Here is a 121,896-nt window from a genome sequence, read left to right on the forward strand (position 1 = left end):
AGTTATTAAAATTCTAGATTCCTCACAAGGGGAATCACCCTTTCAGAATCTACCCAGTCAAGCCCCTTCAGAATCTTGTGTCAATCTAAATCAAATGGGTACAGGGCAACCTGCTCATTTCATTCCTCATTTTGACAACCCTTCACACTAGGAATCGACAACCCTTCACACTAGGAATCAACCTAGTGAACCTTCTCAGTCTCTAGGATGACCCAGAAGAGACTTGTTTTGAAATTGAATGAGATTCAATCGCACTCCGCATGATCCAGAGGATCAGTGGCTAAATTAATTATGCAGCATCATACACAAGTCTGCATTATTTGGGTGTGATGAGCGAAATAAGTGTATATACTGGGGCAAGGGTATTAAAACTTTGAACAGAGCAATAGCTGCAGAAGTATCATAATGGAGGGTTGCCAATGATTGGCAAGTGTGGCGAATAATTTATTTAGGGGGCAGTCACAGAAGTTGGGGGTTAGAGACAGAAAAGTAAATCGATCATTTGAGAAGACTCCATTTATGCTCATGACCATGGGAATAGAAAGATGAGCATGTAGCATGACGAGCATGTCACTGAACTCATATCGAAGGAGCAGTTAAGAGGAAAGGTGGGCAGAGGAGGAGGGGGCAAGGAGAAGGAGATAAAAGCACAGGAACAGATCTATTGAGATGACTATGGGGAAGGAGGAAGATGTTAAAAAACCTCTGTGCCAAATGGTATATTTCAGATGGTTAATCAAAGAAGTTTATTTATAATTCTTAAATTTACCCATTTGTAGTTCAGGATGAGAATGCAAAATCTAGGACACAATGCAAATGAAGCAATAACATTGAAGAATGCTGACCATTAAAAGTTTCCATGACACTCTTCAAAACAGCAGGGAGAATTCCTGGCCAATGCTACTTTTCTTCAACCACACCCATTGCCATCCTCACCCCACCCCTCCCTCTCCTCCACCACCCTCAACCAAACAGATTAACATTATAGAACATATGGCCTCCTTCGGCACATCGAGTCTGCACCAACCCACTTAAGCCCTCACTTCCACCCTATCCCCGTAACCCAATAACCCCATCTAACCTTTTTGGACACGCAGAGCAATTTAGAATGGCCAATCCACCTTATGGGCTTCAAAGTCTTGTAAAATGCCTGCTGTATTTGAATGTACAAAATACTAACATGGTTTAGGAAACATTTGGAAAAGTCAAGAGTCTATAAATTCAGGTTCTCTTTCCAGTTAGTGCTGCTCCTGCAAACATAGAAAAACAAACAACTATCTAATACAAAAAGGTTAAAAAGGTGCTTTAAATGCTCAGCGGTGTTTGCGACTTTTGTTCTATTTAGAAGAAAGCAGCAATTGTTGAAACCAAAGTTTGGTTCTTGTAGCAATAGGTATAAAATCCGAAACCTTCTGCTAGATAACAAAGACAGACCGTGTAATAAAAGTCAGGCTGTATGCAATAACTGAAATTTTAGCACTCAAAGCAATTCTTTGCTTTTCAAATGGTTAACCTTTTATTAATCATTGTTGGGAGAATTGTATTAAAACAGTGGAAACACTAAGTTGTCTGCTCAATATATCAAAGCTACAGGAAATTTATTTCCCCAAGGGAGCTATATTCAGCAGAATTCAGGAGTGTTTATTGACCTTCAATATTTCCACAAGACACTCCAGGTCCTGTGTTACATCAAATGTTAAGCTACAGAAATTGTCCCAAAATGTTAACATTGACAAAGTAGTTAATTTAATTAATGTTCATAATCAGTAAATGCGGAGAAAAAACATTTGGTTGTGCAGTACCATGGCATTTTTTAAAAAACAGGAGACATTAAGAGTAAACTATACAAAGGGAGTAAATCTTGTTAAAGAGTTATAGCCTGAAGGTTTGGGAGTATAGGGGAGCCATTTCAAGAGACAGATGAATCAAACATTTTGACATGAACACATTCTGGAATAAATGTAGTGCTCTAAAGTTACCATGGTTAATTGACCTCTTGCAAACTACACACATTTGGATTCCAAACAAATGTGCACATCTAGAATTTGGACTGCAGAATAAAGCTGGATCAGAGAGGTCCAACAACACTATTATGGAAAGCTACAATTTTGTTCACTCAAACACATTCTCCTGGATTCCAATAAATTAGTCCAATGCATGGTGAAAATGGAATTCCAGCTATTCAAACCAGACAAGCAAAAGATAGGGCTGAAACATTCATACGTATCCTATTCATTAATACACCCTAAACTCAGTAGAGTCTCAATGGAAAACCATTTGGTGCTTTGGCAAGAGAATGAAAAATAAAATAAAAAAAACTTCTGGGAGTCACGCGAGTAATATAATTGATCTATTTTGTAAATTGATATGTTGACCAAATTCAATTTTATTGGATAGTTGAAACTATTACTGTACACCCAAGATGTATAGAATTGTTATTCTCTAACCACTTTAATGCTAAAAAGAGACATGTTGAAGTTTGTCATTCATTGGAGACACTCCAGACAAATGAAAGAATGCCAAACTTCAAAATAATTTATACCACAGGAGAAAAGGGTGTTGATTGAGTGGCAAGTTTACTCTGGGCGAGGTGTGGCAGTGGAGAAAGCAACAGCGAAGAGATTCCCAGATAATTCAAAACAAAGGCACAAGATTTGAACAAGTTTCCATTTACAGAGAACGGGTATCTGCATGAATGTATGGCGCTTCCAGCGAGTGCAAATGAACCAGGTTACAAGCTTGCCTGATTGGTTGTTATTGTTGCTATTAGTGCACAATTGTTCAGCACATACTTCCCAATTGCTGAATCAACATTAGTGTTGACTTGCCAATCAGCACCCTTTCCTCCTATCGCATAAATAGCTGCAATGACAGAAAATTGGCATTCTGGAGTTTGTCCTAGAGTGCAAAATTAAAAGCTTTGGCAACGTGGCTCACTTTCATCAGAATTCAAGTCCAGTACCTCCAAGGCATACCAACAGTATTAGGTTCCTCAAGAGACAAAATAAAAGTATAATCAGAAATGAAGAAAGATGGTACTTGTTTTTTCTAGTAGATGCTTTGAAAACTTGCATCTTCCAAATTGAAAAAAAGGTTAAATTGATGTACCATTGGTGTGAACAGGGCTCTTGGCAAATCAGCTGCCCACTTTAAACCTGGTCTAATGAAATGCAATTCAGTGTGGTGTAAAGCAGGTTGCCAATTTGAATCAGTAGATCAAGTTGTCCAGCCCCTTTTCTGGGTCTTTTTTTCCCCCCAATTTGTGTTGCCACTTTCATATTGTTTGCATGCAATGGCAGAGTTGCGGATGTCCCCATTAGTGTTGGTCTGACAGGCTCTGCAAACGGATTTCAATTTTGGATCTGCAAGAGTGCCTGCTATGGAACCTTAATGTGGACAAGCTATAGGAGCCATTGCTACTGTAAATTGTTTCTCATCTCGGGGCTTGTTTGGGTAAAAAGTATACAGAATATCATACCCTGAACCTTATCTTTTAAAGGAAGGGAACTCCATCATCCGATTACTTTTAGAGCGTTGAAAGCTGGCCCTTGCTTTTAGAGCGTTGAAAGCTGGCCCTTGTTCAAAGTGCAAGGGGTTGGGATGGAGGTGCCATTTTAAAGTCTGTTTCAGGCTTGCGATTTAGTGCTGCAGCTTTAACCATTAGGCAGAAACACCCAGCCAATGGTGGTAGAAAGTCTGCCACTGCTTAGAAAGCAAGAAAAGTCCATCAGCCTAGCATTGGAATTGGATGTTTTAAATAGAGGTGGGAGAAGGAGCAGGAGTGCTTGGCCTACCCACAAGAATGGAGAGACCAACCCATATCTATAGTAGTAACAAGACAAAGTCAAAGTGTTAGGGGAAGTCAGACTAGAACAGCATAATGGAGAAATGGAAGACTTTTGGCGTCTGGATTGGAGACCAGCGTCTGGATTGGAGACCATCAATCAGCATCTGTTGCCTCTTAAGTTTGATGGTCATTCAAGCAAAAGACTTAGAATGAGGGGATCCAGTCTGCAGTGCCATTTGAGGATCCAGTCTGCAGTGCCATTTGAGGATCTTGCAAGCATCTAAAGAGGTATTCCAAACTACACAGCATTAAAGTGACCAATAGAGTGGCTAATGCTATTACAGAAGTGGCTGATGAATTCCCAGCCTATTTAAAATAAGCATCGAAGGTGGCTACTCGCCAAAATAAGCTCTTGAAATGTCGATGAGTTGTTTTTATTTTTGAAAGGGTCAGCCACAGAAAATATATATTTCCAAAGAGAAGGCAGCACCTCTCCCAACTCACCTGGGCTTCATATATATTTCCAAAGAGAAGGCAGCACCTCTCCCAACTCACCTGGGCTTCATCAAGGAAACAACAGTCAAGACCTTTCCCAACTCATGAAAGTGGCAATGGAAAACTTTATTGAGGATCCAAGCAGAGAAGACAGTGATAAAGTGAACAGGATAATCATTAATTGCTAGAGATATCCACACCCGGAGAAGCAAGAGAAAACCATCCAACAGTCCTTGGACCAAAGGTTGTTGACAACCCTGGCCCACATCTTTAATTCAAAACCAGAAATCACTGTTCAGTTACTGAAATTCTCAAAACGAGGAACACCAGTATATCAAACTAGAGACTAAGGCCATGGCACTAGGCATCTCAAAGCACCACCAGTCAAAACTTCAAAAGCTCCTCCAAAATCAGTGGCAAGAAAGGCGGAGCAACAGCAAGGTCTTTCTCCCAAGCTAACATGCCCAGCCTACAAGCATCCTGAAGTCAAAGATCTCCCAACTACTGGCATAAATCAAAATGGGGGAAATGTTCATTCGGGATGGCATCAAAAACAGACTGTCAACAACATGCAGATACCAAGTAGAGGTGCCAAGTCAAGATGGAGTGCAAAAACCTCTAAATAACTCATCTAACTTGCCCTCCAAACAACACCTGCCCATACATGTGGCAGATTTGGAGATTGTACTTTGACTTGCCAGCCATCTTGGAGCCCATCAAGCCAGACTGGAAGCAAGACCTCTCTTGTATCAGAGAGACTGCCCGAGAGATTGGTGAGCATTTCTCATTGGAATCCATACGCATTTATTTTGAAAGTTGTATGGAATGCAGTGCTGCACATCTATGGTACAGTACTTCAACTTGTATAGTGGTTATTTTCAGACAAGATGTCCAAATGATCCTAGCTTCAGGTTAACATTCACTCTTATGGGAACCCACAAATCACAGTGTTCCTGAAAATCATGATGATAAGTGAAACAACTTAGTGAGGACTTATTGTACTGGCATATACCAATTTCACTCCGTCGCTAATGCGCACAGCATTGCAACTATAGAACTAATCAAAATTAATGTCAGTAATCTTCAGCATTTTTTCCCTTAATAGTTGACGCGGGTATGGAATTTTAGTATTGCGACAAAGATTGGCCACAACAGTAATGAATATAACCCAGAGATTCAATGTTCATATATAAACCTACCGTTCCTCATCATTGTTGCAAACAGTAAAAGCTTTGTTAGAGGTTTAGATTTTAACTGATACTCTACTCCCTTTCTTCTATGTCCCATAATTATAGCGGATGAATTTAAAGGCTTAAAAGTTCACAACAATAGTGGTATTTTTGAGCAAATTTGTAGATTTAGTTTATCTAACCTGAAAGCATGTACGTAGAAGTTTAAAACAAACATTTTCAGCCGAACCATTCTATGAGAAAAAAAATATCCAGGCTTCAATTACTAACCCCAGAAGTGAATTCCAACTTCGTAAAAAGGTTTCTCCCACCAAGGTTTAAATTTGCTACATTTAATCACGTATATATAGATCTAAGTTTCAATATACCCTGTCCCATTCTTTAATAGTTTAAAAATATTGTCCATATCAGTGTTGTTCCAAAGATGAATGCATTAGTCATCTTTGTCAATGCATTTTATTCTGACAAATTTTCAAACAAAATCATAGAATATAATCCCCACCGTGCAGAAGGAAGCCATTTGACCCACTTGTCTGCACCAGCCCTTGGAAAGAGCACCATACTTAAGCCCACATTTCCACCCTATCCCTGTAACACAGTAACCCCACCTAACCTTTAGGACACCAAGGGGCAATTTAGTATGGCTAATCCACCTAACCTGCACATCTTTGGACTGTGGCAGGAAACCGGGGCACCCAAAAGGAAACCCACGCAGACTCTGGGAGAAAGTGCAAACTCCAAACAGACATTAATCAGAAGCCGGAATTGAACCCGGGCCTCTGGAGCGGTGAGGCAGCAGTGCTAGCCACCATGCCACCCCATGGATCCATTATGGCAGCCAAGTATCAGAATGCCTGACCTATTTCCAGATTGGACTGTACCTTGCCCAAAAGCTTGAGCTTCTAGGCAAGATCATTGGTGGAAGAAAAATAATTTCCCCACCATGGCCACAAAAACATGGCCAGGTGTGTAATGCAGTTGGATGAAGTTTCTAATTCACAGACGTGAAGTCAGGACTATCCTGGACCATAGATCAAGGGGAGAAATCTGCACATTGCTCTCAAGATTTTCCATTTTAAAAAGAATCAAGAGAGCAGACCAAAGAAAAAGAAAAAATTGTAAGGGTTTCGGCTTAGAAAAATGTCAGTTTAGAAAAATGTTATAAATCAATGTGTTTATTGGTTGGAAAATGACCAGTTATTAATTTCAGTGGTGTAGTTTAAGGGACTATGGTACAAATTTGCAAAGCAACGTATTTAAAATGTAGGGAAGGTACAGTCTAGCTAATGTAACCTACAGCTCACCCAACATGTATGGCTGAGATTTCGGTTGATGTGATTAATTTCAATTCAAGTTCCAATACCAAGCATCATAAAAATTGCCCACAGCTTTTGCATCTTGCAATGGCATTTTAATTAAAAATTCTTTACAATTAGCCATATTACTGACTAGATATTGATCTATGTATAAAGTGATCACAAAGATGCACAAAAGACATTACTTTTGATAAACAAATTTTAGGTGTTATTCAAATAGATATACAAAGGAGGTAGAAATTTCAGGCTTAAAAAATGGACCACTAATCCACAGAAAATAGGACATTTAAACTAGATTCAAAAGGCACACCAATGAGAGATTTTCCTAAAAACGTATTCGTGTTCAACAGGAACACTTGTTCTGCAATTTTAAACTGCAAAAGATCCATTTGGAGAAATTTGCAGAGTTTTAGGAATATTCCATTAGCAGTAATTCTAAAATTTACAGAAGTACTTGCAGTGGACTGTGTGAGAAGTCAATAATTACAGTGCATTTACTATTTCAAAAGTTATAGTAACAGGAATTTTATAAAGTACTGCACTTATCTACATCTCTAGTTGAACATCACATAAATACAGCTCTAACAGCAAACACAAATGGCATTGCTGGGTAAAAGTCATGTTAAAAACATAATCTTACTTTGCTCAGTTGGCATGAAAATGTGCGCAAGTCTAACCACTAGAAAAATTATACAAATGATTGGCATAATACATTGATCTTGTGACTTGTTCCAATACACAGGTACAGTATTAACTGCTTTATCCATAGTGATCATGGAAAGCTAAAGCTTCACAGCTGTTTGCCAAGTGTGTATCACTCAAACGTAGTCACTGCAAACACTTTGAATTCTATGGAGATGTTGACGAGTCAAATATTGCATGCACTTCTGCGAGGGGGCTCCAGTGCTGGATGTAGCAAGCAGTTGCTCTAGATTTCATTTTTGGCTTCATTGTTGTTTAAAGCCTGTTTTCTCTCAGCAATGAATGGATACATGCACTTATCTGCTCCCAAAAAACGGTACATACAAACGACAGCTTCCCATGGCATGATGCTGAAATAGAAAAAACATATATTACTTACAATAGAAACATCCTGCAGACTAGAGACGCTCCATTTAAATTTGCAGAAATTGGTCGAGTTTTTTTTTTATAAAAAGGTTTTGTTTTAAGTTAGTTGGATACAGAAAGTGCAATAGTTGGATTTGAGCTTCTAGAAGACTATGTTAAGTACCAGAAAAGGATTTTAGATCATCCAGGTTGAACATGCATGTAGAACGAGCTAGGTCAGATTAAATATGCAGGTTTCTAAATGGATTAAATACAGGTTCCTAAATGGATTAAATAATCTACAGACAGAAAGGGGATGACTGGGATCAAGGTAGGAATTAGTTGCTGTTGCAAGAATAAGATGTAAATGGCCTCAAAAAATAGGATATGATTGATTATTTTGATAGTGATGAATAACATTCCCTCTTTAATCAAATAACCAAGGGACATTTAACAACATTGATACAACAGATATTAAAGAGTGGATGCCGACTTCCGGGTGCGGCTATGCAGAGCTAGGTCGCATATTCGGTAGCTCCCACTTGGAACGGACTTTTGGGCTCTTTTACAGGGCCCCCACGGCATTTGTTTGACATTGCCCGGTGTGGCAGGAAGACTGCAACATTCCCCTGACAGTGTCCCCCAGGAATGTTATGTCTTTTGGCTACCAGACCCAGCAGAAACAGTAAAAGATTTGGCTGCAACAGGATAAACAGGGCCTCTTCCAGCATGCAGGCGGGGGAAGGGCAAGCTTAAAGCTGCAAACTGACCAGAGGGCCTTTATCAAAGTTGAATCCTAACAGCAGAGGGAACAACTGTGAAAAGATCTCACCAAGGCCACTGAAGAAGCGGGGACGAGGCTTCCGGTGGGGGCCATGGAGGAGTAGGTCGCGCATTCGGCATCTCCCGTCTGGAACAGACTGTTAGACCTTTTTCAGGAGTTTCCACAGACATTTTGGGGCAGATTGGTGAAGCGAACACTGCCAAAAGGATTCCCTCTTGAGACGTCCAGTTGCAGCTATGCGGAGCTAAGTCACACATTCGGCGGCTCACGCAAAAACTGACTTTTGGGCTCTTTTCAGGGCCCCCAAGGGCACTTTTTTGACGTTTCCCGGTGTGGGAAGGAGTTAATAATAGCTCCCCATCAGTATATGGCTTTAACTAGGAGCGGGGTGACAAAAAAAAAAAAAAAAGGTGGTGGTGGACCAGAAGAAGGGAGGGAAGAAAGACAAAATGGCAGCAGGCTGAGACCAGGCAGCATGGAGGCAGTGGGCGGAGGAGCAACAGGAGGGTATCCAGCGCTGCCTCAGAGAGATTAAAAAAGGACCTACTAGAGCCGAAGGCGGCGTCTATTGATAAGCTGCTGGAGACAGACGGCCCAGGGGGTGGCGATCAGAGAGGCACAACAAAAGATCTTGGACAATGAGGACGAGATCTTAGTCCTGGCGGTAAAGGTGGAGGTGCACCACAAGAAACGTCAGGAGCGGTTAGAGGAGATGGAGAATCGGTCGAGGCGGAAGAATCGGCGGATTCTGGGCCTCCCGGAGGGGCCGGACGTGGGGGGCCTATGTGGTCACCATGTTAAACTCGCTGATGGGAGTGGGGTCCTTCCAGGGGCCCCTGGAGCTGGAAGGGGCCCATAGTGTTGGCGAGGAGGCCCAAGGCTAACGAGCCTCCACGGGCGGTGCTGGTGCGGTTTGTCGATCGGGAGTGTGTGCTCAGAATGGCCAAGGAGAGGAGCAGCACGTGGGAGAATGCAGAGGTTCGGATATATCAGGACTGGAGTGCGGAGGTGGCGAAGAGGGCCGGGTACAATCGAGCGAAGGTGGTGCTGCACAGGAAGGGGGTGAAGTTTGGCATGTTGCAGCCGGCGCGACTGTGGGTTACCTACAAGGACCGGCACCATTATTTTGAGTCTCCGGAGGAGGCGTGGGCCTTTGTTCAGGCCGAGAAGCTGGACACAGATTGAGGGTCGGGATGGGCGATTGGGGACTGTGGTGGATATGTTATGCCTATTTTTGGTTCGGGGGGGGGGGGGGGGGGGGGGGCTCTGCATTGTTTTGGGTGTCTTTTTCTCCGTGTTTTTCTCTTTTGGGTTGGGGAGGGTGGATGGGGCGGGTTGGGCACTGTTTTGGTTGGTGGCAGGGGGGGTGGGACCGGGGAAGGGAAGCAAGGATTGTTTCCTGTGCTTAGAACGGAGAGGGGAGAGCCTGTGAATGGGGAGCGGGAGAGGAGGGTTTGCCACACAATGGGAAGAGTCGAAGGGGAGGCGGGAGTGGCCGGGGTCAGCAGACTTGCAGAAGTGCAATGGGGGCGTAAACCAGCTAGGATGGGTCCTAGCCGGGGGGGGGGGGGGGGGGGGGAGAAAGAATTGAGTTGCTGCTGCTAAGATCAAGGAGGAGCTGGAGCGAGTGGGGTGGGTCGAGACGGGGGTATGCCGCTGTGGGGTGCGGGCACGTGGCTGTCCGAGGAGGGGTCATGGCTAGTCGGCGGGGAAGGGTAGCCCCCTGATCCGGCTGATAACCTGGAATATAAGGGGACTGAATGGGCCGGTTAAGCAGGCCCGCGTGTTCGCGCACCTGAAGGGGCTCAAGGCGGATGTGGTTATGCTCCAGGAGACACACCTGAAGGTGGCAGACCAGGTAAGACTGAGGAAAGGGTGGGTAGGTCAGGTGTTTCACTCTGGGCTAGATGCCAAAAATCGAGGGGTGGCGATCTTGGTGGGAAAGGTGTTATTCGAGGCGTCGAGCATTGTGGCAGATAATGGCGGTAGGTACATAATGGTAAGTGGTAAGTTGCAGGGAGGGAGGGTGGTACTGGTCAATGTATGCAATCCGAACTGGGACAATGCGGGTTTTATGCGGCGTATGTTGGGTCGGATCCCAGACATGGAAGTGGGGGGCCTGATAATGGGGGGAGACTTTAACACTGTTGGATCCTGCACTGGATCGCTCCAGGTCTAGGACGGGTAGGAAGCCGGCGGCGGCTAGAGTGTTGAGGGGATTTATGGACCAAATGGGAGGGGTGGACCCTTGGAGATTTGCAAGGCCGGGGGCTAGGGAATTTTCATTCTTCTCACATGTCCATAAGGCTTATTCTCAAATCGACTTTTTTCATTGAGTAGGGCACTGATAGAGAGTAGAGGATAGAGTATTCGGCAATAGCCATTTCGGACCACGCCCTGCATTGGGTGGACTTGGAGATGGGGAGGAGAGGGACCAGCGCCCACTGTGGCGCTTGGAGGTGGGGCTGTTGGCGGACGAGGTGGTGAGCGAGCGGGTCAGAGGAAGTATAGAGAGGTACTTGGAGACCAATGACAACGGGGAGGTCAGAGTGGGGATGGTATGGGAGGCACTGAAGGCAGTGGTGAGGGGAGAGCTGATCTCCATCAGGGCCCACAAGGAGCGGAGGGAGCGGGGGGCAGATGGTGACGGTAGACAGGAGGTATGCGGAAGAACCGGAGGAAGGATTGTTGAGGAAGAGGCGCAGCCTCCAGGCAGGCGGTCTACAAGTATGGGGAAAAGGCAAGCCGGATGCTGGCGCATCAGCTTCGGAATCGGGACGCAGCTAGGGAGATCAGGGGAGTGAAGGACAGGGGAGGGAGCGTGGTGCGGAGTGGGGTTGGCATCAATGGGGTCTTCAGGGACTTCTACGAGGAATTGTACCGATCAGAGCCCCCACGGGGAGGGAGGGATGGGCCGTTTCCTGGACCAATTGAGGTTTCCAAAGGTGGAAGAGGGACTGGTGGCGGGACTGGGGGCCCCGATTGGGCTGGAGGAGCTGATGAAAGGGATAGGAAGCATGCAGGCGGGGAAAGCACCGGGGCCAGACGGTTTCCCAGTCGAGTTCTATAAAAAAATATATGGACCTGTTGGGCCCGCTGTTAGTTAGGACCTTCAATGAGGCAAGGGAGGGGGGGGGGGGGCTTTACCCCCGACGATGTCCCGGGCACTGATCTCCTTGATCCTGAAGCGGGACAAGGATCCCCTGCAATGTGGGTCTTACAGACCGATTTCCTTGCTAAATGTAGATGCCAAGGTGCTGGTGAAGGTCTTAGCCACGAGGATTGAGGGCCGCAGATCATCCATGAAGACCAGACGGGGTTTGTGAAGGGGCGACAGTTGAACGCGAATGTGCGGAGGGTTTTGAACGTTATCATGATGCCGGCGAGGGAGGCGGATAGTGGTGGCGATGGACGCTGAGAAAGCCTTCGATAGGGTAGAGTGGGGGTACCTGTGGGAGGTGAAGAGGTTCGGGTTTGGGGAGGGGTTTGTCAGGTGGGTTAGGCTGTTGTATGAGATCCCGATGGAGTGTGTGGCCACAAATAGGAGGTCAGAGTACTTTCAGTTGCACCGAGGGACGAGACAGGGGTGTCCCCTGTCCCCCCTGCTCTTCGCACTGGCGATTGAACCCCTGGCTATGGCACTGTGAGAGTCGAGGAACTGGAGGGGGTTGGTGCGGGATGGGGAGAAGCATAGGGTGTCGCTTTATGCAGATGACCTGCTGCTGTATGTGGCGGACCCAGTGGGAGGAATGCCAGAGGTAATGAGGATCCTTAGGGAATTTGGGGACTTTTCGGGGTACAAGCTCAATATGGGGAAGAGCGAGCTGTTCGTAGTTCAGCTAGGGGACCAGGATAGGGGGATTGGCGAGCTCCCACTAAAAAGGATGGAGAGGAGCTTCAGATATTTGAGAGTCCAGGTGGCCAGGAGCTGGGGGGCCCTGCATAGGCTTAACTTTACAAGGCTGGTGGAGCAAATGGAGGAGGAGTTCAAGAGGTGGGACGCGTTGCCACCGTCCCTGGCAGGTAGGGTGCAGTCAATCAAAATGGTGCTCCCAAGGTTTTTGTTCCTGTGCCTCAGTGTTTATCCCGAAGGCTTTTTTCAGGTGGGTTAACAGGAGTATAATGGGGTTTGTGTGGGCGCAAGGGACTCAGAGGGCGAGAAGGGTGTTCCTGGAGCAGAGTAGAGATAGGGGGGGCTGGTGCTGCCCAACCTCTGTGGGTACTACTGGGCCACCAATGCGACAATGGTGCACAAGTGAGTGATGGAGGGGGAGGCGGCTGCATGGAAGAGGCTGGAGACGGTGTCCTGTGTGGGTACGAGTCTGGGGGCGCTGGCAATGGCGCTGCTGCCGCTCCCTCCAAGGAGGTATACCACGAGCCCAGTGGTGGTGGCGGCCCTCAAAATATGGGGGCAGTGGAGGCGGCATGGGGGGGGGGGGGAGTTAGGGCCTCTGCATGGACCCCATTACGGGGGAACCACCGGTTTGCCCCAGGAACAACAGGTGGAGGGTTTTTGGGGTGGCACAGGGCAGGGATACGTAAGTTGGGGGACCTGTTTGTGGACGGGAAGTTCGCAAGCTTGGGTGAGCTGGAGGAGAAGTATGGGCGCCCCCCGGGGAACACCTTCAGGTACTTACAGGTAAGGGCGTTTGCCAGACAGCAGGTGGTGGAATTCCCACGGCTACTGCCACACACAGTACAGGACAGGGTGCTCTCGGGGGGTGGGTGGGAAAGATCTTGGAAACTTACCAGGTGATGCAGGAGGAGGAGGAGGCCTCGGTGGTGGAGTTGAAAGGTAAGTGGGAGGAGGAGTTGGGAGAGGAGATCGAAGAGGGGACGTGGGCAGATGCCCTAGGGAGGGTGAACTCTTCCTCTTCATGCACGAGGCTCAGCCTCATACAGTTTAAGGTGCTGCACAGGGCACACATGACCGGGACAAGGATGAGCAGATTCTTTGGGGGGCGAGGACAGGTGTGTTAGGTGCTCAGGGAGCCCAGCAAATCACACCCATATGTTCTGGGCATGCCCACGCTGGAGGAATTTTGGAAGGGCGTAGTGAGGACGGTGTCGAGGGTGGTAGGATCCAGGGTCAAACTGGGCTGGGGGCTTGCAATATTTGGGGTGGCAGAGGAGCCGGGAGTGCAGGAGGCGAAAGAGGCTGGAATTCTGGCCTTTGCATCCCTGGTAGCCCGGCGAAGGATTCTCCTTCAGTGGAAAGATACGAGGCCCCCAAGCATGGAATCCTGGATCAGCGATATGGCAGGCTTTATTAAATTGGAGGGTGAAATTCGCCTTGAGGGTCGGTACAAGGGTTCTTTAGGCGGTGGCAACCGTTCTTAGGCTTTCTGGCAGAACGCTAGACATTGGTCAATGGCAGCAGCAGCTCGGGAGGTGGGGGGGTTTACTTTATTTTTGTTTATGTTATTTACACTGGAAGGGTCTGAGGGGGTGTATACACCTGTTGTCTTAAGTCAGGGTGTTAATGTTAATTTATTATTTAGGTACGGGGGGGGGGGGGGGGGGGGCGGTTTGAGGGGTTGCATTTTTAGATTGTGTTTTGTACTTAACCCTGTTGGGTTCTTTTTTTCTCTCATTTTGTTATTGATATTTTATGAAAACCTTTAATAAAAATTATTTTTTTTAAAAAAGAGTGGATGCCCTGGACAATGGTAGTTTCACTCCTGCCATCCAAGGAGCCCCCGCAGACATGCCACACTCGAGTGAGCGTCACAAGAGGCATCAGATGGAATTTACACCCCACATTTGGGAGGGCGTCCCAGCTCGATTGGCCGGCAGCTCTCCAGTCCCTGCAGCAACAAACACTGCAGAGGTAATGCAGGAGGCCAGTCCCTGCAGCAACAAATGCTGCAAAAGTAATGCAAGAGGCAAGTTGCTTGCATTTCCTGCACAACATCAGAACTGCCTTGGTGGGCCATGGGTGCAGGCAGCATCTCCAGCTGCCTCAAGCTCAAAAAATCTGAAGTCAAGCTAGAGATACAGCGGACCATCAATTTCCTGAATCACATGTGTCAGGAGACAGTTGTCCTACAGACAGAATAATAGGTGGGTGGCCATCCAGAAGAATAGAAACGGCGGACAGGTAATACTCCTTTGGGGTGTGCCAATCTCAAACAGATACTCAGTTTTAGAGTGATGATTCCTTGAAGGTCTACAGCCCACACCATGGCACCAGGGTAAGGAACTGTCTATGAGGGAACAGAAACAGCAACACATAGAAATGCTGTTATTGTAAGCAATTCCGTAGTATATCTGACCATCATAGAGTGTCGCCTCCTTGACACCAGGCAGGGAAGAAAGTGAACCAGAAATTGTGCTGCATGTTGACACTAATGACAGAGAAAAGTGAGGTAGTAAGGCTTTAAGACCAGATTTTAGGGATGTAGGCAGGAAGTTAAAGTGTAGAACATAGAGCAGAAGGAGGCCATTCGGCCCATCGAGTCTGCACCGACCCACTTAAGCCCCCCTCCTAGCCATTTTGGTCACTTAAGGGCAATTTATCATGGCCAATCCATCTAACCTGCACGTCTTTGGACTGTGGGAAGAAACCGCAGCACCCGGAGGAAACCCACGCAGACACTGGGAGAACGTGCAGACTCCGCACAGACAGTGACCTAGCAGGGAATCGAACCTGGGACCCTGGCGCTGTGAAGCCACAGTGCTATCCACTTGTGCTACTGTGCTCCCAAATAGGAAGAGAGGATCATTGCATGGCTCCCAGAGAAGAAGAGAGGATCATTGCATGGCTTGTAGCATGGTAGTGAGGTTTTCAGATTCTTGGGGTGCGGGGACTAGTTCAGGGACAGAGGGCACCTATTCAAAAGGGGACGGGTTGCATCTTAATAGGACTGGGGCAAGTATCCTTGCAGGCAGGTGTGGTTGTGGAGGTTTAAACTAAATTGACAGGGAGTAGACACCAGCATATGGCAGAAGAAATGAGGTGCAGAAAGAGAGTGTTTTAGACAGTACTAGAGAAGGGAGCAGCTCCATATGAAGTACTAGATGAATACCTACTGCAGGATTGGAATACATACACGCAAACAAGGGTGGCGAGCTACAAGCACCAATAGAAGTGCCCGAATATGATGGTGACAAAAAATGAAAATGTGGCTTAAAATGGAGGGCTAGATGCTTAATACCCAATAAAGTGCTCAGAAAAGATAGAGCAGGGAGAGGTGGGGTGGCAATACTGATTAAGGAAGACATCGTAATGTTGGAAAGAGGGGATGGCCTTGAGGGGGCAAGATAAGAGTCCATTTTAGAAGCAAAAGGAAAGCAAGATCATGCTACCTGGGATATTCTGTAGGCCTCTAAATAGAGAAAGTGAGACAGAGAGATTGAAGAACAAATCTGAAGGGGAGTCAGAGAAGCAAGACATCTGACATGTTGATATTGGAGGACTTTTTCCCCCAATCAATTATTTGGGTAATTTAGAGTAAAGGGAAGAGGAGGAATGTCTGTAAAGCAATGCGAACCTCTTCCAACCCCAGCAGCCCCTCCAACTTCCAACTCCTCCCTCAATTCCTCCCCCACCTGGGGGGGGGGGGGGGGGGGGGGAGAAGAGAGGAGACGACTCTAAACCCTCCAAGAACTCTACCAACCCCTGTTTGTCCTCTGGTGGCTATGACAAACTAACTGTCCAGTCAACAGATTGTTGGGGCCAATTTAGCTCACTTGGCGAGATAGCTGGTTCATGTAGAGCAAGGCCAACAGCGTGGATTCAATTCCCATATTGGCCGATGTTATACACAAAGGTCCCCCCCCTTCTCAGCCTTGCCCCTTGCCCGAGGTGTGGCGATCCTCAGACCAAATCACCAAAAGTCAGCTCTACCCCTCAAAAAGGGAAAGCAGCCTATGGTCATCTGGGACTATGGTGACTTTTCCTTTACAAATCTTTTGTCACCTTTATTAACTGTTTTACACAACTGGTCTAGTTCCTCAATGGATTGTACATGGTTCCTCACATTATTCCAAACAAACATACACCATTAAGAAACCAGTGTTTCAAGTTATCCTTCAGGGTTAAGACACAGGCAACAGCAGGGTTCTTAACTTTGAATGTTTGTTCAAGTGTCACAAAAAGCCTACTTAAGGCTTAATACTCAATAAAAATTAGCACTTAATGATAGAAAAACATCAAGCGATAGTAGGGGATTGATTTTTGACAGGACGATGGGAGACTGTGGCTATATTCAAATGACTTGTATCTTGAATATGGAGTAAAACTAAAATTTGCTGGTGATATGAAACTTGGGATTGACATGAGGACAATAAGAATCACCTACAACAGTACATGGATAGACTGGCAGAAAGTGACCAATGGATTCTTCCCATTAGACAATGGTAGAAAGACTAGGGGACCCAAGGATTTGGGGCATAAAAAAAAAAAAGCAGGCAGAAATGGGAGGAAGAGTTACCAGCCAGCAGTAATGGCTTGGAACTCACTATCCGAGGGTGATGGACGCAAAAACAAAAGATTTCAAAAATGAAATTGGAGGGACACCTGAAGGAAAAAAACTTAAGTGTTATGGGATCGAGCAGGTGAGTGGGACTGACTGGATTGCTGTGGGGAGCTGGTATGAACTAGTGCAGAATGGCCTCCTGTTCCATAACTGGCTATAGCATCCCTCATAGGGCGACTGTGTGGAGTTTGCACTTTCTCCCAATGTCTCCCAGCGTCTGAGAGAGTTTCCTTCCACTGTCCAAAGATGTGCAGGTTAGGTGGATTCTAAAATTGCCCCTTAGTGAGTGTGAGAGAGAATCATGAGAACTTCCATGATCGGTTTATAGGTAAGTATTAGTATTTCGTTATTGGGGCTACCAAACAACTCTGTAGTTACTGCAGAGTCAGTACAGTTGACACACCGGGAAAGAACATATGTTGGTGCCCATTCAGAATTGCAGCACTTGTCAATGTTGACATTGAATGAATGTCAGGAGGGTACAAGAACAGGATGGCAATGTAACAAGACCACTCTAACAGGTGCCATTCATCTGAACAGTCTTTCCACATAACCGGACAACCCATATTTTAGAAATGAACAGCTTAAACATCACACTGGCCCAAGTGTGACAATAAGTTGATATTTACAAACTGTTTTAGGTGCATAATGCATCTGCCTGCTGTCAGGAATTAGGACACAGCAAGCAGGCACCATTTATGTCCCAAAGTTACACAGAAGATGGCAGGAAATTTAGGCATATCTATTTTGCTTCTGGGACATTTACAATATTGGTTCATTTAGTACTCGAAAAATCAGTTCATTGCAGAATGAGAAACTTAGTTATATTTGCCACAACTTTACTCCTAAAAGGGATGGCATCTTGAATGAAGTACGAAGTCTTACAACACCAGGTTAAAGTCCAACAGGTTTGTTTAGATGTCACTAGCTTTCGGAGCGCTGCTCCTTCCTCAGGTGAATGAAGAGGTCTGTTCCAGAAACATATATAGACAGATTCAAAGATGCCAAACAATGCTAGGAATGCGAGCATTAGCAGGTGATTAAATCTTTACAGATCCAGAGATGGTGCTCTCATCCCACGTACTCCCCGCATTGGAGATCTCTACTGCCTCCCAAAAATACATAAGGCCAACACACCAGGCCGCCCTATCGTTTCAGGCAATGGGACCCTGTGTGAGAACCTCTCTGGCTACATCGAGGGCATCTTGAAACCCATCGTACAAGGTACACCCAGCTTCTGTCGCGACACGACGGACTTCCTACAGAAACTCAGCACCCATGGACCAGTTGAACCAGGAACATTCCTCGTCACAATGGACGTCTCGGCACTCCACACCAGCATCCCCCGTGACGACGGCATTGCTGCAACAGCCTCAGTACTCAACACCGACAACTGCCAATCTCCAGACGCAATTCTGCAACTCATCCGCTTCATTCTGGATCACAACGTCTTCACCTTAGACAACAAGGTCTTCACCCAGACGCACGGAACAGCCATGGGGACCAAATTCGCACCCCAATATGCCAACATCTTCATGCACAAGTTTGAACAGGACCTACTCACCGCACAGGACCTTCAACCGACGTTATACACCAGATGCACCGATGACATTTTTTTCCTTTGGACCCACGGCGAAGAATCACTGAAACGACTACACGATGACATTAATAAGTTCCATCCAACCATCAGACTCACCATGGACTACTCTCCAAAATCAGTTGCATTCTTGGACACACTCGTCTCCATCAAGGACGGTCACCTCAGCACTTCGCTTTACCGCAAACCCACGGATAACCTAATGGTGCTCCACTTCTCCAGCTTCCACCCTAAACACATTAAAGAAGCCATCCCCTATGGACAAGCGCTCCGTATACACAGGATCTGCTCAGACGAGGAGGAGCGTAACAGACATCTACAGACGTTGAAAGATGCCCTCGTACGAATAGGATATGGCACTCGACTCAACGATCGACAGTTCCAACGCGCCACAGCGAAAAACCGGACCGACCTCCTCAGAAGACAAACATGGGACACAACCGACAGAATACCCTTCGTCGTCCAGTACTTCCCCGGAGCGGAGAAACTACGTCATCTTCTTCACAGCCTTCGGTCATTGATGACGATGAACATCTTGCCAAGGTCATCCCCACACCCCCACTACTTGCCTTCAAACAACCGCGCAACCTCAAACGAACCATTGTTTGCAGCAAACTACCCAGTCTTCAGAACAGTGACCACGACACCACACAACCCTGCCATGGCAATCTCTGCAAGACGTGCCAGATCATCGACATGGATACCACTATTACACGTGAGAACACCACCCACCAGGTACGTGGTACATACTCGTGCGACTCGGCCAACGTTGTCTACCTCATACGCTGCAGGAAAGGATGTCCCGAAGCGTGGTACATTGGCGAGACCATGCAGACGCTGCGACAACGAATGAACGGACATCGCGCAACAATCACCAGGCAGGAATGTTCCCTTCCAGTCGGGGAACACTTCAGCAGTCAAGGGCATTCAGCCTCTGATCTCCGGGTAAGCGTTCTCCAAGGCGGCCTTCGGGACCCGCGACAACGCAGAATCGCCGAGCAGAAACTTATAGCCAAGTTCCGCACACATGAGTGCGGCCTCAACCGGGACCTGGGATTCATGTCACATTACATTCATCCCCCACCACCTGGCCTGCAAAATCCTACCAACTGTCCTGGCTTGATACAATTCACACCTCTTTAACCTGGGGTTACCCCATCTCTGGATCTGTAAAGATTTAATCACCTGCTAATGCTCGCATTCCTAGCATTGTTTGGCATCTTTGAATTTGTCAATATATGTTTCTGGAACAGACCTCTTCATTCACCTGAGGAAGGAGCAGCGCTCCGAAAGCTAGTGACATCGAAACAAACCTGTTGGACTTTAACCTGGTGTTGTAAGACTTCGTACTGTGCTCATCCCAGTCCAACGCCGGCATCTCCACATCTTGAATGAAGTAATACTACCTGTTCCCAAAGACATGTATATTACCTCACTAAGCATTGCCTCCAGGGCTACAATAAAAATTGGTACAACAGGAATATTTGTTGAAGTGTTGCTTAGACTGTAAGTGTATAATATTAGATTTTATATTCCAAGTCTTTAAAATATAACCCATTGTTCTCTGATGTTAAGCAATTCTTTTTCACCTCATCTTACCTTTTCATGAATGTTACTGTATACATTAGTCGAGGTGTACAAATCATTGGTTGGTCTGTGAGGATGGCTCTCATAGCTTCTTTCACACAGTACTCTGGTTTCAAAGGAGGAAGGAATGGCTCAAATTCTTTCCTGCAAGAGAAGTTTTAGAACAGTCCTTTTGATTTTTATACAAGGTTCCTCAAAATACACACCAATAGTTGCATGAATTTTGTAAAGCACAAAGTATTATTAAACTAGTACAAATTTTGCATTGAGGTGTAGGTATTCCATACTACTATATTAGTATTACACTAGGTATCTTTGGAAATAGGGAAAGAAGTCACCTACATGTATATTACAATACGCACATACTTGCACTATTAGAAGTGAACAAACAGCTGCAGAGATAGTCGAGCCTGAGGAAACCATGCAAGAAAGCAGCGACAGTTAGCAAAAATAGAGAATGAGCTAGGGATCTTTCGGAGGTTAGTTTCCAAGAAGAATTGCAGGGCCTAGAGGCAAGGGACACATGGATTAGATAATGTTTGACAGCAGAGCAGCAGGAGTGCAAGTAGAAGACCTTGTAGGCCTCAAAATCAGAGATTCTGGAGGTAAAGAAGCCAGAGTGACATGGAAGGTAAAGAAAAACACCCAAATTAATACCACACAGGAGAAGCCGATTGGCAAATAACTGCGAGTGCGTGCTTTTTCCCCCAGATAAAGTCAGGGCCACGTCTATTTTTGGCAAGTTTAGATGGTAGTCTAATAAAGAGACATCTATTTCTTTGGGCAGCACTGGTAAAGGGAAAATGAAAAGTGATTAAAGCAAGAGAGAGAAATGAGAAGCGTGCAAGTATAATATTTAAACTGATGGACAATAAAGTGTGTGGTACAAGTCAAGTGCTTTTTTTTTTTTTAAACAACCAGAAGGAATAAGGGGCTTGTTAGCACATGTGGGGTTCAGAATCAAACAGTGCAGGATTCAGTTGCTATTCTGGTTGAGGCAGATTTTGGAACTGCTCTCCTTGCCCAGCCCCTCAAATTACTAGGGCCAGTCTCCTCCAAACACTTCAGCCAGCCTGCTCCCCTCCTCCCCCCTCAGAACAAAGGTGGAAGCCACAAAAATACACTTCCAATTGTGGCAGAACCTTGGACAATATCCTGCACCTAATTCATATTTTTGTATGTTCGTTTTTGATCTTTATGCAACCTTTTCCAAAGAAGGACATCAAATATCACAATATCACTCATCCCAAGTTTCAGCTCCTCAAAATGCCCCACAGAACAAGATGTAGAAAACTCAAGACCATCATACACAAAACGATCACCGTCAAGCAGAGCCTTTCCCTTGACATGGACATAGTACCTCAGCCACACAAACCATGCTGGTAGTGAAACATACACAATCTTAGGATCTGGATGGAGAAATTACCCAATTATGGCAAGACAATTTATATTCAGATATCACCTTCAATATATGGAATTATCCCAAGGAGCCTCAATGAAACATTAGAAAACAAAATATGTCAGAGACACGAGGAAATATGATATCAGATATTGGTTAATGAAATATTTAGGGAATATTTTAAAGGAAGTGAGGCAGAGCCAGAGAGAATTCAAGAGCTGGGTCCCAGGAAGCTGAATGCATGGCAGGCATTTGCAGATGGGTTGAAATTGGGGATAGTAAAGAGGCCAGAAAGGAAAATAGCATCCAAACAGACAGGATTTCTGCATAAAAGGCCTCTGTACAGCTTAAACTGGACCACCCACAACACCTTGTAAAGCAACTGGCATGGACTCCGATCACAGTTTGCCTTCATGTGATATGTTCGAACATTCAGTGTTACACCCATGTTGACCTGCCTGCTGTGTCAAACACTGCAGCAACAATGTCAGGGGAGTGGCTTGCACTGCTTCAAAAGCAGCTCAATAGGAATTTCATATCACAGTGAAGCAGTCTGCTGCAGCAGGTACACCAACCACTTTGTAGCTCGTTACAAACAAACACATCTGAGAAAATTCATACCAAACAACTGGTCTCTGTAAAGAACTAAGCAAGCCACCAAAAAAAGAGACACCCTGGCTATGACTAGACTGACAAGGCTGGAACCAGGCAAGTGCAGTCTCATCCTGTTGGGAGGAGGACGAGGTGGTCAGAATTTGTAGACTGTTAGAGAGGGATAGTTTACCTTATCCATAGTTGCATAAAATGTCAATTGTGACTTTAATAAAAGCCATTCTGTATTGTGGAGGGGCAGAAATCAGATTAGAGAAACTTATTCTTTCACAGGATGTAGGCTTTCCTGGCAAGGCCATCATTTATTGCCCATAAAACACATATTAAAATGTCATGAAAAATACAGAAAATGTACCAACAAAAGCAAATGGAATGTTTGTCTTTGTACCTAGAGGACAAGATTAGAAAGGGGTCGAATTCATGCTTCAGCTATACAAGGCCACAGATCATATTGGATTACAGAGAGCAATTCTGTCACTGCACTTTAGGAAGATTCTTGTTCCTTAGAGAGAGCGCCGGGACAGGGGCACACGGATGGTCGGGGACTTCTACATAGGGTGCAGACTGGCGACACTGGACGAACTGACAAGTGGAAACTAGCAAGAGGACAGGAATTGAGACACCTTCAAATAAAGCACTTCCTCCGCAAAGAGACAGTAGGGTACCCCGGGGCCCCAGAAAGCACATTACTAGAGGACGAAGCAAGAAGGAGGGGCTATGTGGAAAAATATACAGACAGCTACTGGATAGAGCCCGACCACTGGATGGGACCAGACAAAAATGAGAGGACGAACTGGGGACAGAGGTGGGATGGGGACTCTGGAGCGAAGCACTGAGCAGGGTGAGCTCCATCTCCTCCTGCGCAAGGCTAAGCCTAATGCAGCTCAAAGTGGTGCACAGAGCGCACCTGACCAGAACCCGGAGGTGGAGGACAAACATGAACAGTGCCAGAGGGGCTGGCCAACCACACATGTTTTGGGTTTGCCCCAAGCTTGCTGGGTTCTGGACAGCCTTCTCCAAGGCAATGTCCAAGGTTGTGGGGGTAAGAGTGAAGCCATGCCCCAATAGTGGCAATCTTTGGCCTGTTCCAAAACCTGTTCGAGGCCAGCAACGAGGAGTAAGCCAGGGGGGAAAAAAAGAAAAAGAACCAAATGACCGCACAACCCAGAAAGGTGCGGGGGGGGGGGGGGGGGGAAGAAAAGAAAAATGGGGAAACCACAGGAGGAAGGATGCTGAAACCAATTGGGGGGGGGGGGGGGGGGGGGGGGGATATCATAGACCGTCCCAGAGGGCAGCAAAACGTGTACACAATTAGTCAAATGGACAAAACAAACCTCTATAAAAGAGCAAATTAGCGCGGGCAAGAAAAATGTATATAAAGTAACAACTTTTTATAAAAATGAGAAACGTCAATAGAAAGATTGACAAAAAAAAAAAAAGCACACGGGAGCGAGGACAGGTCGGGCGAGCAAGGACCCTTCAGGAGTGAAATTAAGAAACACTAGGTGGTATTTGGAATTTGCTTCCACAAATGGCAATTGATGTTAGATCATTGTTAATGATCTAAAGCCCCAGGATATGGGGGGGGGGGGGGGTATAGAGAATAACGGTGGGATATGGAGTTATTTTGCAGTTTAGGAGGACATATTGGCGGAGTGTGAGAAAGATGTAAAAATCTGTTGGAAGTGAACTAATTTAGCAGCTGGCCTATACGTTTAATAAACCTTCAATTTCAGGAGTTCTCGAAGCTAGTTTTATTTGAACACTTATCACCCGTTTGGTCTAATCGGAATCAGACACCCAGCTGAAGTGAAAAATAATTAGTTGCATTTCAAATAATTCAAACCATTGCTGTTGAAATAGCTGAATGAACTATTTGTAAACTACAGAAAGTCTGGGAGATCAAAAATAAGTTTACAATCGTGCATGCGACTGCTGAACAGAAGCTTCCCTGTAGAGAATGCAATCAGTGACAATAAAAAAAGCAATATCAGAAAAAGTTTCAGGACTTACAAATATCTCCGTTGTGCTTGCAGGGAGGACTTTTTCTCTGTACAAAGAATATTTTAATACTCAGCCCCATGTCACTTTCCCCCCAGTTATGCTGAAAGCCTTGCAGAGCTAAATTACTACAAATTTGTGTAAAAGAGAGTGGACAATGCTTTCATAAACTTCTTTTTGATGTCTTATCTAGCCAAAGGCAAAACACATTGAGAAAAAAGATATCCAACAGAATTGATGACCAAATCTGTTTAAGCAAATATGCAAAAATCCCAGAAAACATGGTTTTATTTTAAAATGAAAGTGGGACTAATGCATCAAGGATCCATCTGAATAATTCCCCAAGTTATCAGTAAAAGTCCCTCCTGAAATTCCAGTACAAGTATAATGCAGTTAAACTTGAAACCAAGCCATGAATGGACATACCTATCAGTGCTACAAATTCCAACAGGGAATCGCTTGTTGAAAATCGCTTATTGTCACAAGTAGGCTTCAAATGAAGTTACTGTGAAAAGCCCCTAGTCGCCACATTCCAGCGCTTGTTCAGGGAAACTGGTCCGGGAATTGAACGGTGCTGCTGGCCTGCCTTGGTCGGCTTTCAAAGCCAGCGATTTAACCCTGTGCTAAACAGCCCCTGAAAGTCCAGTTTACGGATTCCTTTGGATTGCAGTAGTCATCAAGAACAGATGAACTAGGTCTGAAGCTGGTACACACCTGCACTCCAGTACACTTGAAAGCTATAGTGGTTGCCTCACTACATTTTTGTGGCTTGAAGTAACAAATAAACTATTTCATATCCTGAAATGCTGCAGGTGCATCAAACTTGAGGTTTAAAGTGATATCAACACAAATGCCTTTTAGCTATAAATAAATGGCAGATAATTACCAAAACATACATCATGGAAAATTCAGTTTTCAGCTACGCCTTTAATCCAGAGTGCTGGAGGCTTACATTCATTAAATATCAACCTGTCAATTTGGCTTGGCTGGTAGCATTCGCACCTTTAAATCATAAGGCTGTGAATTTCAAGACTTACTCTGGCACCCAAACATACGAACAGTAGCACGCTAAGATACTAACCAACCCTCTCTTGCAAAACACCAGTAAGATGCCATGTGGTAACCTAAATTGTGTCAGATGAGAGTCTTTTAACAAGGTCTTATTTGCTTATTCTCGTGTATGCTTATTCAAAAGAAAAAAAAGAATCAAGCAATTCTACAACATGCCCCCTCAACTAATTAGGTTAACTGCATCATTCATATTCAAGCTGTTTTCTGGGATGTGTAGTTGACTGGGAACAACTTTGTGGGAAAATCTACAGCAGAGCAGTGGAGGGTATTCAAAGAGGAAATGGGTGAAATATAGGTCCAAAATGTTCACCTGGTGGTGGGGAGAAAGAATGCAGGAGCAACAAATTCATGGAATCCTGGATGCCTAGGACAATCCAAGACTGGATAAGGAGGAAGAGAAAGGCTTTTAGCAAGTCCAAAGGGAGAAATTTAACTGCGGCTCTGGAGGAATAGAGGAAGTTCAAGAAGGAACTTAAGCAATAAGAACAAAAAGGGGGCATGAAAAAGGACTTGAAGAGAACTCCAAGATATTCTACAAATACATTAAGTGGAAGAAGTTAACCATGGAAAGAGTAGGGTCCATTGGAGACCAAGGACACAATCGGTGTGTTGAGCTGCAGAACATTACTAGTGTGTTAAATGAATACTTCATTGGTCTTCATTCAGGAGGTCGTAGGTACAGAATTCAGGAATTGGGGGATAATGAAAACCTTGAGCAATTTGACATAGGAATATAATAATAGTTCTTGTCACAAGTAGGCATACATTAACACTGCAATGAAGTTACTGTGAAAAGCCCCTAGTCGCCACATCCTGGCACCTGCAGAGGGAGAATTCAGAATTTCCAAATTACCTAACAGCACTTTTTTCGGGACTTGTGGGAGGAAATCTGTGACCGTGCGTGGATGAAGGAAGTGCAATTGATGTAGTTTATATATTTGCAGCTAGCCTTTGACAAGGTCTCACATGGAGACAGATTGAGAAGGTTGAAGCACATGGAATGAAAGGAAACCGGTTGAGATGGATCCAAAACTGGTTTAGTAATATGACGGTGGTAGAAGGCTGTTTGAGTAATTAGAGGCTGGTTTGAAAATGACACTAAGATTGGTAGGATGGTTAAGGAAGAAGAGGGTCATAGAACAAAGAAAAGTACAGCACAGGCCCTTCGGCCCTCCAAGCCTGCACCAATGATACTGCCCATCTAAAAACTAAAATCTTGTACACTTCCGGTGTCCGTATCCCTCTATTCCCATCCTATTCATGTATTTGTGAAGATGCCCCTTAAACGTCACTATCGTCTCTGCTTCCACCACCTACTCCCGTACCAGCCTCCCTGAACAGGCGCTGGAATGTGGTGACTAGGGGCTTTTCACTAACTTCATTTGAAGCCTACTTGTGACAATAAGCGATTTTCATTTTCCGGCAGAGAGTTCCAGGCACCCACTACCCTTTGTAAAGAAACTTGCCTTGTGCATCTCTTCTAAACCTTGCACCTTAAACCTATGCCCCTAGGTTACAGGAAGATATAGATGCGTTGGTCAGATGGTATTTAACCCTGTTAAGTGGGAGGTGATGCACTGGGCAAAGAAACAGGAAAAGGGAGTATGCAAGAATGGCAGGACACGGCTCAGAGGAATAGATTGATCTTGGGGTACTTGCTCAGATCTCTGAAGGTAGCAGAGCAGGTGAATAGGGTAGTTAAGATATATGGGACACTTGCCTTTATCAGTCATGCCATAGATAAGAACAAGGAGGTTATGATGGAGCTGTACAGAACTAGTTAGGCTTCAGTTGGAGTACGGTGTGCAGTTCTGGTCACCTCACTATAGGAAGGAGGTAATTGCACTGGAGGGGTACAGAAGAGAGTCACTAGAATGGTGTATCTGCACTATATGGAGACCACGCTTGGATTGTTTTCTTTAGAGTAGAGAAGGGGTGGTAATATGATTGAGGTGTACAAGATTGAGGAGTTTGGAAAGGGGAAATAGGAAGTAGCTGTTCCCATTGGTTTGAGGGGTCAATCACAAGGAGGCATAGTTTTAGGATGAGGGGCAGGAGTTCCACAGGGGACTGGAGAACAAATTTCACTGAGGCACTGCCCGAGAAGGTAATGGAGGCTGGAAACTACAAGCTTTAAAAAACATTCTTCAATACCATCACATTCAGGGATATAGGACACGTGCTGATAAATGGGATTAGTGTAAGATTAGGGGTAGTTATCGTCAGTGCAGACTTGATGGGCCGAAGGGACTCTGATAATGTGAAGTGCTTTGAAATCTTGAAAGAACTTCAAGAAAGATGCTCAAACTCAAAAGATCACTAAACCTTGCAAAGAGAGACTTGAGCCCTTGCTATCAAGTTAACACAGACAGGGGGAGAATGTGCAAACTCCACAGATACCCATGACTGTGTACAATATTTAGATCCAGTAACTATCACAACTATCCTTAAATACCATATTTTCTAGCTCATTCTGCACTAGTCCATATGTGGTTTTTAATAGAACACATGTCATCCATAAAAAAGGTACATGATCTGATGCATAATTAAGAAAAATGGGCAAAAAATCGCCTTGTATAGTGAGTGGCCATGAAAATTCCCATGTAAAAAAAGCAGTTACATTTATTCCCAATTCAAAACACCCGTAAGACCAAGATACCAAACAACCTTAAAAAACTCAAATTAAGATAATTGGAAATAAATATAGAACAATTTGTTTTCAACGTACACAACTTCTAAAACATTGAGCTCGGCATTGTTATTATTCCCCCGTGCCCAGAATCACCTTTTCCCTCCAATTGCCGAGCAACTTTTGATGGGAATAAAAAGGAAAATGCTATGCACCATGTTCCAAATGGATGCATCAAGGCTGGGTACACTTTGTAAAATGGCTCAAGGTAAACTGTAGATGTAGAAAGTGAGTGCCAAGCCAAATCGAAGTTTCGGAAGAAAACTCATTTTGACCAGACAATAGACACTTAGTTCAGCGATTAAATATACAATTTAAACTCTTTAACCGCTCATTGTCCACCTCACCTTATTCTGCAGCCACGAAACATGCCTGTGTCCACTAAATATGGACAGACTAGTGTCATCTTGATCCCATCTTTCTCAGATGCCTTCAGCTCATGGCTCAAGGATTCATGAAATCCTATTGCTCCAAATTTGCTTGCACAGTAATCCTAAATGACATAATAAATTTATAGTTCAGAACATTTTCTACATCAATCAAGATGCTCAGAAACATGGATGCAAGGTTGATTCATGGGCAAAAGGGTTGCCAGGAATAAGCACTGGTTTTCTGTAGCCAAGACAGTTAATGCTTCTATCGATAATTATTTTATATGAAAACAAAAATCTGGTATGTCAACCATTTACCAGACTGGGCAGGTTGTGGAGGGGCAAGGAAGAGAAAGAAGGAGAAATGTACTAGTAGAGAAGCAACTGTTATAACATGAAGCATTTAAGAGCAGCATGGTGGCTAGCACTGCAGTCCCACAGCACCGAGGTCCCAGGTTCGAATCCCGGCTCTGGGTGATTGTCCGTGTGGAGTTTACACATTCTCCCCGTGTTTGCGTGGGTTTCGTCCCCACAGCACAAAGATGTGCAGGCTAGGTGGATTGAACATACCAAATTGCTACTTAAATTGGAAAAAATGAAATGGGTTAAAAAAAAAAAAAGCAGCATTTGACACATTTGGAATGCAGAGGTAAACAAAATGTCAGTATTTTGGACTCTTGTCCCCTACATTGGTCACTAGTAGTGAATGGAATTTGTTGAATCCAGTTAATCAGGACAACTAGACAGGTATTTCTATATTCAATTATTAGTAAGAAACGAAGAAATACATTTTAAAAAACAGTAAAGACTTCTCCAGGTATATAAAAACGTAGAGCAGCTAAGCAAGCATTGGACCCTTTTGAGGATAAAACTTGCAAATTAGTAGTAAACAAGTAAATGGCATTGTGATTTAATTTATACTAGTTGTTTCAGAGATTCATTACTCCTTTGAAAACATCTGCTTTATCTTGCTTCAGCCATGCCATTTTTAACAACTCATGGTTCTCTGTATGTTGAGGTATCCAGAGCTTTTCCTTCTAAATCCTTCAGCATCAGATTTACATTTCCCTTGTCATTCTCCACCTGAAGCAGATCTTTGTCCTTGTCCTTCAACAAAAAGTTTTTTAATCCAGTTCGGTAAAATGCTACTCAAGGCTTCAGTATCTGCTCTCAGCTTGGAAAATCTTTTCCAGTCAGCTGGCTCTTCCACCTAACAATATCTTGTGTCCATCTTATCCTTAATTTGGGTATGCTGCAAAAGTGGTAGAGAACACTTTTTGAATGTCAACTTGGGGTTAAACGTTTTCTACTTATTGTTGCTCCTGTACTCAGAATTCTTGATCGTTCCAAACTTCTGGTGGCGGTATGTAGGAGGAAGATGCACATGTTGTGGCTCCCGCTGGTGTATGATCTTTAAACCATTTAGTTTCTGGGAGTATTTCTATTCAAAAACATTTCGTTATGGCAATAAGATGCCTACAACGGGAATATGCCCAGGAAGGCCAGGCAGAAGAAGCCTGATGATGATAATTCATCTACTGAATCAGAGGCTTATCGGGACTAGTCATTGGAGAAAATGGCATAGGCAGCTTCTGTGACTTCAGACACTCCATTAACGGCAAAGATGCAGTAGAATTTGAGGGGCAAAATTCGAGAAGCAAAAGGTGGATAGTTTTGGGGGACCTCCACAAATCGATAGGAGGGGCCTGGTTCCTGGTTGGCGTTGAGAAGACCAACTATTCAGTAAAAGTGATGCAAGGCATGGAGGCAGCGACCAGATTGAGGTCACTGATGGCAAAGCAAATAAAGCACTGAAGGCCAAATTGAATGATCTGGAGAACCATTTCAGGAGGCAAAATATCAGTGTTGTGGGGTTGCCAGAGGAAATGGAAGGCCCAACTCCCATAGAGTAGTTTGCCAATTTATTTAGAAAGATGGCGGAGTGGTTGGACTCCTGTCCCCTCTGCTGATTGAGCCCACCGGACACTGGCAGATCCCAATGAGACATTTATTGTCTGTGGGTCTTCGGTGGGCATCTTGCCGGTCCTGGTTAATGTAGATGCTCGGAACTGGAATAATACGGGTTTTATAAAAAACTACTAGCCTCCATCCCAGATTTGGACTTACATCAGCTTTTTTTTTTTGGGGGGGGGGGGGGTAAAGAACTTAACTGTGTACTGAATTCCAGAATGGATTGTTCCTTTCCCAAATCAGACTCCATCAAGGTGGAAAAGGGGTTGTTGGTTTTCATGGAGATGGGAGGGGGGGGGGGGGGAATAAGGGAGAAGGGGCAGATCCATGGTGATCTTTACACCTGGGTGATTAAGATATTTTTGTCCCTCCAATGTCCAACAGGATTACTGTGCATTGATGTTTGTGTTAGATAGGTTTCTCCCTTCTTCTGTGGAAGAGGCAGGGTTCTCTGCGATTGTGAATTCAGATCATGCCCCACATTATGCGGTCTTGGCACTGGAGTCTAGACCATCCCAACGTCTGCCATGGAGATTGAATATGGCACAGTTAGGGGACAAAAAGATTTTGCGATTGCATGTCCACCGCTATTGGGGATGATATTCAATTTAATGAAAGAGAGTCTCTCTCATCTTTTATGTTGTGGGAAGCCTTTAAAGTGGTTATTTGGGGGTGGGGGGGGGGATAATCTCCTACAAAGCCCACATGGAAAAAAGACTGCAAAGGTAGTTTATCTTTAAAGTGGACCGTCAGTACTTTTGCTCCAACCCCCGAGAGAACGGCGAGCAGGAAGAAGTTGCAGACACTATTCGATTTACTAACCGGTAAGGCGGTGGCCAGCTGCGACATTAGAGGGGAGTATTTTATGAACACAGGGAGAAGATCAGTCATCTTCTAGTTCATCAGCTGAGGCAGCAGATGGCTTTCTGGGAGATTATAAGTGGCAGTCTAGTTTCCGCCCCACTTAAGGGCAATGCATTTTGAAGCATTTTAATCGGGATCTTTATAGATCGGAGCGGGGAGTTCGGTCATGACTAAGTTTTTGGATGGGCAATCCATCCCTGTGGTACAGAGGGAGAAGTGGGAGAGTTGGAATCCTTGTTGGGTCCAGAGGAGATTAGGAAATGCATTGTGTTACACAAGAACTAGGAGCAGGAGTAGGCCATCTGGCCCCTCGAGCCTGCTCCACCATTCAATGAGATCATGGCTGAACTTTTGTGGACTCCGCTCCACTTTCCGGCCCGAACACCATAACCCTTAATTCTTCAAAAAAAACTATCTTTATCTTAAAAACAATTAATGAAGGAGCCTCTACTGCTTCAATGGGCAATGAATTCCATAGATTCACAACCCTTTGGGTGAAGAAGTTCCTCCTAAACTCAGTCCTAAATCTACTTCCCCTTATTTTGAGGCTATGCCCCCTAGTTCTGCTTTCACCCGCCAGTGGAAACAACCTGCCCGCATCTATCCTACCTATTCCCTTCATAATCTTATATGTTTCTATAAGATCCCCCCTCATCCTTCTAAATTCCAACGAGTACAGTCCCAGTCTACTCAACCTCTCCTCGTAATTCAACCCCTTCAGCTCTGGGATTAACCGAGTGAATCTCCTCTGCACACCCTCCAGTGCCAGTACGTCCTTTCTCAAGTAAGGAGACCAAAACTGAACACAATATTCCAGGTGTGGCCTCACTAACACCTTATACAATTGCAGCATAACCTCCCTAGTCTTAAACTCCATCCCTCTAGCAATGAAGGACAAAATTCCATTTGCCTTCTTAATCACCTGTTGCACCTGTAAACCAACTTTTTGTGACTCATGCACTAGCACACCCAGGTCTCTCTGCACAGCAGCATGTTTTAATATTTTATCATTTAAATAATAATCCCTTTTGCTGTTATTCCTACCAAAATGGATAATCTCACATTTGTCAACACCGTATTCCATCTGCCAGACCCTAGCCCATTCACTTAGCCTATCCATTGGTATTGCTTTACCACTTCTTAGTGTCGTCTGCAAACTTGGACACATTGCCCTTGGTCCCCAACTCCAAATAATCTATGTAAATTGTGAACAGTTGTGGGCCCAACACCGATCCGAGGGACACCACTAGCTACTGATTGCCAACCAGAGAAACACCCATTAATCCCCACTCTTTGCTTTCTATTAATTAACCAATCCTCTATCCATACTACTACTTTCCTCTTAATGCCACGCATCTTTATCTTATGCAGTAACCTTGTGTGGCACCTTGTCAAAGGTTTTATGGAAATCCAGATATACCACATCCATTGGCTCCCCGTTATCTACTGCACTGTTAATGTCCTCAAAAAATTCCACTAAATTAGTTAGGCACGATCTGCCCTGTTGATGCAGTCGGTAACACTACTGGCCCTGACGGCTCCCCCGTTTTATAAGTAGTTTGCAGAACAATTGATCCCTCATTTTAGATTTGTTTAATGACTCCTTATCCCAGGGCTCATTACCCATTGAAAGGTTCACAGACGGACAAGGACCCAACTGAATGTGGGTTGGATCACCCGATTTCTCTTTTAAATGTGGATGCCAAGTTACTTGCAAAAGCTGTTGGCCCTGTTGGCGTCTTGCCTCCCAGGTGATTGGGGGACCAGAGGGGTTTTGTCAAGGGTCAGCAATTGCTGGCCAATATAGGTCAGCTGTTAAATGTTGTCGTAGTCATCCTCTCTCCCCCTTCAGTGCCCGAACAGGAGGCCCACACTTTTAATGTTCACACAAATGCGTCAAACTCTGGCTACGAGGCAGGGTGGTCCATTGTCTCTGCTCCTATTAGAACCACTAGTCATTGCATGGAGGTATTCCAGTGGGTGGAGGGAAATAAATTGGAGGGGGGGGGGGGGGGGGGGGGGGGGGGCTGTAGTATAGAGTGTCCTTGCAAGCAAGTAATCTGTTTTTTTAATGTTACGGGCCCAGTACCACTTTGGATGAGATCATGAAGCTACTTGTGAGTTTAGGCTCCTTCTCAGGTCTATGTTGAATTTGGTTAAGAACAAATGCTTCCCAGTTAATAATAATAATTTTTATTAGTGTCACAAGTAGGCTTACATTAACACTGCAACGAAGTTACCGTGAAAATCCCCTAGTAGTTATTCTGGCACCTATTCGGGTACAGAGTTCAGAATATCCAATTCACCAAATGAGAATGTCTTTCGGGACTTGTGGGAGGAACCCGGAGGAAACCCACACAGACATGGGGAGAACGTGCAGACTCCACACAGACAATGACCAAGCGGGAATCGAACCTGGGACCCAGGCACTGTGAAGCAACTGTGCGAATCCCCCAGGGAGGAGAACCCATCTGGGGAGGTCACCTTTTCGCCTAGTCAGATCTAGCTTTAGTTATGAGAATCTGGGTGGCCTCGCTTCAGAAATTAAATTATACCAGTCTGGCGGTTAGGACTACAAAAAGTGGGATGACCTCTGCCCGTCCTTAGCAGGCAAGGTCTAGACCATCAAGATGAATGCACACCAGAGATTTTAAAATCTTTTTCAGTGTCTTATTTTTCGCCCAAAGTCCGTCACCAGAATTATTTTTGATTCCTGATATTTTATCATTTTATACCCAAAAACCAAGTACACAAATTACACAGTAAACCAAATTATAAAAAGAATAACCAGATTAACACCACCCCTCACCACCTTAATAGCTCAGCTAACCGTGACCAATTCCTTGAAGAATAATATGAACGGTTGTCATCTACAGTAGAGTCCTTCAATTGACCCAGTCATGGTATATTTGACCCTCTAGACTTCATTAAGTCACCAAGCCATGCAGAGGTGCTGGGTGGTGTCACTTGGTAGTCTCCAACTCAGGAGGATTTGCCTCAAGAGCAACCAGTGAGGCAAATGCCAGGGCATCTGCCCCCACGCCAGTCCGCAGCACTGATACCAGGGCTCCAGCTTAATATTCAGGATTGCCGATATGGTGCTGAAATATGAGACCCAGAAACCCACAAGCTTGGGACATGACCAGGACATGTGCATGTGGTTCGCAGGCCCCCCTCAGTGCTTGCACCCATCCTCAACGAAACATCTCATTCTGGCCTTGGTGAGGTGTGCCCTGGAGCTGAATCAGATAGCCTTGCATAGAATGATGTGGCATTCACCCTGTGAAGGGACTCACTCCACACCTCCTCCTCCAGTATGGGTCCCAGCCCCTCCCATTTGGCCTTCACCCCCCCCCCCCCCTTTCCAGTGAGACACATCCTAATATACAAGAATTACCCTCTTCCCACCCAGGGCAGGAAAGAATCCTATTTACCAAGTTCAGGCAGCACAGTGGGTCGAACAAAATTTCAAGCCTAGGGGTACCTAAACGCATCAGAGTTCATGAGCCAAACTTTCTCTTTCAGCCCCCCAAATGTGACAGCCATCTTTGCCAGTTCAAACAAGTGATTCATACAAAAGGGGCCCATCATGACACTGAACCCAGTTTGAAACGCTGACAGTTACCTCCATATTTTTTTATTTTTTTTTTAAGTAGAGACAATCACCAGGTTTGAAGAGTCCTTTGCCGGAGCAATAGGCAGAGCTGACACCAGCGTCCCCAAACTGGACCCGCTGCAAGACAAAAATCCCAGGTCCCCACACTACACCAGTCAAATCTGGTGAGCCAAGAGATAACTAGCCTTCTCCCCATACTCATACCCCACCCCCTTCAATCACCCTGTCCACAGACAGCAGGTCAAGCTGCATTTGCAGCTTTTTATTGCCAATGGTTCTGGAGTTGGGTCACTCGTGTACCCATGGTCCACTCCCAGAATCTCATCCACTAACGTCTGTCGCTCTTTCTTGGCCTTGCATCCGACCCACCTCGAACATCAGATCTACCAGGTGCAGAGCATGGTCAGAAATAACCACTGCAGAATATCCTGCCCTCGTGACCCTGGGGAGAAAAGACACGACAAAGATGCGCAGGTTAGCTGGATTGACCGTGCTAAATTGCCTCTTGTGTCCAAGGTTGAGTGGGGTGCTGTTTCAGAAGTACAGACTAGATTAGTGATTCTATGTAACAAAGAAGTCTATCCTCGAGTACACCTTGTGCATGGGAGGGGCGAAAGAGGGAAAACATGAGAACACCTAACCTCCCAGGGTGTATAACCTGCCATGGGTCCGCACCTCCTGGTCTCTTCCATGATTGCAGCCAACACCCTCACCATCCCCAAAGGGACCAAACGACTGGCCTGGAATGATCCTGCTTCGGGTCCAGTACACAGTTGAAATTCTCTAAAATCAGGTTGGTGCGTATCTGAATTCGGTATTGTGGCCAACAGCCACATTATAAACTTTACATTCTGGGTGTATACATTCACTAACTGCACCCCTTCCCCTGCAACCATAGCGTACTGACCCCCCAGATCAGTCAAATCCTCCCACCTGGAAACTTAGAACATAGAACAGTACAGCACAGAACAGGCCCTTCGGCCCTCGATGTTGTGCCGAGCATTGTCCGAAACCAAGATCAAGCTATCCCCTTTAGAACTGCCATCCCGCAGGGCCCTGTTCTCAAAGCCAGAATGAAAAATCTGACTCACCCAGACCTTCTGCAACTGTGTGGTCCAGCAGCCACAAGAAAGTCTGTTAACTTCCGGCTGCGGCTATGCGGAGCTAAGTCGCACATTCGGCAGCTCCCGCAACAATGGACATTTGGGCTCTTTTCAGCACCCACAAACGGCACTTTTTCGACGTGGGAAGGAGTCTAGAACAGCTCCCCGTCAGTATATGGCTTCAACTAGGAACGGGGCGACAAAATAGGTGGTGGTGGACCCGAAGAAGGTGTGAGGGAAGGAGGACAAAATGGCGGCGGGCAGGGGACCAGGCAGCGTGGATGCAGTGGGCGGAAGAGCAGCAGGAGGGTATCCAGCGCTGCTTCAGAGAGATTAAAACGGACCTGCTAGAGCCGATGAAGGAGTCTATTGATAAGCTGCTGGAGACAGTTGGCCCAGGGAGTGGCGATCCGCGAGGCTCGGCAAAAGATCTGACAATGAGGACGAGATCTTAGGCCTGGCAGTAAAGGTGGAGGCGCACGGGGCGCTCCACAAGAAATGGCAGGAGCGGTTCGAGGAGATGGAGAATCGGTCGAGGCGGAAGAATCTGCGGATTCTGGGCCTGCCGGAGGGGCCGGACATGGGGGCCTAGGTGGTCACCATGTTGAACTTGCTGATGGGGGCAGGGTCCTTCCAGGGGCCCCTGGAGCTGGAAGGGGCCCCAAAGAGTGCTGGCGAGGAGGCCCAAGGCTAACGAGCCTCCGCGGGCGGTGCTGGTGAGGTTCCATCGGGAGTGTGCGCTCAGATGGGCCAAGGAGGGAGAGGAACAGCAGGTGGGAGAACGCAGAGGTTTGGATATATCAGGACTGGAGTGCGGAGGTGGCGAAGAGGGCCGGGTACAATCGAGCGAAGGCGGTGCTGCACAGGAAGGGGGTGAAGTTTGGCATGTTGCAGCCAGTGCGACTGTGGGTTACCTACAAGGACCGGCACCATTATTTTGAGTCTCCGGAGGAGGTGTGGGCCTTTGTTCAGGCCGAGAAGTTGGACACAGATTGAGGGTCAGGATGGGCGATTGGGGACTGCGGTTGATATGCTATGTTTATTTTTGTTTCGAGGGGGGGGGGGGGCCTTTGTATTGCTCCGGGGTTGTGTTTTTTCTCTTTTGGGTTGGGTTGGTCGGGGGGGCTCATGGAGGTGCTTTGGGGCCCCGCAGGGGAGGCCTGAGCCAGGGGACTGGGCCTGTAAAAGGAGCTGTGTCAGAGGTGGCAGGGCCTGGTAGGTGGAAAGCTCTTTCCCGCGCTGAAGACTGGAGGGGGCGGGGAAGCGAGGGTTGTTTCCTGCGCTTAGAACGGAGGGGGGAGGGGGAGAGCCTATGGATGGGGACAGGAGAGGAGGGTGTGCCACATAATGGGAGGAGTCAAAGGAGAGGCGAGGGGGGCCGGGGTCAGCTGACTTGCGGAAGCAGTTAAGCGGGCCCATGTGTTTGCGCACCTGAAGGGGCTCAAGGTGGATGTGGTTATGCTTCAGGAGACACACCTGAAGGTGGCAGACCAGGTAAGATGGAGGAAAGGGTGGGTAGGTCAGGTGTTTCACCCGGGGCTGGATGCCTAAAATCGAGGGGTGGCGATCTTGGTGGGAAAGGTGTCGTTTGAGGCATCGAGCATTGTGGCAGATAATGGCAGCAGGTACATAATGGCAAGTGGTAAGTTGCAGGGAGAGAGGGTGGTACTGGTCAGTGTACGCCCCGAACTGGGACAATGCGGGTTTTATGCGGCGCATGTTGGGTCGTATCCCAGACTTGGAAGTGGGGGGCCTGATAATGGGGGGGGGAGACTTTAACACTGTGCTGGATCACTCCAGGTCTAGGACGGGTAGGAAGCCGGCGGCAGCTAGAGTGCTGAGAGGGTTTATGGACCAAATGGAGGGGTGGACCCTTGGAGATTTGCAAGGCCGGGGGCTAGGGAATTTTCATTCTTTTCACATGTCCATAAGGCTTATTCCCGAATTGACTTTTTCATCTAGAGTAGGGCGCTGATAGCGAGAGTAGAGGATACGGAGTATTCGGCAATAGCCATTTCGGACCACGCCCCACATTGGGTGGACTTGGGAGATGGGGGAAGGAGAGGGACCAGCACCCGCTGTGGCGCTTGGAGGTGGGGCTGTTGGCGGACGAGGTGGTGAGCGAGCGGGTCAGAGGAAGTATAGAGGGGTACCTGGAGACCAACGACAATGGGGAGGTCAGAGTGGGGATGGCATTGAAGGCGGTGGTGAGGAGATAGCTGATCTCCATTCAGGCCCACAAGGAGCGGAGGGAGAGAGAGAGAGAGAGGCTGGTGGGAGAGATGGTGAGGGTAGACAGGAGGTATGCGGAGGAGCAAGAGGAAGGATTGTCGAGGAAGACGCATTGCCTCCAGACCGAATTCGACCTGGTGACCACCAGGAAGGCGGAGGTGCAGTGGAGGAAGGCCCAGAGGGAGATTTAAGAGCATGGGGAAAAGGCAAGCCAGATGCTGGCACATCAGCTTCGGAAGCAGGACACAGCTAGGGAGATCGGAGGAGTTAAGGACAGGGGAAGGAGTGTGGTGCGGAGTGGAGCTGGCATCAATGGGGTCTTCTGGGACTTCTACGAGGAATTGTACCGATCCAAGCCCCCACGGGAGGAGGGAGGGATGGGCCGCTTCCTGGACCAATTGAGGTTTCCAAAAGGTGGAAGAGGGACTGGTGTCAGGATTGGGGGCCCCGATTGGGCTGGAGGAGCGGATCAAAAAGGGATAGGAAGCATGCAGGCGGGAAGGCACCGGGACCAGACGGTTTCCCGGTCGAATTCTATGAAAAATATATGGACCTGTTGGGCCCGCTGTTAGTTAGGACCTTCAATGAGGCAAGGGAGGGGGGGGGGGGGCTTTACCCCCGACGATGTCCCGGGCACTGATCTCCTTGATCCTGAAGCGGGACAAGGATCCCCTGCAATGTGGGTCTTACAGACCGATTTCATTGCTAAACATACATGCCAAGGTGCTGGCGAAGGTCTTAGCCACGAGGATTGAGGACTGTATGCCACAGGTCATCCACGAAGACCAGATGGGGTTTGTGAAAGGGAGGCAGTTGAACGCAAATGTGCAGAGGCTTTTGAACGTAATCATGATGCCGGCGAGGGAGGGGGAGGCGGAGATAGTGGTGGCAATGGACGCTGAGAAAGTCTTCGATAGGGTAGAGTGGGGGTACCTGTGGGAGATGCTGAAAAGGTTTGGGTTTGGAGAGGGGTTTGTCAGGTGGGTTAGGCTGTTGTATGGGGTCCCGATGGAGTGCGGCCACAAACAGGAGGAGGTTTGAGTACTTTCGGTTGCACCGAGGGACAAGACAGGGGTGTCCCTTATCCCCACTGCTCTTCGCACTGGCGATTGAACCCCTGGCTATGGCACTGAGGGAGGAAAGGAACTGGAGGGGGTTGGTGTGTGGTGGGGAGGAGCACGGGGTGTCACTTTATGCAGACAACCTGCTGCTGTATGTGGCAGACCCGGTAGGAGGAATGCCAGAGGTAATGAGGATTCTTAGTGAATTCGGGGACTTTTCAGGGTACAAGCTCAATATGGGGAAGAGAGCTGTTCCTAGTTCATCCAGGGGACCAGGAGAGGGGGATTAGCGAGCTCCAACTAAAAATGCAGAGAGGAGCTTCAGGTATCTGAGAGTCCAGGTGGCCAGGAGCTGGGGGGCCCTGCATAGGCTTAACTTTACAAGGCTGGTGGAGCAAATGGAGGAGGAGTTCAAGAGGTGGGCCGTGTTGCCGCTGTCCTTGGCGGGTAGGGTGCAGTCAAAGTGACCGTGCTCCTAAGATTTTTGTTCCTGTTCCAGTGCCTCCCACGCTTATCCTGAAGGCTTTTTTCAGGCGGGTCAACAGGAGCATAATGGGGTCTGTGTGGGCACGAGGGACTCAGAGGGTGAGAAGGGTGTTCCTGGAGCGGAGATGGGGGGGGGGGAAAGAGAAAGAGAGACTGGTGCTGTCCAACCTCTGGTTACTACTGGGCCGCCAATGAGACAATGGTGCGCAAGTGGGTGATGGAGGGGGCTACATGGAAGAGGCTGGAGACGGTGTCCTGTGGATACAAGTCTGGGGGCGCTGGCAACAGTGCCACTCCCTCCAACGAGGTATACCACGAGCCCGGTGGTGGTGGCTGCCCTCAATTTGGGGGCAGTGGAGGCAGCACAGGGGGGGGGGGGGGGGGGGAAAGTGGGGGCCTCGGCAGGGACCCCATTACAGGGGAACCACCGGTTCGCCCCAGGAAGAACAGGTGGAGGGTTTGCGGGGTGGCACAGGGCAGGGATACGAAAGTTGGGAGACCTGTCTGTGGACAGGAAATTTGTGAGCCTGGGTGAGCTGGAGGAGAAGTACGGGCTCCCCCGGGGAACACCTTCAGGTACTTACAGGCAAGGACGTTTGCCAGACAGCAGGTGGCGAATTCCTGTGGCTATGGCCACACACAGTACAGGACAGGGTGCTCTCAGGGGGCGTGCGTGGGATTGGGGAAGTTCTCGGAAACTTACCAGGTGATGCAGGAGGAGGAGGAGGATGAGGTCTTGGTGGTGGAGGCAAAAAGGTAAGTGGGAGGAGGAGTTGGGAGAGGAAATTGAGGAAGGGACATGGGCAGATGCCCTGGAGAGGGTGAACTCTTCCTCATACAGTTTAAGGTGCTGCACAGGGCACACATGACCGGGACAAGGATGAGCCGGTTTTATGGGGGTGAGGACATTTTTATTAGGCAAATCACACCCATATGTTCTGGGCATGCCCAGCGCTGGAGGAATTTTGAAAGGATGTAGCAAGGACGGTGTTGAGGGTGGTAGAATCCAGGGTCAAACCGGGCTGTGGGCTCGCAATATTTGGGGTGGCAGAGGAGCCAGGAGTGCAGATGGGGAAAGAGGCTGGAATTCTGGCCTTTGCGTCCCTGGTAGCCCAGCGAAGGATTAGTCTTCAGTGGAAGGATGTGAGGCCCCCCAAGTGTGGAATCGTGGATTAATGATATGGCAGGGTTTATTAAGTTGGAGGGGGTGAAATTCGCCTCGAGGGTTGGTACAAGGGTTCTTTAGGCGGTGGCAACCGTCCTTATACTTCCAGGCAGAGCGGTAGACATTGGTCAATGGCAGCAGCAACTCGGGGTGTTAGTTAATTTATTATTTATGTACAGGGGGGGGGGATGGGGGGTTGCTTTTCTGGACTGTTTTGTACTTAACCCTGTTGGGTTCCTTTATTTTGTTATTGATATTTTATGAAAACCTTTAATAAAAATTATTTTTTTAAAAAAAGAAAGTCTCCTGTTGGCTGCCCCCTCCGCCGCCAAGGCATGCAGACTACTTGCCGTCTTGGCTATCCGCATCCCTCAAAACAAACAAGACCCATTGCATCTCACCAAATCTGGCCCAACGTGTCACAGCCCCTGTCCACTCCAGCTCACTGGCTACTCCCGCTTGCTACCAAGGTAGCCCCCACCCAGAGTCCCCATCCAAAAAGTCAACAAAAACAACAGCCCAATTCATCCTAGCCTGCCCTACCCAACCAAGTGGCCAAATCCTGGTATCCTAACTATACTAGTCTTCTACTGGTACCCTATCAAACTCCCCTTTACTCAACATCCCAGAAAAAAAAACATTAAACACATCACCTTGGCCAGATGAGTCTTCGACAGCTCTGTATCTATGTCCAGGTAGATTCGCACTGTGTGCCTGTCCCAGTCAATGTTGTGGTCCTTTGCCCATTTCAGGACCTGCTTTTTCCTATGGAAACTATGAAAGCAGATAAATCACTGCTCTGAGCCTCATTCGGCAATGGCTTCTGCTCAAGTGTCCGATGGGCCCCATCAAAACTCCGGAGGGAGAAACACCTCATCCCCTCCCACCAGCAGAGAACCTCTCCCAGAAGTAGTGTTGGCCAGAGCCCTCCACCCCGTATAGCAGTCCCACCATCCTAAAGTTCAATCGCCTTGACTGGTTCTCCAGATCTTCCACTTTTGCCCTCAGGCCCTTGTTACTCTCGCCACAAGCAGTGATTCCACTTCCAAAGAGGCAAACCACCCCATGTGCTGCGACAAGACCTCCTCAAGGCCCTCAAATGTCTTGCTCCTTTGATGTCTTACCAAGCTGCTCTCGAATTGGGCCCAATGCCTCTTCGATGCTGGCTTTAAAAGATTTCTTTGTCTCTTTACCTTGCCACTCAAACTGCCTGTCCATCTGCTTCCCAATCTTTTCCAGTTCCTGCACCATCACCACAGTACCAGCCCGGTTTTCTTAACAGTGGGCTGTTTCCATGAAGCTTCGACATAAGTCAAACAAATGTTCTCCAGATCAACCAACTGGGTTTGGACACAACCCCCTGCAAAATGGGCAAAAGGGATACAAAAAACCTTGGTAGACAGTCAGATTTAGCTTTACCCAATTTATTATTGGGCAGCTAATATTGAGAAAGTACTGGGTTGGTTAAGTGACCCCAGGGATTTCTTATGGGTTTCTGCCTTGGTGCGTCAGTAATTATATTGTTGCAGTTTTCTCCGACAAGATTTTCTTTGAACCAATGGTGTTGTCCACCAAGAGTCTGGAAGCACTCAGTGCATTTTAAAAACTTAGTTCCAGGTCTGTGCTGCAAGGGCCAGCAATCTACTTTTGTCAGTAGGTTTGGGTCATGGAGGAGAGGGGGAGAAAAAAAAAAAATAGATTAGTACCTTGTTTGTGGAAAGGTTTGCCAGCTTCAAACTAGTGATCAGAAAAATTTCAACTGCCTGGCTCCAATCTGTTTAAATATTTTCAGATGTGACTTTTCACACAAGGCCTTTACGGTTCATTTGACAAAGGAGCATTAGAACGGTGGCATCAGACATTACATTAAAGACAATGTTGAGGGCTTATTGCCAAGATTATCCAGGGGATTGGGATAAATTCCATTCCTACTGTTTGCAATTAGGGATGCACCTAATGAGTCAACCAAATTCAGTCCTTTTGAACTAATTTTTGATCATGAGGCAAGAGGACCACTTAAATTGATTAAGGAGAAATTGGTGAGTGAGTAGTTTCAAATTACAACATGGGTTACGTGTCAAATTTTATGGAACGATTAAATAAAGCAGGTGAATTGCCTAGGCAACATTTAAAAGTTGCACATGTGATGAAACGTTAGTGGACAAGAAAGCAAAAGTTTGTAGTTTTGCCAGTAGAGATAAAGTTTTAGTATTGTTACCAGTGGTAGGTGAACCTTTAAAAGCAAGGTTTTGTGGCACTCAGATTGAAAGGAAATTGAGAGAGGCGAATTATGTAGCAAGAATGCCAAATAGAAGGAAAAATCAGCAATGTGAATATGCTGAAAATATATTTTGAAAGGGAAAGAAAGCAAAAGGAGGAGGTTGTAGTGATTCTAACTCAGTGAAGAACAGAATCCAGATGACGGAATTAGACATTCCTCAAATTAAATTGGATAACGATGATGTTCTTAAAAATTGGGATAAATTATGGAATTACCATCCAGAGGAAAAACAAACCAACCTGAAAGTGTTATTAATATCACATGGACAAGTTTGTGGAGATAAGTTGGGAAGTACTAAAATGGCTATACATGATGTAGATGTGGGAAATGCTGTTCAAACAACATCCATATAGACAGAACCCTTTAAAATTGCCTTACTTTCAATTTCCTTTTGAACCTATGCTTACAAATGGCAAAATTGGAGTGGGTTGCAACCAATGGAGCTCACCCATAGTGATGGTACTGAAACCAGATGGTACCCAATGATTGTGTGTGGACTATAGAAAAGTTATTGCAGTTACAAGAGTGGACTCTTATCCTATCCCACACTTGGAGGACTACACTGAGAAGGGAGGACTACACAGAGGGTGGGACAATCAGCTTTTATCTCCAAACTGGATTTACTCAAGGTTACTGGCAGGTACCTTTATCCAAAAGGGCAAAGGAGATTTCAGCTTTTGTGACTCCAAATGGTATATACCAATTCAAAGTTATGCCATTTGAAAAACACCCCAGCCACATTTCAACAGTTAACAAACAAAGTTGTTTCAGGATTACTCAATTGTGTGGTATACATAGACGATCTGGTGATTTTAGTCAGACATGGATTTATTAGATTGACTTCAGGAGGCAGGTTATGGTGGTAAACCTAGCCACAAGTCACGTTCCTTGGCCATACAATTGGACAGGGATGAATGGTCCCACAGGATGCGAAAACAAAAAGTTATTGGGGAGTTTCCAACACCCTCGACAAAGGGAAATAATGTGATTTCTTGGCATGAGTGGATTTTACTGAAAGTTTGTGCTAACTTTTAGCAGAGTGGTTGCTCCACTGAGACTTGAAGAAGCGTAGCACATTTCAGTGGACGGCAGAGTGTCAACAGGCATTTGACGGCCTGAAGGTGGTTATAACCACTGCTTCTGTGATGGCCACCCCAAATTACACAAAATCATTCAAAGTGGCTACCAATGCGAATTATGTAGGCATAGGTGCTGTGCTCTTGCAAGACGACGACAAAGGAATAGAGTGGCCTATTGGATATTTTTCCAAGATATTGAATGATCACTAGAGGAAGTATACAACAATTGAAAAGACCTCGAGCTTGGTGCTGGCTTTGCAACATTTTTTGTTACCAGCAATTCGTCTGAAACAATTACATATACTCATCATTGACATTTTTGGAGTGATTCAAGAATAAAAATGCCAGACTGCTTTGATGGGAGTTTATTGGTACGGCCATTTCATTTAAGAATTATACATGTGACAGGACAAGATGTGACAGCCAATGCTTTGTCACAAATGTGATGGAGAAGCAGGTTTAATGGTGGAACAACAATAAAGGGCTGTATTATCAATGTTTGCATGTTTTGTTTTTGTTTAAAAATTGTATATTTATTGTCAATGGTTCTTAATGGAAAAAGTAGAGGTAAAAAATGAAACCATCTTTGAAGTTGGTTTATTTTTTTTCTTGGGGGGGGGGGGAAGAGTCATGGGAGCGTCCCTTTAAGAAGTGTTTTTCTCTTATCACATGGCTTCAGTGATGTCATTATGTGGGTGGAGCTGGGCTGTGGCTCAGAGTGGGTTTTACTTCGCTTTGGAGTTTGAACTGGTTCTGCACAGGTTGAAAGAAGGTTTTTTTTCTCCATCTGCATTTTAAAAACAGTTTCCAGACTGCTTGATAACTTGAAGACAACAGTCTTCTGGAAGAAATTCAAACCTGCTATTTTGGAAAGGAAACAGGAGCGTCCATACCAGGTCTCGAGTGTTATGTTCTGGGCCACCCCTTTGAAAAAAGGGTTTTCTGGTTTATGGGATCTAGTTATTAAATTGGAACAGCTAAAGGGGGAATTTATTAAGGGTTATACATAGAGTACTGTAGCTGTGTGGGGTATTTGTTCGTAGTTGATAAAAATGTTTACTGTGTGTTTATCAAAATGTTAACCAAATTTGTAGAATGAACTTTGTTTTTGATTAAAAGTGCTTAAGGCCTCTGTTGAATAACACCTGAAAGGCAGGCCCTTGTGCTCATAGTAACCAAAAATCAATAGGTCAGGTGAACTCTACTTCAGAGTTTTCTAAACCCTGGCCCATAACATCAAGTATCACTACCAAGGTGGCCACAGTCTTGGGATTTAGTGTAATGTTAGTACATCTCCATAGCCTCCCTGATGTATGCCAGTGTGCAATGGAGAAGTTTAGAATTGGACCATTGGATGTGGTGGTTGAGCACGTTTGCAAAACAGCTGACTTAACCCATTCACTGTTTCAAGTAGGTACAGTATTCCTGGAGTCTAGTATATAGTATGGTCTGTCCCCCCCCAAAGTAAACCAGTTCACACATGGCATGCTAAAAATTCCTGGTTTATTGCAAAAATAGTTCCTAATTATTGTAGGAATGACAGTACTCTTAGAACAATGTTTTGCATGGTTCAACTGTAAATTTGTCTTCCTCAAATATTATTTACGATCTAAAGACTTGGACAAAGTGATATTATAGCTGAATTTGCTGCTGACAAAAGATAGATAAGAAAGCAAATTGTGAGGATGCAGAGTACGTAGGTAGGTGAAGTGAGGGGAGGGGGCAGAAAATTTGGCAGATGGAACATTATATCTGGAAAAATGTGAGGTTACGCACTTCGGCAGGAATAGAAAAGCAGATTATGGAAATGGAGGGAGACTTCAGAATATTGCAGCAGAGAGGAACCTGGGTGTCCTTGCACATAAATCAAAGTTAACATGCAAGAACAAGTAATTATGGTAATTAAAGTAAATAGAATGTTAACCTTTATTACAAGGAAGATGGGTATAAAAATAAGGCTTGCTACTGTACAGGGCACTGCTGAGACCACACCTAGAGTACCAAGTGCAGTTTTCATCTCCTTACTTGAGGGATATACTCACATTGGATGCATTTCAAAGGTCACTGGGGTTGATTTCTGGGATGAAGAAATGGTGTTATAAAAAGGGTTGAGCAAGGTGGGTCGATACACAGCGGGAGTTCAGAAAAATAACCAAGTGATCTTATTGAAAGGTATGGCTTGACAGGGTCGATCCTAAGACAATGTTTCCCCTTAATTGGGGGAAATCTATAATTAGGGGGCACAGTTTTGCATGATGCTATTTATTTCCATAGCCTCCCTGATGTGTCCTGTATGCCAGTGAGATGGATAAATTGGGGGCACAATGCTGAGCAACAAAATTAGGCAGCTAAAGTATCAAGATCAGCTATTTGCTGAATGTACAACCTAATTGATGAGAAATCTTGTAGATATGCCAAGATGTAATCATTCCAAAACATATAATTTTGACGAATGCAATGATTCTGTAGAATTTAGATAGTTCAAGGCATCTCGCATTTAAGACAGCGATAAGGAGGAATTTCCTATACAAGGGTTGTTTGCCTGTGGAATTCTCTAGAGAGCAATGGAGGCCATGTCAATGAACATATTCAAGGTGGAATTCAGAGAGACTTTTGATATGCAAGGAAGAGAAGGATTTACACATGGGCAGGCAGGAAAGTGGACACTAGACTCAGTTCAGCCAAGATCACATTTGAAGGACCGAATGGTCTACTCATATGATCTTACAAGATTTAGGTTGGAACACATTCATGCAATGCTCCAGTGTAATGTTGAACAAAAAAAATAAAAATTCCATAAAGCAAAGATAGCAAAACAATTCTATCCAAAACAGCTTTTCTAGTGGGTAGTATGGAAAAACAACAACAACATTGAACTGAATAATAAATTAAACTAAGATACAAAAATGTGCTTCATAAAAAAGGGAAAGAATAAGGATTCTCTTGAAATCTTCCTGTATCTTATTTGGCCAGTTTCTTGAATTCCTTGGCCTCGTCTGTCAAGTACTGGAATTCATTTTCAAGAGCAGTGTTATTACATACTAAAACACTGTTGAAATGGCAGCAAAACACACGTTATATATTGGAGTAGGGCTACTCCTTCATTGATTTGAAATCAATCATCCAAAAGTTTCAATCATAATGAGTTTCAAGGCATCAGATGACATAATTGGCTTTACTTCAAGGGGAATCTGGGGGCAAAGAACTTAATAGCTGCTCCAATATTTAGTTCATGAGGAATCGGAGGGCAAAGAATTTAATAGCTCCTATTAACCACAAAGGTCTGAAGTGTTCCATGAGAATGCGTGAGAGAGAGAGAGAGAGAACACGAATGAAATGAGCACAAGACAGTATGCATGCAAAAGAGCTTGCTGTCCTCACTTATGGTCATTGTCAGCTTTTCTTCTGCTTGGCTGAGCAAATTGGTCTTAATTGGAGCATGGTGGCACAACATTAATGGACTGGAGTACAGCAAATATAAACCAGGGAACAGCTGACCAGCTGCAAAAGCAAATGGGGCCCCAATGCTAGGGAGGGGGGGGGGGGGGGGGGGGGGGAGAAAGGGGATCAAAAATGACAATGCAAGAGATGATTGGGGCATTAAGTACAGTGGACAGTGTTATCAGTTCAGTAATTATAAATTAGAGAAATATTGCTTGCCAAACCAGTTTCAAAAAAATTCAGCAGGAAACACAGGGTGGGGAAGGAAAGAAATATACTTGAATCAAGGTGTACAGTTTCGGTGTTGAACACTATGCAACTCAGGAATGTTCAACCTTTAGGGTGGGGCGAATACAAATTTCAAAGCTGGTAACAGAGTTGCATATAGTTGTACAAAAGACCCAGGAGGGAGAGTCAGTACAAAATGCTTCAAATTATCTTTTCCCTTTCACTGCTGCCATCACACAGATCTTTTGGTCCTCAAAGCCATCCAGAGGTTAAAAACAGGTATACGCACGTTGCATAATGCGGAGCAACAATATTTTAAGTTGTTAAATGCCAAGATTAGCTACTTGTACAATTCTAGTAATAAACCGTATACTGGACTATAAAATGTAGTTTTATGCTGAAACAAAGTTATATTCTGAGACATCAAGGCATGATACATTTGATTTGAGCCCAAAACATATGGGTTTAGGCAACGATTCCTTAGAATTAAAATACTTAACAAGGCATTGCCCATTTCTCAAATAGGAAAATTTTAAAAAAAATTAAAAGGAACATTTCTCCAGAACAATAGTTTAAAAAAGGTACTAACCTCAACACCAGCAGTGCTGAACAACCCTAGGGAACTTGCCACTGTCACAATATGTCCATGGTTCATTTCCAACATCTTGGGAAGAAATGCCTTTGCAGTCTAATTAAGGAAACCCAAAATAATTTTGTTTAAGTACACAGAATCACGAACTGCAAAGATTCCCAGCAAAAAAAAAAGTTCAACCCGAAGAGTCCCTTTAAAGCTTAGAATGGCACAGTAAACGCAAGAACGGGTGATTCAAATGACAGTTATTCCAGACAAAAGAAAATAGCTGCTCAAATCTTAGTGCAATTTATCTGACAAAGCAAATCATTCACGAGTTATGTCCAAAAAGTAAAATAAGTTTACCAAACAAAAAGAAATATTTCTGTTAAACCAAGTTTCAATACCATCTGCATGGGAAGGAGACAATGGGGTTCAGCCACCCCTCCTTAAGATAGAGGCTGTGATTGAGTAACGGCATTATGCGGATCAGGGGTGCACCAGGTGAATAGCGAGCGAGTGCAAAACACAGATTTTGCGATTCATCTAGCCCACTCCCAATAGAGTTCTGGATCTTGCCCAAAAATGGCAAGAACATTGAAAAGCATGCAAATTAGGGTCAATGTCATTAATGAGATTAAAATTGAATGCAGCAGCCTCCCGGGATTTTAACTGACGCCCCAGCAGGGCATTACATGGGTGTTGTTTAGTACTCAGTTTCAAAAATGTGAACCTGACGCAATGGCTTTGGCATGCAGTTCAAGAGCATTGGGGAGGGGAGAGGGGGTTTGCTGAAGGACGAGGGTCTTTGTGCCTGGGAGGCCTTCAAACCACATTTAAATATTGCGGAGATCCATACAGGCTTACTGGATGGAACGGCGATAAGGTGGGAAGTCATGGTAAGGATGGGGGAATTTGTGGGTCCCGGGTTGGAAGCCTTAACTGTTTGTTGGTCTCCTTCTCAAATAAAACAGTTTGCTGGTGTGGATCCAGCAGAGCCTGTCCTCGCTCGGCTTGTGGCAGCCAAGGCAGTACCAACACAGGTTGGAGGTGGCACCCCATGGGCAGAGGGCCACCTCACACCCTGAAGTCCTCGCTGCCCATCAGGCTGAGGCAGCCAGAAGAAGAGGCCAGTGACAGCTCCAGTATACAGGGGGATGTTGGTCATTCCATAAGCTATGGACACCATATACCGCAGAACACTCATATCTGCCAAGTCCTTGCAGATATGGCAGCCCATGGAGGAGGACATATGCTCCCCATGACCATAAAAGACATTGCAGCCCACATGTATTCCAGGGCTCAAGTGGGGACCTGCAAGGCATATCCCAATCATCAGCCCATAGGTGCATCCAGAAGGTGACAGATGCTCAGCATCAGGCCATATCAAATTTGACCTGGACCAGGCCCATCAAGATGCCTGGGCTGCAGGATTTGCTGCCATCACAGGGATGGACCAGTTCCAGGGGGTGATAGATGGCACATCACCCTGCAAGTACCACAAGAGTGCACTATTTTAACAGTAAGGGGTTCCACTCCCTAAATGTTCAGATAGCGTGTGCCCACTGCCTCAATTATGCACGTGTGCCCTGCATCCTGGGAGCTTGCAGGAGCGAGATGATAACTCGCCGTGAGGAATGCTCTGGTGCTCCTCAGTTTCTGCCAAAGTCGGTCTTTCTGCTGACAATGCTCACACCCATCCTCCGAACAGGGTCTGCCTGGGGGCTTTTGATCCGGAGGGCAAGCCTGCTGCGAAGATCAACATGACAGAGGCTTCACATGTAGGAGAGGGGACATATCCAAGTGAACATTTTATGTGACAGATTTCCATTCCTCCTAGCTACATAGTGACTTTACCAGTGCCCACTGTGCTCCTCCTGCTTCTTAATCCTCCATGATTGAAGTGTGGCCCCATGATGCACATCAGAGGCAGAGGCAGCCTGTGGTTTTCCTCACCCTGTGGCCTTGGTCTGGTGTCCCCTGCCGACTTACTGGCGTCACTGTGCCAGCCTGTTCTGCCCTCATCGAGAAGCGACTCGGAAGAACGGGAGACCTTAGTTGTTTCCTTGGTGGCAGGCCCCGACTTGGCCTCCAGTGCTTCCCCTCCCGAATCTCACTGTTCTGTCTCATCATCTGCATCAGCTCTGGGAGAACGTGTTCAAAGGCTCGGTATCTGGCTGGGACCCAGCTGAGTCCCGAGATCCAGCAGATCTGACAGCTGTCTCTCTTGGATGTTCCTACCTCCAACTGATGTGCATCAGCAACTGTGTGGTGCTCACCAGATTGTGCCCCAGAACCTGTGCACTAATGTCACCCACCAAGGAGTCTCTGCGCTGGTGGAAGGTGCAGATGATAGCTGTGACACCTCGCTGTATCCTTTTGAGGTGTGGTCTTGGGTGGCAGAGGGGGAGGGGTTACAACTCCAGATGGCGCAACCTCATAAGATGGTGATCCTGGGAGAGAGTGGACATATGGTCAGAGAGAGGGAAGGATAATTTTGCCTTACATTAGCAATGCACTGGAGACAGGTTCTGGTCGAAGGAGCAGTGGATCCTTCCTCTCTGGTGCAGACCTTGTCGTTAGTGACTGCTCTCTTTCGGGCAACCCCACAATTGCCAGGGCCGGTTTCTCATTTGGGGGGGTACTCGTGTCTTGGATTCCTCTCGCCATCTTGGCCCATTCCCATTAATTATGGGACATCTTCTCCTGCAGGGACAAAGAGGGCATTGTGAGCTTCACGCTTGATGGGCCAGGGGGAATTTATAGCAGTGGCATGTGTGGTCACCACACCTGGATATGGGGTTGTGCTGGTGGGTACCAGGGGGTTTTAAGGAGCTTGAAGATCAGATATGGAAGGGGGAAGAGTAGTCAGTGGATTGGAGAGGGGGCAGGCAGCACTGATGACAGATGCCAGGAGAGCAGGTAACGCGTAGCTCATTGGAGGTAGTTAAGTCTTCCTCTGACATTAATGGTCCTCCTAGTCATGCTGCCTGCAATGATAGCTGGTGCTACACAAGTGGCATGGCTGACCCTGCTGCTAGTACTCTAGCCCCCTCATCAGGGGTGGGGGAAGAGAACAGGGTAACCAGTCTCAGTCGTGAAGCCTCGAGGAGGGCATCCTCAAAGCAAGGAGCACTCGTGAGCCATGCTGGTGTGTTGACTGAGTGAGTGGCAAGTAAGTATTGAGAAGCAGCGCCCTGGTTAGCGCCAAGCAGCTAAAGCACAAGTTGGCAAGTCAGGCAGCAAGGGAGCCAGTATATGTCAAGAATCTTGTGGGTGCCCATTTTTGGCACTAAGTGCTGTTGAATATAGGCTGAAATCTCACCAACACTGCAGTCATGAAACTCACTGCCCAAATCCAGACTTGTCTGCTGACTGGTGCCCAGAGAAAAAATGATTAGTAAGGAAGCACTATGCACATCAATGCCTGGGACCAATGCCCCCAGTTGGAAATTTACTAGCGTGGGTAGAGGACGGTTTAAAACTAAATCAGCAGCATATTCAAAGCAGAAAGGAGAAATGTGTATAAAAGCAATGTGTGTTGGATATCACCAGAGAAGGAAGGAATATCATTTCAGTTAGGAGAAGCAGACCAAGAAGGGCTACAAAGAATAGATGCACATACATAGTACAGTATGATGAATATGGTTAGTGAGCTACAAGTGCAAACAACCATATTTGAAGGTGTAAAGGCAATAACAGACACGCATCCTTACCATTTATAAGCAAAGTGCTCAGGAAAAATAGGGAAGGGGAACTAGGGCAACCGGATTGTTGAGCTGGAATCAGAAGTGACGGTTGGTGGCAGCAGAGGACCCAAAAGGAAAAACACACAAGGACCAGGCGAAGGAGGCACTGGAATCTTTGGATAGTGAGATGGAATCCCACAGATTGAGTGGCCCAGGTGCTGGGAAACCCGGTGAGAGAGACAGCTACCATGGAGCAGTTAGTGAGTTTCCAGTTACAGGACAAGGGAGCAGTTCTTGAAGTGGGCCAAAGAAAATCAGGATGCCGGTGGGAAGGTAGCAGCATTCGGATTTATCAGGGATGTTGGGGTAGAGCTTGCAACGAGATGCGTGGCCTTTAATAAGGGAACACCAGCATTGTACAACAGTGTGGTGTACCCAATGAGATGCAGTCATGCACAATTCAAAGGATCTCTTTTCAAGCTGGCACAGGAGACAGTGCCTTTTGTTGGACTGAGTGGGACAATTTTAATATTTTTGTTTATGTTTGGTTAACTGGGATTTATTGTTCTCTATTGGTGCATGCATTGTTGGGGCAAGGAAGTAATGAGAATATTATATGGCCCAAGATGGAAGGTTGCAAAGTGTAGAAGATCATTTCTTTATTCATTGGGTGTGGACCCTGGTGGGGGGGGGGGCTAACTCGCCATTAGAACAGGAGTGAGGTGGGGCGTGGCTGTGGAACCTTTTGATGAGCCTAGAAGGTTTGAATGGTTGTGGGGGGGGGGGGGGGGGGGGGGGGGGGAGAGAAAGAAGATGGCAAGGAGAACAGTTTGCTGGCAAGTTTCTAGTTTAGGGGAAGGGTAGATTGCAGACAGTGACAAAGGAATTTTTCTTTGTCTTTATCTTATTAAAGTCAACAAAGAAAGGATCTGGTTTCTGGCAGCACGTGTTAACAGATCAGGGAAGTGGGTAGGTTAGTCACTGGGGCACTGGAAGGTTAGTTAGTGGCGTTGGTGAATGTGTATGCCCCAAATTGGGACAAAGTAATGTTCATGAGGAAATTGTTGGTCGCAATAATATCAGACTTGAATCCAAAACTAGACCAGACCAGACTAAACCAAAGTATTTGGCTCCTTCGGGGGTAGAGATTGTACTGTTGCCGTTGATGAAGGGGATAGGGGAGGGTGCGGATCGATGGTGGTTTATGCACAGTGGGGTAATAAGGTCTTTACTTCCTGGGACAAGGTGGCTTCCATAGAGGCTATTCAGATCAGAAACTCGGGTGGCAGGCTGGTGTCTGCACATTACTGTGAAAATCCCCTAGTTGTCACATTCCGGCACCTCTTTGGGTACAGAGGGAGAATTCAGAATGTCCAATTTCCCCAGCAGCAAGTCTTTTGGGTCTTCGGGGATACAACCGGAGCACCGAGGAAACCCATGCAGACAGTGAGAACGTGCAGACTCTGCACAGAGTGACCCAAGCCAGGAATCAAACCTGGGACTCTGGTGCTGTGAAGCAACAGTGCTAAACATTGTGCTAAGGAGCCAAGTTAGGGACCATTTTGGATGAAGAGGTGTGGAGAGAGGCCCTTCGGAGGGTGAATGCCATGTCCTGGTGCACAAGACTTGGTTTAATCCAACTCAGTAATTTATAGGGTTTCTTTGCAGTAGTGGAGGGTTTCGTTGCAGGGGTGCTGTGCAGGTCATGCGCACATGCTCTGGTCTCATCGCAAGCTTGTTGGCTTTTGGGTCGCCTTTAGCACAATGCCAGCGATTCTGAAAATTGAGCTGGAGCCCTGTCCTTGTGACCATATTTGGGGCATCAGTCTCACTGGAACTGCAGACAGGCTCAGGGGCTGATGTTCTAGTCTTCATCTCACTGCCCAGAGTCTACTGGGTTGGAGGTCAGCTTCTCCAGCCAGTGCCTCGGTATGGCTGGGAGACTAGAGTTCCTGTACCTTGAGAAAGTAAAGTACACAGAGGGGAGCAACGAGAGGTTTTAAGCCAGAGATGGCAGCCGTTTGTGTATTTTGTTTATTGTGTATTTCAAGGGGCTGGTCACAGTTAGTTATCAGTGCAGAGAGGGCATGGGGTACGTGTGCTTTATTCGGTTCTGTATTAGGTATAAAATGAAAAATTTGAATAATACATTGTTGGTCGAGATCAGAGGTAGAAATGTAACTGAAGTAGGAGATTATGCATTTTAACAGGGAGGTGTAATGCACAGACTTACTGGCACAGTGTGCAAGGACAAAAGAACTTGAGGATTGAGGCAGATGGACCTCTGAAGGTAGATAGATATATGGAGAGAATAGTTATCAAAGCATATGGGATTCATAAACAAATAAGGTAGTGTCCAAACAAAGGGACATGCACACTTTAGAAAACTGCATAGATCTCAACAAACTAGAGATGTTGCATAGTGGGTCCAGAGATTTACCAGAGTTGTTCCAGGGATGAAGGAATTTAGCTAGAGGATTAGCTAGGCTGGTTTGCCTTGGAGCAAAGAGAGGTTGAAGAGACATCAGATAGGTGTGCAAGATAAGACAGGTTTGGATAAAAGGTAGACAAACAAAATCTGTACCCATTAGTTGATCGTACAAGTAGGGGACTCAATTTAAAAGGTTAAGCAAGCAATGCAAGGGAGATTACATGTGGTAGGACCTGTTGCCCATGAGGATGATGGAAACAGAGGAACAATCATTGAGAAAATAAACTTGCAAGGCCAGGGTGATAGAATGAAAGTGAAAGGATTGCTCTGCAGAGCTGGGATAAGGAAGCCAAATGACCCTCTCCCATGTGATAATGACACCCCAAAAACTACACTTAAAAAAAGGTGACACAATCTTGCACAATGTATCTTTTAAACCAACAAGAGATCGAAGCAAGTGAACATATGGAGTAGCTTGATTAGATGGGCAAGTGGATATTGGGTTCTGAAAACCTACATAATGTTAGTGCCATAATATACAAGACTAGAGCATTATTTCCACCTAAAATGTATGTATTTTGGCTGTTTACATAGTAATTTGTCCATTTGGTAGATTAATTTAATCTATGCCTTAGTGAGCAATACATCGGTCATAACAGTTATTAATTAATTCACATCCCCAATGATTGGAACTGAACTTTATAGAACATGCACATAATCCTGAATATTAGGCATGTTATAGCCAACCATATGCTGAAAGACAATAACTTTGCTTAATATTGGTTGGTAATATTGAAAAACAAAATGAAGGCCACATAGATGCACCAATGTTCATTTGCTCCAACTTGAGAATCCAAAATGATGCAATACCAGTTTCAATTATACTACTCGAACAGAGGGGAAAGTGAATACACAAGCTACCATCCAGGTTAGCATACAAGTCTGACCGTTGAGCCTCATTCTTGCGAAAGCAACGGTTAGCTTATACACAAGTTCAAAAGTGAAGCACCTGTATGGGTGTGGATGGTTGCCATTTTCAAATGGCATCTGCTTCGGACAAAATGGTTGCAGTTCAATTTTACCTGCTTAATCCCTTATCCACAGTTAAAGAGGAGCAAAATATGCATGTGGGGAGAAAAATTGAGGCTACTTTCACGAGTACAGCACATTGTGACTGATGACTGACAAGGGTGTCACCTTGTACACACAGGTGACTATTTTGAGCCAAAAATAGGGTTTAAGCCAGAAATTTGTAATGTAGCTAAACATAATTTTAGGCAAGAAGGACCAGAGGGAAGCATTGTGGTAGTGTACATTGCAGGAGATTTAAACATTCCTCATTAGATATGGGGAGGTTAGTTTGAGAGACTCCTGATAAAAAAAAAATGTACTGAATGGATGCAAGTACATTTTTAGCATCAACTGATTATAAAACACTACATTAAATTGGACTCAATGTTGTTAGTAACTGTTGATAGTTCTTCTTGATAGTTAGCTTAAAAGCTTGGGTATTTCCACAATTTTTGTACTGTTGCCAAGAATTGGATTAAGTGGCTGAGCTAAGAAAAAGAGCCAATATTCCAGTTTCCCTGCAAGAACAAGGGATGGGTGGGTGCAGGCAGAGGAAGCAATGATTAGACAAATCAGAAATCCCGTAAAATAAAAATATAACAATCCCTGGCATTATATCAGCAAAAAATGACAGATTCTGTTGCAGTATTTATCTTTCCCCCATTACATCTACAGGCATTAAATAGCATCTTCTATTAAGGGGTAGCTATGTCTCAAGTACATCAAGTAGCTTGCTAAATAGTGATAAAGAGTTTTATTTCCAATATAGTTTGAGTATATAGACCAATTCAGCAAGATTACACAATCTGAAGTGAAAAATCGTAATTCTTATGCCCGAGTTTGCTTTCTCAATATACAAGAACTGCCCAAGGTGATTGGCAGCCTCACATCCCCATCTCCTCTCTCCCCTCCCCCCCCCCCCCTCCAGCTTTCTAGCCAACAGAAGGCAGATAGAAGAGAACGAATCATAGATCTCAGCTGTAGAACAGAGACTAAAATAAGTGAGGAGAATCATAGTCACACCCACTCTTCATTTGTACATACCTGCATTTCCTTGTAGAAGGCATTGGATGACAGGGTCAAGAATAAGTAAAAATTCTCAAAACTTTTAAAAAAAAAAAAAGAGGAAGGATGGAGTTTGACTTCCAATTTTTATTTTTAAAAATTTAGAGTACCCAATTCTTTCCCCCCCCCCCCCCAATTAAGGGGCAATTTAGCTTGGCCAATTAACCTACCCTGCACCTCTTTCTGGGTTGTGGGAGTGAGACCTACTCAGACATGGGGAGTATGTGCAAACTCCACACGGACAGTGACCTGGGGCCAGGATCGAACCCAGGTCCTTGGAGCCATGAGGCAGCAGTGCTAACCACTGTGCCACCCTTAAACTTCCAATATTCCACCTCCCGTCAATAGTTTAGTCCTGGTCAGGCTATATTGTTCAGCCAAAAACACAATTGGCTGCAACACACTTGCCTCCACTTATTTCAACCATCTCTAAAAACTTTTCAACACTCCTTTCCAGGAATCCCATCTTCTGCCAGGATAAGCTTATATTCAGCTGCTCAAATACAAAGGTCTCAATTGTAAGCCTTCTATTGCTATGCTTCACTTCACCGGTTTGAAATCTTAACACAAACTTCCATATTAACCGATTCTAGTGCATTTACATTGCTCACTACCCCCTAAAATTACCATTTAATCTGTGCAATGCTTTCATCCAGGCTCCTATTCCCCCTAAAATTACCATCTAATCTGTGCAATGCTTTCATCCAGACTCCTATTATAAAAAGTTTATAGCTTTTATTCTATTATGGTATTTTCCCCAGACAAAGACCTCAACTTGTTCATTGTAGACTAAGATACTCACACCAGCTAGATTTGAAATAGAATTCAGCAACTGAGTGTCCTTAATGCGGAGGTTTTAAAATAATGTATTCAATTAAGTTTGTAACTTCCAAAATATCCCCATTGGCAGAGCAAAAATGGAAAAGTCAAGGCACCTTTGGAAGATGTTTATAATGCTTCAACTTCTCTAGAGGAAAAAGCTATTCAAAGATGTTAGACAGCACCAGGTTGCTGTTCTGGGCTTACCACAAGGCAGTTTATTGGTGAAATAGGATCGCTTTTATTTAGAAATCCATATTTAAAAAGCAATTCACATTTACATGTAAAACAAAAGTATAACACCAAGTGGTGCTACATTTGGTGGCAAAGGCACACAAATGTCAGAAGATTGAGTAGCACTTGGCACTAAAAGTAAACAGGGTATAAAGACAAATTAGCACAAAAATAGGAATTATTTTCCCTTCACAAACCGGTGACAAAGACCATGTGCATTCACCACCGAAGTCTCCAGTTCATACATTTGATTTGCCATGATTCAGTGTTACAAAAAATATGACAACTAGAGATAATTTAAGTGGGTAAATGAGTAAACATGGTTTCTGGCTAATATTCAGTGATCCCATCTGGATAGTGCAAAGGCAAGTGCAGTTTCAGATCAGGACACACCTAGGCTTAGCTGGCTGTTCAGCTGTGCTGATATCATATTGCACAAAGAATACCTTGAAGGGCTGTGGAAATATACTAACTTAGCAGCACAAATTAAAACCAATAGTACTGAATGCATAATTTGGTCAGACCATAAATTCAGGGAAGGTTGGTGGGGCATACGGGGGAAAAAAGCTGGTCAGATTCGATAGCACAGGTGTCCTCAAACAAAAGAAATACTAACCAGGTCATAGCCCAAAAGTGTCAAATTTATTGGAATACCCAAACGATGCTCAAAGTGAAAGAGCCTAAAGGATTCATTATGAAGGCTGTCTCATTGCATAAAACAGGACAATGAGACTGTGGGAAATAATGTACTGCTCCAAGAGCTTTGTTTTTCACATTTCTGACAAACAGTGGATCACACCGACAAGTGAATTATTAATCTATGAAGTGACTATCCACAGTTCTGACCATCATCTATTATGGAACTGGTTAGACTCAACCAACCATTCAAATCCCACAAGGGATACAGCAAACAATAATAAGCAGCAGATTTTGCATCAATTGTGCACACATTTTAAATAAACAATGTCCAGATTTTCACTGCCAGGTTAGGTGTAGAGACGGGAGAATGCCTAATCTCTGCTTGGGCTTCCAATTTTTGGACTGTGGGGGGCAGGCTACCTTGAATGTAGTGAGTAATTAGAGGTGGAAGGGGAATTTTAATAAGGATAAGGCAGTATCTGGCCAATGTTGACTGGGAGTACACTGTTGAAGTAAATGGCAAAGGGGAGTCCAAGGGGTTCCTAAGAAAGACATTTATTCAGCATAACAGCAATATTTACACAGCACCCCGTTACGTATCTCAGGGTCCTCACTCCTGCCAGTCAGAGGGTGCATAAGACTTGGGCAAGAATGAATGGGTTCTTCCAGGGAGTGGCAGACGAGTAAGAGAAGTGTGAGCGAGGACCAGCAAACCACACATGTTCTGGGGCTGCGAGAAGCTAGAGATACTGGGCAGGAGTGTTGGCGGCACTAACGAGGATTGTGGGGGAGGAGGTTGGGTCAGACCCTTTGGTGGAGATACTCGGGATATCAGAGTAGCCGGAGCTGATGGAAGGGAGGAAAGCCGATGTCAGGAATTTTGCCTCTGGCTGCTCGGCAAAGGATCTTACTTGGAATGGCCGCTGGGGGTGATGGCCTGGCTGGGAGACGTGTGACTTTGTCTGGAAAAGATTAAATATGAACGGAGGGATTCAGCAGAGGGCTGAGGCAAGGTGAGGAATGTTAGTGGCCATATTTGAGGAGTTGTTTGTCACGCAGGGGGAAATGGGGAAAATATTTGTACAAATTGCATAACTGAGTTGGGGTGTATGTTCTCAGACTGTTTATGTTTTGTAAGGGCATGCAGGCTAGATGGATTGACCATGATCAGTATGAAGGGTTACAGCAATAGGGTGGGGGACTGGGCCATGGGCGAATGCTATTATTTCACAGGGTCGGTGCAGAATGGCCTCCTTCTGCACTGTAGGGATTCTATGGAAATGATGGACTGCACTTCTAGTACCATCAAAGCCAGTTAGCCTAACATCTGTCATTGAGAAAATGCTAATCCAAAATTAAAGGTAGCAGCAGGTTAGAAACTCAAACAGTTGCCTCTTGAACTTCTTGGAGATGTATAAAAGGGAACCAGTAGGTGGTATTTGGATTTCCAAGAAAGTTGCCACATTACTGTGCAAGAGCTCATGGTTTAGAGTACTATAATTGACCAATCATTTATCCATGCTAAGAGAAAACAGTTGAATAAATGGAAACTGTAAACAGCAGGATGCTAAAGAGTTCAGAGTCATGGTCTCAACTATTTGCAATCCATGTTTCACAAGTTGGATGAAGGGACTGTGTATTCTAGGCAAATCTGTGAAAGGAAAGCAAGCAAGGACAGCTAAGGGAGTGGGCAAAGGTTTGGCAGGTGGTGCACAATGTGGGAAAATGAGATTACCCACTTTAGTAAGAAATAGAAAAGTAAATAGTTAATTTAAGGGAGACTGCAGAATGCTGCAGTAGAGGGATCCAGGCATCTTTGTACCTAACTTTACCCACACATGGAAAGTAGGGAAGTCCTGCTAGAACTGTAGAGGACATTGGTGATTTGACAACACTTAGATTTGATCACACCCAAGTACTGTTACATTTTGGTCTCCTCATTTGAGGGGTATACTTGCACTAGAGGCAGCTCACTTTGTCTTTTTCCATTCTACCAAAACCCTTACCATTAAAAAAATTCCCATCTTCTTTGCTCCAGTAGAACCAATCTCAATACCTCACCACCTCTTTGCATACCAATCTCAATATCTCACCACCTCTTTGTATATATGTATCTAACAATCAGATTTCAGTGCCCCATACCAAAACGTCAAAATATATATTTGCTGACTATAATTCTAATAACCAGTGGGCACAGTGTCAATCCTGGGGCAAATCATTGTCCACCGTCTCCAATTTCTTCCTTTAGGCCAAGTGGTAGAGTGAGCTAAATGCATACCTGGTTTGCCTACTTAACCCAACACAGATTGGAATAGAAATCCTTACGATCTCAATTACCACTAAACCAAGAGAATAAAGTGTCATAGGACTAGGTGCTCAAATGCACCAGGTTTGATAGTGTTGGATGCCCAAGTTTTTTTTTCAAAATTCTATATCTGGCAACAACCCTCTGGTTTTCCCACTATCTTGCCATCTTCAGAAGTTGAGTTTAATTGTACTGTTTCTATTTACTGATGAAATTGCTTTTGAAAGGACCATTGCATTAACAGAAAGGAAACAGGAAGAAGATTTGAACAACTAGCAGGAACGTATAAATTGAAGCCAATTTACTGGATGAATGTCACCTTAGGGCCCTCCAAAACACCAGCATGTGTCAAACCAAACAAGTTCAGAGGCATGGGTACTTGAACAATTGTTCATCACAGTGTAGCCTTCAGTTTCTGCTTATGGCAGATTAGTCAAGTATATAGAGGCTTTATTTTGCTCGCTTGTGTAGCCACGTAAAATGGCTGCTTCCCGATTAATTTGGCCAAAACCAGATTTAAAATGGCTAACCGTAAAGGCTGCTGGGAAAAGCAGGTAACATGACAGAAACGGACAGCTGCAGACAGAGTAGTATATTCGGCTCTGGGGAAGCTGGCCCAGATCGATACTCAGGGCTATTAACAGCCCATCCACCCAGACATCTGCAGTTTAATCAGCTATCCCCAGGAACAATTGCAACATTAGCAATTGAATACCGGGCCAGACCAGTCAGCACCTGCAGTGGCCGAAACAAAGGCAGGTGAACGACCACCCCCCGATCAGGGAATCGCCTCGCAATTGGACGTATCGAACCCAGTGATTGGGAACAAGTCCAATCACTTGGGACTCAGGGTCAAGCGCCACCCGGGAGGCGGGAAGCCCCTGGGCCCTATAAAGGTGAGGGGCCAAGTTCAGATCTCTCTCTCCCTTCTTCGCCTGCTCGAGACCTCTGCAAGAACAGCAACCGTAAGTTTGAATCCAGCGATCGCTATCCGATAAAGACTCCTAGCCATCGACCTGTAGCAGCCTTTTGAATCCCGCGGGCCAGATCCAATTGGATAAGCCATTAGTTTCCCTGACCTGGTGGGCTCGTCCTAAAGTTAAGTATTGGCCAGTAGTGATAGGTTTATTATATAGATAGTAGTATTATTGTGTAAACATTTACTGTTGTATATAATAAATTGATTTCAATCTTACTAAGCAGTGTGCTGACTTATTAATCATAACTCGAGCTTGAACTACGTGGCGGTATCAGAAAGATACCTGGCGACTCGTGAGCAAAGATGACGTAATCAGAGCTAATAAACTAAGGCTAAAAAGAGCAACAGTTGTAGCTAGTAATTAATTTCCTGTTGCCTTTTTAACAGGAAGAATAGAGGTAGGTTTTAGGAAACCAAGCTGATCACAGCTGTAGTGTCATCCCACATTAGTGCAATGAGGCAGCTGAAATAACGTTTAAACAGCCCTCATTTTCAAAAAGCCACCTGGATTTCATTAGTCAAAATCCTCATCCTCGTACTCCCAGTAACACCAAAGCCCGTCATATTAGGATTATCAGAAATTCTATTTATAGTTCAGTGCACTTTTATTTCTGTGCTGGTAAAACAAGTCCATTAGGCAGCCATGAATATACTCATGAGATTTTTGTTTTGAGTACAAACTGTGGTGATATAAATCACTGTAAACACACAAGGGGTTAATGCAAATACACTAGGACACTTTAAATACGTTAATGTAAATATACTTACTAGATAAACACTAGAGGGAGCACCAGAGACATCATGACACAGACTTTCAACCAATAGGTCAGTAAGCTAGGACACGACCAAATGGGCAGTCAAGACACACCTAGAGGTGACACTACCACAAGGGGACTACCCATATAAAAGGACACGGCACACATGCTCTCTCTTTCCATAGGCGACACTCAAGACACAGGAACAGATCAGGGAAGCATCACATGGATTACAGCAGACTGGTTAGTTAGTTGAGTTACTATAGTCAGATTAGCAATGGAGTCGAACTCAAGTAGAATAGTTAACGGTTCAATAAATCTGATATTGAAACAACGCCTTTGTTTGGTGTATACTTGAATCAGTTAATTGCATCGTGTGCAATCAGTGTTACCCCAGGGTGAACAACACGACAAACCATAACCAATATTCTAGTATACGGTCAGACCAACACTATGCAGCAACAGTTCCACACATCCCTTATTAGGCAGGAGAACTCTTCGGCTTATAAGCAGAGAATGGCAAGGCAGTTGGTTTCACCCCAAATGAGCATGGCTGAACAGGAGCTAGCCAAGTTTCAAAATCCTTCTGGGTGGAGCAGCAAGAAATATTGTACATTCAGAGTTGTATCAAAATGTTTTGGGTCAGCAAGTACTTGTTGTAAATTTGCAAAGGATTTTATATTTATTACATGGTCAATTTGAAAAATATTTCAATCCTAAAATTGTATCAAAAATATTTGTATCTGTATATTGAGATTGAAATGCTTTTAGAAATATGGTGGTGATGGGCATTTGTTATCCTATGTAGCCAATGAGTTCTTCTACTTTCTAAATTTTAATCTAATTATTACCTCAACGGCCATCATATATCACAGGTCCGACAAGTTGAAACTGGTTAGCAACGTGAAGCTAGTTTGCTTCTCATTCACATCCAGAACCGTTAGGAATTGAAGTCTTGATTGTTGCAAAGGCCTGTGTGACATGTGTTTTGGTAGTGACCCCATATCTAGGATTACTTTGCACAGACCCTTTAGCAAACTATTTTTCCTGCTATGGTCTTATCCTCAACACAAGTTTAGAACGAACAGAATGGAAAGCTCAGACAATAAGCAATATCCTGTTATTGCACTTGTTAACAATGCTAAAAGGTTTGAAGTATTACAACCATTGCATTATACATTCCAAATCTAGAGCACAAAGCTTCATGAAAAACACTGCTCAGATTATCACGAAATATTTGGTGACTTTTTGAAATCCAGGATTTAAAGACACTAGTGGAATAGAAGTCAATTAAATGCAAGATATTCTGCACTCATGTTGGCATGCATGGATCACAAAATGCTTTTTACATGTGCCATACATATTAACAACTAAATCCCTTTGCCTGGCAAGCTTGATTACCCTCAGGACAGTGAGAATTTGGTGCCATCAACATTTGCATTTGCTCGGTCATTTGGCATCTTGTCAAACTGCTCCCCAAAACAAGTAACCAATTGTAAAATAACTGGGTCATCTCAGCCCACCTCCAGAAATCACTACACTTCATCCACTGGCTTTTATTTCTTAAAGTAGAGCTCAATATCTGCCAAGTTGTTCATGCATAAACTGGCCAATTACACTTTCCAATCACAAGTTATAGAACGTGCCACAAACCATAGATTGAACTACAATTTACCGAGGCATTAGTCTTTTCTGTTCTCTTTTTCGGAATGTCAGAGACTAAAAATAGATGTCTATTTTTAGGATATCCCAGTTTTATTCAAATACGTTAACATTTCAGCTTGATGATAGAGGGGATGTCTGTACCTGGAAGAGAGGTTGCCAGTATAAAGGAGTGGTTACGGACCAAGGGAGATGGTATGTTATGGTCAGCGGTTTCCTGGCTGGGGCACTAGTGGTCCTGGTTAGCATGTTCACCCGTGGGGTGGGGGGGGGGGGGGGGAGGGATTTAAACGGTGTACAGGATCCACGGATGGACAGGGTGAACCCCAAAACAGGGAAGACCTCTAACATGGCAACATGACAAAAGAACTCAGCACATTCATGGAGCAGATGGGGGCAGTGGACCATGGAAGTTCAAACACCCAGGCGAGAAGGAGTCCTCCTTTTCCAGGTACGTAATGTATACAACTGGAATTACTCATTATACATAGTGGGGAAAGGAAATCGATGCTTCCAGGGATAGCAAGAGGAGAATACTCCGTAATCTCCCACCCGGCACTCCAGGGTTTCCCTTTGTTAGGGGGCTATCCAAAATTACCCCCTGCAGTAAACACTTCAGTATGGCGATCCCCTTCGATCTCGTCCCGTAGAAAGTGTGGTAGGTCTGTCCACCCAACCCTTCCTAACGCACAGTCTGTCCTTCTCCCTCAGGTGTATCTCTTGGCAGACAAGTCTTCATAATCAGATGGGCGAAGACTCTGGATCTTTCACTGGGCCGTTAAGGTCCCTCACATTCTGGTTTCCGGTGACTATTCTGATTTTTGGGGGGGGGGGGGGGTCTGTTTCTCTCACTCTCCTCCTCCCCCTCCTCCTAAGGGATTAACCATACCTACCTTGTGGATGCACCCCTGCACTCCAGGGTTTCCCTTTGTTAGGGGGCCATCCAAAATCACCTCCACGGAGGTTGGACACAGGCGTCCTTGCTGACAAGGTTCTGTGAGAAAGAGCATAAGAGGAGGAAAGCTAGGCGGGAATCTCCTGTGGCCATTCCAGTGTAGAACAGATATACCATTTTGGATACTGTGGAGGGGAATACAGCAACAGCCAAATTCGTGGCACCAGTTAGTTCTGCTGTAGAGGGGGGGGGGGGGGGGGGAAAAGAGGAAGAGTGGTGGTAATAAGTGTGCCAGTGCAATAGCTATAGGGGCCTTCATTGTAAGGGGAATAGACTGGCATTTCTCTGGCTGCAAACAGACTCTAGGATGGTATGTTGCCTCCCTGGTGTTAGGGTAAAGGATGTCTTGGAGCATGTGCAGGACATTCTGGAGGGGGGTGGGCGATCAGCCAGTGGTCGTGGTACACATCGGTATGAACGACATAGGTAAAACAGGAGGTCCTTAAAGCAGAATACAGGGAGCTAGGAAGGAAGTTAAGAAATCGGACCTCAAAAAGATCGCAATCTCAGGATTACTACGGGTGTTGTGCGCTAGTCAAGAGTAGAAATGACAGGATATATATAGGATGAATAGGTGGCTGAAGAGGTAGTGTCAGGGGGAGGGTTTCAGATTCCTGGGGCATTGGGACGTCTACAAACTAGACAGGTTACACCTGGGCAGAACTAGGTACTAAATGAATACTTTGCATCAGTATTCACCAAAGAGAAGGAATTGATAGATGTTGAGTCTGGAGAAGGGTGTGTAGATAGCCTGGGTCACATTGAGATCCAAAAAGAAGAGGTGTTGGGTGTCTTAAAAAATATTAAGGTAGATAAGTCCCCAGGACCTGATGGGATCTACCCCAGAATACTGAAGGAGGCTGGAGGGGAAATTGCTGAGGCCTTGACAGAAATCTTTGGATCCTCACTGTCTTCAGGGGATGTCCCAGAGGACTGGAGAATAGCCAATGTTGTTCCTTTGTTTAAGAAGGGTAGCAAGGATAATCCAGGGAACTACAGGCCAGTGAGCCTTACTTCAGTGGTAGGGAAATTACTGGAGAATTCTGCGAGACAGGATCTACTCCCATTTGGAAGCAAATGGATGTATTAGTGAGAGGCAGCATGGTTTTGTGAAGGGGAGGTCGTGTCTCTAACTTGATAGAGTTTTTCGAGGCGGTCACAAAGATGATTGATGCAGGTAGGGCAGTGGATGTTGTCAATATGGACTTCAGTAAGGCCTTTGACAAGGTCCCTCATGGTAGACTAGTACAAAAGGTGAAGTCACACGGGATCAGGGGTGAGCTGGCAAGGTGGATACAGAACTGGCTAGGTCATAGAAGGCAGAGAGTAGCAATGGAAGGATGCTTTTCTAATTGGAGGGCCGTGAGCAGTGGTGTTCCACAGGGATCAATGCTGGGACCTTTGCTGTTTATAGTATATATATATATATATATATAGATATAGATATAGATATAGATATAGATATAGATATAGATATAGATATATGCAGACGACAAAGGTTGGTGGAATTGCAGATAGCGATGAGGACTGTCAGAGGATACAGCAGGATTTAGATTGTTTGGAGACTTGGGCGGAGAGATGGCAGATGGAGTTTAATCCGGACAAATGTGAGGTAATGCATTTTGGAAGGTCTAATGCAGGCAGGGAATATACAGTGAATGGTAGAACCCTCAAGAGTATTGAAAGTCAAAGAGATCTAGGAGTACAGGTCCACAGGTCACTGAAAAGGGGCAACACAGGTGGAGAAGGTAGTCAAGAAGGCATACGGCATGCTTGCCTTCATTGGCCAGGGCATTGAGTACAAGAATTGGCAAGTCATGTTGCAGCTGTATAGAACCTTAGTTAGGCCACACTTGGAGTATAGTGTTCAATTCTGGTCGCCACACTACCAGAAGGATGTGGAGGCTTTAGAGAGGGTGCAGAAGAGATTTACCAGAATGTTGCCTGGTATGGAGGGCATTAGCTATGAGGAGCAGTTGAATAAACTGTTTGTTCTCACTGGAACGACAGAGGTTGAGGGGCGACCTGATAGAGGTCTACAAAATTATGAGGGGCATAGACAGAGTGGATAGTCAGGGGCTTTTCCCCAGGGTAGAGGAGTCAATTACTAGGGGGCATAGGTTTAAGGTGAGAGGGGCAAGGTTTAGAGTAGATGTACGAGGCAAGTTTAAAAAAATTTTTTTAAATATATATATATATATATACACACACACACACACACACACACACGAGGATGCCTGGAACTCGCTACCGGAGGTGGAAGCAGGGACGATACCCATTTAAGGGGCATCTTGACAAATACATGAATAGGATGGAAATAGAGGGATGCGGACCCAGGAAGTGTAGAAGATTGTAGTTTAGTCGGGCAGCATGGTTGGCACAGGCTTGGAGGGCCAAAGGGCCTGTTCCTGTGCTGTACATTTCTTTGTTCTTTGATGTCCTGGGGGGGGGGGGGGAGAAGAAGATTTGCTAGAGCAACTGGGGAGAGGGAGAGTTTAAACTAATATGCCAGGGGGATGGGAACCTATGCAAGGAGTCAGAGAAAGACAAAAAAAAAAAAAAAAAAAGGTAGAAAAGTGATAGGTGGAGAAACCAAGTATAACATTCAAACAGGGCAAGAGAAAAATAGTGGGAGCAAGACAAACAATGTGAAAAAGACAAACTTAAGGCTCTGTGCCTTAATGAGCTGAGCATTTACAATAACGTGGATGAACTAAATCTCAGATAGATATAAATGGGATTACGGCTGCAGGGTGACCAGGGATGGGAACGGAATGTCCCAGCGTTCAGTATTTAGGAAGGACAGGCATAAAATAGGTGGTGGTGTGGCACTGCTGGTTAAAGAGGCAATTAACAGTAGTGAGAAAGGATATTAGCTCTGACAATGTAGAGTCTGTATGGGTAGAGGGGCAAAAAACATTAGTGGGTGTCATATATTGACCCCCAAACTGCAGTGATGTTGGAATGGCATTAAACATGAAATGAGAGATTCATGTAATAAAGGGAATATCGGTGATTTTAATCTTCACATAGATTGGGCAAATCAAATTAGCCACAATACCACAGGAGGAGGAATTCCTGGAGTGTATACGGGATGGTTTTCTTGACCAATATGTGGAGGAACCAACTAGAGAGCAGGCCATCTTAGACTGGGTACTGCGTAATGAGAAGGGAATCGCCAATCTGGCTGTGAGGGACCCCTTGGGGATGAGCGACCATAACATGATAGAATATTTAATCAAGATGGAGTGTGAGAGTGAAGTAGTTGATTCGGAGACTAGGGTGCTGAATCTTAATAAAAGGGAAGTATGAAGATATGAGGCAGGAGTTGACCTTGATAGATTGGGGAGAGTTACTTTAAGGGATAACAGTAGATAGGTAATGGCAATGGCAAACATTCAAGGAATGCATGGGGAAACTATAGCAACTGTTAATTTGTCTGGCACAAAATCAAACTGGGTAAAAGGGCCAACACATGGTTTACAAAGGAAATTAGAAATAGTATCCGATCCAAGGAAGAAGGGATTGATTAAGGGAAATTACAGTACGAAAGGAAACATAAAAAGACAGATACTAAGTTTCTATAGATATGTGAAAAGAAAGAGATTGGTAAAGAGAAATGTAGGCCCCCTACAGACAAACAGGGGAATGCATAATAAGGGACAAAGAAATGGCTGAGCAATTGAATACATACTTTGGTTCAGCCTTCACAAATGAGGACACAAATCACCAGCCAGAAAATGTTGGAGAACGAAAGTTGAGAGAGAGGGAAGAACTGAGATCAACATTAATAGAGAAAGGGTGCTAAAAATTGATGGATTGAAGGTGGAAAAATCCCCAGGGTCTGAGAATCAGCACCCCAGAGTGCTTAAGGAGGTGGCACTGGAAATAGTGGATGCATTGGTGGTCATCTTCCGGGATTCTATAGGCTCTGGAACAGTCCCTGTAGATTGGAGGGTAGCTCACATCACTCCAAAATTCAAAGAGGGGTAGAGAGAAAGCAGGGAATTATAGATCGGTAAGCCAACATCAGTAGTGGGGAAAATTCTTGAATCTATTATCAAGGACTCCATTATAAAAAAGGACTTTATAGCGGAACATTTGGAAAGCAGTGGCAGGATCAGTCAGAGTCAGCATGGATTTATGAAGGGAAATCATGCTTGACAAATCTGTTGAAATTCTTTGAAGATGTAACCAGTACCATTGACAAGGGGGAGCCAGTCGATATGGCATATTTGGACTTTTCAGAAGGTGTTTGACAAAGTATCACATAAGAGATTATTGTGCAAAATTAAAGCACATGGGATTGAGGGAAATGTATTGAGGTGGATAGAAACCTGGTTGGCAGAGAGGAAACAAAGTAAGAATTAATGGGTCCTTTTCAAATTGGCAGGCAGTAACTAGTGGGATGCTACACCCCAGCTATTCACAATATATATTAAAAGTTGGATGAGGGAACAAAATGTAACATCTCAAAGTTTGCAGGTGATACCAAGTTAGGTGGAGGGTGAACTGTGACAAGGATGCAACGATCCAACAGCATAATCTGGACAGGTTGGGCAAATCAATGGCATATGCAGTTGCCAGTGGACCCAAAGAAAGGGAGTTCATAGAATGTTTAATTGAATGTTTACAGGAGGGCTTTTTGGAACAGCTTGTGATGGAGCCCACGAGGGAACAGGCCATTCTGGACTTAGTGTTATGTAATGAGCCAGACTTGATTAAAGATCTTAAAGTAAGGGAACACTTAGGAGGCAGTGATCATAATATGGTAGAATTCAGTCTGCAATTTGAATGAAAGAAGGTAGAATCAGATGTAAAAGGTGTTACAGTTAAATAAAGGTAACTACAGGGACATTAGGAAGGAACTGACAAAAGTCGACTGGGAGCAGAGCCTAGTGGGAAAGACAGTAGAACAGTAATGGCAGGAGTTTCTGGGAGTAATTGAGGACACAGTACAGAGGTTCATCCCAAAGAAAAGAAAGGTTATCAGGGGGGGGGGGGGGGGGGATTAGGCAGCCATGGCTGACAAAGGAAGTCAGGGAATGCATCAAAGCAAAAGAGAAAGCCTATAATGTGGCAAAGAGTAGTGGGAAGTCAGAAGATTGGGAAGGCTACAAAAACAAACAGGAGGATAACAAAGAGAAATAAGGAAAGAGAGGATCAAATATGAAGGTAGGCTAGCCAGTAACATTAGGAATGATAGTAAAAGTTTCTTTAAATACATTAAAAACAAACGGGAGGAAGTAGACATTGGGCCGCTCCAAAATGACGCTGGTAATCTAGTGATAGGAGACAAGGAAATAGCTGAGGAACTAAGTAAGTACTTTGCGTCAGTCTTCACAGTAGAAGAGTAATATCCCAACAATTCCGGAGACTCAGGGGGCAGAGTTGAATATGGTAGCCATCACAAAGGAGAAAGTGCTAGAGAAACTAAGAGGTCTAAAAATTGATAAATCTCCAGGCCCAGATGGGCTACATCCTAGAGTTCTGAAGGAGATAACTGAAGAAAGTGGAGGCGTTAGTTATGATCTTTCAAAAGTCACTGGCGTCAGGGAAAGTCCCAGAAGATTGGAAAATTGCTGTTGTAACCCCCCCCTGTTCAAGAAGGGAACAAGGAAAAAGATGGAAAATTATAGGCCAATTAGCCTAACCTCTGTTGTTGGCAAGATTCTAGAATCCATTGTTAAGGATGAGATTTCTAAATTCTTGGAAGTGCAGGGTCGGATTAGGACAAGTCAGCATGGATTTAGTAAGGGGAGGTCGTGCCTGACAAACCTGTTCGAGTTCTTTGAAGAGATAACAAATAGGTTCGACCAAGGAGAGCCAATGGATGTTATCTATCTTGACTTCCAAAAGGCCTTTGATAAGGTGCCTCACGGGAGACTGCTGAGTAAAATAAGGGCCCATGGTATTCGAGGCAAGGTACTAACATGGATTGACGATTGGCTGTCAGGCAGAAGGCAGAGAGTTGGGATAAAAGGTTCTTTTTCGGAATGGCAACCGGTGACGAGTGGTGTCCCGCAGGGTTCAGTGTTGGGGCCACAGCGGTTCTCTTTATATATTAAGGATCTTGATGACGGGACTGGGGGCATTCTGGCCAAGTTTGATGATACAAAGATAGGTGGAGGGGCAGGTAGTATGGAGGAGGTGGGGAGGCTGCAGAAAGATTTAGACAGTTTAGGAGAGTGGTCCAAGAAATGGCTGATGAAATTCAACGTGGGCAAGTGCAAAGTCTTGCACTTTGGAAAAAAGAATAGAGGCAGGGAATAGGAGGCAGATCAGGGAACAACTCCAGTATTGGAGAAATCGATCCAAGTGATCGGAACGCAGTCCAATCACATGGAACCAGGTACGGGGTCCACCCCGAAGGGCGGGAAGCACTGGGGACCATAAAGTAAAGGCCCCAAGTTCAAATCAGTCTTCTTGGCAGGGTCATTCAACAACGCAAATAACCCCCAAGAGTGAACTGCCCAGCTGCCGCACCAACCAAGTAAGTCTCCAGTCAACACTCGCTACGAGATAGGCGCTCCTAGCTACAAGTCCATACCAGCTTTTGAATCCTGCAGACTCAGGACCTGAACAAAAGGCCATTTGTCCCCCTGACCTGGTGGGGCAATTCCGAAGCCAAGTATAGGCCTTTTAGTGATAGAAGTAGTCTAGAAAGTAGAGTTATATGCATAAGTAGAGACTTACTGTATATAATAAATATGTTTTGATTTGTATCTTACTAACTGGTGTGTTGAGTTATTGATCATTACTTGAACCTCGTGGCAGTATCATGAAGATACCTGGCTTCTCCAGAGCAAAGGTTAAACAAAGAGCAAATTACAAATTTAGAGCCAACCAAAAGTTAACAGTCTCATGGCGCCAAGGTCCCAGGTTCAATCCCAGCTCTGGGTCACTGTCCGTGTGGAGTTTGCACATTCCCCGTTTTTGCATGGGTTTCACCCCCACAACCCAAAAGATGTGCAGGGTCCGTGTATTGGCCACGCTGAATTGCCCCTTAATTGGAAACTCTATTTATTTATTATTTTTAAAAAGGTGTATCGTGAAATACTCTCCACCTGCCTGGAAGAGTGCAGCTTCACAAGCCTGACACATCCGGCACAAACGGCCTGCTTGATTGGCACCTGTGATGAATGGAGGATTTTGGGAATAGTGCATTGTAACTATTGGACAATTAAAGGGTTAAAAGCTTGGGGTTCGAATGTTTTAATTGTAGTGGTCACATTTTTAAAAGAAGGATTCTGTTTTGGGGGGCCTGGGAACTTAGGAACTAGAAGGTGAAATTAACTGGAGGAATTTTTAGTCTGGACTAAATATGCTTGACTGGGGACTCACTGGAAAGCTTGGGAAGAAGATGTCACTGCTGGGTGGAGCTGGGAGAGAGGGCGAGCGAGAGAGAGCAGGACAGACAAAGACACAGACATTAAGCTTGGCAAGAGTTGAAGCCTGACCTGGCAACTCTAGTTTTGAGCACAAGTAAAAGCAGTTCTCTCCCAGTAGGATAGGTTTAAAAAAAAAAAAAAGCACAATAGTTGAAGCAGAGCAGACTTGCCTGAAGACAAGAGGCTGAAACAACATAAAAGTTAGTCAGCCGGAGTATGAAGGGTTCTATTTTTTAATGCTCAAGTTTTTAACATCCCATAATGACCCCTCAATCACCACCCCCATACCAAACAGGGACCAATGCTCTGAAATGCAAGCTGCCATCTATCTGGTAGAACGCAGAACCCTTCTAATTGACCCCCTCAGTGTATTTTACCGAGATGCAACAATTCCATTAAACCCTCCAGCCATGACGAAGCACTCAGCGGCATTGCCAGCCTCCAGCCCAATAAGATCCACCTCCATGCCACCAATGAAGCAAAGCAAGAACATCTGCCCCCCCCCCCCCCCCCCCCACAGGAACCCAGAGAGCCCCTGGATATCTGTACCACCCTAACCTGGTCTGTGTTGGCTGCCCAGTAATATATCAGCAAGTTTGGCAGCGCGAGACCACCCCCCCCTCCCCCATCTGACTCCCTCTATTCGCTCAAACACAGGCAAAAGTAAGCAGTTTGACACTTCATCTCCCCACAGCTTTGGTCATCTTGCCCAGCTCCTCTCGTAACAGGCCCAACACCTCCTCTATAGTGGCTTTAAATGACTAATCTCCTTTCCTTGTCACTCAAATTGCTGATCAATCTGCCGAGCAAACCTCTCCCAACTCCTGCGCCATCACCCCCACCAGCATCTTTAATGCGATGGTGCCATGCCTCAGCTATCCTCTCCCCCAGATTCCTTTGCTTGGCTACTAACCGGGGGGGGTGGGGGCAGGAGGCATGCAAGGGGGTTCTTGGATTGAGGGGTCATTTTTGGTTTAAGGGTTGTTTTGTTTTTGTGGAGGCCTTGACATTCCTCTGTCGACTATCCGTTCTCTGCACCAACCTTCTGGGCTGGAAACCAAAATCTCCTGGAAAACCAGGCAAAAGGATCCAACACTAGGACCCTGGAAGGAGTCACTTTTGCATGACCTGCTCTCACATGTAGTCACTGGAAGTCCCTGAAGGGGTTCCAATAAGATCCAGAATCTCTCCAGGCACAAATTACTCTTATGCTATGCTGATTTTAAGCTGGATTGAGAGCGGTGTTTCATGGAGAATTGTTTAAGAGGTAATTGTAAACTATTTTGATTTTGAAGTTGAAGATTGTGTACAAGTACCAAATCCCCGTTTCTTCATGCAATCAATCCTGGGGAGAATCATGAGGTTCTGGTCCAGTATCCGAGCCACTGTTGGGGTCTGGTCTGGAGTTAGTCACTCGCCCCCTCTACCACCTTTGAAATGGCTACTCTGGCCCTCAAGTTTGCTCTGGCATTTAATATCATGGCTGAACTGATTTTAACCTCGTTCCACATACTCCAATAACCTTTCACCCTCTTCAAGAATTTCTCTGCTTCCACCACCTTTTGAGGCAGAGAGTTCCAAAGACTCAATAAAAAGAAGAAACCCCAGGGTAGGTGTATGTAGTCACTTTATTTGCATTAAGTGAGACAAGCTCTGAAGTAGTGTCATACAGACTGGTCACCACAGATGTTGCCAGGTCAGAGTTTTTCCAGTGTTTTGTTTTTGTCACCCATTCCAGTATTAGTCTGGTCAACCTTCTCTTGACTGCTTCCAACACATTAATGACAATATCAATACTGTACATACTCCAACAGCACCGTTCAACCACAACCATCTAGAAGTACAGGAATACCCCATGCCAGCTTGGAACGAGATCACCATTCCTTTACTTCACTGGGTCAATATCCTGGACTCCCTTCCTAATAGCACTGTGGGTGTACTTACTCAAGACTGCGGCAGTTCATTTGAAGGAGGCAGCTCACCACTACCATCAACGGCAATTAGGAATGGGCAATAAGTGCTGGCCTGGGCAGTGAAACCCGCTCACGAATTGTTCTCTCCACATATGCTGCATTTAGGAGCAATACTGCATTTAGGAGCAATACTTAATCTACCAAAGTGGCTGCAGATTTACAGCAAAATGTGAAAGACATCAATATGAACGTATTTCTAGTGACACTTTCTCCCAACAGATGGTTTGTGCCAACAAGTGTCACGCCAATACGAACACTATGATCACCCAAATAAGTAGCATTAACATTAGAAAGCTTGTAGATAAAACCTTAAAAGGACACAATTCAGAGTAAAAATAACCAACTTGAGTAGAGCAAGATTGATTCTTCTGGCAGCGATCCAAAAGTTGGCAGGGGACAAAGCTGTAACTGATGGACTGCCTTCTAAATTAAACAAGATATAGTTCAGGCATAGTGAAAATATATTCCTGCAAAAAGTGAAAGGAAGAGCAAACAAATCTGGAGCTCCCTGACCGATGAAAGAGATGGACAGCATTCTCGGTCCTGCCAGACCAGTTTTCTGGCACAGTGCGCCTCCGCCAGCAGCGGTATCCTCTGTCCCGGAACCGGCCAATGGGACTGATTCAAGACCAAAGGGGATTTATGCATGGAGACAGAGGGCATTGCAACATATTTTGTTTCAGTGCCTGGTTCTTTACCGGAAAAATGGTCATGGAGAGAGACATGTAATTCAGAGTTGCTGGTTTAAAACGGAGGTGGTAGTGCATAGACCGTCTGTACTTCAGGCACCCCAGAGGACATGCATCCAAGCATATGATTGGACAAATGGAAATTGCAAAGGCACAGATCATAATTTCCAGGCTTCCCAAGGGTGGTGGCAGAGGACAGGAAAATGTAATGTTATACTCTTCTTCTTCAAAAAAAAGGTGGAACCAGGTGCAATATAAATCCAGCCAATCAGTTGACTCCCAGTGGCAGGAAACATCTAGAAACAAACATCAGGGACAAAATTGGCAAATGCTGGTTATTTAAAGAAAAGCCAGCAGATTGCCAAGGGAAAAATTGTGTTCAATGTGAGAGCTTTTCTGACAAGGTAATCAGTGTTGGTGAAGACAAGGTTTTTGTGGTGTACATGAACTTCCAAACAACATTTGATAAAGTGCCATACAACAAACTTGCAAACAAAGTTGTAGTTCGTGGAATAAAAGGGACAGTGGCAACATGGAAAAGAAATTGGCCGAGTGACAGGCCAGAAGACTTTGTAGTGGATTACCCAACAGGTCAGTGTTGGGACCCTTGCTCCTCCAGATATGCATCAGTGACCTTGGGGTTCAGAGTACAATCTGAATTTGCTGATACTTGCAAGCATTGTGAACCAAGGTTGAGAATGACAAGGTAGAAATTCAAAAGAGCACAGACCAAGTTGGTGGCATGGGCAGACAAATGACATGAAATTTACAGGAGTAGAAGGACCTGGTGTATATATGCCCAAGGTCATTGAAGATGGCAGGACAGGTCAAGAGCAGTTAAATAGTGTCTTATGCTTTATTAAGAGACATTGAGAATGAGAGCAAGGAGATGTTAAATTATACACTGGTTTAACAGTAATTGTCACAAGCAAGACTGCAATGAAGTTCTGATCACCTGATTCAGACGATGTGGATGAGACTGCTGGGGAAGATACCTGACCTGGACTCGCACAGGCTGATCATGGGCAGTGATTATAACAGTTCTGGACTCTGGCCTAGACCGGTCGTGTTCAAAAACTGGTACGGTGCAGGCAATGGCAAAGGAACGGAGGGGGTTTATGGAGCAAATGGAGGACGCACACACGCACACATCAATGACACAGGGGAAGTCTCAGCTGCGGTAGACCAACCGGTAAACGAGATCTTACAGGTAGACAGGAGATATGCGGAGACTCCCCCCCCCCCCCGGTGCGATCTACGAGCACTGGGAGAAAGCCAGTACAATGCTGGCACAGCAACTGAGCAAGAGGGGCGGAAAACTTGGTAGGAGATCCGGCAGGGCTGAACAAGGTGTTCAGCAGGGACTTCTATAGCAAGCTTTACATCTCAGAACCCCCTGCGGGGTTGGAGGGGCTGAGGCGCTTTCTGGATGGACTGACCTTCCCAAAAGTGGTAGGGGGTTGGTGGACAGGCTGGGGCCCTGACTAGGACCGAAGAAATATTGGGGGGCTCGAGGGCCATGCAAATCGGGTAAAGCCTTGGGGCTGGATGGGTGTCCGGTGGAGTAAGTTCCGAGATAGTGGGGCCGGTGCTGGTTAGGGTTTTTAAACAAGGCAAGAGACAGAGGGGTTTTACCCCCGACAATGTCACAGGCCAGGCCATCATCTCCCAGATATTGAAACGGGACAAAGACCCGGAGGCATGTGGGTCCTATAGGCCGACCGCTCTGCTCAATGTAGATGTCAAAATACTGGCCAAGCTCTTGGCGGCTAGGATTGAGGACTGTGCGCCGGATGTTTTTATGGGAGGAGATCAAACCGGGTTTTGTCAAGGGCAGGCAGTTGGTGGCCAACTTAAAAAGGCTGCTGAATGTGATAATGATGCCCCGGAGAGTAGGAAGGTAGAGGTAGTTGTGGCAGGGTTGAGGGGGACTACTTATGGGAGGTGCTGGGATGATTTGGGTTCAGGGAGGGCTTTAATCGACTGTGTTAGACTGCTGTACCAGGCTCCGGAGGCTAGTGTTAGACGAATAGGACAAAGTCTGATTATTTTAGACTGTACCGAGGGAGGAGGCAGGGTTGCCCCCTCTCCTCACTGCTGTTTGGGCTAGCAATAGAGCCAGCCGCTGGCAATTGCCCCAGAGAGCTTCTAGGAGTTGGAAGGGGCTGGTATGGTGAAGGGGAAGGGAAGGAGGGGGGGGGGGGGGGGGCGTGGTGGAACACAAGAGTTCCGTTTTATTCCGACGACCTGCTCTTATACATGACGCATCTAGTTCTCAGGGTATAAACTAAACATGGCAAAAAGGGAGTTGTTTGTAGTCCAGGTGAGGGGTCAGGAGGGTCGGCTAAGGGGGCTGCCGTTTCAGTTAGTAGGGGACAGTTTTAGGTAGGGGACAGTTTTAGATACTTAAGGATACAAGTGGCGTGCAGGACTGGGGCCAGTTGCACAAGTTGAACTTCTCGGTTGGTGGAGCAAACGAGGGTCGAGATCCAGAGGTGGGATGCGCTCCCACTGACACTAGTGGGGAGTGCAGATGGTTAAAATGACAATCCTCCCAAAATTCCTGTTCGTATTCCAGTGTCTCCCCATTTTCATTCCGCAGTCTTTTTTCCAAGAAGGTCAATAAAATGATTATGGGATTTGTGGGGGGCAGGAAAGTCCCTGCAGGTGAGGAGATTGATGCTCAAGAGGAACAGAGGGAAAGGGGGACTGGTGCTGCCAAACTTTAGTAATTACTATTGGGCAGCCAACATAGCTATGATAAGGAAATGGATGGTGGGTGCAGGGGCACCAGTTTGGCAGCCCTGGTTACAGCGCTCCTGCCACTCCCACCGGCATGGTACTCCACCAGCCCTAAAGTGGTGGCGACCTTGCAGATCTGGGGCCAATGGAGAAGGCATGTGGGGGAAGTGAGGGCATCAGTTTGGTCCCCAATTTGTGATGATCACCGGGTTGCCCTGGGGAACATTGACGGTGGGTTCCGAGCATGGCAGATGGCTGGGATTGAGGGGATGGGGGATCTGTTCCTGGAAGGGAGCTTCCCGGGCACGAGGGCACTAGTGGAGAAATTCGGGCTGGGGAGAGGGAATAAATGACCTGGAGGAGGGCGTAGAAGGATGGGTGAGTAAATTTGCAGATGACACTAAAGTCAGTGGAGTTTTGGACAGTGCGGAAGGATGTTAAAGTTACAGAGGGACATAGGCAAGCTGCAGAGCTGGGCTGAGAGGTGGCAAATGGAGTTTAATGCAGAGAAGTGTGAGGTGATTCATTTTGGAAGGAATAACAGGAAGACAGAGCACTGGGCTAATGGCAAGATTCTTGGCAGTGTGGATGAGCAGAGAGATCTCGGTGTCCACGTACATAGATCCCTGAAAGTTGCCACCCAGGTTGAGGGGGCTGTTAAGAAGGCATACAGTGTTAGCTTTTATTGGTAGAGGGATTGAGTTTCAGAGCCATGAGGTCATGTTGCAGCTGTACAAAACTCTGGTGCGGCCGCATTTGGAGTATTGCGTGCAATTCTGGTCGCCGCATTATAGGAAGGATGTGGAAGCATTGGAAAGGGCGATTTGCCAGAATGTTGCCTGGTATGGAGGGAAGATCTTATGAGGAAAGGCTGAGGAGGGACTGGAGGCTGTTTTCGTTAGAGAGAAGAAGGTTAAGAGGTGACTTAATTGAGGCATACAAGATGATCAGAGGATTGGATAGGGTGGACAGTGAGAGCCTTTTCCCTCGGATGGTGATGTCTAGCACGAGGGGACATAAGGAGATAGATACAAGACAGATGTCAGAGGTAGGTTCTTTACTCAGGGTAGTAAGGGCGTGGAATGCCCTGCCTGCAACAGTAGTGGACTCACCAACACTAAGGGCATTCAAATGGTCATTGGATAGACATAAGGGAATAGTGTAGGTGGGCTTTAGTGGTTTCACAGGTCAGCACAACATTGAGGGCCAAAGGGCCTGTACTGCACTGTAATGTTCTATGTTCTAGCAGGTGCGGGACTTTCTACGCAGGCAGATTCCATCTTTCCCACACCTGCCACTTAGGGGGATCCAGGACAGGGTAGTGTCCAGTGGATGGGTGGGAGAGGGTTGGGTCTCAGATATATACAAAGAACTTATGGGGGCAGAGGAGTCACAGACCGAGGGAGAGGAGCTCGGAGGTGAGAAAGAAGATGGCTTATGGGCAGAGGCGTTGAGCAGGGTAAATGCGACCGTAACATGCAGTAGGCTCAGCCTGATTCAATTTAAAAGGTCGTCCACTTGACAGTGGCCCGGATGAGTAAATTCTTTGGATTAGAGGACAGGTGTGCCAGATGACCACCGAACCATGTCCACATGTTCTGGGCATGTCCAAAACTCAGGGAGTACTAGCAGGGATTTGTGGACGTTACGTCCAGGGTACGGAAAACAAGAGTGGTGATGAGTCCAGAGGTGGCAATTTTGGGGGTTTTGGAGGATCAGAGAGTCCAGGAGGAGAGAGAGAGGCTGACGTTTTGGCCTTTGTTTCCCTGGTAGCCTGGTGACAAATTCTGCTGGCATGGAGGGACTGAAAGCCTCTGAAGTCAGAGGCCTGGCTATCGGATATGGAAAGCTCTCGGTCTGGAGAAAATTAAGTTTGCTCGAGGGTCACCGTCAGGGTTCGCCCGGAGGTGGCAACCATTTAGACTTCTTCACGACAAATTAATAGTCAGCAGGGGGGGGGGGGTAGTTAGGCAGGTCTGGGGTAGTTAGGTGGGTCCTTGTAGGAGGGGAGCTGGTTTCGGCACTATGTTGATTGTTCTTTGAACACTTTGGTATTGTTGACTGCCAAAACGCCTCAAAAAAAAAAAAAAAAAAAAAAAAAAAGACTGCAATGAAGTTACTGATTATTTACATTCAGTTCTGGGCACCACACAAGTGCAGAATAATTTCACAGGAATGGTTCCAGGGATGAGGACTTAGTTACATAGATACAAGTTGGGACTGCTTGACTTGGAGGTTAAGAGGAGATTTAATTGCAGTATTCAAAATCACAAAGGGTCTGAAAGGAGTAGATGGGGGAACCAGCTATTCACACTGGTGGAAGGTCCCAGAATGAGGGGGCACAGATTTAAGGTAATTGGTAAAAACAATAGAGACATGAGAAACCTCTTCAGCAGTCAGTGGTTAAGAACTTGAAGCACTGCCAGAGTGTATTGGAGGCAGGTTTAATCGCAGCATTAAAGAGGGAATTAGATCTAAAAAGAAAAGAATACACGGGGTTATGGGGAGAAGGCAGGGAATGACACCAGGTGCATTGCTCATTCAGGGAGCTGGTGCAGACATTTGAATATCTCATTTGTCTGCAAAGCATTCCTCAATGTCTGGGAGTAAGGTTTGAATGCATGAGCCTCAGGCTCAAGAGGAAAATCATGGAACTAAATTAATACTCCGAAATAGTTGCCAATTATGGCACCAGAGAGCCACAAACTTCTTCAATATTGAAGCTGTGGTTTTCAGTATCCTAACGGCAAAAAATGCAATAAACAAATTCTGCAATGATTGCAACACATTTTGAATTGGTAACAGATATATGTGGTGCAAATTATTTGAGATCTAAGTTCTAAGCCAAAAGCACATGTACACAAGATAGTCAAACTGTAGTGGTTGTACATTATCCTTTCTCCAAATGTGGAAAGTAAAACTCCAGAAATCATAGTCAAACTCAAAAAATATTTTCTAATGATGTCATAACCAATGTGTGAAGTGTTTTATTGTCCCACATATAACTGACTGGCAGAGAAAAACAGCCAAATTTCTCATTATTTTAATAGGTTTTAAGAAATAGTGAACGGTCAGACAGGTGTTAGATTTTTCTGATCAGCAAGGCAGAAAGATCAATAATACTCACCGATTGACATTTCTTTCACTCCTCAGTGGGTATTGCAGGACATTAGTCATATCAGACTGGTTGTTCCTTCCTTGCAACACTGGGGTGTATGTTTTGGAACTCCCAGAATTAATTTCCAAAGCATTAGTCAATTTTTTTTTTTAAAGATAGGATTCCAAACTAGTTTACAGAAGGAAGCTTTGTTGTATCCCTCCCAGTTAATAGTGTATCATAAGGATTTTAAGAATGGAAATTCCCCCATTCCATTTACAAATATTAGCTTAGTGGAAAGTAATCCCCAAACATTCCCACCTAAAATCTCCAGCTGTTAAGAGACATTTTATTGAAACAAAACACAATGTTTCCTCCTCCAACATTTGGAGCCAGCGTTCAGTGTCAATCAAAGTCGAGTTCTTATTCAGTGGAGGCTACGACAGTCCATTCCAGGTGGCAATCTATGCTTCCACATGCTGACAAGGTTATGAATGAAATGAAAATTGCTTATTGTCACAAGTAGGCTTCAAATGAAGTTACTGTGAAAAGCCCCTAGTGGCCACATTCCAGCACCTGTTCAGGGAGGCTGTTACAGGAATTGAACCGTGCTGCTGGCCTGCCTTGGTCTGCTTTCAAAGCCAGCAATTTAGCCATGTGCTAAACAGCCCCTTTTTTCAATAATTTTTACAAAACACTCCAAAAAGGAAAATACAAAGAAAACAGGGCAATATGCCAACAAAACAAATTAACCCTCTAAACAATTTAACACCCATCTCAAAGCAAAATGGGGCATGCACCCCTTACAAAAAATAAGAAATCAGCCCGCACCCCCCCCCCGGGTTGCTGCTGCTGCTGACCTCCACCTAACGTTCTGCAAGAAAGTCAAGGAACGGTTGCCACCACCCAGAGAACCCCTGCAAGGACCCTCACAAGGCAAACTTGATCTTCTCCAACCTAAGAAATCCCACCATGTCATTGACCCAAGCCTCTACACTTGGGGGCTTCGCATCCCTCCACATTAATGGGGGCTTCGCATCCCTCCACATTAACAAGAGCCTTCTCCGGGCTACCAAGGAGGCAAAGGCCAGAACTCCAGCCTCTTTCGACTCCTGCACTCGCAGATTGTCCGATATCCAAATATTGCTATCCCCAGCTCGGTTTTACCAGAGTATCCAAGACCTTGGCCATAGCCCTTGCGAAGCCCTTCCAAACTTCCGTAAGCGCCGGGCATGTCCAAAACATATGGGCATGATTAGTTGGGCTCCCCGAACACCTAACACACCTGTCCTCCACCCCAAAAAACTTACGCATTCTCGCCCTGGTCATATGCACCCTGTGCACCACTTTAAACTGGATCAGGCTGAACCTGGTGCAAGATTAGGAGGAATTGACCCTGCCCAGGGCATCAGCCCACAGGCACTCATCCAGCTCCTCCTCCCACTTGCCCTTCAGCTCCTCCACCAAGACTTCCTCCACCGCCTGGTTATCTCTCCGATATCTTACCCTCCCCAACCCACTCGCCCGAAACCACCCTGTCCTGTATCCTTTGGGCAGGCAGCAGTGGCAATTCCCCTACCTGCTTTCTCACGACCGCCCAAACCTGCATATACCTAAAAGCATTTCCCAGAGGCAACCCAAATTTCTCCTCCAGCACCCGCAGACTGGCAAGTCCCAACGATGAATAAATCCCCCATCCTTAATTCCCATCCAGTGCCAGCTTAGGAACCCCCCCCCCCATCTATCCTGCCTGGAACAAACCCATGGTTGTCCCATATCAGAGCCCAGACTGATGCTTCCACCTCCCCCCTATGCCATCTCCACTGCCCCCAAATCCTCAATGTCCACCACCACCACCGGGCTAGTGGTATTCAGTGTCAGCAGAAGCAGCAACAGTGCCATCACCAGTGCCCCCAGGCTAGTACCTATACAGGACACCGCCTCTAACCTTTTCCACACCGCCCCCTCTCCCTCAATTACCCACTTCCGAAACACAGACACATTCGCTGCCCAGTAATAGCTGCACAGGTTTGGCAGCACCCAACCCCCCCCCCCCCCCCCCCCCCCCCCAGACTGCACTCCAGGAACAGCCTCTTAACCCCCAGGGTCTTATTTGCCCACACAAATCCCATAATGCTCCTGTTTACCCACTTAAAGGCAGCCTTGGGGATGAGAATAGGCAGGCACTGAAAGACAAACAAGAACCTGGGGAGGACCGTTATCTTAACAGATCGCACCCTACCAGTCAGGGTGTGTGGCAACATGTCCCACCTCCTGAAGTCCTCCTCCATCTGATCCACCAGCTGTGCCAGATTGAGTTATGCAAGAACCCCCCCAACTCTTAGCCACCTGGATACCCAAATACCAAAAACTCCTCTCCACCATCTGGAGTGGTGGCTCCTCCAACCTCTTTTCCTGGCCCCTCGCATGCACCACAAACAGCTCGCTCTTCCCCACACTGAGCTTATATCCCGAGAAGTCTCAAACTCAAAGGGTCTGCATGACCTTCCCCATCCCCTCCACCAGATCCGCAATGTATAGCAGCAGGTCATCCGCATAGAGAGACACAGTGCTGCTCTCTTCAAGGGGCACCCCTGCCTCATTCCACAGTACAACCTAAAATACCCTTTCCCTCATTAAAAGGTTCTCAGCAACAACAGGCCCAACAGCTCAGAGAACTTCCTGTAGAAGTCAACCGGGAACCCATCCTGCCCCAGGGCCTTGCCCGCCTGCATACTCCCCAACTCCATCTCGATCGGGGCCCCCAAACCCTCTACCCGCCCTTCCTCCACCCTCAGGAACCTCAGTTGGTCCAGGAACTGCCACCCCCGCAGGGGTTCGGACTTGTACAACTAGTCCCCAAATACCTGGTTTATTTTAGCTGGACTCCGCACCGTGTTTCCCCCCTCTATCTCGGTCTCCCCCAATCTCCCGCCCACAAACCTCCTCGTCCGCCAGCAGTCCCCACATCCAATCGCCACAACTGGCGCTGGCCCCTCTCCTCCCCAACTCCAGCTCCACCCAGTGCAGGGTGTGATCTGAAAATCACAATGGCCGAATACTCCGCCCCCTTCACTCTTGGGATCAGTGCACTGCTTAACCACAAAAAAGTCTATTCGCGAGTAGGCCTTGTGCACATGGGAGAAGGAGAACACGCTCTCCCTTGGCCTGGCAAACCTCCACAGATCCACTCCCCCATCTGATCCATAAACCCCCTCAGGACCAACCGCGACAGATCTAGTGCCGGGTCCAGTACTGTGTTGAAGTCCCCGCCCCCCCCATCAGATTACCTGCCTCCAGATCCAGGATGTGACTCAACATCCGCTTCATGAACCCTGCATAGTCCCAGTTTGGGGCATACACATTCACCAGCACCACCTGCAGCCTGCCACTCAGCATCACATATCGACCCCCTTTATCCCCCACAATACCCACTGCCTCAAATGCCACCCGTTTACTCACCAGGATTGCGACCCCCCCTGTTTTTAAAGTCCAGCCCAGAGTGAAAAACCTGCCCCACCCATCCCTTCCTCAGCCTGGTCTGATCCACGATCTTCAGGTGTGTCTCCTGTAACATGGCTACGTCCACCTTTAGCCCCTTTAAGTGCGCAAACACCTGGGCCCTCTTGACCGGCCAATTCAAGCCCTCACGTTCCACATGATCAGCCAGATCGGGGGACTACCCGCAGCACCCCCCCCCCCCCCCCCCCCCCCCCCCCCCCCTCCCGACTAGCCATCTCCTTTAGGCCAGCCACGTGCCCATGCTTCCCGCACTCTCAGCCCCCCAGGTGGAGGCTCCCCACCCAGACTCTCCCCTTTACCTTCAACTCCCCCCTCAGTCAGCACAGGGAGACCCAGAATCCACAGGTTCTTCCTCCCGCGACCTATTCTCCAAGTCCCCTAACTTCTCCTGCCATTTCTTATGCAGCACCCCGTGCGCTTCCACTTTGACAGCCAGGCCCAGGATCTCATCCTCATTATCAGCGGCCTTCTGCTGCACCTCTTATCACCGTCCCCTGCATCTTCTGGGTCTCCACCAGCCTTTCAATCGATGCCTTCATTGGGGCCAACATCTCTACCTTCATTTCCGCAAAGCAGCTTCTCAAAAACTCCTGCTGCTCCAGAGACCAGAGCCCCTGGTCCCCACCCGCTGCCATCTTGTTTTTTCACACCCGTTCTCACTTCTCTAGTGCCACTTTTTTGACCGCTCTGGGTCCATTCCATAGTGCTGGGTGAACCTCACCACTTCCTTCCCACACCGGGAATAGTTGTCCAAGTGCTGCTGGAGCTCCTTAAAAAGGGCCCAAAAGTCAGTTCTCGGCAGGAGCTGCCGACCATGCGACCTACCCAGGCATAGCCGCAACATGCTGACGTGAAGGACAACAAGAGGAATTTAGTAATTCACCACTTAGTTCTCTTTTTAAAAAAAAAAATACATTTATCCCAAACATTTTCAAAGCATAAAAACATAAATGAGAAAACATTGTCTACATCTTCTAGTTAGTGCAGGTTTCTCCCCCTTTTCACCCCCCCCCCCCCTCCTGCAATGAACAGTTCCTCAAACATGGCTGTGAACAGTCCCCACCGTATCTCAAAGTCCTCTGCTGATCCCCTCAATTTGAACTTGATCTTTTCCAGCTGGAAAAAAAGTCGTAAGGGCCCCCAGCCAGTCGAGTTGTCAACTGCCTGGTCTCTACTCCCACAATCTTCAGTAGCACCCCAAACACCCCCTCCCAGTATCTCTGCAACTTTTCAGCCCCAGAACAAATGCACAGGATTCGCTGATCCTCATCCACACTTCTCACTTGTCTGCCACCCCCCAGAAGAACCCACTCACCCTCACCGCACCACCTTAAACTGAATCAAACTCATCCTCGCACAAGGTCGAAGTCACCCTGTGCATCGTCTCACTCCATACACCCCATCCTATCTGGCCTTTGCCAGCTCTGCTCCAACGTACTGATAGTTTGAACCCTGTTCCCCTCCCATTTGCAGTTTCATTTCTCCCTGGCCCACCACAAGGTCACCTTCTCCACAAACTTATGGAGCCTCACAATTACCCGTGGCGGCTCCCCCGCTCCCAGAGAGACCTGTGCGCCCCATCCACCTCCGGGGCCTTGTCCAGCACCCCCTCCGCCAACATCCTCAAGACATATCTCGTGGCACTCGTGCCTTCCACGCATCCTCTGGCAAGCCAACAATACAAGGTTCGCCTTCTGGACCTGCTCTCCTGCTCCTTTACCTTTAGTGACGTGCAAAGGGCCCCCAGGAGCCCCACCTCTGCCTCCAATGCAACACCTTAGCCATCTCTCAACTCTCTCCATTGATCCTTTCAGGGGTACTATCATTCCCTCAATGGCCTTCGACTGATCTTCATGCATCTCCTTTCACTGCTGATGGAACTCCTCTCTAACAAATGCCATCAACTGCGCCATCTGGGATTTTCCACTTGCGACAACCCTTCCCCTCTGTCATCTTCCCAATTGCTACGGTGACACAGGTTTCCTCCAGTTCCTTGGCCAGGTCTGATAACCAACAGGCAGGCCATTCATTTGGGGGGGGGGGGGGGGGGGGGGGGGGGGGGGGGGGTGCACACATTATTCTCCACCTTCAGCTATACTTTCCTGTCGAAATTCTCCAGTTTCCAGGTTTAAAAAAAAAAAAAAAAAAAAGAGCTCAAACCAACACCTTGGAGTCAGAGCTGCCCTGCCTGCAACCACTCACTCCATGGCCGCCATCGGAAGTCACTCAGTTTTCTCTCAACACAAAATCCTAACAGACTGAAAGCCAATGCCAATCAGAAATAATGTCATGTATTACATCCAACATTTGAAAGGCTACAAAACATCTGCAGAATATAGCAGTAAGCAAAAGCAAGATTGCAACTGCATTATGTAGCAGTTTGGAAGTTTGAATTTCAAAGTACAAGTAACAGGGCAGCATGTGGCACAGTGGCTAGCACTGGGACTGCGGCGCTGAAGACCCGGGTTTGAATCCCAGCCCTGGGTCACTGTCTGTGTGGAGTTTGCACATTCTCCCCATGTCTGTATGGACTTCACCCCCACAACCCAAAGATGTGCAGGTTAGGTGGATTGGCCACACTAAAAATTGGGGGGAAAAATTGGGTACTCTAAATTTAAAAAAGTACAAGTAAACTAAATTGGCAATAAAATTCTTAGTGTCGGTAGTAATTTTGTCACTTTTTTATACCAAACTTGGTTGACACAAGATACTAATTCGCCAAGCAAGACCCAAGGCTAAATTAGCCCAAGATTTTTGAATAATAGGAGCAATGGATTCCAGCTGTGCTACTGTTAAATGTTGCAAATACTCCCTGCTCGCTCTCCTTAAAGTAGAAGTAATTAAAAACTGGTCAAACTATTTTTGCCATTTGCAAGGTCCTTTGTAGTACCTTGTAGTTCATTGATTTTTAAAAAAATGAATTCGAAAGTTCATAGTAGATCCCTGTGCAATCTTTTTGCATGCTGAATTTAATGATTCACACATTTAGATTGCTGAAACAAACATAAGGAAAAGGTTACTCATGACAAATTTCTCCAATTCACACAAAGCTCATAACTAAATCTGATTAGTTAACAGATTCTTTGATCCGCTTCTTGTTGAGATGGTACAGTGATCAAGAGAATTGCAACATTGGATAATCCTCTTAATCTTCTTAAGAGTCTGTTTGAAATTCTGACTGTAGATCGCAAAGTTTGTTTATTGCAACATCCTTCAAAAAGGAAAAGGATTATTGCACAAACCTACGGAAGCACGGAATTTCAAACAGATTTTTCTAGAACATGCCAACAAAAGTTCCCCTTTCTGGTCGCTTTCATGCATTTTGGCAAGTATAGATTTGTACTAAATAGCAGGTAAGTGGTCAACATCACCAATTCACAGGACAGCATGGTGTTGCAGTGGTTAGCACTGCTGCCTCAGTGCCAAGGACCTGGGTTCGATCCTGGCCCCAGGTCACTGTCCGTGTGTAGTTTGTTTCTGCGTGGGTCTCACCCCCAGATGTGCAGGGTAGCTAAATTGCCCCTAATTGGAAAATAAAGAATTGGCTTGGATTTGTTTCTTGTCACATGTACCAAGGTACAGTGACAGTATTTTTCTGCCAGCAGCTCAAACAGATCATTTAGTACATGAAAAGAAGAAAAAAAAAAACATAGGGGCAACACAAGGTACACACACAATGAAAATACATAGACACCGGCTGTAGTACTAAGCAGGTCAGTCCATTAGAGGGTCGTTTAAGAGTCTGGTAACAGCGGGGAAGAATCGGTTTGCGTGTCTCAGACTTTTGTATCTCCTGCCCAATGGAAGTTGGAAGAGTGAGTAAGCCAGGTGAGAGGGGGTCTTTGATTATTCTGCCTGCTTTCCCAAGGCATCAGGAGGTGTAGATAGAGTCAATGGATACTTTAAATTTAAAAAGACATCCCAATTCACACCATGGTGTAGGTGCATGGTCCAACTAGAAACTTCTAATGGTGCATCATGGCTAAACTGTTCACAAACCAGATTGAACTATAAAACATATTCCAGGTGTACTAAATTACCAGCATTACATGCCTCAGTACAATGATCACCTGGAGGTGGTGAAAAACCCTCAAGACAATAGAGCATAATTTTTCCTCCCAGCCATTTTACTCCTCAAGACAGGGATTATCAAGACAGGGATTAATTTGATGCTAAGTGTATTTTGTGGAAGCTCCAACCACTAAATTCTTGGATGGACACGCTGCTGGCAAGGATGGTATAGATCGTATCCACTGTTGCCCGAGAAGTTGCAATAGTCCTTCTTGAACCACTTTTATGCACACTGTTTCCGGGCTGACGGTGGATGGATATCAAAGAAACGAGACTGCAGTCTCATGTTTCAGACTTGGTGAGAATGGCAAAGTAGAGGCAAAAGCAAACAATTTAAAAAAAAAATTTTTTTTATTTTTTTAAATAAATAAACTTTACACAGGTCACCCAATTGCTGAAATCAGGCATTTATTAATTTACAGATTTAAAATTGTTCTCAAATTGCAAGGTCTCTTGATTATCAGCTCAATATAATCACTGCCCAACAATATGCCACTTGTGATCAATGCCAGCTAGGTCAAAGATGTTCAGTTTAAAATGTAGATTGTGGGAGAACAAAGTTTAAATTAACATGTGGGATTGTCTGCTGACAGTGTCTCTTCATAGAAAGTGTTCATTTCAGTGAGATGATTCAGGAGCAAGTTGGAAGAAAGCAGGAACATAGGACTAGATTCTCTAGTGGGTTTTTTTTTACAAATATAGCTACAATTTTATAGGTAAACAGCAGCTAGTGTGGGAATCATTCCCCAGACACAATTAGGCAAACAAGTGAAATTACTCTAGATGGCTTTGGTTAGAATCGGAATGATTTGGTACAAGGGCCATTTAATTTGTGCCTGTTCTGGTTCTTTGAAAGGCCTATCTAATATTTCCATTTTACTGTCCTTTATCTCTTGCAGGTTGTCAAATTCTCTTTTTGAATTTGCTTCCATCTCCCTTTTAGGCAGTACATTCCAGATCGTAACTCACTGCATAAAATTGTTTTCCTCATGGAGCCTTGCTTTTTTTGTCAATTACCAGTGTATTATGGTTATCAGATTAATGCTAGTTGAGACACCTGGAAAATTCCCATGTTATTCTTTTGAATAGTGCCATGGGATCTTGCATCCACTTGGATTCAAAAATACAGAACCCAATTGCACTGCAAAAGTGTCAGCTTATTTCACAATTGGACTTTAACCCAACCTTCAAGGTGGGTGTGCTCCTGCTAAACCAAGTTGACACCCCCCCCCTTGTTTTGTTTACCAGGAAGGGGGGGGAAAATAGGAAACTTGGGTTATGCCTTTTACTCTGGCAAACTCCCACAACCCCCAACAGCCAAATACCCACCATTTTTCAACAAATTAGAAAAATCCCACTTCAAGATAATGACTTGGAATTTGTCCTCAAATTCTGATGAGCATTCAGCTTTAATGCTAAAAAAGGTAAAAATAGATAACTGCTATCGTGGCCAATCCACCTAACTGCACATCTTTACAGACAATGAGAAAGTGCAAACTAGTCACCCAAGGCAGGAACTGAACTGGGTCCCTGGCATTGAGAGAGAACAGTGTCACCATGCTACCCCACAAATGCTAATTTTAAAGATTTAGGCATTTGGGTGGTGTACTCCACAGTTACAAAAAAAAATTTGATTAGGTCCACATTAAAATTGTTGCATTGTGCAAAAATATTTGGAAGTGCACCCTCTCTGGCTGCCAGTTGAATGTAATTCTCTTTTGCTGGTTCATGTATTCTAAAGCTGGGTCTACAGTAAAGTGAAACTTCTCCCAAATAAAAATGTCAGTTGTCTAGAGTTGGCTCCTCTCGAGGTTTTATTTGGCACATGTTAGTTTCAAAAATGTTTCCCTTTTTTGGGGCTAGGGAACAAAGAAAGGACTGTTTGGACTCTAGCTGGGCTCACAGGGCTAGTCAGACTCTAGCTGGGCTCACTAGATAAGAAAATCAAAAGTAGGAACCACCATCCCAGATTGGAGTTAATTCTGAACATAATCTTCAAATAAGATATTGCACCCAATTGTGCAAGATGATATTGCATTTAGCAATAAAATCAACATGGTTTCAAAAACCAGAAATAAGAAAGACAAGTAATGCATTTATTTATTCATAGTATGTGGCATGCTTGTTCAGCCAGCATTTGTTGCAATCCCCAACTGCGGTTTCTTTAAGGTGGTGATAAACTGCTTTCTTGAACTGCTGCATGATGTGTTGGGTGCTCTGGATCTGTGGAACACAGGCCACCAACACAAAATAGTGCAACACTATTTTATTAAGTTAGAAACTGTTGAACATTTCACGGTGGGATAACACGATGTGATTAAACTAAAGACCTACGCCTGTCCTAACCAGTCTATGCACTCAGCACATGAATAGCTGTGTTGTAAGCCCTGTCCTTCGGAGAGGCTGCATCCCGAAAGAGCAGGAAAACTGATGCCCTTGGTCTTATAGCGAGTGTGCTCTAACTGGTGATTGGCTGCGGTGTGCGCGCTGATTGGTCTTGCTGTGTGTCCATCAATGTGTGTGTGTGTGTGTGTATCTGCACCACGATATACTGGTGTATATTATGACACTGCAGCCCATGTCATGTAGTTACAGCCACAGTGCTGTTTAGAGAGGGAGGATCCTCAAGGACTTTGACCCAATGACAAAGAAACAATATAGTTCCAAGCAAGCCTGGTGGGTGCTTGGAGGGGAATTCGCAAGTGCCAGGTTTCCCCTCTAACTGTTGCCCTCGCCCTTGTAGGTGCGAGAAGATTGTGGATTTGGCAGGTACCATGGCAAGTTGTAGATTGCACCCACTACTGTCATGGTTTTGGAGGTGGATGAGGTGCCAATCAAATGGGTTGTGTCCTGGATGGAATTGAGCTTAGTGTTGGAGTTGCACACATCCAAGTAAGGGGAGAGCATTCCATAAGTCCCTTGCGTATGGACCAAGATTCATGTTTTACAGCACAGGAGGCCATTCAGCCCATCACATCCATGCCATAAACAAAGATCTGACTACATTAATCACATGCCTGGTCCATAGCCCTAAACATGGCAGAGCAGGTGAATATCTACTAAATGTTACAAAAAACTTCTGACTCAACCACTTTCAGGCATTGAATTCTAGGCTCCCACTACCCTCTGGGTGAAATCCCCAGCTCCTCACTTAGCCTTGGTATGCCTCCTGGTTATTGATTCCTCGATGAAAAAAGGTGCAGTCCTATTTATGCCCCTCAATCTGCTCCCCTCTCAACCATTGCTGCTCTAAGGAAAACACTCAGCCATGGTATTTACATGGAAGATCCAATTCAGTTAGTAGGGTACTTGGTTATTGGAGATCGCCATCGCCACTGAGCAAACAACATTTGCAGCACACATCAGCCCAAGCACAAATGTTGTCTGGGGTCTTGTGTTTTAAGAGCACAAAAAAAGGAGCTGGAGTAATCCATTTGGCCCTTTGTACCTGTGCCACAGTTCAACAAGACAATGGCTAACATTGTGGAAGAGAGAGACATCAAAACTTTCTCTTGCACTCATCAGGACAAATGCAAGAAGAAATTTCAAACAACAACAATTTAATACAAGAGAAAAAAGTGTCAATTGGTTGCCAAGTCAACGGATTGGTATTGTCCTGCCACTGCCAATGGGAAACCAGCATGGAACTATAGTCTCCAAGTTCCAGGGTAGTCAGGCTCAAGGACATTTCTTGTGTGCAGAGAATAGAGCACATATGAAATAATGTTGCTTCTAGCAAACAGAGGAGCCAAGTTCCAAGCGATATCTTAAATTGATTGATTAGTGGAGCTATTAGCACATAGGGATTGTATCCAAGTTGAGCAACAGGTTAAGTAAGCCATTTAACATAGCTCTAAATAGAACATTACAGCACAGTACTGGCCCTGTTGCACCGACCTGTGAAACCAATCTAAAGCCCATCTACACTGTTCCATTATCATCCATATGTTTATCCAATGACCATTTAAATGCCCTTAATAGTGGCTATATGAAACAAGTTAGACAAAGGAAAACCAGTGGATGTTATTTAGATCTCCAGAAGCCTTTGACAAGGTGCCGTGTAGGAAATTGTTAAATAAGTTTAAGAGCTCATGGTGTTAAGGGCAAGATCCTGGCATGGATAGAGGATTGGCTGACTGGCAGAAGGCAGAGTGGGGTTAAAGGGGTCTTTTTCAGGATGGCAGCCAGTGACTAGTGGTGTCCCTCAGGGGTCTGTGCCGGGGCCACAATTTTTCACAATATACATTAATGATCTGGAAAAAGGAACTGAAGGCACGGTTGCTAAGTTTGCAGATGATAAAAAGATCTGTAGAGGGACAGGTAGTATTGAGGAAGCAAGGGGGCTGCTGAAGGATTTGGACAAGCTAAGAGAGTGGACAATGAAGTGTCAAATGAAATACAAGGTGGAAAAGTGTGAGGTTATGCACTTTGGAAGGAGGAATTTTGGCATAGACTATTTTCTAAATGGGGAAATGCTTAGGAAATCAGAAGCACAAAGGGAATTGGTAGTCCTTGTTCACGATTCTCTTAAGGTTAATGTGCAGGTTCAGTCGGTAGTTGTGAAGGCAAATGCAATGTTAGCATTCATGTCAAGAGGGCTAGAATACAAGACCAGGGATTACTTTGAGGCCGTTTAAAGGCTCTGGCCAAACCCCATTTGGAATATGGAGAGCAGATTTGGGCCCTGTATCTAAGGCAAGATGTGCTGGCCTTGGAAAGGGTCCAGAGGAGATTCACAAGTATGATCCTGGAATGAAGAGCTTGTCATATTGGAGGACTCTGGGTCCGTAATGGAGTTTATAATAATCTTTTATTGTCACAAGTAGGCTTACATTGCAATGCAGTTACTGTGAAAAGCCCCAAGTTGCCACATTCCAGCACCTGTTCAGGTACACAGAGGGAGAATCCAAATCACCCAACAGCACATCCTTTCGGGACTAGTGAGGAAACTGGAGCACCCGGAGGAACCATGCAGACACTGGGAGAACGTGCAGACTCCACACAGCGTGACCCGTCAGGAATCAAACCTAGGACCCTGGCGCTGTGAAGACCGTGCTAGCCACTGTGCTACCCATGTTTAGAAGAATGGGGGGGGGGGGGGGGGGAAATCTTATTGAAACTTACAGGATACTGCGAGGCCTGGATAGAGTGGACATGTTTCCACTTGTAGGAAAAACTAGACCCGGAGGACACTCTCTCTGACTAAAGGAACAATCCTTTAAAATAGAGATGGAGGTATTTCTTAGCCAGAGGGTGGTGAATCTGTGGAACTCTTTGCCGCAGAAGGCTATGGAGTCCAAATCACTGAGTGTCTTTAAGACAGAGATAGATAGGTTCTTGATTAATAAGGGGAATAAGGAGGAGAGGAGAGAAAAGTATCAGCCATGAAGGACCGAGTGGCCAAATTCTGCTTCTAGGTCTTATGGTATTTTCTACCAACAGGACGTGACCAATCCAAAAAAAAAAGTGTTCTGGCCAGCAGACAATTGAGGACCGTCATGAATTGCAATGGTGGTGCGATTTCAGGTATCTAGGCTGTACATCTCAACAACTGTCTGATCAAATCAATGTTCTGTTACTTTGTAAAAGGCAGAGTACAGACAAAATCTATTGTCAGATGCAATTCTGAGTTTGCACAGCACGTCAACAACCCGGTGCACGAATAACATTAACAAATGACATTCCTGTATTTCCCCGACTTGTGCAAGATGAAAAGCTTTGACAATATTAAAGTTGTGTTCAATGTTCTACCTCAACTTCAGCTTTACTCATTATCATTTGAAAATTTAACCACCTTGGTTTTAAATACAAAACAACTGAGCACCCACAGCTCTTAGCCAGAGAATTCCAAAGATTCACAAGGGAAGGGAAGACATTTCTCACCCAGTCCTATTCACCCCTGTTTGGAAACAAATCAGAAACTAAACAGACAGCTTTCGACAAAACATGGTACAAAGATGGGTATGGTTCAAGGAAGAACTGTTAGTTTTTGGCAAAGCTGGGTCCTGAAATTAAGGATCCGTTAGAATTGGGAGATAGTGACTTTAAGAATGTGTGAACGGTTTTATTTAGAATATTGCAGATAGTCTCAGCTGATGCACTGGATTTTTTCCACTGCTGTCAAAATGTAGCAGAGTTTTCAAACAGTTGTTGGATGTAGATTAGCCTGAAGCGCCCTCTGGGATGGAAATACTCTTTTTCAGCTTTGTAGTTCAAACATAGGCAAGGCAAAATGGTAATAATAAGTTAACACAATGCCAGCATTTGCAATCCAAGTAGTGTTCGGAGACTGAGCCCTAAATTCTACAACTTGTTAAATAAGGTAAAGCCATTTTATTACAATGTAGTTTATAAAAGGAAATTGGATCACAATAGTTTGGCATTCATACAAATTTAGGACCAAATATTTTTTCATTAGTTGCCGCTGGTTTGATTTCAGTACCAGGGTACATTTGTTTTAGTTATTGTAAAAGCTACCACTTGCAATCTGATAAAAGGATTAAAATAGATGCTGTTTCAGTTGCTTGGTAGAAGTCTTTTACTCAACACAAGAATACCAAAATTCAAAGGGAACAAACATTTTAGGAGAAAGAAGGCAAGTTGACCCCAATTGGTCAAAGCTCCCCCCCCCCCCCCCCCCCCCAAGCTTTTGTTTAATTGAAAAAAGGTGCAATATTCTTTGTTTGCAGAGGACAGGTCCCTATGAATAAGTAGCATCTAACAAACTTGGATCTGACTGATGACCTGAAATTGGTTAGTAGTGCAATTCTTAGCACACTCTGGATTGTCCAGCAAATGCTGTCCAATCGCAGAGTTGGGCACTATGTTCCAAATTTTGCCAGCACGGCTGATGAGTGTATGGTCAGTACTACTCAGCCTGTTGTGACTAGCCAAAAGGAGGTGCTGTTTGATATTCCTTGTAGCAATGCCTTGTCAACAGACACTTGACTGGTTTAGTGGATAACTGTTCCCTACTGCATTCTCCATGACCAGAGTCCAATTGCCAACCATCAGCTGCCCGGAGTGCAAGACAAAACACTTGGACAGCATCATTTGGAAATCTGTAATGCTAAAATATGCTATTCTATGGGCACTAATGCTTTATTTTTGAAATTGCATCACGACTGCATCCCATGTCAGAAGAGACCAAACTATGTCATTCCTCTCCATAACCCACAGTAAGTAGCTTCCTTGACATCTCCCTTTAAAATAAACAGCAGCCAAACAAGGATTTGAAAAACAGTCAGATTTTCATTTATCTACTTGTGAAAATGTCACGGTCAATTGGTTGACTAAATATGCCCTTGGCCTTAATTTATACTGCTTTCAAGAACACAAACCTGAAAACATTTCTTAAAAGAGAGAGAAATAAATGAATAATGTTAATGATTTTAAAAAATTATTTCAGTTCTTCTTTCCAAAGAAGATTACACTCCTTACTACACTCACACACAGTTGCAATCCAAGCCTTAAACCCTAATTGTGAAGATTCTTTAAAGATACTTTGACCACTACTTTTAATGCCATGAGAATTACAAAAATAACAATGGCATTAAGAGTGGGTCAGTAAAAAATCCTCAATAATCAGCAGGGCATTATTTAAGGCATTAGAATCTGGTTTAGATTTCAATCGCAAAGTAAAATAACTAACTGCCAAAGCTGCTATTCTCGCTACATGACAAACATCAAGTCCCCATGTGTTTAGGGCACAGGGAGGAGAAGTAAAGAGATGGGAGGAGAGTTGGAGATAGAGTTGAACAAAGCAATGTGCTGAAAATTTTGAATGACAATATGGGTTCAGCAGCAGGTCAAGGGTGATGAGCTAATAATCATAATCCTTATTTGTGTCACAAGTAGGCTTACATTAACACTGCAATGAAGTTACTGTGAAAATCCACTAGTCATCACACTCCAGCACCTGTTTGGGTACACAGAGGCAGAAGGTACACACAGGCAGAATTCAGAATGCCCAATTCACTTAACAAACACATCTTTCAGGACTTGTGGGAAGAAACCGGAGCAGAGGAAACGTAGTCTCCACACAGATAGTGACCAAGCCGGGAATCGAACCCAGGTCCCTGGCGCTGCAAAGGAACAGTGCTCACCACTGTGCAACAAGATATGGGTACCAAGGTTTTGAATGAACCAAGTTGAGCATGCATGGGCAAGATGAAAAACCTTTTTTGGAGATGCTCTGGCTACAATTAGTTTCACATTTGCCTATCCAAACATGCAGTGAGTTGGACAATAGGAGGATGGCATGAACCACTGGGCAGCACGGTAGCACAGCACGGTAGCACAGTGGTAAGCACAGTCACTTCACAGCTCCTGGGTCACAGGTTCGATTCCCGGCTTGGGTCACTGTCCGTGTGGAGTCGGCACATTCTCCCAGTGTCTGCGTGGGTTTCCACCGGGTGCTCTGGTTTCCTCCAACAGTCCAAAGATGTGCAGGTTAGGTGGATTGGCCATGCTAAATTGCCCTTAGTGTCCAAAAAGGTGAGGAGGGGTTACTGGGTTATGGGGATCGGGTAAAGCAGTGGGCTTAGGTAGGGTGCTCTTTCCAAGGGTTGGTGCAGACTCAATGGCCTCCTTCTGCACTGTAAATTCTATGATTCTAAAAAGCAATATTGCAGCATAGGGAGTGTTAGGCAAATTTAGTTTGGGCCATTTATAAAATGGTACAGCAGGGTCATTTTTGATTGGAGAGATTTCAGAAAGACTGGAAACCGATTTGAGGTGAAATCATGGACCTGACAAGGCAGTAGCTCACAAGTACGTAGGGATCAAATATGGTTATTTCACAGGGGCGACCTGACAAGGCAGTAGCTCACAAGTACATAGGGATCAAATATGGTTATTTCACAGGGGCTTTTCACAGTAACTTGCAAGCTAATTGCAGTGTTAATGTAAGCCTATTTGTGACAATAAATTATTTTGAAGAGGTCAAGATTGGACAAAGACACAATGTTCAAGAGAAAACAATAAAGACTGGGAGCTGGATTAGGATAGGACCAAGGATATGTGGACAAAGAAAGGTTGAAGTAAAAAAAGTGCAGAAAATGAATAAATATAACCACAGCCCCAGGAGGACCGTAGGCTGATCTCCCTTGGAGGTGACTGGTGTGATTTAACCAGAGTGTCACCACAACTTGGTGAGCAGCAAGTATACAACTTGTATACAAACAGGAAGCGGTCATTACTCTGCAAAGAAAACCACTACAACATACCACTCCTAACTTTCCCACAGCCACTCCTAAAGATGCTGAACTCTTTATCCTTTATTAGTGTTAAGCAATGGAAGCACACTATTCCTCATCCTGCAATTTAAAATCTGTGGAAATATTCACTGCTGCGGTTAATGTCAAGGGTGGCTATGGCCCGACAAGAGCCCAAGAGAATCTATACACTGGAGTATAAACAGCAATATATTTTGCTTGCTTTAAACTCATGCACCATTTTGCCATATTTTACAAGTCTAGTAAGTAGGCATTCCAAAAACCTTAACGCAGCCAAGGTTCATCACTCTGATATGGGAGTTGGAAGTAATAGATGTTTTAGGAAACTTCACTTCTAGGTCAGGCAAAACAAGGTACTGTAGTGCTTCATTCTGGCCCATTATATCAGAATAGAGCAGAGCACATACAGCCGGAACTGATTTTTTTTTTTTTTTTTAAAAAGCAAGTGGTCTTCCACTTAAGACTCCATAGAAGATTGTCTGATAAGTGTAAAGTGCATAAAGACAAATTGCCGTTTTATGGCTTGGAATGCTCGATACCCAAATAGGCTAGGCCTGACATGATTGAAGCTCAGAATTTGCTTAACAGATTATTAACCCTCAATGTCAGTAGGTTCAGGAAAACTACCCTTTATGAAATAGTCATCGCATCTTTGGACAGTGCAACAGTGTCACCCTTGGATTTTTGTGCTCTATTTCTGGAATAGGACTTGGAAGCCCAGAATCTGACTGAGGCAACTGCACTACCAACTGAGTTACTGGTGATACAAGAAATTATTTATTAAGATATTTATTACTACGGTCATCTACTCTTTTCAAAGCTCCAATTTAGGTTTCTGATTTAGTTAAATAGCATTTCAGGCCAAAAGCAAACATGGCTAAACTAATCCTGACAACTGTATTGTGGCAGACCAAGAATTAAATTAGCTCCATTTGCAGCACATTTACTTGCTCAAAATACTATTGGCTGACAATCTTTTATTAGCCAAGAATCTTCATGAAAATCTAGTCGAATCCCAACAATTCATGTCCATGAGTTCTCTGCGACAGCAACTCAGCTAGTCCACTAGCTTGTATTTTCCCTGTAAATCTCTCAGATGGATAAAGCCATCGGCAGTGCATACCAGATTCCAACCAACTCTGCACACTGATTTTTTTTGTCACTGATTCTTTTGTCAATTATCTTCAATCCTAGTCATTGGTTCTTGATCCTTTGTCCCATTACTCTAAAGCCCTTTTTTCAACACTTCTATCAAATCTTTCATTCAATCTTCTCTTCTCCAAGAAAAACAGGCCCAGCTTCACAAATCTACCCCATGTATCTTGTCCCCCATCCCTGGAACCATTCTCCCAAATCTTCTCTACACCCATTCTAAAGCTTTACATCCACCCTAAAGTGTGGCGCTCAGAATTAGACTGTAGTGGAGGCTGAATTAGTGCTTTACAAGGTAAACCATAATTTCCTCACTTTTATATCCAATCCTACATTTAGAAAATCCAGGAACCCAGATACCGTAAAAGTTCTCTCAACCTGCCCTGCCACCTCTGTCCATTTGTGCACATGAAGGATGTCATCCCTAGGTTCCTCTTCAGAATTGTTACTTTTCCTTTCTATACCTTCTCACTTCACACATTGCTGCATTAAATTTCATCCTGTCATGTGTCTACCCGTTCCACCAGCCGGTTTGTCTTTCTGAAATTCATCATTATCCTCAGTTCATAACTCTGACAATTGAGTCAGCTACACATTTTAAAAAACTGTCCTATGCTCACTCCTCAGGCCATCAATATAGATAACGAAAAATTGCTCCTAACACAGACTCTTTAAGAACACTGTCCAAAAAAAAAATAATCTCCTACTACTTTTCCTGTACCTCAGCCAATGTTGAATCCATGCAGTCACTGTCCCTTCTATTCCACATACTTCAACATGAAGGACAATTCATATTTAAGTTAACAAATCCAAAGACTATTCGCAATTGATCCACATTTTACCAAAGTGGCTTAATGTTGTTCCATATTATTTCTAAAAGACCCCCCTCCCAAGGTAAAACTGACTGTCTGAAGTACAGTATAACATTTGCAATTCTTTAGCCCTCAGAGACTACTCATATCCAAGGAGGGTTGGAAGATTATATAGCACTGCCACTGCAATTTCTGCACTTACTTCCCTCAGTATCCTTTAATCTGGTCTGGTCGTCAAGTAAGGCCATCCTATCTTATCAATTTTTAAGCCCAGCTAATATCTTAATTACCTTCACAAAAACCCTCCGACAGCATCTTCTTCCTGGATTAAAAACACGCAAAGAAATCAGCAATCACATGTAATAAGGTAATTTTGATTAAGATACGAGATGTGGAAGTTTAGCTGGAACAAAAAAAAGGGAACACAGCAAGATCAACCTCAAGGACATATTGAAAGAATCAAAAATCAAACCAGTCTCTGCAAAGTCAAGAATCACATCAGAATGCCCTTGCTAGATCCACTAGGGCCTGTTAATGTTTAGAACGAAGAAAAACAATTTTTCCACTTGTAAGATATTAGAATTCCTACTGCCCAGATCACAAGCGCAATTTTAAGCAAGAGGCTAAATATGAAGTGCATTATCAATTTATAACGTGGTGCCTCAGTTCCTGCAGGGTAGTGCAGCATTCTCTAGTCTCACTCAGCCTTCAAGTGCAGCGGAACCAACTAAATTGCTAACATACAAACGGTTTGCCACGCATCATCATGGGTCAATGCTTCTCTCAGATATATAGGACAAAAATGAGCAAGGATATAGGCATACCAGAGAACATGGCAATAGAAATTTTAATCTATTCCTTGGTATTCTAACTGCAAGTATTACTGTGAATGCTCGAGACATTCATCAAGGGGCTTAAATGATGAAAGACAAAAAGGCAGTTATGTAACAGGCACACCATAGAACATGTTTTAACACTTTGGTTTCCTGGTCCACCCTGCCCAGGGTACTGCTCCCCGAGTTGCACATAAACTGCCTATGCCAGGGTTCACACACATCTGAGCAATTGGCCTCGAGCCAGTCACTTTCATCCCCACTGCCCAGGGTACTGCTCCCAGGACCCCATGCAGACTGCCCATGGCTCACACACACGAGCAATTGGCACCAAGCCTGTCACATTCTGTGTAGTCCACCCCACCCCCCCCACTTAAGGAGCCATGCAACCACAATGACCATCTTCAAAGAGTGCAGGAGGCCATTCAGCCCATCATACCAGTAACAGCTAACATTTACATGGGAGCTGATGGCAGAACCACAATCTTATTGAATGGTGGAACAGGCTCGAAGGGCTGCGTGGCCCACTCCATTTTGTACCCCAGCAAATTTCTGTTTCAAATTAATACTTTATGGTCCAAAAGAAAATACTAATGCACTCAGAACAGTAATACTCCTCTGTTGAAAGCAGTTTTTAAAAAATTTTTTTATATACAATATACAGCGTGTACTTCAACCTGGACAAACTATTTACCCATTTGACTTGTGAAAAGTAAAGGTCTGCTCCTCAAGTAGGAACTATAAGTATTACAGAATTTCCTACAAGCAGAAGTATACTAAACTAGTAACTCCAGTCATCTAAAATCAACTACAGGAAATTTAAATTTTGAAAGATTCTCAAATTATCTGACAAAGATTTCTGTGTATTTCAATTTGAATTAGTACACGAATAAAAGCACCACTTTGCACAAGAGATTAGACAAAAATTGAAGGATCAAATAATTTCAATCAAGTTAGTATTGCAAACACTACTGGTCTGATCAGTTTGCTAGTCAGAATGGTTGTGTTCAGACTCCTTGTCAAACTACTAGATAATCAGTACCTTTTCACACATTTGATTCATAAATGTAGTTTATATTGATGGTTTAAAAGGAGAAACAGTTGGAATGTGAAAGTTAATTAGGTTTTCATTAAATCAAAAACATACAAAAGGGTGTTTCAGTAAGAACGAAGATTAGTTGGAGAAAACAAATTTAATGGCCATGGAGCTTTAGTCGAAAAGAAAAACTGCAGCAGTGCCACTCAATGGTCAGGGTATGCAGTTGCATGGATATGTAAAAATAAATACATACTAAAATATGTTTTGGCTGAATCTTTGCTCCAGTTAACAGCGCCACCTACAAATACAAAGGGAACTCTTTCCACTCCATGTTAGCACCTCTTCACATTTAACATTTGGGTTGTGGATATGGAAAGCATGGGGTTATGATATATGCTCTTTGGAATGCAAGGGGAGGGGAAGCAAGGAGGATTGCACTCATAGGCAACACAATTTAGTATGTTGTCACACTTTGATCAGTGGGTGATGGTTGAAGAAAACACAATGCATGGTATATAATGTTTACTAGGTCATGCTGTACCTGGAGAGCAATCTACTGGGATTTTCAAAACGGATGGTGTTGCAGCAGCCTTACACTTTTCTCTATGACTCAGTAAACCACAGTTCTTTGGATGGGGAAAATAAACTTTATGCAGGATTTTCAGTTTCATGTTGGCACCTCTTTCCACCTGTAATTCAGTGTGTGAAGGCATGGAGTTATGGGGGGGGGGGGGGAAGAAAGAGGAGGAGAAGAAAGAGAAAGAATACAGACTTCAGTGAAGGAAATGTCACGAGTTGCATTCAATAGGATACTCCATTGATCAGTTGGGAGGTACAGAAGCCCGTTTCATTAAGTTAGTGTAGCCTGAACTATGTTTAAGACCATTTAAAACATTTTTTATAACATTAATGTAGAATTGGGTCAGTTTAATACTTGTAGATTTATTGTACCAACTATTGATTAGCTTCAGATATCAGGTAATTTGCAGTCTTCCAAGAAGAGTCATTATTTTGACAGTGCAGAACCTTCCTCATACAAGCACCATGTCTCTGGAGGTATTTTATATTTATTGAAAATGATAGATGTAGGTAGTGGAAGAGAAGGGCCACTATTGGGACACTTAATACAAAAATGTGATAACTCACTCAACAGCAGTGCGGCCAAGTATTCTGGTTACACAATTGGACACATCATTGATCAGCTGCAGTGGTCATGATGGATGTTGAAAGGCCCACCACCATATTCTTGGGGCATTGTCGACAAGTATTCTTCACCCCCACAAGTATGGAATGGAATGAACAACTAATTCAATGGACAATTTAATAATTCCTTCTGCACTCTTTTATGGAACAGAGGTCTTCAGCGTTTGTTCACAAGAAAACAGAATTCTGCTCAACACTAAAGGTCAGAGTTTTATAAATGAACTGAAAACTCATTTTCCTTCCCCAAAACCTACATCCAGCCCTTCTGCACCTCAAAATATACATTCGCTCAAATATTGTATCTAAACTGGGCATAATTCCGTTCCTTTAGGTCTGTAATTGTGTTCGTAGTCGAGAACAGCGAAATGTATTAATCTTCGTCACCCCGTTTTGGAATAAGCCTACACTATGCAGGTACGGTTACTTTACAGAGTTGCTTCTTTTAAAAATTGCGCTCGTTCGTAATAAGTAAATTACCTCCGAATCTCTATTACCAGAGGCGCTGATTAAGCTCCTGTAGGAAATCGAATATTTCGAATGGCTCAAAGTCTAAGCGAATGACGGAATTGCGTAGAGAACAATCTCACTTAAGAGTTGGGAAGAAAAAAGTCAAAAAGTCCTTCCCACAATCTGCATAGATTGCCAACACGAAAGCACTTGTTTTATGCAATTCCACAATAGGGATTTTAAAAATCAACTCCCAAAGAGGCGCTTTCGTATAAAACACACCTTTTGATTCTCTTCTTCCTTCTCCCCCCCCCCCCCAAAAAAGTATGCGAGGCTATTGGCTGGGAGCAAACTATCCAGAGACCAGACAGATTCCTACTTCCACAGACTCAGTAAGTAACCCACGTTAGGGATAGCAGTGGAGGACCGGAAGCCACTCACTAGAGACATCGAATCACTAGGAACCGCTATGAATCACGAAGATAATCAGTATTAAAATCAAAGTGCTTTGGTACAGTTAGTAGCACTAGCAGCAACAATTAATCACATTAATCATTAATACCGAAGTGTACACCAATGTCTAGTAACCGGGACTGATTCATATTTCCCTTAAAGCTTACCATCCGCACTGCGACTCAGAGCGGGATATTTGCTGTCATGTAAAAGTTTTATTTGGCAGTCTTTCTTGCGCAGAGTACCGGGATGGATGGGTTAACACCATCTAAAAAAAAAAAAACTTATGTCGCACAACTTAAGAATGCACCTGGATCACAAAATCATCGCATGTTAGCAAATAAATTGGATTCAGTATAGAAAGATGCCTTTACTTTGACACAAGACGTGTGCCAATGAGTAAGCTTCAGTTTGCTTATGGGGAAAACCAAGTATTTTCGATGGGCAAGAGGAACAGCAGCTAAACAATGAAACATAAACTTTCGCAGCGTTTCACACTCACCCAAAAGTGAGCGTGGCAGTTGACCATCATGGTCCTCTCGATCAGCTCATCCGGACACTCGAGGAGATGGTGTCCAGACACCACACCTGCGTTATTGACCAGCACCGTCACATCGCCGATTTCTCTCCTCACCAAGTCGGCCGTCCGGTAAACGCTGCCCCTTTTACTCACGTCGCAAGTGTAGGTGTACACTCGGGCGCCCAGCTGCCGGACCTTCTCGGCCGTCTCCTCGTTACCCTCCTGGTTGATATCCCACAGCACCAGGCTGGCTTTCCTCTTGGCGAACTCGAGCGCGAAGAGCCGGCCGAGCCCGCTGCCGGCTCCCGTGATCAGGCACACCTGATCGCACACGCTCTTCTCCTTGGGCTTGATCAGCCATCTGGCGGCGGCCAACACGAAAGCCCAGAGCACTTTGAAAGTGACAACGAAAAACTCCGCCACGATATTCATGGCCGGTTGCTGCGAGGAGCGTTGTCCGGAGGCGGCTGAGTGGTAACGATGGTGTTACGCCTCCCCCTGGGAACTCCAGCCTCCGTCTAACCACTGCCGCCTCCTAGAGACTCTGATCATGTTCAATCCGCGTCACCCTTTAAATAAGGAACCTGCACGGCCCTCCCCGCGCACTAGGACCCCGCAAAGGCGGCCTACTTCCCTGCCCCTGGCTGCAACTGTCGCCGTATGACGTTATTCCTCATTTTTTAAATTTTGTATGATAGATGCCAGTTCAAAGAAACAGGCAAATATTATTAAAGGCATTCAAACCCCTATTGCTGCATCGATTCAGGCAACGACAGGGGCACCTTCCTCCCAAGGCAGGTTTTAAATGCAGTCCGCGCATGCGTCGCTCCCTTTTTCCCTCCCCCACCCCTGTTGGCTGTAGCGATAATGGCGGACACAAAGTGAGTGTGGATTGAGGCGAATTAAAATCCAAATCCATCCGTAGTTAAATTTCAGTTTTCAACACTGTTTACCTATGGGATATTCTTGTGTGATGCGCTAGCTTGTTATATATATTTTTTTAGTTTAACGATTGGATGCAGTGTTATGATGACGTGCTTGTCCAGTCCCGAATCTCTCTCCGGTTACATTGCACTCAGTTGAAACTTTCACTTCGTGCAAAGGACCTTCAATTATCCGATTAACTGACCAAGATCTTAGAAATAGTTATTTCAGAAAATGTTTGCACGAGCGGGCATATTCGATGTAGATATTTGTTCATTGTCTTCACGATCAGGCTGTGGCCTACAGACCTAACAAGAAAATAGTTATATCTGGATGTATGCACGTTGTTTAACATCTGCATCAAATCACGAGGACTGAGATGACATTTGGTACTGCGAATAATTTATGGTAAAATAACCACCACCTCCATCTGTTTCCTTTTTAACCAGAGCGAAGAAGGTGCCATCTGTCCCTGAAAGCCTTTTGAAAAAGCGCCAGGCGTTTGCACTGATGAAGGCCAAGCGTGACAAGCGTTTGTTGGTAGAAAAGAAGGTTTGTGAAACATTCCGACCTATCTGGTTATACCTGTCCTTTAATCATGTTTAATGAATGTGTGATGGTACAAGTTTAATTGCCTTTGTCTTCCACTACATAATAATTTCATAGAACTACAGTGCAGAGGGAGGCCATTCGGTCCATCGAGCCTGCACCGACCTGAAAGAGCACCCTATCTCAATAGTCCCTTAACCTAACCTACACATCCCTGGACACTAAGGGGAAATTCAAGCATGGTCAATCTACCTAACTTGCGCAGCTTTGAACTGGGAGGAAACCGGAGCACCCGAAGGAAACCAACGCAGACACGGGGAGAACATGCAAACTCCACAGTCACTGCAAGGCTGAACTTGAACCCAGGTCCCATGTGCTGTGAGGTAGTAGGGCTAACCAGTGTTTATGCCCATGTACTTAACTATTAAAGACTCTAAACGTTCCTAACCATAAATACTATATTATTTTTGTGGGCATTCATCGTCTTCATCTTTTGCAAGGTTAATCTTTTATTCACCTGTTTACCAATGTAGTAACTTATTTAAAAGTGCTATTTATTCATGATAAATTATACATGGTACAAAAACTAAGGATCTGAGGATTGCATCCCTGCAGAGGGTTGGTATTAAAAGCAGTTGTCATGCTTAGTAGAAAAGACATATGCTGGATAAACGTGTCCGCTCTGACAGCGTCTGGAGAGAGAAAAACAAAGTTAATATTTTGAGTCCATATGACTCATGAAACTTAATGAACCTTAACTGTGTTTCACTCTCCACAGATGCTGTTAGACCTGCTGAGTCTACCCAGCATGTTCTGTTTTAATTTCAGCTATATAAATGCAAGTCTTCCTTTTTGTTTCCTTATCAGATTAATTTGTCATTGTAAATAGTCAGTATTTAAATTCTATATGGTAAGTTAATGGTCTGCAAAGAGTTGATCAGGTTAATTTTTGCAAGTAAATTTTTACATTTGACTTCAGGTGTGTAGTAAATGATGATGAATGCATTTACGGGGAGATCATGGTGCAATGGTAACATCACCAGGCTAGTAATCCAGAGGCCTGGGTTAATGCTCTGGAGATTTGGATTCAAATCCCATACCAGCAGTTGGAGGAATTTAAATTCAAATCTGGAATATATAGAGCTAGTCTCAGTGATGGCGACCGTGATGGCTATGATCGATTGTTGTGAAAACCCATCTGGTTCGATAATGACCCTTGGGGAAAGAAATCGGCTGTAGTTAACCGGCCTGACCAATGTTTGACTCCAGATCCACAGCAATGTAGTTGACTCTTAACTTCCATTTGAAACGGAAAGTTACTTGGTTCAAAGGCATTTAGGGATGTGCAACCAATGCTGGCCTTGCCAGTGATGCCCACGTCCCATGAAAGGGTAGATTAAAAAATAATTGAATGTCTCAGTTTATATGGTTGTAAAATTATAGTGTGAAATCACACTGTTTGCATATCAGAGAATTGTTGCGGCGCAGAAGGCCATCCGACCATTGTCTCTGCACTGGTTTTCCAAATGAACATTGTGACTTGGAGCCATTCTCTGCTTTTTCCCTGTATCCTCGCACATTGTTTCTATTCAAATAATCATCTAATGCCCTCTTAAATGCCTTGATTGTATCTGCCTCCACCACACTTCCAGGCAATGCAATCCAGATCTGAACTACTCGCTGTGTGAAAAAGATTTTTTTCATATCACATTTTCTTCTGCAAATCACTTGAAATCTGCCTTCTCATTCTCGATCCTTTTACGAGCAGGAATAGTTTGTCTCTACTCTGTCCAGTCTGCTCATGATTTTGGACATCTTTATCAAACTGTCCGTATATGGGTACCATAAGTACTTCTCGTCCTTTTTTCTGGGGATGGAATGATGAGAAAATGTTTATATTACATGATCAATTTGATTATTTTCTGATATGGAGTACAATATAAGCCATCTATTTTGTACATTTTAAGCAAATGTACCCTTTCTTTTCAAGATGAATAGAGTGAAGAGAAAACTAATCTATAAGAGGGCTGAGTGCTACCACAAGGAGTACAAGCAAATGTACAGATCTGAGATCCGCCTTGCCAGAATGGCACGCAAAGCTAATAATTATTATGTTCCTGCGGAGCCAAGGCTAGCTTTCGTGATTCGTATCAGGGGGTAAGTGTTAATGCATAATTATTCATCAATGTAAGGATGGGTTATTCTAACATTTTCAAGCCATTACAAACTGACAACAAATAAATAACTACCTTTTTAAAAAAAAAAATATATATATATTTTTTTCTATCTTGCTAATTTGTTTCCTTGCTTCACAGCATCAATGGTGTTAGTCCTAAAGTTCGTAAAGTACTTCAGCTCCTACGACTGCGTCAGATCTTCAATGGAGTTTTTGTGAAACTGAATAAGGCTTCAATCAACATGCTCCGTATTGCAGAGCCATATATTGCATGGGGGTATGTGATTAGAAAATAAGCAATTACCCGTGAAATTGTATTTTGGTAGACTAAAATATAGCATGCTGTCAGTGTGAAACTAGGTATGGTATTTTCTGAATGGATGCAGTTGGTGATTTATTAAACAACCCTCAAGCAGGCATGGATAGCGGCCTACAATAACAACACTTATTTACTTTTTTAAAAGTTTCTTTCACTGTTTTTGATCACCTAATTGGAAGACATTCTAGTCTGCTGTGATGTCTAAATAACACACTTTTTATATTTAAAATAAAATGCTTTCCTGAAGGTATTGACAATTTGCATGTTACTAGGTACTTTGGTAATCTGGTAGTCACAAAGCCACGGTGCAATTTAGCTGTTAATAGCCTGCTATCAAACAGAGCCTGGTTATTTCACTGCTAAAAATTTCATAAGTTCCCTTCTAGTGGAAGTTACTGGATAACACTTAAGAAATAAAGACCATTGCTATTTTATTCCCACTCCCCATTGGCCGCGCCACAGGTGTCAGTCTTAGCTCAGTGGGAGCACTCTTGCCACTGAAGCTGAAGGTTGTGAGGTCAAGCCCCACTATAACTAACACATAATCCAGTCTCAGGTTTTAATTCCACACTCCGAGACTGCTGCGTTGTTGGGTGGTCGTTGATCTTTTGATTGAGACATTCTACCCTTAGGGTAGATTCCAAAAATGCCGTACGGGTAGATTCCAAAATTGCCGTGGCATTACTTGGTGAACAAGGGAAATATTCCTTGGTGTTCGATTCAATATTCATCAGCCAAAATCACCAATGCCTTGATCTTGCTACTATTTATATGACCGTTGCAGAAATTAACTGGCATATCTTTCCTTTATTACAATACTGGTGAAACATCAGAAATACCTAATTACCTGTGAAACAGTTTAGGACGTTCTGATGTTGTAAAAGGGATAGCAACATACTTGCCCTTTTCTTACTTTCATTTTTTCCTCTGCCCTGGCTAAAATCTATGGCATGTTGTAACATTGGGGAACATCTGATTGTGTTTATGTTTGAATTTTGCTCCAGCATTTTCAAGTCAGACATAAATACAAATGAGAACTGAATTGCTGGGCTTTGCTGGTCAGATTGTCAGGTAAACATTGGAGATCACTATTAATGTGTACTTCTGGTGAAGAGCATACAACTTGCAGCCTTTGGTTAAACATGCTTCTCAAAATGGACCAGAATATTGATTGATTTGCTATAGCCAGGGACTAAATATGTCACTTTATTTATTGAAATTATCTGTCCTTTTGAGATTTATCACTATGTGCTCTGGGAAGTAGTTTGTGATGGGATGGTGACATTTTTAAACAAATGTTATTACTTGTCATTCATTTTCTAGATATCCAAATCTAAAATCTGTCCGTGAATTGATCTACAAACGTGGCTTTGGCAAGATCAAGCATCAGCGTATTGGTCTTACTGAAAATGCATTGATTGAAAAACAGCTCGGTAAGGTTATTTTCATTTAGTTGGTACTGGGCTATTTTGATAAATATGTTTGTTAGGATTTTACATATTATGCAAGTGTCCTTTCATTTCAGCGCATGGTCTTTGTGAAATTTGTACCACTGCACTAACTCATAATTTCCTCGACCAAGTGGTAGTTGAGTATTTTAATACACAGGCCTTCAGAAGTGCTATTGGAAGTTTGTCGATTGGTCCGACTGGGCTATTTCTCTACATTTTATGCCAATGATATGTTTCAAAGGGACAGAAATGAATCAGTTCACAATACTATTTCTCTGCAAGCTAGTTATCCCTCAGGTGCCGTTTATCCAGACTCTTCTGTGGACTGTTGAACTCTTGAGATATTCTTTCCTGATTATCGGGTAAAGGCTGCTTGCATAGAATTTAAGGCATTTGCCAACTGGCCTATGTTGGCCGTGGCTCAATTGATAGCACTCTCGTCTGAGTCAGATGGTTGTGGGTTCAAGCCTACTCAGGAGTGGGCTGACACTCCAGTGCAGTACTGAAGGGGCACTGCACTGTTGGAAATGCCATCTTTCAGATGAGACCTTAAACCAAGGTCCTATCTGTTCTCTCATGTGGATGTTAAAGATCCCATGACACTATTTTGAAAAGAGTATGGAAGTTCTGGTGTTGTGACCAATCAATCCTCCAATTAACATAAAATCAGACTATCTGATCATTATTCGATTGCTGTGTGCAAATTTGCTGCCACGTTTACTATATTACAACAGTGACTTCACAGTGTTTTGGGATGCTTGATGGCTCTAGAAGGCACGATATAAATGCAAATTTTCCTTTTTGTTCCCATGTGAGCTTCCTGTTGACTGTCATCTAACACCATCAGCATGTACTTTTATTCCTTGCTCCTTCACATGATTCTCTAGAGTTGCCTTTGATGCCTATATGCTGTTTGCTTCAACTCCCTTTCGCGGTAACAAGTTCCACGTTCCTACTACTCTGGGTAATTTTTGATTCATCCATGGGATGTACGCATCACTGGCAAGCTCAGGATTTATGGTGGGAGTGAGTTGCCTTATTGAATTCAACTGAGTGACTTGCTTGGAGGGCAGGGAATAATCAATCATGTTACTCTGGGTCTGGAAGCTGGATTGGGTAAGGAGGTAGGTTTCCTTTTCTAAAGGACATGAATGAGCCATTTGGCTTTTACGGCAATCTGCTATTTCATGGTCACCATTGCTATTTTCTTTTTATAAATCCATATTTCATGTCGCTAATTGAACTTAAATTCCCCAGCTACTGTGGTTGGATTTGAATGTCTGTCCCTGGATCATTTCATCAGGCCTCTGGATTACTAGTCCAGTAATAAAAACATCATGCATGTAAATAAGTTTTCATAGAATCCCTACAGTGCAGAAGGAGGCCATTCGGCCCATCGAGTCTCCACCAATCCTCCGAAAGATCTGTAACCCCGCGCATTGATCATGGCCAATCCATCTAACCTTGCACATCTTTGGACTGGAAGGAAACCAAAGCACCCGGAGGAAACCCATGCAGACACGGAGAATGAGCAAATTCCATGCAGACAGCCACCTGAGGCCGGAATTGAACTTGGGTCCCTGGTGCTGTGAGCCAGCAGTGCTAACCACCGTGCCACCTTCCTTTCTCCTTTGTTTGGTTTTATTGGTGACAATTTGATATTTCCCTGAATTAACAATATATATGACACCATAAACATAGTGCAAAAGCCATTTACCTCTCGTACAGATCCCACCCTTATTGATCCCCTACTCTAATCTAAACTACCCCCCCACGTCTGTACACTCATGTGAGCCCGGTGAACAACATTAAATTGTATTGGGCTGTTATGGACGTGTTGACTCTACTCAACGCGTCTGCCCATAGACCATCCTCTATCTCACCTCCCAGCTCCTCCTCACACTTGCGCTTCAGCTCCTCGGTCTAGGGAGCGGGAAGGTTGACACCTGTTTATGAAGGAAGTCCCGCACCTGCAGATACCTGAATTCGTCTCCCCTCTATGAGCATATCCCCCATCCTCTCGATCTCCGCCATAACCAGAACCCCCCGTCCATACTCGCAGGGCAAACCGGTGATTATCACAGATTGGGGCCCAGACCAATGCTCCTACTGCTTCCACATGCCGCCTCCACTGGCCCCAAACTCGGGGCCGCTACCACCACTGGACTGGTGGAGTACCGTGCCGGCGGGAACGGCAGAGGCGCAGTTACCAACGCCCCCAACTGGTGCCCTTGCATGAAGCCGCCTCCATACGCACCCATGCCGACCCCTCCCCCACCACCCACTTCCTGATCATGGCTATATTAGCCGCCCAGTAATAGTTGCTCTCCCCGACTCCGCTCAAGCATTACCTTCCTTATTCGCGGGATCTTGCCTGCCCAGATGAAGCCCGTGATCACTCTGTTGATCCCGCTTAAAAAAGGACTGCGGAATAAAGATGGGGAGACACTGAAATACAAATAGGAATCTCGGGAGGACTGTCATCTTCACCGTTTGCACCCTCCCAGCCAGAGACAACGGAAGCCCGTCCCATCTCCGAAAATCGTCTTTCATTTGGTCCACCAGCTGGGCCAGATTCAATTTATGCAGCCGGTCCCATTTCCGTGCCACTTGGGTGCCTAGGTACCTGAAGCTTCCCTCTACTAACCTAAATGGCAGCTCTCCCAGTCGCCTCTCCTGTCCCCTCGCCTGGACCACAAACATCTCACTCTTTCCCATATTAAGCTTGTACCCCGAAAACCAGCCAAATTCCCCTGGAGTCCTCATGATTTTTTCCATCCCCTTTATTGGGTCTGAAACGTACAGAAGCAGGTCAGCCGCATAGATTAAAACCCTGTGCTCCACCCCCCAGGACCAGTCCTCTCCAGCCCCTCGAGGCTCTCAGAGCAATTGCCAACGGCTCTATAGCCAGCGCAAACAACAGTGGGGAGAGGGGGCATCCCTGTCTCGTCCCCCGGTGCAGTCTAAAATAGTCCGATGTTGTCCTATTCGTCCGTACACTTGCTACAGGAGCCTGATACAGTAACCTGACCCAGTCAATAAAGTCCCGCCCGAATCCGAACCGTCCCAGTATCTCCCACAGATAGTCCCATTCTACCCAAATCAAAAGCCTTTTCTGCATCCATTGCGATACCCATCCAAATCAAAAGCCTTTTCTGCATCCACTACCTCCACCTCCCTACCTTCCGGGGGCATCATGATCACATTTAACAGCCTTACATTGGCCACCAACTGCCTGCCCTTAACAAACCCCGTCTGGTCCTCCCCAATAACGTCCGGAACACAATCCTTGATCCTGGAGGACAAGATTTTGGCCAGCAACTTGGCATCTGCATTCAACAGGGATATCGGCCTGTAGGACCCACACAGTACCGGGTTCTTGTCCCGCTTAAGAAACAGCGAAATCGTTGCCTGTGACATCGTCGGGGCAACACCCCTCTTTCCCTTGCCTCATTGAACATCCTCAACAACACCGGCCCCAATATTTCATAGCTTTCATAGAATGTACAGTGCAGAAGGAGGCCATTCGGCCCTTCGCGTCTGCACCGGCTCTTGGAAAGAACACCCTACCCAAGGTCCACACCTCCACCCTATCCCCATAACCCAGTAGCCCCACCCAACACTAAGGGCAATTTTGGACACTAAGGGCAATTTATCATGGCCAATCCACCTAACCTGCACATCTTTGGATTGTGGGAGGAAACCGGAGCACCCGGAGGAAACCCACGCACACACTGGGAGGATGTGCAGACTCCGCACCGACAGGGACCCAAGCCGGAATCTAACCTGGGACCCTAAGCTGTGAAGCAATTGTGCTATCCACAATGCTACCGTGCTGCCCAAGATATCCCCGAGAACGTTTTATAAAACTCCACTGCGCACCCGTCCGGACCCGGGACATTACCCGCCTGCCTGGCCTTCAAGCCCTCCACTATCTCTTCCAGCCCGATTGGTGCCCCCAGCCCTTCTACCCGCTCCCCGTCCACCTTTGGGAAATTCAGCCCCTCCAAGAAGTGCGTCACCCCTCCAGTCCCGTAGGGGGTTCCGACCTGTACAGCCTGCTGTAGAAATTCCTAAACGCCTTATTCATTCCTACTGAATCTCCAACCAGATTCCCATCTCCTTCCTTTACCTTCCCTCTTCCTAAGCTGTTGTGCAAGCATTCTGCTGGCCTTCTCTCCACGTTCATAGATCGCCCTCCCTGTGGTCAGCAAGCTAAACTCCACCTGTAACCTCCGCCGTTCCCTTAAAAGCCCTGCCTCTGGGGTCTCCGCATACCTTCTATCAATCTGTATTATCTCCTTTACCAGTCAGTCCGTCTCTGCCCTGTCCACCTTCTCCCAATGGGTCCGGACCGAGATCAGCTCCCCCCTGACCACTGCCATGGAAATCTTTTTCACCTTCTCTAATGACTATATCTATAGTATGATATAGAAACCAGAACTGTACGTTCTACTCCCAAGTGTGATCCAGCCAAGACTTTTACAGGTTTAACATGACTTGTCTGCCTTTCAGTTCTATTCCATTGGAAATGAACCCCGGTGCTCTTATTTTTAAAAAATAGGCTCGTTAACGTAAGTCATTACTTTTAGTGATTTGGGCAAGTGTATCCCTGGACTCTTTCGCTTGGTCTGATGAAATTAAAATTCTGCTGTCCGCATTTTCAATATGGAGAGTTCTTTGAAAGTTCCAACGTAAACCCGAGTACTGCTTTTTGGCGAGGAGGAAGCTATTTGGTGGAGAATTGTCTGCTTTTATCATTTCAACTGCATGTCCTGGATGGCCACTTGCAAGAAACTGTGTTGACTGTTGCAACTGCACTTGTGTTTCTCAACTTGCTGCCTTTCTCCACTGCCAGAGTCTGGAATTGATTATCTGTTGACCTTGCTGTCATATATTTCACTCATCAGGCTCCTAAATATTCTGGGAAATGGGTAATGTTACGTGAACGTACAAATAAGTTGCTGGAATAGATGCAACATGATTGTTTTATTCAATATAAATGAATGCCAGGAAGTAATGTTTAATATGAAGTTGACCTCATGAAATCTTGTAATATCTGAGTAGGCCAAACCATTACCTTTTGATTTGATTGTGTGATGGTAAACCTTCTGGTTATATTTCCACATTAAAATAATCAGAACATCTTAATTCCTTTTATTATGTTAAAGGCACTATAAATATAATGTTCTGTGATGTTTATAAAGCAAACTTAGACATTGAGTGATATTGTGATATCAGAGCAGGTGGCCAAAAGCTTGGTGGAAGAGTTAGGTTATAAGGTGTATCTTAAAGGAGGAAAGAGAAGCATAGAATCCCATCCAGAGCTTGGGGCTCGGCAATTGAAGGCGTGACCACTAGCGATAAGCAACTAAAATCAGGGGTGCTTAGGAGGCCAGAATTGCTGGAGACGATTATAGAGGCATGGAGAGATTAGAAACAGAATGAGGATTTCAAAATCTTGATCCAGAACCAGTCTAGATTGGCACGCACAGAAGTGATGGATGAACAGGACTTGGAGTAAGGCCATAGGCAGCAAGTGAGAGACTAGCCAGTAGTAATTGGAATAGTTGAGTCTTGACATTCCGGAGTAATTTTGCTTTTGCAAGTTGCTCAAAGTGCATCTTCTAAAGGAATGTATGAATGAATCTGAAGTAATTGACTGTAAAACATAGTAACTTGTTGCGTGCAATGGGAAGAAGCCCATTATTGATTTTTCACATGTCAACTGCGATGTACCATGCTATATAAACATTAATTTGTGGTTGCATTAGCTGCTACCGCTGAATCTGCACAGTCATATGTGCAGCCATCATCTTCATAGGGGCCGTGGAGTAGGGCGCATGCACGGTCCACATTAGCCATAGAATTTCAAATATTGCCGCACTGGCAGCATCACTGTGATACTTTTAATGATCCCCTCTATCCATAGTTCACCCCAAACCCCCCAGGGCTCGAAAAAGCAAGTGGCATGTGAGCCACTCCATCCATCCATTCTCACCCCCAACTCCAAATTAAAATGACACATCATGTGATGATGAAATGCCCCAAAAAATGGCTGGGGGGAGAGAACGCAGAAGAGACATGGAAATTGCTTCGCCCCAAGTGCCCATTTGCCGGGGGGCTCAGGAAGTGTGGAATTGTTTGAAATTTCAGACCAGCCATTCGTTCATAGGGACGGTCCACATGATTGCTGTTTTTTGTGGTATAAATCCTTTTGAGGATACATGGGCAATGGTGTAAGATTTGTTATTAAAAGTTTGAAGACTACCGAAAAGAAGCTATCACTATTTGAGGGTGGATTTGTGTCTTGTAAATGAAGTAATTGGGTTCCAAGTGCACATGCGCAGACTGGTATCAACAGCCATCTTGAATTGGCAGGAGATAGTATTAATTTATTGATGATCCTGCCTGAGCCGTCAGGAAATAAATGAACAGCCCGGGGCGAAAGCAACGGGTTAAAAAATCTTTGTGAATGAAATCAGTGCCAATACGTCAATGGTTTTGGAGCTTAAGTAAAGGAATAGGTCAGCCCACTGTAATCAATTGTGTCAGTGGTGATTGTCTGGATAAAGGTTTGTTTTCTATCTAGTTTAGGGTAGCATCCTAAAGTCAGTTACTGGGTCTGTGTACCTTTGAGGGAGGCTGTGAGGAGAGAACCTTCCAGCGGAATGTCTGCTTTATGTGCTGGTTAGACATTTTATCTCTGGGAGCCACTCTGGCAGGGGATTGTCACCCTGTCAGTTTCTAGTAGTGGTATAGACAAATCTTGCCTCAAAGCACCAACTACCTCTGTTACAGCACAACTTGTATATTACAGTTATTAGATACATTTCTTAGGGCAGCAGGGTGGCACAGTGGTTAGCACTGCTGCTGCACAGCGCCAGGGACCCGGGTTCAATTCCGGCCTTGGGTCACTGTCTGTGTGGAGTTTGTACATTCTCCCCGTGTCTGCGTGGGTTTCCTCCGACTGTCCAAAGATTAGGTGCAGGTTTGGTGGATTGGCCATCATAAATTACCCCTTAGTGTCCAGGGATGTTTAGGTTAGGTTATGGAGTTACAGGGATTGGGTAGAGTGCTTAATTGAAGGGTCAGTGCGGACCCGAAAGGCCGAATGGCCTCCTGCATTGTATTGATTCTATGACTACATTGTAAAAGAAAAATGAGAAAAACAACACATAGAGCCATAGAATTTTACAGCACCGAAGGAGGTCCTTATGCCCATCGTGCCTGTGCTAACATCGAGCACCTATCTATTCTAATCCTATTTTCCAGCACTTGGTCTGTAGCCTGTTAAAGATAGGCTAACATTTCAGTTGAACATCCATTTCCAGTCTCTGAAATTGTTAAAAATGTTTGTCCTGTTTTTGGACATAATCCTTTATTTATGATACTTTTTTTGCACATGGACACTGACAACAGTAATCTTAATCCATTTTTCATAGTTTAAAAATAATAAAATACTGGAAGTACTCAACAAATAAAACCACATCTGTGAAGAGAGAAACAGAGTTAACATTTAAAGTCAATGCACTTTGGTCAGAATGGGGGGGAAATTTGGAATCAACGTCAAAAGAAAGAGGAATAGAGCATGCTCTGCCGTTCAATAAGATAATGGCTAATCTGATGGATGGCTTTAACTCCACTTCCCTGTCTGCCCCATGATGTTTGACTTTGTTGTAGATCCAATATGTGACCACTCAACTTTGAATATAGTCATTAATCCAGCCTCTATTGCTCTCTGTTGAAGAGAATTGCAAAGACTCGTGATCCCCTGAGGGAAGAGATTCCGCATCCACCCTGTGAAGCCCCTTAGCATCTTGTATGTATAAATAAGATCACCTTTCGTTCTTCTAAACTCCCAACGAGTATGGCTAAACCTGCTTAATCACACCTATCCCAGGAAACCCACAGTGAAGCTTCTCTGAACTGCTTCCAGTGCACTTGTATCCTTCCTTGTGTAAGAAGACCAAAACTGCACCGTATTCTAGGTGTGGTCTCACTAATGCCCTGTACAGTTGTAGCAAGACTTGTCTACTTTTATAATAGACATGTAATAGATTTTTAGCAAGTGATAAAGGGAGGGTTGAAAGGGGACAAAAGAGAAGGCCTGTGACAAGAAAGCCTTTGATACGGTAGAAGACAAGTGAGATTACATGAAAAAATAGTTGGTGGTGTGGGGCAAAGAGGGTGGTAATGGGACAAGTAAAGAAACAAAACATATGTCTAGAGAAAGGTATGATTGATAAAATGATGAACAGGCACTGCAAAAACAAATTGACAAAAATTTGCAAAGAAAAAGGCAATAATAAGTGCAGAGATTACAGTCTGAAATTATTGTCCAGAAGACTAATTGAAAGATGAGGAATGTGTTTCTGTTCCCATCTTGAGTTTCAGTGGAAAACACGGCAGGAGGCCGAGGACACAGAGGCCAATGTGAGAGAAATATAGAGAATTAAAATTATACGTGCCTCGAAGCTCGGGGTCATGTTTGGAGAATACGTAGATATTCTGTAAGGTAGTCAGTCATCCCATCTTTTTTTTTGGGGGTGGGAGGGGTATGGATGAATTATTATAACTGGATTTATTTGATCCAAAGTGGAGCATAATTGTAAACCAAGTGTATTTATTACATTTTAAGCAATGAAGTGCTCTTTTGAAATGTGGGATCAAAAACCTGATCTACAAGAGAGCTGAGGGTTACCAGTACAAACAAATGTACAAACATGCAAAGTTAATGTTGAGCTCACACGATTGTTTTTTCCTCTTCCAGATGGAGAATGATAACCTGGTTTTAAACTGGTTTCCCTTTTTTATGTGGTTTGCAATCCATTTTGTCCATTACTGCATGGCCTGAACCAGTGTAGGAGACCGATAGAAAGGTCTCTACTACAGTTCCCACTTTTAATGAAGCACCTGAGAAACATTTCCAGATAATGTATGAAATCAAATGATCCATTTATTTACATTTCAGGAAAATATGGCATAATTTGTATTGAAGATCTGATCCACGAGATCTGCACAGTAGGCAAGAACTTCAAAATGGCCAACAATTTCTTGTGGCCCTTCAAGTTATCCTCGCCACGTGGTGGCATGAACAAAAAGACAACACATTTTGTTGAGGGTGGTGATGCTGGTAACAGAGAAGACCAAATCAACAGAATGATCAGAACTATGAACTAAAGGTGAGCTGCTCATTTATGCTTTTTTTGAGGGGGCTTTGTGACAAGAAATAGAAAAGTTGCAATTCATATTGAAACATGTCTTTCACTTAGTGAATTTAATCATGAATGTACTGTACTCATAGTTTTGCTCACAAATAAAAATCGGTATGAATAAGTACTAAGTAACTATGCGTGCTGGGAAAGCTTTCTGGAATTTCATGTGATACTGGATATCATTTTTGAAAGAGTGATTTATCTTTGGTAGCAAATTAAATGTGTGAATAAAGCTACATGAAATTTCTCATCCTTGTTACAATTTTTTTCATGTTGGCATCTAATTGCCCAGTATAAAATCTTTATAAAACGTAACCAACTAAATAATTGAGTTCTAGGAATGTATATTGGAAAGATAAATACCAGGAATTATGGTATTGCACATGTGCAGATTTGGATTGTAAATTGAAAATCTAATAAGTATATATTCTGGAGATCTTTGCATAGGAGCTCTGAGCGCCTATAGCTATGTCCTGAAAAGTTTGATTATAATTTATAGGAGCTGAATAAATGTACAATTGTGCTTAAATTTTAAGTATTCACAAAACAAGTGCTGGTTTTGTGATTAAATAAATGAACCGTGAAAGCTAAACTTGCTGGGGTAGGTGGAGGCTGAGATTAGGTTGTATATCGTATCCAGAAATCTCGGAATCGCTGCAAAGCTGTTAGGGCAGAGTATGGGAAAGGATTATTCTTCATCTGGCTGCAATTATAACTTATTGGTTGAGTCTGACGCTAGCTTATTGGCGTGTTCTTTTCAGTTAGTTTGGAGACTAAGTGGCCACAGAACGTTTTCTGCACAGGCAGCAGTATTGCTGGACTTGTTCGTTTTGTAGCACCACGTATTATTTTCGAGGGTGGGTAGATATTGGTGAGCCTGGAGGGGAATTGAGAGACCCACCTAATAGGAAACACCTTTACCACTATTCCTCCATTAAGAATTTTCAATTCTTGCTTGGCCAACAATGTTGGTAATGTAGAACATATTTTGCAATTTTCAAAGCAACACTAATAAGTGTGTTCTGGTCCAGTTGGATGACAAGAGGCCATCTGGTACAAAAATGTATAACTGACTTGGTTGGCAGCAAAATGCTAGCGCCGTTGAGGAGTACGCGGTAGTGATTAGAATGTTATGATAACGGTGATTTTTATTTTTACAGCTAGTAAACTTTTGTAGCAGTGATTCGGTTGATCAGGAATTTGTGTACAATTTGATTATTGCTGTGCAATTTTTGTCTGGATGGAGTTCATCATTTTGAGTAAAATGTCAGTTTCTATGCCACTCAAGTTATTAACATTCTGAAGTTTTTTTAACAAGGATTTCATAATACCCAAGTAAGCAAGCATGTGTAACAAAAAAAGCACTAGTGTTGCATATTCAAGAAATAGCATGTTTACAATCGCAATAGAGTAGATAGACACTGTATGCAATGACTTAATACGATTTAAAATAAAGAATGAAACAAACATTTGTTTTATAGGATTGGGTGGGGAAAATGAGATTTAATGGTTCCCTAAAGGGCAAAAGCAGCTTGTTCTTGTTATCTCTCATTGTAAAAGGAAGTTCATGAGTCTTTGGAGGAAAAGAAGGAAATAAAGAAAAGGCATGGTGTGTAATTTTTGAGCAAATTATTCATGTAACTAAAATTGACTGTTGACTGTTTCTGACAAAAGGGATTTCTAGATCTTTGCCAGATGCCAGTATACTCCAGTTTCTGTCCAAAACCCAAGAAATACTGTCAGTGAGTTTGTTAATTTTTTCCGCTATTTAAAAGTTGTTTTTTTCTCTTCTAGGTAAACCACAGATGTGACAATTCCACCATATTCTGTTGAATAAAGAAATTATTTACAACATGATTTTTTTTTTTGTCCTGGACTCTTGTTTGCAAGTACAGTAGAATTTTAAATAGTTAATTGTAAATCAAGGGGCATGCCATCCAACCACCAAAGCTCGTGTGTTATAAGTATGGGGAATGAAACTGGAAAGCTTGTGATTTGAAATCGGCAAAGGAAAGTCTTGCAAACATGCACCTGTAAATTTACGAGAAAAAATAACATTTAACCTTTTTCTAAATTTAAATCAATACTTCACTGGTACTCCTTAATTTCACAACACAAAATTTTATATTACCATCTTGAAGATTAATCTGGTTCACTAATTCTTACCTAGTTTGTCCTACATGTGACTCAGATCCACAGCAATATGGTTGACTGAAATTGTCTCGTAAGCTGAGGGGCAGTTGGGGCTGGGCAATAAATGCTGGCCGAGTCAGTAACGCCCACATGGATGAATTAAAAAAATGTAAAGATGTTTTGGATTTACTGAACTCTGAAGAGAAGAATGGCTGTAATAAAATTTTAACATTTTATTTCACAATCATCAATTATAATTGCTGAAAAAACTTAGGGCGGGATTCCTCGCCGAAGTCATTCTCTGTTTTGCCGGCGCCCGGGGGGTTTCCCGGCGGCTTGGGGCTGCCCCACAATGGGAAACCCCATTGACCGGCCGGTGTAACGGAGAATCCCGCCGGGGGGTTGGGGCAGAAATGTGGCGGGGTGGAGAAACCCACCCATTTTTCTTTATAAATGATGGGTGCCCAGATAGGCCTCCCAATGACTTTGAATAGTTTGGTTGCTATAGCAGAAGTAGAGCTCTAATGAAAAGCTAAATATTGATTTGACTTGAGGAGAGCACTTTAATACTGCATAAAACACTGAAAGATGAGCTCAAAACTAGACGTGAACATTTTTTTTCTAATTGAGGCCAAAAGGTTCCTGTAGGCAGCAGGAGGCAGCTTAGTTGCCTGGATGCTTGTACCCCACACTCCAGGGTGGTCTAGAGGCTATCTCTGCTTGCTTGCCTGGGCGAAGGAGCAACCAAAGGCTGACTTGCAGAGAGGGCACCCCATTCCAAGGTGATGGCTGGATGGTGAATCTTAGTTTTCTAATTA

At 44.7% G+C, this 121,896-nt stretch overlaps 2 protein-coding genes across 2 annotated transcripts; one reads left to right on the forward strand and one right to left on the reverse strand.

Annotated features, from left to right (window-relative positions):
- Positions 1–4,389: 4,389 nt before the first annotated feature.
- On the reverse strand, positions 4,390–104,871 carry LOC140385421 (retinol dehydrogenase 10-like). The gene is made up of 5 exons (XM_072467554.1): positions 104,291–104,871; positions 48,543–48,641; positions 28,403–28,548; positions 20,296–20,427; positions 4,390–7,840 (listed from the first exon to the last, which is right to left on the reverse strand). The coding sequence occupies exons 1-5, from the start codon at positions 104,738–104,740 to the stop codon at positions 7,717–7,719; spliced, it is 951 nt and encodes a 316-aa protein (XP_072323655.1). The 5' UTR covers positions 104,741–104,871; the 3' UTR covers positions 4,390–7,716.
- A 166-nt stretch (positions 104,872–105,037) lies between these two features.
- Positions 105,038–120,802, forward strand: rpl7 (ribosomal protein L7). The gene is made up of 7 exons (XM_072467555.1): positions 105,038–105,189; positions 105,682–105,784; positions 107,772–107,938; positions 108,097–108,234; positions 109,600–109,709; positions 118,702–118,912; positions 120,740–120,802. Exons 1-6 carry the CDS (start codon positions 105,176–105,178, stop codon positions 118,908–118,910), a joined length of 741 nt encoding a protein of 246 aa, XP_072323656.1. The 5' UTR covers positions 105,038–105,175; the 3' UTR covers positions 118,911–118,912; positions 120,740–120,802.
- The last annotated feature ends 1,094 nt before the right edge of the window (positions 120,803–121,896 follow it).

Source organism: Scyliorhinus torazame, chromosome 11 (assembly GCF_047496885.1).
Source record: "Scyliorhinus torazame isolate Kashiwa2021f chromosome 11, sScyTor2.1, whole genome shotgun sequence".
In the NCBI taxonomy this organism is placed as follows: domain Eukaryota; kingdom Metazoa; phylum Chordata; class Chondrichthyes; order Carcharhiniformes; family Scyliorhinidae; genus Scyliorhinus; species Scyliorhinus torazame.

Excerpts from the sequence above, each read along its gene's own strand:
- LOC140385421 (XM_072467554.1), bottom strand. The coding sequence starts at position 104,740 with ATGAATATCGTGGCGGAGTTTTTCGTTGTCACTTTCAAAGTGCTCTGG. Across the intron at positions 48,642-104,290 it reads ACTGCCACGCTCACTTTTGG|ACTGCAAAGGCATTTCTTCC; the intron begins GTGAGTGTGAAA and ends TTCCTTAATTAG. Across the intron at positions 7,841-20,295 it reads ACAGTAACATTCATGAAAAG|CATCATGCCATGGGAAGCTG; the intron begins GTAAGATGAGGT and ends TTTCTATTTCAG.
- rpl7 (XM_072467555.1), top strand. Across the intron at positions 107,939-108,096 it reads TTCGTGATTCGTATCAGGGG|CATCAATGGTGTTAGTCCTA; the intron begins GTAAGTGTTAAT and ends CTTGCTTCACAG. Across the intron at positions 108,235-109,599 it reads GAGCCATATATTGCATGGGG|ATATCCAAATCTAAAATCTG; the intron begins GTATGTGATTAG and ends TTCATTTTCTAG.